This window comes from Gallinula chloropus, assembly GCF_964237585.1.
Source record: "Gallinula chloropus genome assembly, chromosome: 27".
In the NCBI taxonomy this organism is placed as follows: Eukaryota; Metazoa; Chordata; class Aves; order Gruiformes; family Rallidae; genus Gallinula; species Gallinula chloropus.
Window position 1 is genome coordinate 1,568,615 of NC_140112.1, and position 122,680 is coordinate 1,691,294.

Here is a 122,680-nt window from a genome sequence, read left to right on the forward strand (position 1 = left end):
ATCCAAGTAGAGCTTGGAAGGGCTGATGTTGGCCATGCCCAACCTGCCTGACCTTGAAGTGCTTTCCAAGTGAATGGAGCCTGAGCAATGGCACTGGGAGTCCTGGGGGGGCAGCTAGTGCATGTGAGAGGGAGGAGATTGGGGCTGACCATACAGCATCACCCATTTCTGAAGAAGGTCATCCCAACTCCAGGGAGTCCTGTAGCACCTAGAGCTGGGCAGCCTGGCCAGGGACGGATGCTTTGTGCTGGAGGATGCTGGTTTGGGTAGTGACCCTCCTGGGGAGGGTGAGTGGGAATCCAGTGGGATGCTGGGTTGCTCCATGGTTTGCTGGAGGCAGACCCACTCTGCTTGGTTAGCTCAAGGGAAGGAAAAGGAATCTGATCTCTTCCTCCACCATGTCTGTCTGGGAAAGGACAGATGTGGGGCTAGATGGAGGACAATGGAGCCACTTTGGAGCCACTTGCTGATTCTGTTGGTCCTGGGTCTGTGCTGGGTGCAGCTCCTCTCCCTGCAGCACTGGGATGATGCTCCCAAGGGGGAAAGCTCCACTCCTGCCAGGTTCCAAGTCCTTCCCTTTGTCCTTGTATGTGTGGGATGCCATCAGTGTCTGGGTGCCTTCACCACATCTCCCTGGCCCTGGAGGTCCCTTGCATGCTCTGTCAGTACCATTTAAGCTGTAATCTCTGTTCTGCATTAGCACAGCCTGTTGGAGAGCATTCAGAGGAGCCATGAAAATGATCAGGGGGCTGGAGCAGCTTCCCTACAGAGAGAGGCTGAGGGAGCTGGGCTGGGTCAGCCTGGAGAAGAGAAGGCTGTGGGGGGACCTCACAGCAGCCTTCCAGTCCCTGAAGGGAGCAGAGGAACAGGAGGGGAATCAGCTTGTTAAAGGGCAGAGACTGGCAGGACAAGGGGGATGGAGTGAAGCTGGAGGAGGGAAGGTTTAAATTAGATATTAGGGGGAAGTTCTTTGCAGAGAGAGTGGTGAGGGGCTGGGGTACGATCACACTACCCGCTGCCAGACCTGATGGGACTTGCAGCTATTCCAGGTTTATTTTCAGCCAGGATGCAGCAGGCAGCACCAGGTCACTAGAGGTGATGCTGTGTGTGCTCAGGAAGCACCTTGATTCATGGACAAGATCCTGTTGAGCCACAGGGAGCTGGGGGGGTTGCACAAGGATGTGGAAATTGTTGGAGCATCCGTGCCCCTTGTTTGTGCTGTTAGAAGGGACTTTGGAGGCTTCTAGATCCAGCCCTTTCCTTCTGCCCAGCCCTGGCATGTTGAGAAGGACTGTGTGTCTGCCCCATGGGCTGGGGTCCTCCAAGGGGTTAGAGGCATCAGAGGCCTCAACCAAAAAGGACTATGCTGAAATGAAACTTGAGTAACATCACCCAGAGTAGCGTTGTAATGCGCTGGTGGTGGCTGATGGTTGTTTCCCTCAGCCTTGCCGGTGACACTGGCTCCTCCTCGCCCTGGGCAGGCACAGCCTTCTCCAGCAGATGCAGATTTGCATGTCAGACCCAGAGGCACTGACCTATGAAGTTCTGTTACCCTGCAAATGACATTTCCTCTTATTTGCTCACTCCTGTGCAAGGGAAGCCGCTCTCTGACCTGTCCTGAACCGCTGGTCTGGGCAATGCCATTCCCTTTAGGGTGGCTTTGGAGTTAGCTGGAATTTCTAGAGCTGTCAGCTTGTGCAGCTCCTTTGCTTCTGTGCCTACAGCTCTGCCCCTCTCCCCTACCTCTTCCAAGCATGGCCCCCTGCACCATCCTTTGCTGGGATGGTGGCACCGCTTTTGCTGCTGTAACTGCTTGGCATCACGCAGGCAGCACCACATGTCTCTGCCTTCTTTCCCCTCCTCTCCCTCACCCACACCACCACCACAGGTCCTTCCCTGGCAGCAGCAGCAGCCACCCTGGCTTTCCACATCTCTGATGTAAGGGTGGCAGCGGGCTGAGGTTGTTTTGCTTCCCCCAGCAGACGACTGCCGCCTGCCTTGCCTCTGCCTACACCCGGCTCTTGGCTCTTCTGCCTTGGTGTGGCACGTAGTGGCCTTTGTTCTCACCCGTTGCATGGTGAGCAGATGAAAGCTGACTGTGGAGCATAATTTATAGCTAGCTTGAAACACAGTTTTGGCAGAGCAAAGCACGCCAAAAGATGTAGCAATGCCTGAGGAGCTGCGCTCATACTGCTTATCAAATGATGCTTGAAAGGCTCAGTAATGCAAGAGGAGGGTTGAGTTGCTCAACTCTTGCAGAGGATAAACTGCCTCTATTACAGGGACACGTGTTTGGGAGCAAGGAGCTGATAGCTGGCTTTTGAAAACCCGTCTGGCAAGGCAAATCACAGCTTCAGGAGCCCTGGTCTAAAGGGCAGCAAGGCTGCAGGAGAGTGCCTGTGCTCATGCCTAAGCAGGACTGCACCACCTCTCCATTCCACCCTTCTAGAAAAGTGGCCCAGAAAGGAGCTCATGGCCTTTAATACCATCAAACACATGAGTAAGCTTGATGCTGATGACCCTGAAATCTCTGGGCGGCAGGAATTCAGCACTGGCACACCCCACAGGGATGTGTGCAGCACAGATAGCTTCAGACACCAGGAACCCTGGACATGAGCTGGGTGCTGGGCAGCCTTCCCTCCATCAGGCAGACAGCAAGGACCAGCCACTGCAGCAGCTGAGCGAGCCATGGGCAGCGTGTGAGGAGCATGTGCCAGCCTGGAGCACAGATTGTCTCTTCCCAGCTGGTTGTGTGGGAGATGCCCAGAGCATCCCTGTCACTGCTTGCTGCTGTGAGATGCCGCTGTCCTGGCTGTTGGCCCTCTGCAGTGGACAGAGTCTCGTGGTGCTGAAGGAATGGCAGGGTTGTGACATTGCAGGGTGGGAAGGAAGCCCAAAAAGTCATCTGGTCCCCTGTCCCAGTGCAGGATGGTGAGACCAAACCTTGCTGGAAAGAGATGTCTGTCTTCTGAAAGATTCCTGGTGCTGTAGCATCCATATCTTACTGGGGTAGGAAGCACTTGCCCCACATCACCAGCAGCTTCTCTCTTTCCCCTCAAAACCCCATGTTCAGTCTCCTGGCAGGAACTGCCCAAGAACAATCCTCCCCAGTTACTGTTCCCAGCAGCCAGGATAGATCAGAGTCTGGGTGCAGCCTCCTGTCCCCTGGAGCAACATCAGCTGTGACAGCCTGGGACAAAGCTCAGCCTTTAGGACACTCGTGATGCCTGTGTGGGAAAGATGAGGCACTGAGGGAAGATGCTGTGATGCTGCAGAGACTGTCCCAGCTGCTGTGCTGGGGCTATTGAGCTTCTTGGGTTGCTGGGTTAGGTGCTGTGGGCCGTAGATGTGGATCATCTGGTGTCTCATGTGTGTTTGTGTCCCAGCATGGAGACACAGTGAGCTACCTGTCTAGGTCTATGTATGCTGCCAGGAGAGGAGTCCAGGGAGCAGCTCCAGTCGTGACCCAGGTTGCTCCATCGTTAGCTGACTCTTTAACTTGGTTTTGAGTTATTCCACCCAGCTCTCCAGGACAAAGCCTGGGTTTCATCCTATAAAACCACACCCAACAGCTGCCCTCAAATTATTTCTGACATTTGAGCCAGGCAAGAAAAACCCCAACAATGTCTGAGCATAATAATTAATGTCATCACGTGGGGCTGAGGAGCACAAGCTGCAGATGCAGCCTGCTCTGAGGAGGGATGTCCCAAAGCAGGGTGACCAGGACCCTGTCCATGCTCCCTGCCTCAGGACCAGCGATTAGTCTTGGTCCCTCTTGCAGTGGCTGTGATGACACTGCCAATGCCACCAAGCAAGGAAGACCCTTGGGACAGGTGGTCATCCCCTTGGCCAACAACTCTGTGTCCTACCCATTGGGATAAGAGTTTTTGTGCTGCCCAAAGCCAAAGGAGTGTCCCAGTTGCAAACGTGTCCTCTATTTCTTCCCACAGCTGTTGTAAATGCTTTGAATGCCATGTGCTGTGCCAAGGACAAGTAGTTTCCTTTCCCAAAGAGATCCTTCTCCTTCAGAAGCTCCTGCTGGGCTGCAGCCAGGTGCCCTTTCCTCTCCCATTCAGGTGCCCATGAGGGCTGGAATTTTTCAGGATTTGAATCGAGCTGGGTAGAAAAATCTGTGTGAAAAGGGATTCCTGCACAGAAGGCTCTTCATGTCATTGGGTTTTTTTCAAACCAACTTAAATTTCAGGTTAAAATTATTCAGGACAACTGGTACCTAATAAACACTGGTACATCCTTCTGTTTTTCTAGATCAAACATTTGTATAAAACGTCAGACTGTTGTTTGTTACCAGAGGAACACGAGTCACTTTGATCTACAGAAGCAAGGTAAGAGATATATATATATATATTTTACAGTCATCCCTAAGCAGTAGAACAGTCCTTAATGATTTAATTTTAATGAAATTATACATGTATTTCAACCTCAGCAGTTACTGTGGCTTTAAAGAGAAGAGGAATTGCTTTCTGGTGTCAGGGAAGTGGTGTGACAGAACCTACTCTGCGGATCCTCAGCCTGGAGTTCTGCAGAAGTGCAAAGCAAACGTGCCAGACCCCAGTGTTAGCCACGTTTTAGCTGCTGGCTACCCATTCCTACCCTTTCACAGGGATGTTTGTAGTCCCCCAGGTGTTATGAATGAGTTTGTAGTTCAAAGTGACTATATTTGACCAGGTTGGGTCACAGAAACTCTCTGTCAGCCCGTGGGGCTGCGGGTCAGCTCGCTCAAAAACCCACCTTTCCCATGTCAGATGGTCTGGGCAGGGCACATGAGGGATGGGGATGCTGGAGGAGGTGGTGCCTTCAGCCTGGAGAAGTGCAGGTTATGTGGCAGCCATAGAGGTCCAGGCCCTTCTCCGAGGTGCTCTGAGAAAGGCCAGTGACACTGTGCAGCAACTGCCATCAGGGGCAGTTTCAAGTGCCCATGAGGAAGTGTTTTTCCCATGGGAGATGTGCAGCCTGGGGATGGGAGCTGGTTTTTTGAGGATATTCAAACCTCAGCTGGGCAAGGACTGGAGCAGCCTGGGCTGGCCCTGCAGCAAGCCCTGCTTTGAACATGACACTGGACTCAGGACCTCTCAGAGTCCCTCCCAAACTAAACCCTTCTGTGGTTCTCCCCCAGTGCAGGGCAGTGACATGTGGGCACACACAGCAGTTTATTGCATCCGAGAGAAGGTGGAAAAAGGAAGGTGGCCTGTGACAATGAGGTGTTTCAGCTTGGGCTTTGGCAGCCTAGGGAATGGTGGGAGGAGCTGGTGCAAAAACCACCGCCTGCTTTCTCTGCACCAGGGTCATGCTGTGTGTGGGACACTCCTGCCTGGGTGACTTGGGTAGTTGTTTTCATTATAAACCAGGGATGGGTGTGTGCTGCCCTCCAGCAGCGTGGCAGGAGGTGAGGGATGTGCTCTGGAGGATCAGCCTCCTGTTGCCCTCCTTGATTTTGTGTTGTGGTTAAGACATAAGACCCCAGCTGAGGGTCATGCACCATTCCTGCCCTGGACTCCACTTTGGACTTGCCAGCTGGTGTCACCAAGTCCCTCCGCAGTGCCTGGGGCTGCTGGGATGTAGAGCAGGAGCCCAGCCTGCTCCCTGGAGCCCAGCCTGCTCCCTGGGAGGCAGAATAAATTGCATCCTTAAACCAGGGCCAAAGGGGAGGTGTGCACCTCCCCTGCCCTGAGCTCTCTGAGCTGGGTGTCGAAGGCAGGTCAGGCTGTGGGGCAGCTGTGCTCACTACCTGACCTGTGCTGCAGGGAGAGGGGATGGAGCAGCAGCACCCTGCTTCCCAGAGCATCCCAGCTTCCCCCCTGCATATATAGACAGGACACAGGGGATTTTGTCTGATGTCCAGCATAGTCCCAACAGGGATTTCACAAGAAGAGACCTTACAAAAGGGTCTTGGAGGACATGCAAGGGTCAGCACTGAGTGTGCACATAGGGTGAACATCCCCTTGGACATCAAGGAAGCTCCTTGCCTCATCTTTAGCACTGTTACCTGAAGGCTGTTATAGTGCCTGGACCTAAATTGGCTTTGGAAATCTGTTTTTTCCCTGTTTAGTGTGAAGGAGAACATGTGAATACCTGTCCATCCTGAGAAACCCATCCTAGCATGGACTCTTCCTGGAAAGCAGACAGGAGTGAAGCACATACCCTGTGCATGGCACGTACAGATGAGCCTCAAATAGAACCTCTAAAAGCAAGTATTGGATTTCACTATTAAAATAAACATTCTTAGGAAATAATGTTTGTAGTGTGACTCACCCAAAGGTATTGATTGGCTCGTAGTTGTTATTTAACAGGGTTTCATAATTGAATTAGAAAAGAGAAATGAGCTTCTAGATTATCTGGTTCATCCTTTAGGCCTAGAACTGTTATCATCAGGGACCCTCCCTGCACCCCACAGTGGGTGCCAGGTCAGTAAATGACATCCCATGAAGACCACCTCTGCCCCACACTTGATGTCCATGTGCCCTCTTCACACCACAGGACCCCTGGGCCCTTGGGATGGGATGGGGGACAAGTCTCCATGGGTCAGCCCTGCCACACATGTCTCCCACCCAGTGAACAACCCCAGTGTGAAGCAGAGATGTGCTACCAGAGTCCATGGCATCCCAGAGGCTTCCCCAAGGGGAACCTGGTGCCACTCACTTGGTCTTGGGAGTTGCCTGGGAGTCTGTGTTCTCTTTTCAGCCATCATATCTTCTCCCCTTTGGCCAGGGCTTCTCATGATGGCTGATGCTGCTCCAGGGATTTCAGGGGAGATGCCACAGCCCCATGTGTAGGTGGAGGAGGGTCTCCATCAGCAAGGCCTGGTTCATCTCACACCAGGGAGGAATTAGGTGCTGTGCAGGCATCAGAGGCTTCCCAAATGCAGGGTGGGGAGGCTTCAAGGAGGATGGAGAGGCAAACTCCTCCAGCAGCTGCTTCTCCAAAAGAGGGCATGAGCATGGCTTTGATATGACTGATGAAGGACACTGTCACACACCACAGATCCCAGTGGGCAGCAGAGCTGGTGGTGTGAGTGTCAGATACTGATGTTATTAATGTTGCAGGACATGGCACACATGGAGTCAGCCCAATGTTTCCTCTGGAGTAGACTCACCTATGTTGCAGCCAAACCCTCCTGGAGCTCAGGTAGGTAAGAGGCCAGGCCTGGAGGATGGGGATGGGGATGGCATCATGGTAAACTGGTGATTCTGATGCTTGGGTGCCCCTCATGAGAGGGCAACCATGCCAATGTCCAACAGTGCCTTTGTGCTCAAGCTAGGATGAAACTCTTTGCAGGTCATGGGGGAAATAAAGCACCATCCCAAAGCCCTGCCCTGAAACAGTGCTTCTGGTGGGGAAGGGAAGAGGCTGCCCTGGTGCCAGGAGCATCTGCACCTCCCTGCAGTACACAGGGTGATGGGGCAATGGTGCTGCCAGATGTGGTGTGGGCATGCAGCCATGCTCAACCCAGCACAGCAGCCAGCCTTTGCCATGGTGTGGCTCACAGGCCACGTGGTGCCCGCAGCCCTCCTCCGCTCCTGGTCGCACCCTGTGTTCCCCATCTGTCCCAGGGTACTCTGGCATGGCAGCCTCCTGCTCCCCCTGCCAGGGGCTGCTTTAACAAGTCAGGTCACACTGGGATATGTTGCTAAATCATTACATAAGCTGGTCTGGGAGGTTTCCTCCCCTGCCAGCCATGTGGGGCATTGCCCAACGCTGTGGAATCGAGGGCACACTCCTGCCATTTACACACTTGGGCCCTTTCTAAATTTGGCCCTGTGGTCTCTGCACCTTCCATGGTGGGAACGTTGCCCTCCCCTCCCTGCAGTGTTTCTGAGCTGGTCAAAACTGTGACGAGCATGGGAAGGCAAGGAGTCCAGGTACCGTCCTGGCTGAAGAGCTGAAGCCCCATGGGAAAGGACTCATGTGGAGGACTGTATCCCATGGGTGGGGGGAAGAGGGTGAGGAATGTCCCCTCCCCCAGCTAAGAAGGAGAACATCTCATCAGGAACTTATCAAAACCCCACTGCCCCAGTCCCTGCCCCTCCCTGTGCCACAGTGGGGGGAAGAAGGGAGCGAAATCCTGACTAAAGATCAGTCTGCTGAGAAGGGAGGGGTGGGGGGAGCTGCTTTAAGATCTGGTCACACTTCTCATCCCCTGACTCTGGTGTCACTGGGGGTGCAGGGCAGTGCCATCAATTAGAGAGTTTTCTGTCCTTTATCCTGTGCTGAGTCTGTTCTGCCTGTGACACTGATTGTGGAATGATCTCTCCCTGCCCTTATCTCCACTCCTCAGCCTCTCAGTATCTATTTTCTCCCCTGTCCAGCTGACAAGGGGAGTGATGGAGAGGCTTTGCTGGGAGCCTGGCCTCCAGCCAGGGCCAAACCACCACACCTTCCCACTGGGATCCCCAGTCACATCTATCTGTTTGTAGTCACCTCCTTGAACTATGTCTTGAAGTATGGTGGGCAGGGGCTCATGTCCTCTCCTTGGCTTTCTGCACAGTGTGTTCACATGCTCCTGGGCCTGGCAGCATCACCTCTGGAGATGGTGTCCTACATCCTGGCCCTCCCTCCAACCACTCCTGGAAGCAGCAGATGCACCTGGCAGGACCTGACTTGACTGCATGTATAGGGCACCACCCAGGTAACGTTCATGCATCCCATGAGGCCTCTCAAACACACTTGGGTCATCACTGGGGTCTTCATGGCAACACAGGCTCTTCCCTGTCTGAGTGTGGTTATTCCAACCCTAGACATCCTCAGGCACTGCCTCCACTCACGACCAGCTCCCTCTGGACTTGGCAGACATGGGATGACATGGAGGGTGGGGGGCACCCCTAAACCCATTAAGAAGCAAGAGAGCCACTGGTCAGGTCCTTGGTTGGTCCCCAGCAGCTAGACAAACACAGCTGGTAGATGAAGCTAGGGAGAAGGTGTCTACTGCAGATGCCTGTCAGGTCTTCTGGGCATGGTCAAGCAGGATTCACTCTCACTTTGCAGCTTGTATAGTGGAAGGAAAACTTTGCTGAGGGGCTGGCAGAGCCTCACAAGCAGCCAGGAGATCCTGTCCTCAGCTGCACATGGCTGGATGTGGAGGGCAGAAGCACGACCCAGACATGGTCCAACCTCCCATGGTTATCCCAGCTGCATTTCTCACTTTAGAGGAAAGCCTCTTACAACAGCCCCAGATAATTGGTCCCAGAGAACAGGCTGCACCAGTGCCAATGGTAAGTGCCATGAGCACAAGAAGTCCCTCATTGCACTCATCCCCTCCCACATGTCCTCACTCTACTGCAGGTGTAACCACCTGCCACTGAGGTGCACCAGCCCCAGGAAAGTCCTTGAGAGAGGGTGAGCCCCAGAGATCTGGAGCTGGAATCTTCATGAAGTCTCCTAGGACATGATCTGCAAAGGAGTTTTTCTGTCACTGTCAGGAATTTGCCCTTGGGCTGCAAGTGACCATATCGAGGAGGGGCTTTGCCACCAGCATCCCACATGGCAAGTCTTGGAGTGAGGCATCTCCCCTGCAGTGCATCCCCTCCACAAAGATGGGTGAAGACACAAGCACAAGCTGAGCTCACCCTGAACTGGCCATTGCCCTGGCAGAGTACTAGATAGAGATGGCAGGAGATCAGCAGCCCCTTCACCAGTTTTGTAGAGGCTCCTCATGGGAGATGACACAAGGAGATGAGAAATACATAGATTGGCCAACCTGATGGCCTTCCCCCAGAGGGGAACTCAGAGCTCCTTCCTTCTCCATCACCATCCTTCAACATCACCATCAGGGCACCTCCCTAATGCCTCCACTTCCCTGGCAACTGCATGGCCACTCCTGGTACTGTTTTCCAGAGTGACCTGCTGACCAAGGCATGCCCATCCCTTCTTAGCTGCTGACAAGCCTGCACAGCCCTCTGAACTGTAAGCAGTTCAGAGTTGTGATGTTGTTGCTCATCAAAGGTGGGACTTGGGATGCGACTGTTTGGCAGGGGGTGTCTGAGTGTAGGGAAAACCTCTGTTCTCAGCCTTGATAGTTCTGATCTGCTGTCAGGGACCTGCAGGTTCCTGGACAGAGCTTTAAGGGTGGTCTCCAGCCCACAGGCATCCTGCACTGCTTCATGTCCTCTTGTGTGCATTACATTTGTCATCTGCAACAAACAGGCAGCAAAGTCAGGGAACCAGGAATGTGAGTCCAGCTGACTAGAGCAAGGGCTTGGCTTGCTCTCCAGATGGTCAGGAGCAGATCACAGGACACACAAGGGAAGGTTGGGAGAGCTGGAATGGCTCAGACTGAAGAAGGGAAAGTTTGGAGGAGCCTTACAGCTGCCTGCAGCTAATGAACTGGAGGATGCAGAGAAGATGGAGCCAGATCTGAGGTGCATGGAGGAAGAAAGAGAGGCAATGGGAACAAACTGGGACATGGGAAATCCCTCTTGGATACTTGTGGGGAAAAAATTCACCTGTGAGAGGCTGTGGGATCTCCATCTGACCTCAACTGGAAAAGTTCTGGAGCATCTGGGTCCCAACACTATTCAGCAAAGCTGGCCCTGCTTTGGGCAGAGGATCAATGCCTCCCTATCTGTATTATTCCATGTTTCTCTCAGGGCACACCTTACCGATGCATTAACTTTGTTCCCAGGTACTTCATGTCCATTACGCAAGGCTTTCATCCTGCTGCATGCAGCCTTGCAGCTGCTCCACATGAACCATCCTTCCTTTTGGTGGAGAAATCAGGGGGTTCGTTCTTTTCCTTAATCAAGCTACTATCCACACTGGAGATCTCTGGGGCTTGGTGAAGTCTACCTGCTTTGCCAAGGGCCAGCCCATGATCTGCCCAGCGCTGTCGCCTTCTTGTCCTCCCACAGCACCACCCCAAAAACATCTCAGTGCCACACGTGTGCGAGGAGTGGAAGGAAGGTTTTGCTCAAGAACAACCTGTCCACATGTCTCAGCAGGCTTCTGCATGGCTTTCCTCAACTTGGCAGCTCCATGCTGGATCCTGGTTATCCTGTTGGATCTGAGTTCCCCATCTGCCCCATTCCTGTAGGACTTTCTGGTCCCATGGAAGAAAGAGAGCCTTTCATGAGAGGCAGAGTGAAACTAAGGCTTTTCAAATCTGAAGAGCAAGTTTCCTCCTGGAGAAATCTTTCCAGGCTCTGGGGAGGTTGAGTCACTGCTCAGAAAACGGCATTACCCTGGGAAATCCAAAGAATTCCCATCACTCCTACCACTGTCTCTCCTGGTGACCACCCACTCCAAGGAAGAAGCAACCCTAGGTGGTGCTATAAAGAAAAACCCAACCCAAATCATGACTCCCTGTCCCCAATTCTGGGGGCCAACCATTCCCCCCACCCCAGGCAGATTTTACAGCGATCCATAGAGACGCCTTCATCTCCGGAGCACCTGACAAGTTTGAACAGCGTACCCCCTGCTATGGCTCTGGGAGCAGGATTGGGCCTTTGATTGCAATCGGGGCGAGTTGGCAGGAATCCCAGGAACTCGTACAAAAATGCTTTGAAGAGGCCAGCTGCGCAGGGCGTGCCCGCTGTGGGGTGCGGAGCGGTGATTCACGCCATTGCCATGCGATGCTCGGGCTGTGCGCGCACACGCGGCCTAGTCAGGCTGCAGCCAAGGCCCAATCCAGTCTCCCCACCCCCCCCCCCCCCCAATCCCTGCTGAAGTCTAATTTATTTCTGGCCCTCCGATCTCTCCCCCATCGCACCTCGGATTCGGTGCGGGTTTTAGTCCCCTGTTGCTGCTTTCAAGCTGCAGACAGAAAGGCAGACAGGGAATTTGCTCCAGGCAGGGGTAGATGCAAGCTCTGCTGCTAGGCCGGCGCTGTGCTGGGCTTGCTGAGGATGACACTCACCATGCCCTGCTAAGTAAGCATCCCCAGCCCGTGATTCAGAGCAGAAACAGCAGTTTGCACAGAGGTGCAATAAACTCCTTTGTTTAAGTACCTTTTGCTCTTTTAGCTTTGGGTTTGGAGCCTGTTGCAGAAACCTGGGAGATTCCCTCCCTTGGGCTACACCATACCAACTTGCCCGAAGAAACTATTGTTTCTTGAAAGCCTCTGTAAGCTCCCTGTCCCCAGCCCTGCAGCCCAGCTCAGCATTTTGGGCGAGTTATGAAACAGGGCAGATGCCAGAGCGTTGCATTCGTATGATCCGCCAGCAAATGACGGGATGTGATAAACACTTGGCTCTCCCGTGCGGGGACAGGGTGAGGGCTGTTCCTTGCCGCGGGGAAAATGACATTACAGGTTTGCAAGAGCTGGGCACTTTGTTGTGCAGAAGCCATCTGACGCTGACAGCCTGTCATTGATTTGTGAAAACATCGTTTGGCATCGATAACAAGCTTTCAGGAGAAACAAGTAGGACAGAGGAAAACAACACCCAGGTATTGCTTTGCTGTTCCCTACCTGGATTGGAAGCTCACAGGCTCTGTGAAAGGCACAGGAGTGGCAGAAGATCCTCCTCCATCTCACTGGCGTTGGCTACCTGCTCTTGGGCGGCACTCATCCCTCATCCTGGCTGTTCTTTGCTTGTGCAGGGTCTAAACATCTAGGCTGGTTGGGTGATGGAGCAGAGCGAAGCTGCTGCATCCCTTGGATGGGGTGTCAGGGTACGTGGGCAGAGGGGACCAAGGTAATTACCCTCTAGTTGCTCTAGTCCTGTGTCTCATTGACAGAGCTCAGGTTTCTGCTGTTGGGTTTCACTTGGGGAGCATCCTGGAGCATCAGAAGAGGAAGGTGGGCAATATTCACCTTCCCTGGGAGCATGCCCTGTACCTTCTGTTCCTATGAAATATGAAGTAAGCTACCAGGGAAGCACAAAACCTGATGAATGGCAATAAAATAAAGGGATTTCCCGCTGCTTTTGAGGAGGGACCTGTGAGCTGGAAACACCAGGCTGGTGGGCAGCCAGACCCTGGGCAGCGATGCTTCCTACCCCAGAGGAACTCCATGAGTCCTCTCCACTACAGCACTGGCCATCCAGCAGTGTGGAGGACCCTGCTCCTGCTGGCCCTTCTCCAGGCTGTGTGATGACACATGCACCCAGCAGCCAGTCCTGGGGGTCCCAGGAAGCCTCTGCCCTGGGCACCCTCCCCTTGGCCTGCCTCCCTATGGGGTTTGTGCCTTTCCTCCTTTATCAGCCTCTTGTGGCTTGGCAGGAGCTTTGTCAGCACTTGCTGTGACCTGAAACTGGTCACACCAGCACCGAGGTGCTCAGTTCTCTGCAAACGAGTTGCTGCAGTGTGGCTTGGCAGGGAGAAACCACTCTGCTCAGATTCATAACCTGGCATGTCATTTCTTGTACAGCCATTTTATCTCCTCTTCTGCTCGCTGAAAGTCCCATTTTGCTCTGTGCTACCCCAAGTTACTTGCAGAGATTGCCCCAGCTCTTTGCCTGGAGGCTGCACTGGTCCTTCTATATGTCTGTCCTAGAAAAAAAGTGGGATCCTCTTTGGGGAGAGGTGCCACCCCCATGAACACAGGGGCACACTGTGGTCAGCAGGACCCTCCATGACCCCTACTTTAGGTGCTCCACTGCCCTGGGCTCAGCAGTGTGGTTTTCAACCTGTGCAGGCAGAAGCTTTCAGCAGATGAGGAGCTGGACATGTTGGCCTGGGAGCATCTGGGCAGGAGGGAGGCTGGATCCCCAGGCAGGAACGGGCACTGCGGGCAGCGTTGCTCCTCTGACCCTGGCTTGTGCGATGCTGACTCCTACTAGCAGGGGCGTCCCCAGGCTCTTAGCACTGAGATGTTTCTTTGCTCCAGTTCAGACCATGGGAAATAATAACACACAAGATGAACAGGCCGTGTGGGAGATCCTCCAGCTGCCGAAAGCACCGCTCCCTACCCAGACCCACAACGCTGTGGGTACAGCTCACCTGTGAGCCCTTCACAGTGAAGGGGATGGCCATGTCCATCCCCAACCCTCATGGCTCCCTGCCTTGCCCACTCCCCACCAGTACCCACACCCCCCCCCCTCCTCTAGCCGTCTGTTTCAGCAGTCTGGGGGAGGCAGATTTGGGGCGAGGGCAGTGGGGAGCCACATGCCCTGCAGCGGCGGCGCGGGGGCTGCGAGCGAGCCGTGGCGGGGAGCGCGTGGGTGTGTGCAGGCAGGGCTGTATATCCAGTCTGGCAGAGGGTGTGCCTGCTCACACGCCGGGGAGCTGAGCCGGGAGCAGGAGCCCTGAGACACCCTCGGCTGGGGGACGTATGGCAAGGAGGGGTTTGGGAGATTAACCCCAGCACGAGCCGTGTTTGCTGTCGCCTTGTGTCGCGTGCCGTCAGGTGAAGTGCAGCCCCCCTCTCCCCCCCAGCCCCGCGGTCTGCTTGCAGCCATGCTTCACTCTCCACTGAAAACAGCCTTGGCGTATGAGTGCTTCCAGGACCAGGCCAGCTCCACTCTGGCTCTGCCCTCGGACCACAAGCTGAAAACTAAAGGCACAGGAAAACAACGCGTCCAAGAGCAAGTGATGATGACGGTGAAGAGGCAGAAGCAGAAGTCATCCGTGTCGTCAAGCGTGGGCCACTCCAACCGAGGTAAAATCCCACTGCGCTCTGCATAGCAGCAAGGGGGTCCCCTCTGGAGGCAGAGCAGGTGCTGTGGGGGTGCTTCTGTGGGGTTGGTTTGTGGGGGACAGTGTGGTTCCCATCTCTCCCGGGTTACCCCAGGCAGAGGACGCTGAGGTCTGTGGCACCGAATGGAAGAGGTAGGACGAGCAGTGGAGCTCGATGCATCCACCCCCTCCCAGGTGGAGCTGACCTGGGAGTGCTGCACCCGCTCCGCATCCCTGAGGCGCTTGGACATTTCAGTGTGGTGTTATTAACCATTTGTTCCCTGGCTCTAAAGCTGGATTAGCTGCCTAACCTTTGCAAATCCTTCCTCTGCAAGTTGTCCCCATGGTTGGAGTCCTCTAGCAGACCCGTCCCCTCCTGCTGATGGCCAGAGCTATCAGCAATGCCCTTCCCCTGTGCTGCTGGGCCAGGAGCTGGCCACAGGGCAGGACTCTGTGGCCTCCTGAGCACCATGGCAGGTGGAGAGCAGGCAGCTCTTCCCACACACAGGACAGACCTGAGCTCAGCATTTACCTCTCTAACTCCCAACATGTCTCCTGGTTGCAGGCTGAGAGGTGTGTGAGCCTCTGGGACACCCCAGTGTGAGCAGTAGGAAGGAGATGAGTTAGGAGGAGTGATGTCCCTCTTTTTTTTCACCTCATTGGCTTGTGTTGGTTCAGTGGGATGCTTTGCAGCCCCCTCCATTTTGCAGATGGGTAGAAAGGGCTGTAGGGGTCCAGCAGCCGCTCCGCCTCCATGCCCTGAGTCTGTGCCATGGAAAGCAAGCGATCGGCTGAGTCCTGGAGCCAGGTTTCTGACTGAAATACCTTTGTCTTTGGCCCAAGATTTGACAAATGCTTTTCTTTGGCTTCCTTGTATCTGGAGAAAGCTGATGTGTAGGTAAACCCCATCTTGCCCCAGCCAGGAGCTGCAAAACAGGGGGTTACAACAGCCACAGTGCACAACCTCCTGGAGCTTGGAGGTGCTCTCTGGCACCACTGGCCTGGCTGAGCTCACTGAGGAGAGGAAAACCCCAGGCTTTGGGGGTGAGAGGGGGTGGCAGGGCTGGGACTGAACCCTTCACCCACGTCCAGAGTAGGAAGCATGGAGAGAGGTGTTTGCTGGAAAGCTGGGTGAGCTGGCCCTGCGTCTGCCACCTCTTCTGGGGAGCTGGGCTTGCCCAGCTGCTTTTCCAAGCTGAATGGTGAGGCTGAATCCAGTGCTTGTGAGTTGTCACGGTCCAGACACAGGTTTTGGGCTGGTTTGCAGAGAGGTGTCACTAGTGGAGGGGGTGGTCCCGTAGGAGCCACGCTGGCTGAATGCACCGTGACTGCTGCAACAGGGAGCACAGAGGGGCTTCGTGGTGATGGCACCTGAGCAGTGACCTGTCATGGGCACCACCAGGAACAAGCCTCTGCTTTCTCTTCTTTGTGTGTTTGTGGACATAGACTCCAAGGGTGGGTGGGGGAGAGTGCACAGAGAGACTTCTTCTGCCCCCAGAATGGAAGATGGACATCTCCTCCTCCTCCTCCTCCTCCTCCTCCTCCTCCCTTGGGAGGGTTTGTTACTTAGTGTTATAGTGCCAGACCTGACAAAATAAAATACAAACCAGGATGAGTCAAGAGGGTCTGGGTGGGCATTGGGGCACTGCCAGCTTCCCTTTCCAGCAGAGGGGTGTTTCAGGGGGACAGTGGGCATAGGGGTGTCTGCCACTGCTGCCCACAGGCAGGAAGGGGGGGCAGAAGGGGTTTGTTCTGCTTGGAGAGGAGCCCAGGTGAACCCCCTGGGAAAGGGGCAGGGGCGGGGAGGAAGCAAATTTTCAAGCTGCCCATCTCTGCTTAACTATCTGAAGCTAAACCCCACCTTCAGACACTTGGAAATGTCTGGGAGTGGGGATTGTGTGGAAATATGCAGCTCTGGTTTCTGTGTCCCAGGGAAGCTGAGTCAGCTCCCAGGAGCTGCCTTCAAAGGCTGGGCTGAGGCCATCCCATACCTATTGTGGCCAGGCTGGCCAGCAGGATGGCCCTGACTGCTGATTCACCCTGGCAGCTGGGCTCTCAGTGTGTTTCTGGAAGGAACCCCAGAAGGGCAAGAAGTTGCCGATTCTTCTTGGGGTTTTCTCCTGGATTGAAGCTGGAGAAGGTCAGACCAAACATCAAAGTGTTGCCTTTTACTGCTGTTGGTCTAAAGGTTCATAGAATCCCAGAATGGTCTGGATTGGAAGGGACCCTAAGGATCACAGAGCTCCAACCCCCTTGCCACAGGCAGGGCTCAGGTTAGCTGAGCAGACCTAATGAGAAGTGTTGTTGCCTATCAACAATGCTACATGGGTCTGTCAGGTGTGGCTGTCAGCCTGTTTGAACCCTTCCCCAACTTCAGCTACCTGCATCGCCCCATGAGCTGCTCCTCAAAGGCAGCACGAAGCCCCTTGATAAATGTTTGAGTGTTCTGCTCCCTCTGCACTCAGGCAGTGTGTCTGGCTGGGTGTTGGTCCAGGTCCAGCCCTCTGTCGCTGCGTTTGGATCTGTGGTTTGGGCAGGAGCTGAAGTGTGGTGCAGAGCTTCCCTCAGCCCCAGGAATGCACGTGCCTGCATGAGTAGGATGGGGGCTATGGAGTGGAGATGGACCCCTCTTGCATGCAGCAGGGAGGGGTGATGTTGTCCCCCATAACTGGAGATTCTTTAGGGGGCATTCCCTCAATGTCCTGCTAATTGACCTAAAATTAGGTGGTTATTTGGACTCCAGTAGATCAAGGCATTGTGGCCACTCTGAAGATCTGGTGTCACCTGATATGTACTCAAGCCACTGCAGGGCAAGATCATCCATCTGGCCTCAAACTGGTGTGTGCTGGGGGCAGAGTAGTGGGCAGAAACCAGCAAAAAGCTGCATCATCCTGCACCCACAGTGGGGCCTTTTCTCAGCACTGTGGGTGTTTCGAAGGATGGCTGCAGAGCGCTTGTGTTTTGGGTCTGGGGGTCTGCCCCTAGGGCATATCTGCCCTTCTCACCATGGGAATAGGTAATTGGATGTCTGCCAGTAATGCAAATTTCCAGGAAAAACTGAATTTCCGTGGTATGGCAGGAGAAAAGTCCAGGCCAAGCTGAACCAGCTCCTGGTAGCCAACAGTGCTCATCTGCAAAGTCCTCTGGCTAAGGAAAATAATTCATGGCAGCGTGTAGCAGTGAGCAAAGACCTGAGGAAACCCAACCTAGGAGTATCATATCCAACTGTCTCATGGCTGAGCTGTGATAAGAGGTTGGCTATGTTGGCTGTGGCTGACAAGGGAGAAATCCCACCTAGCTCTCATGGGATCCCACCTAGCTCTAATACAAGTTGTTACTCTGCTGTGAAAGGAAGAAGAAATTTTGAGGATAGTGTTTTGAAGACTTGTGGAACCTTCCCTCAGCATGAGATGGTTCAGTGAAAGCCATCCACTCTGCCACAAACACTAGATTATTGGCATAAAAAAAATACCGAAACCCTTTAGCTCGGTGGCCAGAAGGCAGAGATGAAATTGGCTCATTCCTGCAAGAAATTCAGCTTCTGGGATTTCACTAACACTTCTCTCCTAGGAGGCATCCAGGCTTTGCTTTGTGCCTCCCACAGGCCCTCTTCTCTTACTACGTTTTTTCCTATGTTTAATCATCCTTATTGTTTTAAAAGCCGTGCATAGTTTATTATTTAACTCGTCTATCCTGCACTACCAGTGACTGGTTCTTGTCTTGCCTTTCCCTGCCAAAGATTAATATTTATTAACATGCATCCATTTCCACAGAGCTCCCTGGTAGCTTTATGTGTCCAGCTGAAGTTGTTCCTTCACTTGTTGGGATTGAAAACCAGCACTTTTAAGACTATTCTTCTTCAAGGGGTGTGAAGTTGCCTGTGAGGAAAGTAAGCAACTCATCAAGCACAGGCACATTGGGTTGATGTCTCAGTGATGAAGTCTCAGTCTGCTCCACAGTGATCCATAACAGCTAGAGAGAGGAGGATGGGGGGGCAAGGCAAGCGTGGAGTGGGGCTTGCAGGGATTAAGTGCAAGATCTTGCAATCCTCACATGCTGTAGGTAGTTTTTACCCTTGTGAACTGTCCCAGTGAAGTTAAATAAGATTTTGGGTTGACCAAGTTTTAAAGGAAATGCCTTGGGCTGAATGACAATCTGGGGTGGGGGAGAGAGAGCAGCCCTCAGGGGTATTTTCTGCACACAGCCATGGTCACTGGGAGGCTGTGCTTCATCTGAGTGACTCTCATCCATCTATTTTCTGCCTCCATCCTGTGTATTATCTACCAGTAATACCAGTAATACAATGGTTTCAACTGACTTGTGTTTGTCCAAGTTGCTGGGATGACAACAAATGGGACACAAACATATGGATATAGATAGAAAAAAGCACCAGGGAAGCATTTCCACTCCCTCAAGGAGGCAGTCAGGTGTTTATCCCACATTCTCAGGACCAGTGACCAGCTTGTATAGTCTTTACCCCTGAGATGTTTGAAAAGAGGAATATCCTTCCTCTCCCCTGGGCTGGTGATACACCTCCAGGCTGGCTCTCAAGATGAACCAAGCAGAGAAGGTTCTAAACTTGCAGGACTAATCAAAGATGGTGTTTTCTTTAGCCACCTTCATCAGAAAATCCCCAGGTTCTTCCTGGCCATCAGACTGAGCTCTCCAAGCAGTAAATCACTGCTGTGTGTTGGCAGAAGCAGCACCTTCTCCAACCAGCAAGGCGGCTTCAAAATGCCTTGAACGTTTGAGGTTATACATAATTATATATTTATAAGCTCTTATATACAAGTTCTTGGAGGTGAAGGCAACTCTTCAACAACTGACAAACATAAACTTGTGTGAACTGCCTGGTCTCTTCAAGCTGGCCATGTAGCAGTGAATTAACACAAGAAAATTAGAGCCATGCCTAAACTGGCTTATTTTTGGTGCCTCCTTGCTCAACCCCAAAGTCTTTAGTGTAAGAATGGATCCCAAAAGGAAAAGCATGGTCCTCAGGGAGGACTGGTCTGATTAACCTGTGACTCATGCCCAGAAACCTTTCCTTCCAACTGCTCACTGAGTGTCAGTAAAGTGCTCCCAGTTGTCCTGCCTGCAGTTACAGAACAAGAGGTTGATTGTAAGAAGTAATTCTCAGGAAATTGTTATCAAAGGATTGTGTTGTTATTATTTATTATTGTTATTAGCTGACTCTGTCCTCTGGTGTATCACCTGTCCCAAACTTAGCATTTCAAGCCCTGCCCTGCTTCTGCTGAAGCCCTGTGCTTGTGCCCTGATAGGGAGTTTCTGGGAAATCCCAGGATGGGGAGAGGAACGCAAGGCAAAGGAGGCAGCTGAAGTGTGTCTCCTGTTGCATGGTGATTGATGGCCATTGCCTTATCAGTGAGTTCTGTGCAACTTTATATACATGAGACAATCAGGGATGGAGAGAGATTAATAGACAACAGTGACCACCAAGTCTATAGGCTTTATGGGAAATGAGATCCTGTGGTTTTCTGCCCAAGTTTATGTCTGTGAAACTCCTCTGCTGCTGCTTACTCTGCCTTCAATGATGTTGTTCAGATGCTGCCATCCATACAGTCTTTCTCCTCTCTTGTTGACAATAGAAAGCAAATTATACTGCATCTACAGGAACCATCTTCCTGAGAAAATGCAAGAATTTTTAGCCACGCACCAAATCACCATAACAAGTTCTGGATGCCTTGGGCACGGCAATAAACGAGATTTATTCCAAGGATCAGTGGCTGTAGAAGACCTGAGTGGCTTCAGGGCCTTTGTGGTTCAGCTTATCCAGTTTATCTAAGAGATGAGTTTTATCAAACAATCAGAGAGATTAGGATATTTCTGACATTACCCACCAGTTTAGGTGCATAACTTAAGACAGGTAAGTCCTGATTTTGTACCTCGTTAGACATTCAGAGCTTCCCCTGGAAGTTAATTGGAGTGTAGGGTTTGCACTTCCTCATAACGGGACTTGGGATGCCACAATTACTGAGCACTTTCTGAAAATGAAACTTAAATGACCTTAAATCCTGCTGGACCATCTGAAGGGGGTTAAGGGAATTCCAACATGGAAAGAGAACGACTTGCTTTATTTTTCTCTTGTGGTGATGAAGAGCTTTTAGTCAGGCTGGGATAGGTAAATCCAAACACTCTTAATAAAGCCCTAAGAAATAGTAGAAATGGCTGATAGCTTCCTCCTGAGCCAAGATATTTTCAGTACAAAATGTATGAGATGTAGTCTTACATGTATTCCCCATGTTCCATAAATAATGATGGGCTTTAATATATTTTCAGGACAGTCTGGAGACTGAAATTTAAGGTATTTCACATCCCCAGGTGTTAAATAGACTTGATCATAATTTAATGAGCAGGTTTGTTCTTTATGATTTATTTAAGCAAGCCTTGCTCATGCTGCTATTGTTGTCATTGTTAGTAGGCAGACCAGGGAAGCCAGACTGGCAAAATTTTATTTACCTCCAGTTCAGAGTGAGAGAAGCACCTTCCAGGTCAGACCTTCTAGGATGTGAGGCACAAAATGTCATCCAGGTCCTCTCATGTAGCAAAGACCCAAGACATTGGCTTGGTCTGTGACCCGACCTGCTCTTGTCCACTGCAGATTTTATGGCACTTGGTCTTTTGTGCTGAAAACCTTAGGCTGTTGCTTGTGGTCTGAAGGCTGGAGTTTCCAAGAGTTCTTCTGAAACGAGCATCTCTCATGAGCTGTCTGCAATGGCAAGGGCTCAACTTACTGCCTTGTCTTTAAGGTTTCAACCTCTGTTATTCTCCAGCAACTGAACTCACTGGAAAAAAAAAGGGCACCGTACTCTGAAGGGGTGACTGCTGGGTTTGTTTCCTCCTGCTTGACTGTGCCTTTTCCGTTTACAGGTTCCATGTACGATGGTTTAGCTGATGGTTATGGCTACGGGACATCCCGGGGCAGCTACTATGCCAAAACCCAAACAGGAAACAGCAACTGGGGATACCCGGTAAGATACTCCTTTGTCTGGGAACTGTGGCATGCTCTTGAGGTAACTTGTACAGAAAGCACCCTCAAGCAGGAGCAGTCACCAAGCAAGGTCATAGCACTCCAGAACCTTGCCTGAGAGAGATTATGCATGGATATGGCTATCTTAGGAAGTAATTCAGTGTAACAGAAGAGGATCAGCAGGTCAAGGACCCTGTATCTATGTTGTGTGTGGCTGGGGATTTCAGTGTGGACAAGGGTTAGTTTGGTTTCATGGATTAGTATCTGCACAGCATCAGAGTTTTGAAGCTGTCTGAAGGATCAGTCATGGTTTCGGACTCTCACCTCTCAGTTCAGGTTTGGAGCACATCCATTGCTCACCTGGAACAGTTTCTGGGTTTGTTTCCATGCACCACAATGTCTCCATGAACACCATTAATATGGTGGAGTGGTGATGATGAGGGGATTTGCATCGTAACTGTGTTGCTGTTCCAAATCTCAGTGCTAGTGCAGACCCTTTTCAGATATTCTCTGAGCTTGGAAAATCAATGGTCTGCTTCTCTCATAGTGATTTCCCAGGAAAATATTTCAGAATTGCAGATAAAAAATGGGTGAGATTGTGTAATCTGAGTTTATACAACCCACAGAGGTCCTGGTCTTGTCCTTGGTCACAGACCAAGGGGAATCACTTCTGACCACTCAATGTTTACTAGGACAGCTAGAGCTTGTGTTGCCCCTGCACCTCAGAACTGCATTCTGTTCTTCCTTATTTTTCATCAGCTATAAAATAGACAGGAGGAATTCAGAGATCTGGGGATTTGAATGTGGGAAAAAGGGAAGAGTTCCTTTCAACAACTCTGGGACGGTAAAGCAGCTCCCTGTCAACCATCAAAGGGTTGAACCAGGAAAGATGCTTATGTTGGCTCCAAGCACAGAGACAGAGGACTGAAGATTTTCCTTGTAGTTGACAGATCTTCTGCCTCTTCATAGCATCAGCATTCCTCAGCTTCAGAAAGACTTATCTGTTGTCTTTCTTAATGGCCGTGGTGTAGCATGCTGGCTCCAAGGCAGCGATAATGTCACTTGCTAGGTTTGCATCACTGGGTTTGCTGCCTCCTGCAATGTTCAGTAGGAAGGACTTGGAGCCCTGGCAGGTCTTTGAAATTTTTATTTAAAGACTGTCTGTTGACATTTTTCAATGCCCTTTGGTGAGCCAATTTAAATCCCAGTCAGTGGTGTTTCTGCCTGGTCTTGGATCAAAAGGGTGACTATGATGGGTCAGACCAGAAGCCCATCCAGCCAAGTGTCCTGTCCTTAGTGATGGATCCCTAAGGCAGTAACGGGCCCCTGCAGATGGGTCTAGACAGGGTAAACAGAAGATGCATCACAAAGAAGTTTTGTGGCCACCAGAAATTTGCAACTGAGGGACCTCCTGGGCAAGAAGTGGAGTTTCTGAGCTTCATGAGTCAGTAGTTTCAATGATATATTGCTGTCTGTCTGTTGTGATTTCTGAATGTAATTTGTTACAGTTCATTTAAACAAAGCTGCTCCTTTCCAGCTGTTCCAGTAGTTTCTAGCTTGTTTTTGTTCTGTAGTTGCCCCTCCAGCTCATGCTCATGCTGGCAAGTCGGTACTGCAGCTAGTGTTTCTGGTGTGAGGACTATTGTTTACTTTTATTCATTCCTGATCTTCTTCCCAATCATTAGGACAGCTGGACAAACGCTAGGTAGTTAGAGATGCCACCAGCTACTGGAAATTGCAGTCCAGCAATGTTGGTGTTCTGGTGAAGAGCTTGCAAGATGAGTACAAAGATCAGGGTCTTCATTAGACACCATGAAGTACTGTGGACACAGCAGTTCAGTCACTTCTGGTTCACTATGGATTTATGCAGCTCATAGCTTTTCTCTGAAGGACTCTGCATCTTCTGGTCAGGGAAGGTTTTACCCAAACCTCAATGTCTACGAGCCTTTCATTCTAGAAATGTTTGGTTAAAGTCTTCAGGACCTGGGATACTGTAGGGAAAGGGACAGGGACTTGCTAAGGATTCACGGTAAAATTTGTCTTACCTAACTGTGTCTATCTGAAAATCAGCCATTTAGTCTTAACAAGTTGTCTAGACTCCTCCCATAAGCAACAAAGGGAGAGGTATGAGGAGGTGATTCATCTCCTGTATCTTGGAGATCTGTCAGGTCAGGATGAATCAGCCCCTCTGGATGCCTATCTCCTTCCACTGGTAGCTGGATTGGAGCAGTCACCCATCAGGTAGTCAACTGCAGTTAGGGGCGATGGGTCCCAAGTGCTATTGGCACATTGGAACATACAACCTCAAGCCTAAATATGCTTAACAAGCTTTAGAGACATCATACTCCCCAACCACACCAAGGAACCTCCTCCACTTTGCTGCCTAAAGAAAAATATTAAAGGTTTACACACATCCACGACCAGCCTCCAGCTTGGGTTAACCTTATCTTCTATCTACAGACACGTCTGAAGACTCTGCAGGTTCTAGGCATCTAGAAAAATGTGTCCTATTGGTAATTCCTGGATTGTAATGCATGGAAACAAAGAAAAAGCAAATATATCTTTGAAGATAAGATTGCTGGCCTTCTTTCCAGGTGGTGCTGGTGCTGGGAATGTTTCTGAGAAGTCCCAAAGTCCTTAGAGATGCACAGTCAAATTCAGACACAGAATTCAGGAAAATTACTTACTCTTACTACTGCTGGAGTTAGAAAGGTGTTAACAGGCATGTCCGTATTGCTGCCCCACAATGCCTGCACCTTAGACATGCACTGACTTAGGTGGTGACTAAATGATATTTAGACAGCAAGAAAGTATGATGTTTACTCTGTCTCACCCACAGCTCTTAAAAATGTTTATTCCTGATTTAGTCCTTTTGTCTGTTTTTGTGCCTTCTTGGAAATCTCAAGCTTTTTGCTTCTGAGTTTTCTTCTAAATCTTCAGATACTGATACTCAATCATTAGAGCAAAAGAAATGATTGATCTGGACAAAAAAAGGTCTCTCTGGATCAGTCCACACTTCTGACTTAAACCTTTGATTTACCCATTATTAGGAACTATTTGCCATTTATTCCTATTGTGGAGTGCCTTGTCCATAGCATCACTGTAACTAGCACTGCAAAGAGCCAGCTACCAGTGTAGATGACACTGGGATCTGTGGGACCACTCCAGAAACAGGCATGGCTTTCCACCTCTGAGCTGTCTGTAGCATTTCCTTGGTTCATGTGTTGGGTTGGATGAAGTCCCCAGTCCCATTTACACAATGACCATGGTGGGATGCAGTAACGGTGCATTATAGTGACTGGGAACCTCTCTGAGCTAGCTGATTTTTCAATCCAGGTGCTGTTGAGCCCAGAAGGCCCTTAGAGACATCTGTCACCCTACTGACAATGTGAGTTATGAGTGGCCACCACCTCCCAAAGCCATCCAGCTGAAAGAGTTGGCTACGCCGTGTCCTGATTTCAGGCATGAGCAGTGTCTGGGGTTCCACAGAGAAGACAGTGGTGACCATAGTTTTCACAGAGAAACCTGAGAGAGGGTTAAGTAAGCTAAACTGGGCACCCAGAGCAGTGCAGTCATGGCAGAAGTCTCTGCATGTGCTGCACTCTTGACTCAATACCGCCCAAAACATGGGAACTATTCAGCACTGGGCTCAAAGCCACAGTCACAGTCCTGTGGGCTGCAGTGAGTTCACCTCAACTGCAGGCACAGCTTTGGAGATGCACATCCCAAACACCAAGAGAAGGTAGTGTGAGGAGCCAGGATGTGTTCCTTGAGCATGCATCACTGAGCCTTAATTCCCACCTGCAGCAACCAGTGTCTTCTGGACTGGCAGGTCCAGCTGTCCTAGGGAGTTGGGGTGGGTTCCCAGGTCCCATGTCTATTCTGGCACTGTGAAGATGATGCAGTATCAGGTAAAGGTGCAGAAGCACACTTGACCTCCCTGTGCTGCTGCTACCACAAGAAGGAAACACACCAGCAGGAGGTGGATGTCATCTGCAGCGTGCATCCTCCCACTGCCCCAAACGAGGGGCACACGAGCCCTGAGTGTGCTGGGTAGGGAAGGAGGTGCATCTGTCTCCAGTGGGCGAGCAGATCATCATCCCCACAGAGCTGACCTCGGCCAGGGGTTTGTATGAAGTTACTGAGAGCAGCCCTGCTCCCAGACCAGTAATATTTGGTGTGTCTGATGCTGCTGCAACTAAAGCAGTTAACTGAGTTGGATCCTGCCATGTAACAACTGGGGACCAGTGGCCACCAGGCCAGCAGTGCTCACCAGAGCTTTGCTTGGGCACGACTGGTGGGGTCCTGGGCTCTGTCTCACACTGGTTTCTGTAGCAATTATGTCCGTTAGGATACTAATTAAAAGCAGGCACTTTGGTGATCCCTTTCTACTCCAGATTGTATGTAGATTCTTAAACAAATTTTCTCTGTGGGAGAAAGTTGCAGAGCTTTCTCTCCCCAGTGCATCACCTCTGTGAGAGGTGCTGGCCACGAGACATGCAGCCCAGAGCCCTGCAGACTGATGGGAATGGTTCCTGCTACCCCTGGCTGGCTTTGTCTCTGCAGACAAAAACTTCTCATCAGAAGTGGGAGCTTTTTTCCATAAGGATTTCAGGATAAAATTTGTCATTTGCTGTGATGACATGTTCAAGTTTAAAAAGTGGCAAAACAGAGTGGTTTTGGGAACCTTACCAATGAAAACAAGGACTGGTAGCCAGACTCAGGCCTCCCTGTGAGATTTTGCAAGACACTTTATGCTTTGGAGTAGCAAGTTGGAGGTTACCTTCCCTGGCCAGAACAAACTGAAGCATCAAAACTTCGAGCATCAGGTGCATAAAGGATGAGATGGGAAGGCAAACACAGAGGCAGCATCCATCAGAGGTGGGAAAGGGCATTTCAGAAATGGATAAACAAATGTATTTGCTGGTTTTGCAATTTTCTCCCTGCAACGGAGTGTGAGGCAGGCAGCAGCTAAAGCATTTCGCAAGCAGCATGAAGAGTTTTTCCCCACCCATCACTCAGGGTGGGACGCTGTCATGTTGCATTGCCAGTGCTTTGCCCTCCAGCCTGGGAGAAACCTGCTCCTGACGTGTTTATACGGAGTCCTTTACTTCTCTCTGTCTGCTGCTCTAGAAACAAACAAATTGCAAGGGAAAAAATTCGAGCCAGGTAATGAACTGATCGCGTCCTTAGATGCAGAAGTCAGAAACACCCAGTTATCTGGGAGGGCCTCCGACGTGGAAAGGCAGCGCTGAGATCCGAGCATGATTCCTAGGGCTGGTGTGCCTTGCTCAGTGCTTCTCCTTGTCTGGAAAGCTGGAGTAGGACAAGGACTTTCACTGTTAAACAAAAAGGTTTATGGAAGAAAAGGACAGAAGAGTCACTGGATCAGTGATTGGGAGCTCTTGGAAAGAGTCCAGTGGAGGACTACAAAGATTATTAGAGGCCTGGAGCATCTCCCCTACAAGGAAAGGCTGAGTGAGCTGGGGCTGTTCCGCCTTCAGAGGAGAGACTGAGAGGAGATCTGACCAATGGTTATCAATATCTGAAGGATAGGACACAGGGGGAAATGGGCAGCCTCTTCTCAGTGTCTGTGGGGACAGGACAAGGGGCAATGGCTGCAAGTTGGAGCACAGGAAGTTCCACACCAACATGGGGAAGGACTTTTCCCCAGTGAGGGTGAGGGAGCCCTGGGACAGGCTGCCCAGGGGGTGTGGAGTCTCCATCTCTGGAGAGATTCCAGCCCTGTCTGGATGCCGCCCTGTGCGACCTGTCTTAGGGACCCTGTTTTGGCAGGGGGTTGGACCTGATGAGCTCTGGAGGTCCCTTCCAACCCCTAAAAATTGACTTTGTCCCCAGCACCAGTTTCATTCCTGTTGAAATAAGAGGTTACTTATTTACCTGTCTCATGTGAGTGCTAGATATTCCAGTGGACATTCCTAAAATGATCCCATATTGCAGGCTGAGAACTGGTTGTTAGTTTAAAGGCAGGACTTTGCTGCTGCCTGTGAAGGAAAGCACTTTCTCCTTGGGCCTGATAAGAGTACCTGCACACTATCAGCACTCATCTTCACTGCCTTTCCTGCCCGTGCCTCCCCTCCTTGTTTTAATATGAATGAACGGCACCCAAGGCTTGGCCTCAAACATACAGGCTCCTTTCACAGCAGGGAGAAGTTCAGGCTGAAATTCAGGATGTCAATGTTGTCTGGCTGCACGTGTGCATCCTCCTGCATCCTTTGAGTGCAGGGGACTGCCAAAGTGTGATGGAGTCTGGCGGAAGGGAGAAAGTGACCAGGCTACTCCAACTTCTCCTGTCCTGTGGGGAGAGGTCTTGGTGACACCCCATGGTCTTCTAAACTGGTTTCCAGATCTTGCAGTGCAGAGGGAATCACAGATTTCTGTCTCCACCTTGCTTTGAGGGACTTCCTTGTCTTTTCCAGCATTTCTCTGCACTGGTACAGGGAGGAGGTGTAGACCTGGCCCACCTCCCCCATGCAAACACCCACAGGCAGTTGGCAGATGCAATTCAGGCTGTTAGGAAATCTGGGCGGTTTATGAGGTTTGAAGGCAAGAGATTGATGATTTCCTTTCACTAATGCTATTCTGCATAGGGAGAGCTCACTCTACACACATAATGGCATCAGCAAAAGCTATAAGATTGCTGTCAGGTGGCTCTTCAAACCACAGACTATGTAATAGCATCACCTTCACCTTCAGAGATGTCATCTCTTCTCCAGACAGCAGAGTGCCTAATGTCTACCTTGCTGTGCATCCTATCTCACTGATCGCTGCATCCAGCGAAGAGATAACAACAGGGGCAGCTCCATTCCCTCCACCAGTGAAGGTCTCTGATTTAGTTTGGTGAACATCTGAAATGGGGACACAGTTTTTAGTCTGAGAAAGGTGCTCTTAAGGCATGGACACGGCACTTTGCCAAGACAGAGAAGTGGTCAGGTCAGCTGTGTCTGGGCAAAGATTCATTGAGACTATCTGGCAAGCAGGGCTGAAATCCACTGAAGCTGGCAGGAGAGTCCTCATCGATTTGGAGGCTTTGGATCAGGCTCCTGCTGCAGAGAGGAATCCTGAGATACCAATTAGGTCCCTGCCACTTGAAAGAGATTAAAATGGGCTCAGCCAAGCATCTGGTAGAATCAGCAATAAAAGTCATGCACTGACTTTGGTAATGAGCTTCACATCACACGGGAACTATTTTCCCATGAGTTTGCAAAAGGCTTCCCCGCCCTTCCAGGACCTGCACGGACTTGCTGCTCAGGGCTCCCTGTGTTGCAGAAAGGTGTCTTTCCACACAGGCAGTCGATTTGCTTCACCTTTCTCAGGGCTGGCAAGAAAGAGGACAATGCTATATGCCACTATAAAGCACAGGAGGAAATACAGAATTGATAATTCTCCATCTATAAACAGACACGCTCACACCTTCTCTTGCCCATGCTGCTGGCGGGGATCCCCGTGTGAGCACACTGCAGAGCAAACAATGGCTTGAGATAAATAACAAGTTAGCTCTTCCATGGTTAGTTGAATTGGTTTCAGCAAATGCCCAGGGGCTCCACAGCTCTGCCAAGCCTCTGACAGCTACAAAATAATCCCAGTTTACACTGACTCATAAAGAAAAACGCCAGGGCTCACATCTAGCAAGCTGCTGCTCTGTCCTCCAGCCAGCCATGGCCAGAGGCAAAGCCTGGGAGTGGGTCCCTGCTCCACTGAGCAGGTAGAGTCTACCCTGCACCTTCCTACAGCAGTCTTGTTCCATCCTCACTATCCAGAGGGTGTCTGAACCCATGAAAAGGAAGGAAAATTGAGGGGGATGCCACCCTTAGAGGGACATATGCGTCCACACTGGGGTGGACTTCATGAAAGGTCACTTTGGTGTGGCTGTGTGTAAGCTGCATCCAAAGCAAAACCAGGATGGAGGGAACTCTGTGCATGGCCACCCTGGAAATTTCAGTGGGCTTGCCCCACTGTCAGGGGAGCCCCTGAGACTCATCGCTCTCCCCCATGTGCCTTGTCCTTGCTCTTCTTATCGCATGCAAATTCTTCTCCCAAATCCCTGGGAGCTCAGCACTGTGCACCAAACCTGTTACCTGCTGTGCTGCAGTACTAACAGGTTTTTTGGTGTCCTCTGGAGTAAATACAAAGAGAATTTGCTGCCCTTTTCTTCCCTTCAAGCAATTCACCTGCTGAGATGCAAACCTGCAGAATGAAAGTATGAAAACTGCTTCAGACTGGTGCTCAAATGACAGACCAACCCAGGTGTTGGCATGGCTGGACTAAAGGCTTTCTTGCCTGCTTTTAAGAGTTTTTGGCTGTTACCTGTACAGCTCTCTGGGACACCATAGAGAGGATTCACTGCATTCCTGAAGTTCAGTTTGTCAATGGAAATATTTAGCTTAATTAATTAACATAATGACAATTCTGCAGAGTGTTGGAGACTGGAATGATGCTGAGTGTGCTCAGGGCTGGGATGGAGTGGGGCAGAGCAGCGGGACTCAGGGTGAGTCTGCAGAGGATACCAGTTTCTCTGTCATGTGTTCTTAGGTTGGGAAATACTGATTGTTTTTCAGTTGCATGGACTATTGCACCAGGCACGGGCTTTTCACACCTTGTGCCTTGAACCTCCGTGGAAATAATTAGGAGGCAACATTGACTTTAGTGTCCCAGACCAAGGACTCAAAGAATCCTTGGGTGGCTTTTGCAGAATCATAGAATGGTTGTGGTTGGAAAAGACCTTCAAGATCATCAAGTCCAACCATCTATCCAGCCCTACTTTGTCCAACACTAGACCATGACACCAAGTACATCTACTCTTCCTTTAAACCCCTCCAGGGATAGTGACTCAACCACCTCCTCCCTGGGCAGCCTGTTCCAATATCTGACAACCCTTTCAGTAAAGAAACTTTTCCTAATACCCAACATTTAAGAGTGTTTCCTCTTGTCCTATCACCACGGAGAAGAGACCAACCCTCCCATCACTACAGCCACCTTTTAGGTACTTGTAGAAAGCTATCAGGTCTCCCTTCAGTCTCCTTTCCTCTAGACTAAAGGAGGCATCCAAAGTACCACTGCTCAAAGTTCAATGAGAAAAAAACCTTGGCCCAACAAGAGACCACAGATGAGCTTTCCCAAGATCTTGATGTCTTTTTGCTGTAAGCCTTGGAGATCTGCTTGCCAGTGTGCTGAGGGGGATGCAGTGAGAAATCTCAGTATCCTGGGGAAAACTGCACTAAAATAGCTTTATTTATGTGCCTTTCTGGAGAACACACCTCAGTGACTTGTCTCTCAGTTGCATACAACCCTGCAGGCTTCCAGGTGCCAGCACTGACATCCAGAAGGCTTAATGTTGCAAAAGAATATTGGCTTCAATCCTGACATAGTTGGGCAGTTCCCTCCAGTGGGGAGGACTTTTAGTGAAGAGGTGAAGACGTTTTGAACTGACAGCAGGCCAGCTAAAGCAATTTTTTAGTTTGATGAATTGCAGTTGGGGTTTTGTACTGCCTTTTATTCTTTTTTCCCCCTCTCTTTGTCATCTCAATTGTTCCATATCCCCCATTGTTCTCAGAACATCCCATTATATGAGCTGATACAACACACCTTGTAACTCATAAGCAGATGATACTCATTGTCTCCACTTGTTTCTTGGCACGATGAGACTCAAGAATCCCTTGTCACTGATTTTTCACTCCCTTTACTCCCTTCCTAAGGGACTTATAGATGGAAGGCGAACAAAATAGCATGAGGAAATTAAAACTGTGTCCAGGCAGTGCTAGAAGGTCACAGTGGGGCATCATTCTCCAGGATGGCACGAGAAGGGATATGAGCTCCTTTAATTACAGGTTGGGTTAGACCCCATGTGTTGGGAATAATTCATTTTCTGTAGTGAGAGAGTCACGTTTGAGCTTTCAGTTCTGTTTCCAAGCTCCCAGATGTCATATTCTGACCACCAAATGCCCCTAGTTTCAAGGGAGCATTTGGCACCTTTGTGAGGGTTGCAAGGTGGGCTAAACTCCCATAAATTTGGGGCCACAAAAATACCTGAGATATAAAGAAACTTGATAGCTGTGACACCCACGCAGGAGTCAGCTAGGCAAAGTCAATCTGCACCTCAACCCTCTCCTAATTCTTCTGCCTCCTCTTTTCTCATTGACCAGCTGTACAACGGGACCCTGAAGCGGGACGTGGAGAACAGGCGCTACAGCTCGTACAGCCAGATGGAGGGCTGGGGCAGCAAGCACTACAGCAAGGCTGTCTGCAGCCCTGCCAGGGCGGGCAGCGACTACTGCTTTGTGCAGAACATCAAGAGCAGCCGGAGCGAGCCTGACCTCTACTGTGAACCGCCCCGGGGCACGCTGAGGAAGAGTCAGGTGGGGGGCCGGGCAGAGCACAAGACAACCTTGAACCGCCAGAGCATCTACAGCAGCTGCAGCACCCAGCAAGGAACTACCAGGACAAGTAAAAAAATGCCAGCACGGGCCCTCTCCTGCCCTTCAAGCAACAAGCCTGACGTGGTTTATGCCCAGCCTGTGATGAGCTGCAAGCAGGACATGGTTTATGGACAGGCTCAATCCAGCTCCAAGTAAGTCTGATGCAGTGGGCTGAATCTAAGTAAATGTAGACATCTGCTGTGGAGGTCTGTCCATCTGAGCTAGTCACCTGAGCTGCTCCATAGCCACTAGAGATCTGCTCCCCAGTTGCACACCATGCTTAATCGCATCCTGCAGTAGGGTCTAAAGTGGGTCAGATGAGTCACACTCTTAAAGGGCTTATTTATTTTCGTGGGCTATAGAAGGAAACCAATGTGATTGTCTCAGTGTAAATATCTCTGCTGTAGCTGTGTGATGTTGGGCAACATGATCCCCCAGTCTTTGTGGTGGTATTAGCTGAACCTACTTTGCAAGATGAGGGTGGAGAGGTGAAGAGCGGGAAGGCTGATGCACAGTTTGGGTGACTCTCCTGGCTGTCACACTGCTCTGATTTGGCAAAAAAATAAACTAAAAAAATCCCAAATGACTTTGAAGGAACTGGTTCCTGAGGGTCTGACTCAAAGAACATGCTGAGTGGTCATATTTACCCCTCAGTCTTTCACTCTGTCCTTTCCTTCATTCTCCCAAAAAATTTTATTCAGATTCCAGAAAAACTTGATTCAGAAATTGAAAGAAGTAGTTTAATTGGAATAATTTACCTAGTCAGGAAAGAGGAGGGAATGGAAGCTCTATAATTCCTTCCTGTCCAGAGCATCCAATCTCATCTGGGTTAGGAATTCTGCAAGGGTGGAGGATGATCATCTCTCAGTTATCATCAGGTCCGTCCTTGTAAATGTTGCCTACAACAATAGATCATGTAAAATACTCCAGTGAGCTCAGATACTCTCAAGCTGATATATCTGTGCAAAGCAAGAGAGTTCTCACAAAAAAAAAACCCAATCCAACCCTGGTAGGGTTTTGATGGCATTTCAATGATTTTGATTTAAAGCTGAATGTCGATTTCCAGATTTCTCTAATTATCTGCTCAGCCTCCCTTGTTACATATTGTGTAGGAGATGTGTATCCCAGAGCATGTATGCTGAGAAATGCCACTTGCCTGTTAGCATATTGTCATGAAACCTTGACTTCCATGTGCCTAATTACTTCATTTTAACACATGCAAATTTAGCCCAGGCCAACCTGGAGCACTGGTGGCATTGGCTTGCTACTCTCAGAGGCTTTGTCATTCCTCTGGAATGGGAAATAGGGATGTTACATAAACTGAAAGTAACTGATTCCAAGCAACTTCTGACTAAAGACCATCAAAGTGTAGTGGGTGGGACTGACACTGGTTTCTGCCTGGGGAAGATGTTGCTTTTGTGAAGTTAGTCCCAAGCAGGCAGGTTGTCTCCAAAGTGAGCCCTGCTCTGCACTGTACAGTGCTCACTCTTGGTCACTACTTTGGAAAGGTCACTTGAAGAATAATGCCACTTTCTGAAAAGGGGGAGGACTGCTGTTGTGAGAGGAATACTCTCCAGTGCTGTATGCCCTTTGGTTAGGGAGTGGCTCCATTTATATACTTCTCCTGGCTTGGGGCATGGTTCATCTGGCAGAACTGGTTCCTGTGTGGAAATGATGAGGCTTCAAGTTGTAGGCTCAGCTGGGGCTGTGTCCCCTGAGTAAATCTGATTTGGCTGGGGTGCAGCCCCCTGCTACCCCTGAAACTCTCTGCACTGTGTACAGGTGTTTCTACTCTTGCCTCAAAGTAAATGAAGTTGACAGCAGTTGTCCTTTTAGTTTTGGAAGCATATTGTGGAGTTTTCCTCTTTGAAACAATTACTCACTTGGAAGTCCATTAACCACATAAAGTATCTGGCAGGTTGCTGTTAGTCTTGGTCTGGAAAGTGCTGACGTTGGGGGAAGGGGCTTCCAAATACAGGTTAAGACCACGTCTGGGCTGTCTTTTCCATGTAGGACTGTTTCTGGTTGTGGGATTCTGCACTTGGGAGAGTTTGATCTTCATTTGGGTAGCCTGATCTTTGGGTAGAGAGAGGTTTTCTTGTAGGCATCCCATTATTAACCTCTGCATGCAGGAAGAAGGGTTAGCAGGTAATAGCTGCTGATAGTTCCCTGTTTGGGGCTCTGTTCTTTCTATTCCAAACTACTGAGTGTGCAAGGACTGTCAAACTAGGTGTGCTGAAGAGTCCCTGCACATTTGGTTAGAAAATTATTTCACTTTGGGAACTGTTCTTGATTGTGTGATTGCTTCACTTCACTGATCTGCCTTTGGCTGTGTAAGATGTGGAAGAGCAAGATGTAGAAGAGCTGTCTCTGATAACTGTCTCAGAAGAGTCCTTCCTCTTACAGAAGGAACTCTACTAGATGAGAGCACCTTTCCTCCAACTAGCTGAGGAATAGTTGACCACTAAATGGTGGGGTTTTTTTAAAAATAATTATCTGATTCTATGATAATCCAAGCCATGTTGTAGGGTTCACACACTGGTCCTGGTATCTAAGTCTTGCACTGTTCATTCAGACCAGAATGCTAAACACTTCTGACTTACATTGAGAGATCTCCTCCTCCTGAAGTATCGTCCCTTCCACCATCCCTCCTGCCATTATGAGCCTGCCTTGGTGAGCAGAGAGACTTTCTGATGTCCTTTCCAGACATACATCTCTATAACCACTCAGGGGCTTAAGCCTTTGTGAGCATTATGTCATATCTGGAACAACATTTCCAAGCTCAGTGTATCTGTCCTCAGCAGAAGTTCATGGATTATTCTGGTGGCTTCTGCCCAAAGTTGGTTCTCAGTGAGCACCACTCACATTTTGGCATGATACACCCCTCTGGAGTGAGTCCTTCCACTTGACAGGGCTGGAGGGACTCTTCTTGATGTCCAGGGTTCACACTTCTCCCTGGAAACCTCTTTTTTGGGGGGCTCTCATGCATCCCACAAATCTACAGCCTTTCATCCTGGAAACTGGCAGCAGCAGTGGTTTCAACAGCTGGTGAAGACTGGGTGTATTTTCCTGCTTTTAACCATTTCCTCCAATGAGTGGTACTTGCAACATGCTCCAAGACAGTGTGTCATCCTGACCTAGTCTGCTTGTAGCTAAACAACATGTTGCAATTCAGCTCCCACCAGCTGGCATTGTGTTAGTTCTGCTTGCAGACATGTTGTGTGTAGAGCTTCAGGTACCACATGCACACAGGACTGACAGCCCAGGTCCAGGCTAGATTGTGATATGTGGTGGTTTTGGCTCTGTGAGTGTCTGTGCAGCAGTCAGCTGGTTGCATGCATATCACTTCTTTAGGAGATGCCTACATCTGGGCTGGGTCCCTCTCTTGCCCCTGCAGAGATGCAGCCGGTGGCCAATGGAGCTGAAATCTGAGGTAGGTCAGTTAGCCCCTAACAAAGCCAGTGTCTCTTGGTTGACTTCAGAGGAAACCCAGGTGTCTGAGTTGGAGATGTTGCTGAGAGGCTGGTCTATTCTCACCTCCTGTGAAGGAATCAGGGTATTCACTTTTGTGAAGAGGAAGGGGTGACCTGGGGTGTCTACAGACATTCCCCAGTTTAAGGGTTGCTGGTACAGATCAGGAGCCATTAATGGACACCTACAGTATGTGCTGTCTTCTGTAATAATTATTATGGAATACTTTTATAAGCTCTTAATATTTTAAGTTCTGCATGAACTTAACATAGTCTCATTTTAAGATGTATATGCATTTCCCTTTGGTATTCTCTGTACAGGGGAGAAAGAGCCTAAAACACCTCATTAGAGGTGATGTGAAATTATGTCATATTTAGGTGCTACTCTGTTAAAGCCTGTAATACCCTGGCTGGTGGCTATGGAGGAGGCAGCAAAGGCTGGAGCAACCCTTTGGATTTTCCATATGGTCATATTTGTCCATGGGACACTTGCTTGACCCCAGCCAAGCTGCAGCAACCTCTTTGAGCTGTGGCTAAAGTTCAGGGACACAAAGTGTAGCTATTCATATATTTGCATATTCAGGATAGTGTCCTGCAGCTATTCAGTCCTAGGCAGGATCTCAGTCTCTCTGGAAGTGTTATAAATAGTGAAAACATTAAAAAGCTACTGAAAGGATCAGAAAAAAGTACTGAGGGTGTTTTCTGATAGATCTCCTCTTGTTTGGGATAAACCAAAGGAGATCAGTATGAAAACACACTCCAATTCTTCAAGGCTGTGCCACACAATGAGAGCAGAAGCACATACAGAGAATGGCACCATTGCTTTGTTTTGTTCTTATTTGGGATCAACTGTCTCTGAAAATTAATAGTTCACCATGCTGGCCCCTTGTGATGTGAGCCTGTTGGCACTGTGTGTTTGCATCTAAAACAATTGTCTTGGAGATGAGTGTGATGATATCCTGTCAGGGTACATATCACACGTTGCACATGGTGAGGATCCCCTCTATCTGTGCCCATCTTCTCTGGTATCTACCCACCAAGAAAAGCCTGAGGGGAAGCTCCAGCTGAGCTTTCAGTGACACCAAAACCTTGGTAGAGCATACCATGGGTAGCCATGGCTTCTTGCCATGAAGATAGCTGTTGGGTTTGTTCTGGTGTTGCCTGTCTCTGGAAGGCTTGGATATGCTAGACACTGTTTTGTGTGTCTTCACTCTGATCTTATTGGTGAACAATGGAATTTGTCAGTTTTCTGTCTTCCTCCCCTTCTGGGACAGTGGCCTTAACAGTGGGATGGAGACTTAGATCTGTTTAACACAAACCAATCTGCTCATAGGAAGCAAACCAAAGACATTAGTACCAAGTGAGGGAACTGACCTTTCTGTGATACTGATCCTCTTAAGTATTTGTTTCCCTTCCTCACCTGAATCTGATCAACTAATTTGCCTCCTGTTGAATCATTTCTAATTGAGGTCTCTCCCTATTCTCATTGCTTCTTTCTTGTGGAAGAAGAACAACCTTTGGAGCTGTTCCTACCACATTGGCTCAGGTTGGTGATGGCCACAGTCCAAGAATTTGTCTTGGAGCAGGCTGTTGTTCTGGCACTGTAGTTCTGGTTAGGAACATCCCTGACTGGCAGATGAACAATCTCCCATTAGAGCAGGCTTTGCCAGGGTGATTGTATTCTCAGCTAGGAGAAATCACTGCTGCTTCTTGAGCGGCATGACCAAGCCTGGCTGCTCACCCCAGTGAACTTCTGTTGGTGAGCCAGCAGGTTAACAGAACCTTCTCTGTCTTTGCCTGCACAGATCTGGACCTGGATGTCTAATTTTTCTCTGCTGAAGGAAGGTTTGGCACTTGTATTGAGTGAATGTGTAGAAAATTGCCTTCCTTGAGTAACTGGACCAAGTGAACATCCTTCTTTCTCATAAAAAAATGCACCTCATTGAGAGGTCTTCTCAAATTGGCAAATTAGGGAAAAAATATTCCTTTGATGTTGCATGGCCACTGACCTGGTATGTTTATTAGTATGTTTGGTCCCTATACTGCCAGCCCAGGTCTGAATTCTCAACTGAGAAGTCCCTCTGGCGCTACTCATGTACTCAGTGTTGGCTCCATTGGTGTCTCAGTTCTATTGTGTGTCTTGAGAGCATGAAAAAACCCACAGTGTCCTGAAACCAAACCAAAGACTTCTGAGGTTCCATAGTTCCTAATTCAAACTCTCCAGTCTTGTGTTTCCTTTCCTTCTAAGTGTAATGGAAGTTTCTTGGAGCCAAGTTTTGATAGAGGTTCAAACTGATGAAAAATTACATGATGAAGTGATGTTTTATTTTTAGTGTAGAGATAAAAGTGGAAGGAGGTTTATCTAACCTTAGACATTGAATGCTTAGGGTCCAATCCAAGACAGTTGTCTATCATTCCTATATACCAGCAGAGGTATCTCCAGAGGGCAGGGCTTCATGTCTTAGGAAAACTGCATAAGACACAAAGGCAAGCTGTTAATTGGAAGCACTTATTTCCCTCCATTGACTACACAGGTGCTTAAATGAGTAATTTAAACTGGGTGCAACTTTATACCAGTGAGCATAGGGGAGGCAAAACAATCTTTCAAGCTGTCTTCCAATGTCACAGCCTAATTGTTGGCTTTTGATATTTTGTATGAAATGGGCTATAGAATTATGGATGTTAATTACTGGCCTGTGCTGTGTGGAGGTGAACCTTTGTATGCTTAAGGACAAAGTATTTTACGTTATCATAAGCTGCTGCTGGTGGTGGTCTTGGGTTTAGATCTTTAATGTAACATGAACAATCAAAATGAGTCTGCAAATCCTGTGCCTAGAAGAGGCCACTCCCTCAGTAATATTTAATATTTCAAATGTCATAGGTTCATTTAAAAAGCTTATTAAAAAACACTCTGTTTTGTTAGTCTATGGGGTTGTCTGAAGATGATCAGCCCCTCTACATAGTCACTTACTTGTATGACATACAAGATAAAGTATACAGCAGCCTGTATACCAATTGGGTATACAGGGGGATGGATTAAAGCTGAAGGAGGGAAGGTTTAGATGAGATATTATGGGGAAGTTTTTTACAGAGAGAGTGGTGAGGGGCTGGAACAGGCTGCCCACAGAGGGGGTGGGTGCCCCATCCCTGGGGGTGTTCAAGGCCAGGTTGGATGGGGCCCTGGGCAATCTTGTGTAGCTCCAGGCCTGGAGGTTGGTGTCCCTGCCTGTGGCAGGGGGTTGGAGCTCTGTGACCCTTAGGGTCCCTTCCAACCCAGACCATTCTATGAGTCTATGATTCTATGATTTCATTCACTGTCAACAGCACATTTCCCATTTGTATCCCATCACTGATGATCTCAGTACCAATCAGACAGTAATAATCAAACAGGTTAATTCGAATGGGAGCTTGGGTTTTGTCTCATCTCAGTCAATTACTCTGATGCAAATTAACGCAGACACAGCTGCCATGAGCTGGGGTCCCACTGCAGCCAGCTGCAGGCCTAAGCTGCAAGGATGCTAAGAGGGTACAGTAGCTTTTATTAGGCAGACAAGCCCTTTGCAGCTCAGAGCCCTTTCATCAGTCTGAAAGTTTGTAGTTTTCTAATTTTATGGGGTTAAATAAATCACAGATGATGCTAAAAAATGACAACCCAAAGAGAAATGGACCTTCATATTTCCAAAGGGACAATTCTTTAGGGGTTTGCATTCCTCCCTGGGTTTCAGTTGTGCTCCAAGCTAGGGGCATCTGTATCTTCCTCTGGAGTCTGTAGTCACATCATTTACCTATAACAGGGGGCGATGACAGCAGCCAACTTTTTGGAAGATCTTGGAGACTACCAATGTAAACATACCCTGGGAACAGGATGTCTCAGTGCAATTCTTAGTATCTCATAAACTCAGTATTTCTCCATCCCATCACTCCAGACATGCCTGTTGCTTTTTCCTAAGGGATATGCTCTAGCCTCCCAAGACCATCAGCTGCTCTCACATTTTTGCTCCCACCACATCTCACATCAAAGGATCACATGCTGTGGGAAAAGCATCTGCCTACTTTAGATTGTCCTAATAACCTAATGGATGGTTTCACTCTTGCCCACTAATTCTTTTATGTGAGGAACAGTGAATACTGGTTCTCTGTTCCTTCCTCCTTCCACCTTAGACATGGTTAGACATCCAGCACTTCGACCAAGCTTTTATTTTCTGTCTTCTTTGCTTCTGCATAGACTAGCTCCATAACTTACTACCCTCCACAGAATACTTTCCACTTTCATCATCTCTCTTTTTTTTTTGAAACAGAGAAATGCACTTGGAGTGCATCATGATGTGATATTATTTTACATTTTGTACTTGATTCCTTCCCATTACTGATGTAGTCCTTTTTGCTGAGTACTCTACCAATGCTGTATTTCTCTTTAACACAGAATATGTGGTGATGAGATAGACGGCGGTACAATGACCATCCAGAAAGCCATACAACTTCTCTGCTCCTCTGATGACAAATACCAGGCCATGGGTGCTTACTACCTCCAGCACACCTGCTTCCAAGATGAGTCTGCCAAGCAAGAGGTGAGCAAACTCCTTCAGAGCTCTGCTCTCACACTGGATGTGATGGCACATGGGATGGATGAAACTGGTTTTCCTCAGTACCAAGGACCCTATAGATCCTCTTGATTTTCATGATGTAGTTTCATGCCTCATTAGTCACACTCAGGAATTAATTAAGTAGTTTTTTCAACTATTAGTGGTCACTTTCTCTTAATAACAATCAGGTCAAGATTTTAACACAGAAGAATAGTCACCAGGCAGCAGGAGAGGCTGTGGCCACATTATCCCCATAAGATGCTGTGACACAGATGGAAGAATTTTGGCCACATGGGAGAAGCCACCTACATGCAGTGTCCTCTTCTGGGTGCAATTACTCCTAGTTCTACATGAATCTTTTGCTATCTCAGAGCTGCAGTGTCAAAGCCAAACATAATTTTTCCCTAAATCCCACCACAATCTTCATGGTGCGTTGCTCAGAGATATTCCAGCCATTTTCAGCCACCTAAACCAACGGGTTAATGTGATCATCTACAGAGATATTTGATCAAACAAAAGGCCTTCTTATAGGGCAGCTTATTTTTCTCACTGATTACTGAATTTATGCCAACATGCAGTGAAGGAGGCAATCTCAAGGATGGATCTCCTGTGGCACAAAAGCTTATCCCCATCCTGGCGTGTTCACAGTTGTGCTGGCACAGTGCAGGATGTGCCTCTGCCCTTGCTGTGCCTGAGCCCAGTGCAGGTACCCCCAGACCAGTTACAGTCGCTAATTGTGGGGTGGCCACACCCTTTGTTACCGTTGAAAACACACTCTGAGCCTGACCTGTCTCATTGCTTCCCAGAAAGATGTGTCAGAGCAGGTATGTGAGTCATCCCAGCACACACTTGTTTTCCTGCCTTTCTGAAAGGTGCTCATTCATTTTCTATTGTCAGCAGATCTCCAGCCAGTGGGTTGGTTTGTGCCAGGAGGGGCTCCAGGTGGGACCATGGCCCTGGGAGACCTGTTACCAGGGACATCCTCCAGTGGGAACCCTCATCATTTTGGAGAGCATGTGTGTGGTGTCCTGCAGGCTGGGATTCACACCCCTTCCCAGTGCTGCCACTGTTGAGTGCTGGAGCATGGCCCAGTACTGCTTCTGGCTGACCTCAAGGTTGTTTACACTGTACCGTGACCATCCCTCTTAGCTCAGCCTGTGATCTCAGGATGTAGAGAAATTACCACATCATGTCATTATATAGCTATAAATGGCCTCTGCATATAGGCAGAGCTACATTTTCACTTGATGCAAACTGACAAAGGTAGGTGAAAGTTTGTGGGAGCAGGGACATTTACATCAGCAAGATATTTGTTCCACGTCCATCACTCATAGACTTCCCCTTCCAGAGTTTAAGCTCCATCCTCAAGGCCAGCATCTTTATGCTCACGACCTATAGTCTGAATCTCTGCCATGTAGAGTCCTTGCATGGCCATGACCGTTCCAGGTGTCCCTGTCCCAGCACCCCACACTGACAGCAGCATGTCTTTCCTGCTACAGGTCTACCGGCTTGGGGGAATCGCCAAGCTCGTCGAGCTGCTCCGCAGCACAAACCAGAACGTACAGCGGGCGGCAGCTGGAGCTCTCCGAAATTTGGTCTTCAAGAATCCAACCAACAAGATAGAAACCCGGCGGCAGAATGGGATAAGGGAGTGTGTAAGCCTCCTACGGAGGACAGGGAACACTGAGATTCAGAAACAGCTGACAGGTACACAGCAGACTGCTCATCTCTCAGCAAGGACCATGCTCTTTCCCTGCTTGTGGTCCATGCTCACAGCATAAGTGCCCACTGGGGCAGCATCTACCCCAGGCAGCTGTGGTCACCCTGCCATTCCCATGTATTGCTGCACTCCTGGCCACCATGCTGTTCCCAAGGAAGGCCAAGGGTGTTAGCAATCCCTGTGTGGCTCAGCAAATTATCTCAGTTGTGTTCCACCTTTCCTTGAAGGACTGTTGTTAGTTTGCTGGGCACCCTCAGCTGTGACTGAGGTCTTGTGTGCAAGCCTTTACAAGATCCTTGGAGAGATCCTCCCTGCAACCTAATGGCAATAAACACCAATTCTGGGGAAAGGGAGATTGCTTAGATGCCCACCAAGATACCATGCTCTTGGTGCCCATCCTGCCTGTCTCCCATAGAGGCAGACAGAGACTAGAAGGTAGAGCCACCTCTGCACCCTTAGTTCAAAGAGGGATGGAGTGAAGGGCTTTGGTGCTGGAATTCACTCTAACCTAAAGAAAATTTATAATGCATGGTGACCCTCTGCTTGAGCTTCTCTCCCACCTCCTTCCTAGGACTGCTCTGGAACCTCTCCTCCACGGATGAACTGAAAGAAGAGTTGATACAGGAAGCCCTCCCCGTCTTGACAGACTGTGTTATCATTCCTTTCTCTGGCTGGTCTGACGGTGGCTGCAACAGGACAAGAGAAATTATTGACCCAGAAGTATTCTTCAATGCTACAGGTTGTTTGAGGTGAGTCATGAACCACGGCCATACTGTAGCTTGCATCTGTTGACAAAAGCTGAAGCAGTCTAAACCCTCTTACAGTAGGTTAAATGCATGCCCACTGCAATTTATTAACAAAACATTCCCCTTGAGAGAGTTTTCCTGACTAAGAGAAGGTGCAGAAAAAAAATTACAAGTAGATTATTTTCCCTAGTAGCTTTTAAAAACAATGAATGAGTGAAGTTTGTTCTTGCCAAGTATCTGCTAAAAAAAATACAAGCTGCTTTGTGAGAGGAGAGCTGCAGTACTGAGCCTTGAAAGTTCTCAGCTGAGCCCAGGACACTCGACACTTTGTGCTTTTAGATTTTTGAGGCTTCCAGAAAAAAAATTCTGGTTGCTAGAAAACAACCTGGTTTGGGTTTTAGGTGATGAAAATACAGAGTTCTCTATGTAGGGAAAACAAGCATTTTCCCACTGATTTTAATAACTGTTCTTGGGCAGAGCAGCCCCATTGCCCTGGACTTCTGGCTTGTTTGTCAGGCAGGTTGTCTACAAAACAGGAGGTGCAGACTGAGCCCAGAGTAGTTTAATTTTTTCACTGGAAAGCCAAAGCCCTTTTGTAGAGGATCTTCGCCCTGACTTGCTGTTTCTCCTACCACCCTCCTCCACTTGGATGCGAGCTCCTTGTCTCGCTGGGAACAAGTGGGGGAAAAAAACCCTACCTTGTATAATTAGGTACTTTCATCAACTGAAGCTCTCCCTGAGGGAGCACAGCACCGACCGCACCCTTACCAGACATGCAGCTAGTAGGAGCTGTATCTGCTTATGAAACGAAATGGGTGAATATGGTAGGGGCCTTTTGAGACGTGATACTATCGTCTTCTGTGGCTGGGAACTGTGTCTGAAAGATAGTGAGTGCTTCTCCCTTCCGTGTCTTGGAAGGCACCTTCTCCCTGCAGTTGCACTTTAGGATGTGTGGTGTAGCTTGCATCTGAGGTTCTCCACTTTTAAGACCGTCTCAACCCACTGATGCCACAAAATAGCCCATTGAAATGAAGGGAAGAGCATGATGATAGCTTGGTGGAGCTTTCCATGGAGCGTAACTCAAGGCTGGCTCTGTCTCCTGAGACTTGGAACAGCCTGTGGCAGAAATATCCAACACCCCCAGTGAAGACTGGCAGATGCAGGTCAGTGAGGGAGCTCAAAAGTCTGGGGGGAGCAGGACTGGGGAGCAAGCTGAGTAAGGAAAGCAGGGCAGTTGGGTCGAGAGCCCCCGCTCTGAGGGGTGAGCCAGGATTGCTCTGACTCACTGCCCTGCCACATCATAACACAGAGATGAGAACAACCTTGGGTTTGCCCTGGGCTCAAGCCATTGCTGCTCAAGCATTTCTGGATTGCAGATGAATTCATGTTAATGAGGAGGCTGCAAATCACAGTGAACATCAAATCCAGTTCTGGAACGCCTGGAGTGAATATCTCACAATGACTGCCAACCTCTCTTTGTTTTTCATTTGCAAGCTACAATGCAATAAAACAGGGAAGAAAAAAAACCAACAAAACAACCAAAAATGTTTCCTATGACTGGAAAAACTCCCCTGTCCTGGCAGCAACCAGTGCTCAGGAATACATTACAACATCACAGACTGGTCAGTCCCTCTGGTCAGAGCAATTGCTGCTCTTCAGCATCTCTGCCCCCATTTCCCACCCAAGCATTGTTGTTGACCCCATGTAGCTCCGTGCTTACAGCTATATGCACCTTCCTGATTTTTGCAATAATCCCAGATGGTCTTCATTCAGTCTTCTCTTTGGAAACACCTCTGAAGAGATGCTGAATCTGTGTAAAGTCGCATGCACAGCCTCTAAGGCAAAATATTACTCTCACTAGGAGGATGTCTTCTATGCTGAGCTCCTTAACAGGATACTCTCCTAGATTAAATCAATCCTCAAGAGCAACAAGAGAGCTGCTCACCTGTGCAGTCCCACAGAAAGCCTCCAAAATGAGAGCAGTACACTTCCTGAACATACAAAAAATATCCTTCAATTCCATCACAGCCACAGAGACCAGTAAGTGAACCTCATTAATCCTCTCTCCTCCTTCTTTCCTGACATGCTCTGTGATGGTGTTCTTCAGAAACTTGAGTTCTGCAGACATGGGGCGCCAGACCATGAGGAATTACCCTGGCTTGATAGATTCGGTCATGACTTACGCCCAGAACTGCGTGGCTTCTAACCGACCTGATGATAAGGTACCAGATGCTGTTTGCTAGAGTTCAACCCCATAGCTAATAACTGCAACTTTGGGAATTATGAAATCCAAATTTTAAATACCAAATCTCAAACAAGCACAAGAGGGCACTGTATTTTGTGGCTGCTCTTGTTCTTCCCAATCTCAGTTAAATCCGTGTGGGAGTTCAAGTCCTCTGTGCTCTGAAGTAGAGGTGGGGGTTTACAATTTTCCCTTTTCAGGCAAAGACACAGACAAAACATTTTGGCTCCTGAGCCCTAGATATGCCTTCCTCCCTTCTCCTCCCACTTTGTGATCCTTCTAGCATCTTAACCTCCATCTTCTTCTCTTCCTACCACCACATCTCTTCGTCCAGCCAGACTCAGGTATATATGCCTCAGATTGTCAGCACAGTCAGCATGAAGCCAGGAGCTGGCATCTTCCTGCCAGTCCCCAAACTCTAACTCAGATTGCTACGTTTAAAAGGTACTTCCTTGGACAAAATAGTGTTGATAGCCACATTTTCAGGAGTTCAACATACCACCCAGACACCTTCAAGTCCTCAATGCCCAGCAAAGTACCAAAATTATTTTGAATGAGCTCAAGGTTGAGCAGATTCTCTTTTGGGGATGGCTCTTGCTAGAAGACTGAGTTTCAGTGGCACATGTTGAATACAGATCTTCAGAAATGTAACTGCACAGTCTAGGTCTTCTCTGTAGCTGGAGTAGGTGCTGCTCCATATTTTTCTGCCTAATGTGATGCTTGCATTCTTATTCTGGTGGTGATTTCAGTCTGTGGAGAATTGCATCTGCATCCTACACAACCTCTCCTACCGCCTGGATGCTGAAGTTCCCAACAAATACACCCAGCTCAACCACATGGCCCGGAATGTTTATATGGACAAAACTCTCACAGGCTGTTTCAACAGCAGAAGTGGTAAAATGGAGGTAAGATGTGCCACAGAGGGCTTGGAAATGGGATATCCAGCCCCAGGCAGGGGCTGCAATTGAGAAGCAGGATCTGAGCTTCCAGTTTCTTATCTCTTTGTAGAATGATGAGTATGGTGTCCCCCTTCCTGAGGAGGATTTTAAACCCAAAGGACCCAGCTGGCTCTACCACTCTGATGCCATCCGCACCTACCTGTCCTTGATGGATCAGAGCAAGAAGGATGCCACCTTGGAAGCTTGTGCTGGAGCTTTGCAGAACCTCACTGCAAGCCGAGGGCTGGTAAGCACTCCTCTCCCCTCCCCACATGTCCAGTGAAAAGTGTCAGCACCTTGCAGTAATCAGAAAGGAAGGTGTCCTCCTTAAACCTCAGGGCACTGTTGCAAGTCTTTCCACGCAGATGCTCCAGCTGAGGTATTTATTAATGCCAAAAATAGGGTCTTATGGAGGGCTATAATCAGCATCTCTAGGGTCTGTCCCTGATCCATACACTTCCCAGCAGCTCCTCTAGATTGGCCATACTGGTATTGACACCCTTCCCCCAGGACAGCAGACAGGATGTGTGCAGATGTGCACAGATGTGGACAGACGTCCTTAAAGCAGAGAGAAAGGATGTGCGTGCGCCACCACCCGAGTGTGTTTTTGAAGTGGGAGGCGGCTCTAATAACAGGGTGGGTTGTGCTGTGGATTGTGGCTTGTCCTCACATCAGAGCTGCCTGTAAAATAGCTCTGACAGATGTCCTAACTCATAGGTATGGCAGCGTGGAGGTGACACGGGCTGTGTGACGCCATGGGTGTTGCAGGAGCTAGGGCACGGCGAGGGCCACGTCATGACAGCATCTCTGCTCTGGCCAATATCAAACCATGGGCATGTCCTCACAGGCTGGATTCACATGGACAAACCTCGACTTGTCTGTTTGTGTTGAACTCCATCAATTCCAATTTAAATAAGATGGCTGGGGAGATAAAGAGATAATTATTTCATACGCAGGAGAGGCGTGTCACGTGTATGAAGTGTTCCACCCAGAAACACGGAGTGACTCGCAAAAGGAGCCTTCACTGCTGGGACAGCATTAACCTGCCAGCTCTGATCTCCTGGGAGCTTTTGTTACAACTCTATCCATGTGAAATCCTCTGTGAAGCCTTTTTCTTTTGTGGTTTAACTAAAGAGTGACACTAACACGTGGGAGAGAGGCTGTTGCAGTATGGGCAGAGCTGATCCGAGGAAGGGAGCTGGAGCAATGTGCTCCTTGGAAATGAAAAGGCTTTCAGCAATCAGGGTCATTACACAAGAATGTCTTTTGGGCAGGGGGGAAGAAAACAAACAAACAACAACAACAACAACCAGCTCTGACAGCGCTGAGGCAATTTATTTCAGCCTTCTGGAAGGGAATGGTTGGAATTTGCCTGAATGTATGGAAGTGACCTCTTCTTCTAAGGGTCTTATTCCAGCTCAGAGCTGGAGTTGGGGTGGGCTGCAGGGCTTGCTGTCACTTGAAGGAAAGGGAAACTGAAGGCAAGCTTACAAAACTTACTAGAACCCTTCAGCTTGTAGAGGAGAACTCTGAGTCTCTCCTCAAACTCAGCTCTACACATTGCAGTCCTGCTGGTGTGGGTCTGTAACATGGCACATGTGCCTCCTGGAGTATGGGAGGGAGATTGGGTCTCATCCCACTGGAAGGAGGTTGTCTTCCAGCCCATCTCCTCCACCCCTATCTCACTGTTGATGGGCACATGTCACTAGTAGTGCGACAATCTCCAGCAACCTTTCTGGTAGGGGAATAACTGAGCAGTACAGCTTAAACTGTCAATATGAGGATGTATATGAGGATTTGTGCTTCAGCATCCATGAACACTCATGACTATGTCCTGAGATCTTCTAGATTTACCACAAGATCAGTATCCACCAGGAATATTTTAAGTCTTCAGGTTGTTTTTTAAAGGTAGCTGTTGCTATTCCAAGGCAGCCTCTGTCTTGTGGCATGGCAGGGAGCTGCAAGGGTGTTGTGTAAGGGCAAGCACAACATTGCCATGAAAGTAAAACTTCTCCAGCTTGTGGGAGTATCAGTTGGGTGAGCCACTGCCCCCCCCCAGGCTCCGGAAAGAGGACAGAAGTACCAGCCACATCACAGAGGATGAGAGGCTGACCTAGAAAATGCCTGTGGAGAAGAGGGGTAAATGACAAAGTGGGATTATGGTAGCCAGAAGAAGGTATTACATAGATGCTGATTTTACAGTGTAGTCATGTTTGCCTAGCATTATTCCAGCTGTGTTCTCCTGGCATTGGATGTCATGAGAAACTTCTGTCCCATCTCCCAGATGTCCAATGCCATGAGCCAAATGATTGGCTTGAAGGAGAAAGGTTTGCCCCGCATAGCGCGGCTCCTGCAGTCCAACAGCTCTGAAGTTGTCCGGTCTGGGGCTTCTTTGCTGAGCAACATGTCCCGGCATCCTGTTCTCCACAAAACCATGGGTAAGTAGTTTGCATTACAATGGATTCCAGAACAATGCCCAGTTTCTAACTTTTTGTTATCTGCCCACCTTGCTCTGTAAACCCCATAAGAGGACTTAACCAAGCTCCAAATTTAGGCAAAGCAGTGATTTCTCCTGGTCAAAAGGATGTAGAGAGTTGATATCTGCAGAATTAATAAACAAAATGTGTGGCACCTCAAAGTCTCCACCAGCCTGTGTTGTGCTTTATAGATAATGACAAATCTGCAGGATCATGAGGATGATAGTGTTTTGGGAAATGGGTTGGACTTGACTACATCATTGTCTATACTATATATATCTATATATAGTATAGACAATATATATATAGTCTATATATATAGTCTATATATAGTCTATATATATATATATATATAGTATACTACATCATTGTCTATACTATATACTTGACTATATCATTATCCCACCAGGGGCCTGTGCCACTCATTTTGCCTCTGAAAAACAAGTGATGATTATTATGCCACTAATGTCCAATATTATTAGTAACTCCTTCCAGAGACAACACCGTGTCCTTGTATTGAATAGTGCTAACACCAACAGTTATCATTCTCTACTGTTAGGTTCTATTTAAATGTTGATTGGAACATTCCACCTCTTTAGCTCACCAGGTGCTCCCAGATGTATCACGTCTCCTGTCATTCCAGTCTGGAAATACCAACAGCTATGGAGAGATCATGACATCAGCTTGTTACACTCTGAGGAACCTCATCATGTCCAACCCACACCTGGGAAAGTCTTACTTGACAAGCAACATGCTAAATAATGTAGTAAGCCTGTGCCGAAATGGGTGAGTTTGGAGCAGAAGGCATGAAGAGGGTCATATACAGTCATTTTTGAGTCCATGCGCTCTTGTGCAAAGCAAAATTAACCCCAGAGCCTTCCCAACACCCTTCAGAGCCCTAGTAAAGCATTATTCTTTCCCTGTGCTTGGAAATTGAGAGAGCAAAAAAATGGGAGCGTGTTGGTAGGCACAAACCCTCAGCAGTGGTTTCTTGGAAACAAGCACAAGCTGTTTGGAAAGGGTGGGATTTGTAAAGGGGCCTCAGGAAATTTGCTGGCTGAATTTTAAGAAATTCTACAAAGAGCTGAAGGACCAACATCTTAAACCCTGTTAAAATTTCTAGCCCTCAAACCGGGGGATGTCAGTACACAGTCTGACTCCCAGGACCCCCAAGCCTTCCCACTCACAGCTTCCTGCAAACATTATCATGAAGGTCAGGTCTAAGATTCAAGCACCTCTGGTATACTGGGATTGTGCTTGGCTTTACTGTTCAGATTTGGTCATGTTCCCATTGGAACATCCACCTCAAGTTGCAAAGAAGCAGCCATGACGAGCATATATATATATATATATATAAATTCTATGTGCCCCTCCTGTTCTGCTCACCTACATTTTACAACAATGGAAGAATCTCAATCTATGTTACCACTTTTTCTGTTATGATTTGAGTTCTGGTGGTAATAATTCTGTCCTGCTTGTTATCCATACTCTTTACAGGTCTTTCAAAACTTGTTACCCCTTGCCAAGCTATATGTTCATTTCTGGCCAAACTGGCATTAATCTTAAATGGTCTTTGTCTATGTATTCTCCTCCCTAGAACTGCATCTCTCCTACCATCTGTCTTTTTCAAAGTACCTTATACAAGTAACCTATTGTTTTCTGTTGTGGAAAGACACTCACTTGTCTCCTTCATTATCCTTTGACAAAGCACTTGCAATCTACTACTTGTTTCATGGCAGGAGAGACATTCTCAGTGATTACAAGTGGCTTTCTTGTTTAGTATGGACCTCAGCCAACAAACATCAGTCAATTTACTGTGTTTGTATGCTTCCACTCTACAGCAAGCCCAATTAATGTGAAACCCAGCTTTCTACTAAGTCTTCATTGTTTTGAATGGCGTTAACTTCTGTCTAAAGTCCTCACTTCAGATCCTTCAGATGGTTGTCAGCTAATTTACTACTTGAGCCAAGTGTTGCACAACTGGAGGGGGGGTTGTACCTTAATTTTGAATTATTTGTGTGATGAGTTCTGTTTGCAATGACTCATTAATCTTTGAGGTTTAACCGAACTCTAGAGATGCCTTCAGTGTGTTCCTGCTGACTTTATCATTAAGTCCTTCTGAGAAACTCCCCAGTTCTTGCAATCTCCAAAACTTTAATTTGCTCCTTTTTCTCTGTTGTTCATCTCTGTCCCCAAAGCTTTTTGTGCTGTTCAATTCTTATGGAAAAAATAGCCATAGTTTACCCTCAGGACTAATCTTGTTTATTTGACATGTAATTTCAGACTGTTCCCATACAGCAGATGTAAAAGACATCTCCCCTCTAGTGACCTGCACACCTGCTAGATCACAATTTAGCACCCTTTTCCCACTTCTCTGTATAGCCTGTGAAGTTGAACAAGAAATTTTAGGGGGTTGTCCAATGCTATATCAGAAAGAGCCTGACCCACTAGATCAAACAACTCTACTGGGGTCTGCTGCCTAGTTTGGATGTGAGCCCCGTGATTTTGAGTGTGGTGAATCCCAAACGATGAACTTCTTCCTGCTGAGAACCAGAGCCAGCAGAAATAGAAAACAGAGGAGGACAATGTGGGCAACAACATGCCATGTTGCACACCTTGTTAGTATTTTTCAGTCTTTTCTCAGTTAATCTACTTCATTTTCCTTGTGGACATGCTTCCCTCACCTCCAACAGTGGTGTTGGTTTGGTTGGCATGTCTGCATAGTGCCTCCCTGGTACATGTTTCCTCCACCACCCAACCAATGTATCTTCACCTATATTTTTGAACTGCTCATGTGTTGCATTTGAAGCTGTAAATTCTTAGTTTAACATGGTCAAACTTTGTCGTATTCATGTTTTAGAAAGAGATTCCAAGTAACTTATGGATTCTTTCCTTTCTAATGTCCTTCTTAAATGCCAATGTCTTTGATGCTGAGGTTTCTTCTTCTGGATGTTCCTTGTAGCTGTGTTCTGAGTAAAAGGCATCATCAGTTCAGCAGTTTATCTGATAGCTGTGGCTTCTTCTGCTTCCGGGAGCATCCCAATTAAATAATTGTCTCTTCTGCATATATCCTCATCTATGGCATGGGCTTCATAGTGATTCATTCACTCTTTGTTGGTTTTAATTCAAATCACCAAAATATTGACTCTTCTCTTTTTTGGTGTTTATGAAAATCAAGCTACTGTTAGTGCTGTATTGTGATGTCTTATGTCCTTTGCATCTTCTCCAACTGTCTGGTCTTTCTCAAGCAACATTATTTCATTGATAAAATCATAATTTTTCTCAAAAATTCTACTGGTTACACTGAAATTTTTTCTCCAGAATCTCTTTCTGTAGCTTTAGAGCTCCAGATTTGCAGTTTAGAGCCTCACCATCTCCTTTTGACTAGGTTCTTGGTTGTGTCTTGTTGAGTCAATGGTATTTTTGGATGACTGCTGCCACTGTCACCAGTGGACATCTTTCCTGTTGTCTTCACAAATTTTTACAACTAGTCTTATTTTTTAAAAAATAGATTATCCTTAAAATCAACTTTAATTTTGAGGTAACCTTTTTAAAGAAAGTTTTTCCCAAATCAGCTGTCTCTGATATTCTTGTCCATGTTCTATACACTATTCCCAGCACATTTAGGATATGCTACTTTACATACTGAAATTGTCATCCTAGCTCCATCAGTTCATGCTTAATCTTTTTATACCTAAACAGTAACAGCTGATGCTGTATGAAACAGAGTCTACATCAGTCCTTCAAATTAAGAGTTGACAAATTCATTTGTCTGAATTTGGAAATGGCTCAGATGTTGTTCTCTTCACCTTCTTCTGAGGTGAAGTCACATGGCAAACAGGATGTGTTTGGCATCATTAGAAGCAATTTAACAATAATTTAAAAAAAATAAAGAAAAAGAAGAAAATTGCTCTAGCTCAGAAAGAGAGAAACAACATGAAATAACATATCCTTGATAAACAATGTCCAGGACATGTGGGACATGGACTGAATATCTAATCTACGATGTTGTTTCATGTTGGTTTTTTATTGTTTATTAATGGCTTTTCAGCCACAAACAATTTTTCAACCACAAAATATTTTTAAACACTGTCAGTCTGATGACAGGGCACAGAAAACTTATAACCAGAGAAGTGATTTTTGCAATAAAACCTAATTGTCCTGTCCCAAAACATTGCTCAAGAGTTTCTGATTGTCTGCAGCTCCCCTGGTCCTCCGTGCAATACCAACATGAGTGATCAGCACAGTCCCTTTGGAGTTTATGACCTGGTTAAATTGTGCTAATTTCTCTGGTAACAACTGCTGTGTATGTTAGAGAAACACCCCAAAATCTACTGAATGTGGTTATATCCTGTCCTTTCACACTCAGAGTACAGTGCTTGCAGACCACAGGTTGTTCCTGATGACCACTGTCAGCCCATTTCTTAGTCTGATGAGGACTATTTTGAGGACATGATGTTTTGTGAAGCTGTATCATACAGTGAGTGTCCTGAGCCTGGTCTCATACTGTGGCTGAGACAGGCTGGGGCTGTCACACTGAACCCAGAGCTGGAATCTCCCACAAGCAGGATGAGGCCCAGCCGATCAGCAGCAGCGATAAGATCCAGCACGGAGGTTTATTTGTAGCTTGTCCTGTGAAATGTTCCAAAATTATAAAAGGTACTGCTATGACTCACGGTTTCGGAGCTGTTACGTGAGCAAGTATCTGTTAACTTGTGCTGAGTAAGGGCTTATGGTTGCAGATGTTGTTATTACACATGCTCCCATCTCCTCTGTCCTCACCAGGCAGCATGGAGGCCATTCCTCTGCTGCCCTCCCAAGCGATTCGCCCACACTGTTCCTACAGACACCAGGGAAGGGTTGGCACCATTCCCCTTCTCTTTCCCAGATTTCACACCCTAGAAACACTCCTTCAGCTCCGTTCAATGCCCACTTTTCCACTCAAATCCTCCCTTCATTTTCATTTGCCCTGTTCCAGTCTCAGAGGTTGCTGTAATGAAACACCACTGAGAGAGCAAGGAAGGTTGTCTTGACAGTCTTCTGAACATCTAGGCAGCCTCCCAGCTGGAGATGGGCATATTTAAAGGCTGTCAGTGATGCCTGTGGGCCACTTCCCTGTGGCCTACCATAATTCACCGGGGTTGCTTTCATCTTCCCAGCTCCTGTCCAAAAGCGGCTGAAGCTGCTCGCCTCCTCCTGACAGACCTCTGGTCAAACAGGGAGCTCCAGAGTGTTCTCAAGCAGGTAAGGAAGGCTCTGCTTTTTTGGCTGACAAGAACAACCCTGGTCTTGACTCACTTGCTGAAGTCAGTGCGTTTGCAAAGGCCGTGATTCAGCGGCGAGTATGGGCAGCGTCTGGGAGGAGCCCAGGGTGCTGGGAGGACCACGATGCTCACATCGATCTAAGAGCCAAGTCACAACCACAGCTCCTAGGACTGACTTTGGGGACTAAATGGGTAGTGGCATGTCAGTATTGGGTAGCTTGCTCCCTGGTGCTGGTGCTAGGTTAGATGGGCTCTTCCACAGTGCTCTGGAGTCAGTGCTGTCCTGGGCATTGCTCTGAGCTGAGAACAGACCTGGGTGTTTTGCACTAGCTTGGTAGATTCCCTTCCTTGCAGTCCACCGTGCAGGATCGGCATGTCCCAACTGATCCCTGGCAAGGTTCCTCATCTCTTTCCCCCTATGTTTTTTTTTTTCTGTGTCCATAACCCTGTGGTTACATCACCCCTACACTCAGGGTAATCTTCTAAACCAAGAAGAGGAGTATTTAGGATTTGGTTTGCTCCCTGCAACAGAAACTGTGAAGGTGCAGGGCCAGACAGGGCGCAGAGCCGGCTCCCAGCTCCCCGTGCCTTGCTTTGAACACACTGGGTTTTTCCAACCCAACAGCAGCAGCAGCACCTGCAGAGAGCAAAGAGCCAAATTAAAGAGAAGGAGTAACATCCACAAAGGGGAGTATCCTGGGGGCAGGAAGGTAGGGAGTACATAAATATCATTCTCATATTAACGGTTAGGGACTTTCTCCATAGGAGCTTGTGTAGCTTTGTGCCAGGTTCTGCTCAGGAGCCTGTGCCAACTCATTTTGATGTGACTGAGTCACTCCTGCCTTCACACAGATGTTCATTGCATAGGTATACACCAGACAAGAAGGATGGGAGTCTGCAAGGACACATGCATCATGCATATATCTTTGCTGTTTTATCCAGGAGGAGGAATAAGATGAAATAATACTCAGTTAAGGATTAAGTAAAGGTTTCCTCTGGTAAGGCTGGAGAAGTCCAGCTCTTGGTGGATGGAAAGTGGTGAGAAGAAGATGAAGTCCTTCAATAAAGATGACATGTCAGAGGCACACAGAGGGAGGACAGAGGAGGTTGTTTGAGAATAAGTTCACTTTTTAAGTAGAGGGCAGGGGTTGAAGTGGGGTAGGAGGCTTTCTCTCGTGGCAATAGATAGCTGTCAGTTTTGAAATGGATATTTACTCACTGGACTTCATATACATCTGCTTTTTCAGCAAGGATTTGATAAGAACATGATGGGATCTTTAGCTGGAACGACCTTCAGGACCCTCTCCTCCAGATTTTAGGAGCCTCTCCATGCATGTTCAGGCTGCAGGTGAGAATGGGGCCCTCACGTGCCGGGAAGGTATAGTCTGGGGGGCAAAGGAGCAGCCCATCACCTTGGTGAACTTTTTATTTTTAATCCTCCCTGACATGGGTTTGTGAGAGTTTCATCCCAAATCTTACCAACCCAAGCTACAAGGCATGTTTCAATGGAAGGTGGGAAGTTGTGTGGCTCCTGGGTTTGGTGCAGATGTTGCCCACGCTATGCAGCTGTGCTCAGCACAGATGGCATAGGACAGGCGAAGCTGCTGGATTTAACTATGCTTCGTATGTCTGTCTGTCTTTGTCAAGCAATAACTGATTGTTTGCATTTTGCCAAATCCTCTCAAGTGGGACTTTTCACAAGACTTTTCACCTCCATTCCGAATTTTGAATAGCATTATGCAGATAGTGTCAGTAACTTGCAATTGATTCCAGCACATTCTCTGGCATTAACCATCACTCTCATGGATTATTTTTTGGGGGCATTTAATGATCTACCTATAAGCCTCGTGTCTGAAACTGGAACTACATCCTGAAATCTGAACAATCCCAATAGGGATTAAGCAGGTTAGAGAAATCACAGGCAGAATTCCCAGGGCATCGTTATGGTGTTTTATTCAGTGTGAGATGAGGACTGAATCTGTCAGGTACTTGTCAGGTACTTTTGGTTCATAATTCCCACTGAAGAGAAAAGCTTTGAGCAGTTTTATGCATTTCAAATATCAGATGTCTATGATGGAGGTTGAGGTGCAGGTTTCACTTCTTGCTCTGTTGGAAGGTTTCCACCGAGACTCTGAGGAACATGGAAATCTAGGGGGAAAAAGCCATGGGCAGCACAAAAACTGGGTACATCCCAAGAAAAAAGATGAAATTTGGGGGTTTAATGTAATGAAAAGATTTCTTGGATGCTTCAGTTACCTGGAATTTCATTTTTTCTTTGTTTTTCTCCATTTCAGAATTTGGAATTGGTTCATGTCCAGGAAGACAACCCTTTCACAATTACTTAGGATGTTAAAGATGTAGAGTGTTTCTGAGTTTAACTCAACTGTAAAGCAAACTAAACATATGGATTTCATGTGGATGATACTGATATTTTTAAGCATTTTCTTCTTTTTAGGGGGAGAAGGGACTTTTATTGAGGTTATACTTTCTTGATGTCAATAATTATTTTTTTTTTGCAAAGAGTGTGTCTGTGTAACTATGTATGTGTTGCTGTGTATGTGTGCACACAGTCAACATACATGCACACACATGGTGAGTAGGATCTTCCTACAGGCTTAGACCCCTGTCTTCCACCGAATGTTGGTGTGAGTTGTCCAGTTTAACCCCCTTGCAGAGTTTTGTCCAATTCCACCCGATCTGTGCACCAAATACTGCCACACTAAAAACTTATCACAACCTATTTTTACCCACAAGTACAAAAATTGCCAATTTTAGGTTGAGTTCCCCCATTGCATAAGGCCGTTATAAACAGATACACACAATGATACTCTTCTTTACAAAGGCTGGTTATTCCTAATGTTTATAGACACAGGTTTCTTTTCTGCTTATGATTTTTTTTTCTCCAATGACCTCTTATAGTTATTAGCATTTTCTTTCCTGTCACATGAACTCTTTATCTCAAGAAGCAAATTGACGTCTGCAAACTCTCTCCCGGGTCTCAGTAACCCTTCTCTGAAGCTGTATGTGAGGGGACAATAGCAACACATCTGCAGAGCATGAATATTACTGGGTCCTGAACCATTTTGAGTGCCAGAACAACTCAATCTCGTGACTGTACCTGGACAAATGTGGCATTTGAGAAGCTGAGCTGGAGACAGGCAAAGTGTTTTTCCCCTGGGACCACCGACTGCTACACAGGTCTGAAAAAAATGAGGGATATGGCTTTTTAATCACATTTTGTTTTTATTGATCAATGTAAAGATATAGTATTAATATGCAAAGGAATATAAGAACTTGTATGAATTTGGGTTTGGAAATATTTCATTTCTTGGGGTCTTTAATTGCATCGATCACCCTGTGATGCCAAGGCTGTGACAGGGAACGGCTGAGCTTATTTCAGGGCAACCCACTTCTTATGTCAATAACTGTGGTGAAAGAGGCTGATCTTCCTCTCTCTAAAAAAAAAAAATCCTCTGCCTGTCCCTTGAAGGGATGCAGCTCTGATCCACTAGGAAAGAACCAGCTGAGGATGCATTTGCTGGCTGTCCCACAGGCGTTGTTATTGCTTCTTCAAACGGTGCAGGGACACAGGACCCCGTTTTGCAAATATCAGAGGTGCACAGGAGCTTCTTGGGAAGGATGAATTGTGAGTCTGGAAAATAAAAAAAACAGTCTCCTTTTTTTTTTGCAAGTGTCAGACTCCTAAATCAGTGGGATGACCCCACTCACTTCACAGAAATGGGGTGACTCACGCCCGCCAAAGAGCCGTCCACGAAGTTCAGATTTGCTCTGACACGGGTCTAGAGAAGCATGGTGACACTTGTTCATCCCCCTTTTTTAGACCACAGCGAGCATGTGCCCACAGAGGAAGATCATTTTCCAGCTGTTTTGGTTTTCACTTTTTTCTCTTGGACTACAAAGGGTGGGTAAATCTTGTGCACTTTAATGAGCAGCAACTATTTGCTTGTCTTCACCCACGTTCAGTCGAGAGCTTTCTGCGCCGAGCTCGCAGCCAAATGAGAGAGGGAAAAAAGCACCTTTGAAGTGGAGAGCTAGAACCAGGAGAATCCGGTAGGACAGTTTCAGGAGCATTTAAACAGCAGCAAAGGAGCCCCAGCCCGTGGGCATGCCTTTGCCATACCTGCCAGTTGTTCCTTAGCTAGATGTTCATTCTCAGATGTTCAGAATGTTTTTGGCAGGACCCAAGACTATGGATGTCCAAAACAGTTGCAGCATCCACAGGCAGGATTGTTACAGTTTTGGTGTAAAAGGATGTTGTGTGTGATTCTGCATTCAGATTTGTTCCTGTAATTACATGTTTGACAGAAGTCCTGGGAGCTAATGTTTTTCTCTGTAAAATTAATTGGGGAAACCTAACAACAAAATGTAATGATGGAATATTGAGGAAATTCATTCTAATTGGCTGTTATTTAGGCTTTATTTCAAAACACTGCTGCTACTTTCACCAGTTATGCAGTTTACTGAATCACTGTATGAGGTACAAAGAGCTGTAGCTACATGATCATCACATCACAATTAAATTTACAAGTACTGGATATTTCATTAGTAACTGCTAGACTCAAAGAGACAGATACATCATTTGTGTAAATTTTATTATGAACAGCAATGTTGGTTTTCCAAAGCTAATAAAATGATAAAAATAAAATCTATCTCCATCCTCAGAGATCTTCAAAACATGATTGGGCACAGCCCTGGGCAGTCTCATCTGGCGTTGACGTTATCCCTGCTTTGAGCTGGGCAGACCAGAGAAGTTCCTTCTAATCTAATTTTTATTAGGATGCTGTACGTTACTGCTTTCATACCTCAAAATACAGCTAACTTAGGAGAGCAGTGGGCTGTGGGAATTATAATCTCTCTGCCACCCCAGGGCAATTTTGCAGCTATTTCTCCCCCAAGGAAATTCTCTGATACTCAACGCTAATTTCCTCTCATTTTCTCTTTTTAAAATCTGGACTACTGACTCCACCCAAGTCAGTGAAGGGACACGATGCCCAACTGTGAGAAGAGAAAGGAATATGAGAGTTACCAGAGTAACTGGTGTTATTCGTAAGCAAGAGCTTTGGGAGCTCAGCGAGGTTCCCTCCATCGTAAATAGATGCTGTTTTCACCTCCAATACTTTTATTCTTCATTCTAGGGAGGTGTTGTTTCTGAAAGGCATGTTTTTTAACTGTGACATCCTCTTTGATGAGCTGTTTTGCTGTTTCTTGCTTCTTTTGAGAGCCAAGGTAGGGTGTACTCCCAATGATAGGGACAAGGGCAGGTCTACAGCACGTAGCACATGCCCTGGGGGCGTAGAGATGGAGGATCACTGAGGAGGGAAGGACCATAGCTAGAAGCAACATTAGCTCTGCTGGCAGCAGAATTAAGAGCAGTTGGGGCCTGATTTGTGCACAGGACACACAACCATGTAAATAAATACCATACTTGTTTGTCCTGGGCTTAGCAGAGCTTTTTTTGGTCTATTTTCTCATAAATGCTTTGTTTGTTTTGTGTATGTACAATCCAACCCACCCCAGCATTTCAGAAGCCTCATGGACGAGTAGAAGGCAGTAGGCAGTTTTATTCCTCTCTGACCACACACCAGTTTGAGACCAATTTAGCCTACCAGTCCATAGCTATACAGTGTATTCTGTAAGATATAGGTATGTGAGAATAATGTATCAGAGTTTTGTTTTGGCTGTACTGTATGTATTTGCTTCATTGGAAAAGCTGAAATCAATAAAAATTGCTGGAATTTCTTCAAGCTTCCTGGTTTGGATGGTTTTATTTTCGTTGTCCTGCCAGTGTTAGGAAAGAATAAAGGATCTGCTTGGAAGATCTGTAAAAACCAGTTACCCTGCAGCAGTGACCAGTCTGGATTGCTCTGCCTTAGGCCAGCAGGGTTAATGAAGCTGTAAATCCCATTTCCTCCACCATTACATCCTTGGCAAGCCTCAGTGGGTTTCCCTCCCATGAGATTTTATGTTGATGTTTGTGTGTCATTTGTCTCCTTTTCCATATTCCCCAAACATATGTATAGATACGACCTTCAGTCCTCAGGTGTCAATGATGTGGGTTTCTCTGCATCAGGTAGAGGATGTTGTAGAAAACTTCCCCATCTCTCACAGGAATCAGAAAAAGCAAACACATGATCTTCCCTGCTCCTCTCCTTTCTGAAAACTCCTTTCACCCCTGATACTGCCCCCTCCATCTCTGTCAGGCACTCATGTATTTGAAGATGCTCTTACTATTTATGGCTTATTCTTCTGACTTCAGCTAGTTGTTCCTTCAACTCCTTTTTGGCATATTTAACATGGTTTATGTCTAACCTGGCAGAGGTTACAAAGTCTTTCCTATTTTTGTCTCCAGCTGTTTGAAAGACACCTTCCAACAACTCCCTTCTCCTGCTGCTTAACCAGGCCAGCTCCCTCCTGCCCTTCTTTGAGGATATCTTAACTGGTGGGATTTATTGGGATGGTGCTTCAATACAATAAGCACAGCCCACATTGCCTGAAAAGCTTAATTCTCACTTTTGCTTTCCCTGAACAAGCAGCATCCTCTAAGCTCTTTCGGAAGATGAGTCCAAGGTGGTGGATATTTAAGCTTTTGTGGATCCAGATATTGACATTACAGGGCAGCTCTGTAAATGTAGAGTTGGAGGCCAGACTTTTCATGCTAATCAGAATCAAATTTAGGGGTGCATCTCCTCTGGGGATATCCCAGCCTGCTTCATTAAAATCACTGTTGACAGCATGTATGAATTTGGTCTCTGCATCATGTCCTAGAGTAACTTAAGCCCAGTCTACACAGGGATAGCTGAAGCACAGGATGCACAGTGGTAGGGAACACTGCAGTGTGTAAACACTGGCTGCAGCCTTACTGAAGAAATAAGGATCCTCTTGATCTCCTTCAGAAGAAGGCTCTTCAAAAAAAGAAAGCGGGCAAAGGGGAACATGGCCTCAGCTGTGAGGTGTGTTTGGTTCATTTACTCAAGGCTGAGGAATAATCCTTACCCCTGACAAGTAGCCTATGGAAAGAGGGCTCAGCCTATCACACAGGCTTGTCACAGCCTGTGAATCTCTGCATCACCCCACGCCACATTCCTCAGAGCTCCTTTCCAGGAACACACTCCGCTGAGACTTTTGGAGGGTGGGCAAACCCTAAAGGCCTAAGCACAAAGCAAAGCTCCTCAGCCCAAATGCTGTAGCCAGTTTTGGTTGGTCTTCACGCAGCAGCACTTCAACAGTGCACGTGAGTGCTCTCTACAGTCCTTCTAGGCCTCAGTGCAGCAGGCATATTTGTAATCAGGTTTGAATGTAGCACCAAAGGAATTGTCTTGTAAGAGTCCACTAAGCAGCAGTGCATCCAGAACTCCTTTTTAAGACTGAGCCCTGGCATCGCATACATCCTGGTGATGTCCATTCTGCAGAGTCTTCAGGCACAAATCACATCCGAAGGCACATCTAAGGCAGGTCATACAAATCACAGGCGAGGAGAACAAGTTGTCTAGCAGAGATGCAGAGTGTCTAAAACTAATGCAGATGAATCCTACCTCTGTACTCTGGAGCAGGCTCTCTGGACACCGAAGGAGGGTAGGCCATGGCATTGCAGGCCTCAGCATATGCCTCCAACTGATTTAGCTCAAATGCATTGGTATTGCAATGTTCAAGGGAAAAGTGGTGCTGCAGGGTGCAGAGCACTCCTCCAAAATAGAGCAAGCACTAAGTTCTTGGAAACCTTACAGATCCTACAGCTCTTGGAATCTTGAATAATGCATGAGACCCCATGAGAAGAGCCTTATCCCACCAGAAAAGTAGCCCCCAGTATAGCCCCCCTCTCCCTCCCCACTATGCAGCTTTTGAGTCTTTGATCACTGCTCAGGTTGCTTTCAGAGCAGACCCACGTGATAAGTTCCCTCAGGCATTCCCAAAAATCCTCGACTTCCCATGGGGTTTATCACTGCCCAGACAAGAGGAGCAGTTCCCAGCTTCATAGAAGAAACCACATCGCACTGTGTAGAGCATCCCTAGGAAATGCCAAGCCCCAGCCACACACTGCAACAGCACCAGCAACCCTGCACTGCCAACATCTCATGCTGGCACACACTTGCTTAACAAAGTCCTTCTATCTTGGTTTCCCACACGCTTGGTGAGATCACCCCAGGCAGAGGCACTGTCATGGCATCCTGGCCCCGCGGCCAGATGCTTTAGGAGTGCCATGGTCCCTCACAGCACACTGCTGGAGGACATGTTGCAGGCCATACCAGAAAGCCCTGCCCCACAGAAGCAAGGTGTATGCAGAAGAGCTTCAGCATTTGCATGGCACCCGCAGCCCATAGCCCCCACAGTGCTTGTGCACCCATAGCCCAGGGCATCGCCACCGCAGGAGCTGGTGGCCTGGGTCAGGAGAAAGCACAAGTCCCATGTGAGGGAGAGTGACTCATTCCCTAGTTACCTTCCCCATAACATGCATGATGTTGTGCTCCTCTATCCTATCACCCTCATTTGTGTCTTTCCTACAGCTGGGTGTCCTTGCAGATTTCATCTTGTGGATCACAGCAGTTGTTACCTACTCAAGATTGTACTTGGCCCCTTTCTTGGTGTTTTCTAAGCTTTGTTGCTGTTGAGTTTCTAATCTTGCCCTTTGGAGGACTCCCATGAGGCATCCCAAACACATCCACATCCCTTTCTCTTATCTAACACCAGGAAATGTCTCTGCACAGCTGGGGTGCAGGAAAACATTGCAGCTCCACCTAAGCCTTTACCACAGCATCTGCACCATCACAGTCAGTGGAGCAGTGACAGATTTAGGAAACTGAGTGCAGTTTGTTAGGATGTTGCATCCACTCCTGGCTGCTCACACCAAGCATCCTCCATCCAAGTGAGCCCCAACAATACCTTTCTTGCTCTGGCTCCCATTACAGCCCTCTGCCTCTTGATAATCTCATGCAGAAAGGGCTTTGACAAGAGGATAATTACCTGCTACCACCCTCCTGCATGCTACTGCTGTGCTGATGCACCACACTTGGTGGAAGAAATTACATCCTTGGTGCTCCCAACCTCTTTGGCCCAGCAGCTGTTGATGAGCAACAGCAACGAGCTCTCAGCACAAGGAAGAGCATTGCAGCAATCTTTGCAGGGTATGAGGGGATTGCATTGGGAAGGTGGAATTGATGGCAGTGATGTTTAGGTAACAGATCTGGTCCAAACAAACACTTAGGTCAATATTCCAGGTCTTGGGTGAGATCTCAGATATCCCCAAGCTGTGAGATTACCAGATCTGAGCTCTGCTTCTGCAGTGGCTCCAGAACTCGATGCTGTCATACTCGTGCCTAGAGCTTGCAGGAGACCTTCCAGAGCCTGGCTTCTCCCTTGACCTTCTTCCAGTGGAGCTGTCTGCAACTCTGCAAATGAGGAGCAAAGCAGTTTAAGCACCCCCAGCCAGCACAGCAGCAAATCACCCCAGTGCCACACGATGCAGCAGCAGCAAATAACCCCTCATCACACAGGCATGCCTGGCTTCCCAAGGCAAAGCAATGGGGGGAAAAAAGCAGGTAGACACTTTCAAAAGTGCTAAAGGAAGTTCCTGGCACTACAAAACCCAAACACTTTCCCAGAGAACTGGAATTCCTCCCTCCTTTCCCTGGCGCTTCTCTCCACAAAAAGCCTTGTAAGTGCACTGCATGATCTTACCTAACAGATGGGAGCTCAGGCAAAAACTGTAACTGCTTTTGGGTCCCGAGGCCAAGTTTCAGTCTGAGAGATGACCCAGACTGGGAGCTGTACAATGAAGCGTAGCAGAGATTTGCTTTGCGCATCTTATTGCTTTCTTCCTTATATTTTCTATTCTTTCCCCAGGAAACCTCTTTATCTCACGGTACAGGTAACTCCTGCTTCAATCAACAAGGATCTCTCCTGGCAGAACAGGAAAATCAGTCTCTCATCAGCAGGGCTGAAAGAAATGCTCAAAAAATGTAAAGGAAAAAATTGGAGATTATCCGAGCGCCTTGAGTTCCACCCTGAGCTTTTTGTTGGCACGTTTTACCCGTGGTGACAACCAGTTCTTGTCTCCTCTGACATCCACGCCTGGAGGTTGGTGGCCCTGCCTGTGGCAGGGGGATTGGAACTCTATGATCCTTGGGGACCCTTCCAACCCAGACCATTCTATGATTCTAAGGAGAAAGAGCCAGGAGAGGGAAGGGCCCTGCTTCAGTATCACAGTGGGATCACAGCGAGACTCCGGATTTCCCTGGCAGCAGCACATCTCCTACATGGCTCCTGTCAGTTTTTTCTGTGCAATGAGAAACTGAGACACTGGCTGGCTCTGCCTATCCCAAATAGTTTGGGTTTTGCTTTTTTTTTTTTCCAAGGGTAACCCATAAGCGACGTAGAAATTATTTCCTGCAGGATGTGGAGCAGCAGAGGGTTAAAGAGCCAGGAGAAAGGGGAGAAGGAGATTGTTGAGGCGAGTGTTTATGCTATTTGAAGCGATGACTCCTTGGTACACAGAGCAAAACCCACACCCTGTGCCTTTCTGCCCCTGGAGCCTGCCCGCCGCAAGCTCCTGGGTGAAGCAGCAACATCACTGCAGGGCTCAGTCACCGTGGGAAAGTCAGCGGAGCCGCGGCGAGTCTTGCTGCGCGGCAAGACCCAGATGCAGGTGAGTCAGAGCCCCACCTTGCTTTGAACAGGAGGAAGCAGAGTCCCGCAGAGAGGCACCCAACAGAAAAAAAAAAAGGCAGAGCACAAGAGGGTGGTTCGTACCCACGGGGCCCCGGGAACCCATCCCCACTCCCAGGCACTGCAGCCTGCAAGCTGCAATTAGAGCAGCGGTGAAGCCGTGTGATGGATCAGCCAGCATGGCAGGTGATGGGATAGTCAGGATGGATGGAGGAGTTTTTCCTCCAGCCATGGAAGCAGAACAGGGTAAGACTGGAGGTCTTGCACGGACACAGCTCAGAGGAGAGTCATCGAGAAGAATTCCCACATACCGTGGAGTTGGCTCTTCCAGTCCTTGGCTCTTCCCAGGGCAAAGCTGAGCAGTTATCTACCTGCCCATGAATAATGGTGACTGCTCACACCCCTTCCTTTCCCGCCTGCTGCAGATTGCTGCCAGTCACTGTCATAGAATCATAGAATCCCAGACTGGTCTGGGTTGGAAGGGACCCCAAGGATCACAGAGCTCCAACCCCCTGCCACAGGCAGGGACACCAACCTCCAGGCCTGGAGCTACACAAGGTTGCCCAGGGCCCCATCCAACCTGGCCTTGAACACCCCCAGGGATGGGGCATCCACCACCTTGGAGGACTCTAACAAATTTGCCAGCAGTGACACCAGTGGTGCAGTGAGGGGTGCCCTGGCAGGCTGCTGGCAGTGTAGAAGGAGAGGATCTACCATCACCTCCCCTCTCACTACGGGCAGGGCTCACAGCAGAGCTTGCTTGTGTTTTTTTCTATAGCTGCCAAACACCAGCTCTCCATAAACTGAGGTAAACAACCACATCTAAAAAAACTTTCCCTACCAGCCTTGCCTTTGTTGCTCATTGCTTATTAGGAGAAATCTCGTAGGATCAATCCGCCCTCACCTGGGTAGCTTAAAATTAGACAGTGAAGTGTGAGACTCTTCCTCTGCGTTCCCTTCAGTGCTGGTGGAGAGAAAAGGTCTACCCAGCATGTGGTTCACCCCATCGTGGGACACATGTGGAAGGAGAGGCAAATTAATAATGTTCCATTTCCACTGCTGATCAAGGAAGCCCAGGCTGAGATAAGCTCAGTTAGGTGGCCTGAGCCTCGCCCTTTATCTTTTGCAAGTGTGCATACACCAAACACCCACTCTACTACTGCGCTGCAAGGAACAATATTCTTTCTAGGATGTGGGACTGGCGCTACCTCGGCAGGATGGGATGGTGAACAGCACATTTCCCATGTCTCTCTATGAGTGTGAAACCAGAGCCAGACCAGTAAAGAGGGTGAAACCAGGTGGGAGCTTTGCAATGCTCCTGCGACCTCCTGCTGCACCCCTGGGGCACCGATCATGGGGGTGTTCCCAGTTCAGATCTTGTCATCACCGCTCACACCATTTATGTTTCTGAAGAAAACACCTCCTGGAGTCACTGAGCTATCTAGGATGTTCATTTTCCTTTATTTCTAGGTGAAAGTCTGTAAAGAAAATCTTGGCATGCTCAGGACTCTTCATGTGCTGGAGGGTAACACACCTTTATGGTTAGGATTAAGAGGACTTCACTGTAAATAGTTGGGTCTATGACTCATGTCCATAGCTTGGTTCATTTTGCTCATCCTTGGAGAGAAACCCTTCTTCCTGGAATTCTTTTGCAATTTGTGGCTGGTTTCACTGTACCTGGTTGGACATAAAGCAATGTAAAGAAAGTCCAGGTGGCAAAGAATGCTTCATCTGATAGTCCAGCCTTGTTTTTTCTGATGGTGCCCTGATCCAACAGTGCAATGAGGGTTGGAAATCCTATAACTGGTGCCAGTAGCCTGGTAATGCAATGAAAAAGAGACACCTTATTCCCCAAACAGTGATATAATGAATTCATCATTTGTGTCCAGAAACACAGGGAAACAAGATTTGTGTCATGGCCCCTTGTAAAGGTGAGTTTCACCTGAAGTGAGGAAGTGAGCACCCAGTGAAAGCAGTGAGGTATTTCATTTACATGTGTGTCATGGAAGATGGTCTCTCACGTGTGCACGTGCGTGTGCAGGCACATGGACGTGCCTGAGGGATGAGGCTCATTGCTCAGCCTGGCCTTTTCCCACAGACTCAGAGCTTGTGATAGTGCTGGAGCCTGTTCAGGTCAAGGTGGAGACTCGGGCTGGAGGTCTGCAGGGCAATCAGGGCAGCCCACACACAATCTTTCCCTAGGAAATGGTCCTGGTTTCAGCAAGGACAGAGTTAATGTCTTCCTAGCAGTTGGTGTAATGGTGTTTGGGAGTTGGGATGAGAACAGTGCTGATAACACCCTGATGTTTCTAGTTGTTGCCAGTCAAGGACTTTTCAGTTGTTCCTATTTCCCTGCTAAAGAGAAGACGGGGGCACCCAGGAAGCTGGGAGGGGACACAGCTTGGATAGGTGACCCAAACTGGCCAAAGAGGGTATCCCATGCCAATTTACATCATGCTCAGCATAAAGGGGAGCTTTTGGGGGAGGAGTGCAGTTTTTGGGGAGGGTCCAGTTTCAGGACAGCTCTGAGCTGCATGGCCTGAGCTGTGCCATTCGGTGAGAAACTGCATTGCATATCACCAGTTTCATGGGTTTTTGTTGCTAGAAAAGTCCTATTAGTGCTATTTCTCCCTCTGCTGTCCTAGTAAACTGTCCTTACCCCAACCCACAAGGTTCTACTTTGGATTCTTTCCCCTTTTCTCCTTCCCCTTCCCACCCCAGAGCAAGCAGCTGCGTGGTGCTGGCGGGCAGAACCACGACAGAAACAGATGGATATTTATGCTTAGGAAAGGTCTTGAATTCATTAAGATGCCCAATTTAGCATGTGAGGCCATTGCAATGAGGCCACAGGGCCAAAAGAGTTCAAGCTCCCAATTACGAAGGCACATTTCCGTGCAGCGGGCCACATCACTGCACACACCAGCCTTTGAAATGCCTGTGGTGAGATCCCCAAACTGCCAGACACACAGCTAATGACCAGCTATGCAGACAGAGTTGTTATATCCACTATACTCCACGGGGCATGGCACCTGTCTGTCCAGCAAGCCCTTCACAGACGTAAAAAATAATACTCTTAATATTACTTCTCTTTGAATGTAACCAGAGAGACATGAGCTGCTTTGTGCAGAAAGGTGCTAATTCATCTCGTTCATAACCTTCTGGGCTATTTAATTTTACTCCTCTCTATAAAGAGCTCAGGTTCTCAGATGCTGAACTTCACCCCTGATGCACCTATTTCAGGGTTACAAATGATGAAAAATCCACTGGCCTCATTCTCCCCTTTCACATCAAAGTAGAAACTAGTGGGAGGAAGAATTTAAATCAATGCTCCAAGTTCCAAATTTTCAGGTGTTCTGTGAGGATAAGGCTAAATCTTATAGTCACTGCCAATTACCTGTGTAGTGATGCTAAGGCATCCTACTCTGCCTGGCTGGGTTTAAGGAGCTTTAGTTTAAAGAGGCCCCGAGCTTTGACCAAGAGCTGTACTGAAATAAGGACAGAACTGGGTGTGTGGATAATTTGGGTTTTAGTGCTGTTAAGCATCTCAGGCTGAGCCTGGACTTCATTGCTCTGTCACCAAAAAAAAAAGGAGAAAGATTACAGATAATGAGCTAATAACACTTCACTTTCCCAGCCTGCTTTGCATCTTCAAAGCGCTCCACAAGAACAAACTAATTAACTGTCCAGAGAAGAAGCTCATGACTAAGAGCTGAGAAACCATGTGAGTCAACCTGCTTGCGACAGCCCTCTGCAGATTTCAGTAAAAACTCATTTTGGAGGAAGGTCTGTTTACTGGCCCGACTGGTCACACCAATCCCCAGCTGCATTCCAGGGGCGTGAGCGGCGCGAGCGGACCCAGCCCAGGAGAAGCCCCACGGACTTCAAAAGCAGCACCTGGACAGGAATGCCCCAAAACCAACCGTGTGGCTTCCTCCTCTTCATTTGCAGGCACACTTGGTGAAACTGCTGAGCTAACAGTCCCTCTGCAAACCTCTGCAAAACGAGGTTTCCCCACTCTTGCTTTCCTTTTCCAAGACCATTCCTTCCGAAAGAGCTCACCCTGCCAGGGTCTGTTAAGAGGAGAACTAGGGTTCCTTGTCCCAAGCCAGCCTTGGAGCTGTGTCTCCAGCTTGAGGAGCTCTGTTGAAGCCCCAGCTCTCTTCTTTCTTGCTTTGGGCAAGCTATTAAGCTGCCACAAGAATGTGACTTCTCTTGCAGGTCTTCGGCTTTCGGGGAATGTGGGTCACATTTACTTGAGTAAAACAGAGATGAGAATGTCTCTTTTTGTGTGTGTGTGTCTATGGGTAGATGAACTCAGAGACCCAGCCCTGTGAAAGAATTTACACATTTCAGGCCAAGGTTTTTGTCTTGGAAACTCCTTACCTAGGTGTGTATACTGCCACCAGGAAACATCCCTGGTGTGCCTCTGAGGCAGAGCCTCTAAATGATGGATGGAATTAAACTCAGCTTCCCCAGATCCTCAGCAAATCTCAGCCCAAAGCTTGTGGGGAAGGGCTGGGGAGGAAATGCAACTGTGGGGCTTGCTGAAGGGTAGGTGCCTTTCCAGGGGAGACATCAAATCCCAGGACATATTTCAGGGATACCAGCCCCCCCTCTCAGAACCTCTCAGTCCCAGAGATGGTGGGATATCAATGTACAACCTCCCCCTGAGGGTAAGCTTCCATCCCACCTCACATGCAAGCTGCTGAGGACCCCAGGATGAAGCACTTGCTGCCCCCCTGTTTGGTCCAAGGCTTTAGAAGGCCTGATTTAAAACTGCAACAGCCAGCAAAGGACTGGGGTGAGTTAAAGCAACCTCCTTCTGTAGCCATAACCCCCTCCTGCCTGGGAGGAAGTGCTGTGGCCCAGTGCTTTCCCACAGAGCATGGGGCCAGGTTTCCAAAACATCTGCCTCAGGACACTGGGATCTGGGAAGATCTGGGAGGGTGTTTCGTGCCCATGAAAGCCCACATCCCTGTGAAACACTCCCAGCTGTTTCTGCTGTACCCTGTCCACCCACAGCTGGGACTTGGGGCAGACAGCAATCGTTCCCCCTCAGATCCTCGCCTGGTTAGTGGGCAGAAGCTCTGGGGACTTGTGCATCATTTTTCCTTCTTCTCAAAAGAGCAGCACTTCCTTCTGAGTTGTTTATCTGTTTGCATGCCAGTAGGTTGTCCTGCCCTTAGCCCAAGGGCCTGCAAGCTGCAATTGGGATTTTTCTGAAGTGGCCAAGAAATGCCAACAATTTCCAGACTCCCTGAGCTGCTCTTCCTTTGCAATGATGGTGTTTGGATGGCAGCAGTTAATCACAGGGCTCAGGAACTTACGGGACTAATTGCACCATTGAGCAAATAACCAGGAGCTGGTTCGCATCCTGCCACGTTGTGCTCCTTCCAGCCAAGACCCCATCCTCCTGGCCTTGACCTGCTGGGTAACATAACATTGAATCACCCTCTGGAGACATTTCTCACTGCCCACTGCCAGGAGAGGCTTGGGATTGAAATAAGGCCATGAGTAGGTCTGCTAAGCACTGCTGTGACTTGGGCTGAATCTGGACCTGCAGCTCCTGGTGTACTCTATATGGCTGGAGGAGCAGCAAGTTGAGTCCTGGCTGAAGCTGATGGTCTCCAGCGATTCTTTGGATGGTTCTGGAGCCCAGTGATGCCAATATCTCCTCCACACCTTGGAGCCCTTTGTACAGACAGCCCAACTTGGTAGCCATGGTGGATGTGCTCTGGGCAGCAAGGCAGGTGATGAGGGCCTCCATGAGATGCTCAGCCCAAGGGAAGAGATCTGTTGTCCAGAAAGAACCCTTGGAGACCTCTTCCAGCACCCAGAAATGCTTCTTAGTCTTTTCCAGGATGGTTCTGCTTGTAATTATTCTCACAGAATCATGGAATCAGAGAGCATCTCCATGGACACCTCTGGACTCACTCCAACAGTGTGACCTGCTGGCCACACTGCTGGGAATGCAGCTCAGGACATGGTTGGCTTTCTGGGCTGCCAGAGCACATGGGTCATCTTGAGCTTGTCATCCCCTAACATCCCCATGTCCTTCTCCTCAGGGCTGCTCTCCATCCATTCCCTGCCCAGCCTGTCTTTGTGGCTGGGATTGTGCTGACCCATGCACAGGACCTTCAGCTTGGCCTTGCTGGACTTCATGCAGTTTGTCCAGGCCCAGCTCTGGAGCCTGTCAAGGCCCCTCTGGATGGTGTTCTTCAGGTGTCATCCTTCCCTTCAGAGTGTCAACCACACCACACAGCTCTGTGTGGTTGGCAATGTTGCTGGGGGTGTGCTTGATCCCACTGTCCATGTGGAGAGGAGAGAGGAGAGGAGAGGAGAGGAGAGGAGAGGAGAGGAGAGGAGAGGAGAGGAGAGGAGAGGAGAGGAGAGGAGAGGAGAGGAGAGGAGAGGAGAGGAGAGGAGAGGAGAGGAGAGGAGAGGAGAGGAGAGGAGAGGAGAGGAGAGGAGAGGAGAGGAGAGGAGAGGAGAGGAGAGGAGAGGAGAGGAGAGGAGAGGAGAGGAGAGGAGAGGAGAGGAGAGGAGAGGAGGAGGAATGTAGCTGAATTTCATATTCCATTTCATGTTAAGGTGTGTCATGGCACACAGCTAATGGACTGACAGGTCATACTACAGCACTGCAACAATAATTGCTCTATTTTTACAGCTAATCAACAAGCATCTGGTTCACAGCAAAAGATCAAAGGGTTTCCCTGGATCAAAGTGTTCCATCTTTGTCATGCTATCAGAGTTAGGTTTACTGGCCTGCAGAGGCACAACTGTGTTTGTTTACAGGTGCAGGACGGGTGGCTCACGCCACTTCCGAAAGCAAGGGGGCACCTTCAGCAGGGTAATCTCCATATTGCACTGCACCACAACCAGACACATCACACGTGGTGTGTGGCACTGGAATTGTAAGCCAGCATCACACAGAGAGGGAGTCTGGAATGCTGCAGCTCAGCTGGGGTTAAACACCAGCGCTCGGAGACACGCTCCCATCAAGACGAGGAAACAGGAACCTGAACCTTCCACCCCACCAGCAAAGTGCTGTAACCTCTGAGCTGTTAGATAATGGATGCATTGCCTTCCTCTCCTGTCCTTCCCTCCTCCTCTGTGTCTGTTGTTTGAGGCTCACAGGCCAGCTGAGCAAACAACCCATCTGCTCTGTGCAGGTCCTGAGCTGCTCAGGATGAACCCCAGGAGCCGCAGCGCTGGCAGCAAACAGCAGGCAGGAACCAGGCAGGGGTGGTGGCATCTCTGGGTAGGGGTCAGGCACTTCCAGGCACTCCTGGGTCTGATGGTGCCTGTCAATAATCTGCACCAGACCAGCTTTTCACATATTGATTTCCCACAGGAGGACAAAGGGAACTGCTGGGTAGTGAGGATTATGCCAGGTCTGAAGGTAAAGCCTGTGAGTTCACACTTCAGCGTGCATTTCCACCTTGTTCAGCTTCCAACAGGCCCAAACTGGGACTTAGCAGGACACATACAGTGTCCTGGGTCCTTGCAGTGAGAGTACAGGGTGCAGGACTTGGCTCTTGACCAAGGGGACAGTGTTTTGTGAACAAAGACACATCCCTCATGAAACGTGCCCATTGCTGGGTCTGTGACCATCAACACAAGAGCTGCCATCTGAGAGAATAAACTGAAAGCTCAGCGTTGCATCCACCTCCCCTTCAGACCACCCCACCTCCTTCTCCAGTGAGGCTCTTCCAGTGCACTCAGGCTGCTCTGGTCCAGCTCCCTGATGCCAGCACAAGCTCCTGAGCCCTCTGCTTCCTTTGCTGGAGCACAGACTGGGGTGACTGCAGAGGAACGATACCCTAAAACACATCCCCTGCTGTAGGGTGCCTGAGTCCTGGGATGGCCCACCCTGCCTCAGGGTGCCATGGGCACGGTTCCCCTGTGCCCCTGGCTGCTGTTCCACCTTCCTCTGGAGGTGTGTGCAGGACCTGGTACAGCAAGCTCTGCACACAAGTACTTGTGACTGTGTCTGCCCATGTGTGTGCTTGGGATTCTGGGCACATGTCTGTCTGTGTGTCTGGATGCCAGGGGAGCAGGAAGGTGTCAGCAGCAGAGCAGCAAGGACAGGAATACTCTGAAGACACATGGCCTCAGAGCTGCCATGTACTGGAGATGATCCCATGGGAGCTGATGCTAAAGGTGTTGGCTCTTGTCTCACAGCTCGACCTGTGCTGCAGAGCTTTGTGCTCTGGCAAAGCATGGGTGTGCTTGGTCTCCACATGCCTTTGGGAGGGGAGATGGGTCAGGCTCTCTACCAATGGCAGGGTGCAGGAGTGGGATGAATTCTCTTCAGTGCTCCAAACCTCCCTGAAATCTGTGCTGTCCCCTGACCTGGCCACTGCTACAGCCACCTCTGGTGCTCCTGCAAAGTGCCATAGTGCTCAGCACCATCCCAGGCCAGGGCATACAGTGTGGTTTACCTTATGGACCCACTGCTGGTCAGAGGGCTGATCCCAGCCCCTGTTAGGGCTCAGCATCCCTGTGCTCTTCCTGCCACTGGCTGCTTCCTTGCACCAAAGAAAACTGGACCAAGGACTTCAGCTGAATCCTGGGCGTGAGAGCACATGCAAAAGCAATGATTCAGACATCAGCAGGAAGCTTATTTTCCTTCCACTAAATGCCAATAAAATGCTGCTTCCAGAGAACAGCTAAAGCCTCTTCCTTTCCATCCCAGAGCATTGTTGCCTGCTTTGTCAGCGGGACTTGGGCATGGGTCATTGCACAGATGCTAGGCTGTGCTTGTGGTGCATTAAAGACTTTACTGATGATTTAACACAACTGTGGAATCAGCATAAACATGGGTGACTTTAGCCAATTAAAGGCAATTAATTGATACCTGTGAATTAGCTACTACAAGCAGTGATTTACAGGGCTCAGATAATAAATGAAACCAAGTTTTATAAGGCATTTAAAAATAATCATAAAAAAAGTTGCAAACGTCAGGTGCTTGCATGAACAAATCAACCTGTGCTGAGGAAGGACATCTCACAGCAGCATATGGGTTGGGACTCTGGAGAGGAGAGCTCCAGGTCTGGAAGATGTTTCAAAATTTGGAATTTTCCTCCTTTTTCTCTCTATTAAAACACAGCCCTTTGTCAGTCCTGGCCTGCAAAAGTCAGAGGTTGCACTGCTTGATTTTTGCAGGTCTTTTTGTTGGCATTTGGCCTTGGCACAGACTCAAATCTGGGCACCTTGGTACTTCTGGGAACGGTGGCACCATGGGTGGGTGCAATGTGGCCAGTCCATACCACAGAGCCTGGGGTGATGCAGTGCTCAAGCAGTGAACACCACACTGTGCCCAAAGGACAGGCAATGCCCACTCCCTGTAAGAATGGCACCTGGTACCATCTGCTCCGTGCTCCACAGAGCTGTTCCACCCTTGAACACCTGGACATCACTGAAAACTACACCCTGGGCAGTGGGAGCTCAGTGTGCCAGCCAGGGTTCACTGTTGGCACAGCACTTGGGGTGTGTGTTATCCTGCTGGCGCTGGCACCCAGCCCCAGACTCAAGTCTCCATCCCACACTGGGGACCACCATGGGCATGGGGTCAGCTAGGGAGCAAAAAGCAGGAGGTGCAGAGTAGCCCATACTCACTGGGCTTGTCCAGCATGTTGGGCAGCTTCTGTCCTCTTGACACACCCCCCAACACCCCCTCCTCTCGTCCTGCCTGTCTCCTCCACATGCTGCTCTTGCTCATACCTCACAGCCCTTGGGACCACCTCAAACTTAGCACTGTGCTTGAGGAGCAAGCAAGGTGGAGGTGAGGGGATCCTCCACCCTGTGTGCCAACTAATGGGGCCAGCAAGAGGCTCCACACACACACACATCAGGTGAGACACCCTGGGCCCTGACAACACTGTAGCTTCAAGACTTCCCTTGTCCCACAGGTTCTCATGGACCCCTGCAGCTACACCATGGACCATAATGCTGAGAGTGACCCTGGTCCTTGTGACGTGTATGGGGCAGGTGGCCCCAGGACAGCAGTTGCAGAATTTCCTGTGCTGTCCAGAGCATCCCTGGCTACCATGAACTGACCAAAGACATGAGCAGGCTGCTTCCATCTGTAGCCATGGTGGCAAGAACAGGCCCTAAAGTATCTGTCTTTCAGCCTGGCTTTGATGCTGAGAGCATTCTGTGTGCCTCACACACAGCTCTGGTTTAGCACACTCACAGTCCAATATTTTACCAGCACCTTCTGGGTACAAACACATCCTCTTTCACATCTGTTCCACTGCATGAGGACAGTGGTGCCTGGGGAGGATCCTGGCATGTGTCTGCATCGATGGACCATGAGGCATAGGCTGGGCACAGTGTCCAGGCCCATACAGTAGTGTGGGGACACTCATGCTGAATGGCAGAGGAAGAGCTTTGTACCCAGGGCTGGCAGCAGCCCCTGGAGCTTTGGAGTCTGTTCAGGACATTGGCACCACTCTGGGGGAGGCAGAGACCTGTGTCACACCCTGACATAGGATGTGAGCCCAGCATGCACACCTTGCTGCAGCACCTGTCAACATCTCCACAGAGGAATCACAGAAACACAGAATCAGAGAGGTTGGAAGGGACCTGGAGAGCTCCTGGGGTCCGACCCCCCTGCCAAAGCAGCTCCCCAGCTCATCTTGCACAGGGCAGCGTCCAGACGGGGCTGGAATCTCTCCAGAGATGGAGACTCCACACCCCCTGGGCAGCCTGTCCCAGGGCTCCCTCACCCTCACTGGGGAAAAGTTCTTCCCCATCTTGGTGTGGAACTCCCTGTGCTCCAACTTGCAGCCATTGCCCCTTGTCCTGTCCCCACAGACACTGAAAAGGGGCTGCCCATTCCCCCTGCATCCCATACTGAAGATATTTACAGACATTAATTAGATCCTCCCTTAGCCTTCTCTTCTCAAGACTGAACAGCCCCAGCTCACTCAGCCTTTCCTCAGAGGGGAGATGCTCCAGGCCCTTCAGCATCTTTGTAATCAGCATGGTCCTGCCATGTGTGGGGCACAACCTGGTCCCTGTGCAGTGCTTTGGCACTTGAGCAGGCACTGTGGAGCTGCACAAAGGACTGTGCCTCAGAGGAAGGACCATGGCATGGAAGAGGTTTGCACCTCATGGTAGAAGATGCTCTTCCTCTGCAACGTGCTGGAGGATGCTACACCTCATAGCTCCTGGGAAGATGCCCTGCCAGGGAAGAGCAGAGCTCTCTACCCTTCATACCATGCTCTGGAGGATGCATCCAAAGGCCCTTGCTGTGATGCAGATGTTCAGACCACAGAGCAGTGCTGCAGAACACCAGGTTAGTTCTGTTAGCACCCTGCACCTCCAAAAGCTGCTGCCAGGGGTCCCTCCCTCTGCAATGCACAGCAGGGTGACCAGCCCTTGGCCTGCTGTGCTGACTAAATGCATCACCAACACATGTGCTGTGCATGTCAAGATGGGGACAGCGTGCCTGCCCATCAGAGCAGCTCAGCAGCACCCAGCACCCTGCACCACGCTCCAGCGAGCCTTGGCACAGCATCCCGTGCCACCACAACCACCACACAGCCCATGCAACACTTGGGGTGACTCCAGCACCCTTGTACCATCCTGGAGAAGACCCCAGAGTGCTCTGCCTCATCCCAAAGGACGTGTGCACCCTGTCCCTCGTTCTGTCGTGCCCGAGCACTGCGGCAGCTCCGCTCAGGGTGGAAAGCCACGGGCACGGCTGGCAGAGGGAGCTGGGGAGGGTTGGTGGCAGGGCTGGCTGCTGACTCAGGGAGGTGCTGGGCGGGGAGGCAGCGCACAGGTTTCGGCCCCAGTGAGCAGGGAGCCAGGCTGGCAGGGGGCCAGCACGCTGCCGAGACAGGCAGCACTGTGGGAAGCAGGGAGTGCCTCCATACCCCCACCCTGGGCGCTGCCAGCCCCGCAGGGACGGGCAGAGCGGCTGCAGCACCTCTGCACGGCACCGGGCACCAGCACTGGCAGAGCCCTGCCTGTGCCTGCTGCAGAGGTGTTGAGGATGGACCTCAGGAGTCCAGGAGAAGGGGATATTGTTTTTCTCCAAGCTGGGCGTACCTTTGTGCCCAGGGCTGGGTATCTGTCTGATGCAAAATGTCATTGGCAAGACCTTCATGCAGCCACCCTAAAGGGATTTCATGTCCCAGCACTGCCACCCTCCCCAGCACACACAGAAACCTGAATCCCAGACTGGTCAGGATTGGAAGAGACCTCTGGAGATCACCCAGCCCAACCCCCTGCCAGAACAGCATCCCCTCAAGCAGGCTGCACAGGGCAGGGTCCAGGATCACAGGGTTGGGATGTCTCCAGAGATGGAGACTCCCCAGCCTCTCTGGGCAGCCTGGCCCAGGGCTCTGCCACCCTCCCAGGAGAGAAGTTCCTCCTCAGGGTTAGGTGGAAGTTCCTCTGCTCCAGTTTGTGCCCATGGCCCCTTGTCCTGTCCCTGGGCACTACTGAACACAGACTGACCCATCCTCCTGAGCCCACCCCTCAAGGATTTATCAGCATTGGTAAGATCCCCCCTCAGTCTTCTTATCTCCAGGCCTGACAGTCCCAATTCCCTCAGCCCCTCTCAGTAAGAGGGATGTTCTAGTTCCCTCATTGTCTTCATACCTGCCCTTTGGTCCCAATGTGGGATCAGGCTCATCCCTCCACACCTCATTTTTGAGAAGTGGGTGATAGGGAGCTGGTTGCCTTCCACCTGGTGCCTCACTAAAGCTGAAGCATCTCAGAGCCTTGTTCCCCCAAAGTTTGATGCCACAGGTTGAACTAGGCCAAATGATTTGTCATCCAACAGGCAGCACAAGAGAGAAATCTGCAGGATGCCCCCACATCACTGGGTGTGTGATGGGGAGGGCTGGCACCCCCAGCAAAAAAGGAGACAAAACATCTTGCTGAGGGATGAGAAGCCCTTGAAATCCATCATCCTGTGCATCCACCACCCTCCCAAAATGCTCTGGGAAATGTCTGATGGCCCAGATGATGCTGATCAACAGCAAGGGACAACTTGCCCCAAGAAATGGTCCTGCAAGTCTGGTGTCTTCTGACTGACAGCTCAGATCCATGCACCAGGAACACTCAGGATTATGCAGCTGATGTGCCCCCCTGGGCATTGCATGTAGGAGCATGCTACAGAGATGCCTACAGCTAGATGAAAGAGATCTTCATCCCTGAAAGGACAGATAAATGGTCTCTCCACATTGACTCACCCCAAGTCTTCATCGCATGCTGTCAGAAACATGGAGAAGAGGCAATCACAGTTGGTGTGGGCCCTTTAGGAAGAGGTGGAAGTAGGAATGAAAATGACCTGGAAGTGGGGTTTGTGGCTAATCTGTGGACCAAGAGGCTTGGAAGCAATGCCCCAATCCCAGTGCCCCAGTCCATGCTGTCCCACAGGGCCAACCCTGACTCAGAGAAGACTGAGGGGGATACTCCTGCAGCACAAGCAGGAACTAAAGTGGCCACAACTCGGATTGCCCCAGACTGCAGCAGGAAAAGCAGGTCAGGCCACTGAGGTCCAGTACAAAACCTCCTAAAGCCCACAGTGTGAGATGCTGTGAGGCAAGGGGACATGGTATTTAGGACGTCCTGGATGGCTGCTGCATCCTCTTGCACCCCAGGGAGCGGGTGTGCAACTGCACTTGCTCAGTCCAGCTGGCTGGGACTGTCCTGTTTCCTCTGAGCTCCAAGCTTTAGGATGGAGACAACACCTGCACCCCCCTCACCATTCTTTTTTATTTACAGACACAACATCAACTGGGGGTGCAGAGATGAGAAACGGCACCTCATGAAGCATCTGCCCACACAGGCAGCGCTGTGCCTGCAGCAAGGTCTTTGCTCTGTGCAGTGGGAGGGCAGGTGGGCACGTGGTGCAGGCTCCATGACCTGGGGAAGCCAGCTGGCCCACCACAAGGCACTACACCTCTGTGTGGCTGAGCCTCCTTTGCCTCCTGAGTCATCTATTTCCACCGCCCGCCCACCATTGTCTTCCCACGGGCAGCCTTTGACCTGGAAGAGAAGCAGGAGTGTAAAGACATTAATGGGCTGAGAAAGGAGGGAGAAGGTGGGTGCTGTTGGAGGAGAATCAGAGGCCCTGCAAAGAGGACCAAGCCATCTCTGGTTGATGCTCACTGCCCTGTGGGGAGGAAGGTCTTCAGTAGCCCCAGGTGAAAGCCTGGGACCCACGTTAGTCCATGTGTTGTGGGACTCAGTGGGAACAAGCTCATGCATTTTGCTAGGTGTTTCCCAAATCCCAGCCATGGTCCTTCCTCCCAAATGAAGGATCTTGGCTGCAGAGGGATCAGGATAGCTGCAGGATCCTTCTCCCAGGAGCCAGAAGCTGTGAAGCAGTTAGCCAGGACCCACCACATTGCTCTCCTTAAGCAGCATCAGGGGAAGAAGCACTGCTCTGGGCATGGGTCAGCAGAGGGGAGGAGGAGGAGGAGGAGGCTCAGCTGGACAGTGAAGGGTATTTCTGGCACAGGAGTCACCAGTCCAGCTCTGACATCAGCCCCTGTGTCCCAGCAGCACACGTGCAGTGCGAGGCAGATGGCACCCAGCAAACCCCAGTACTCACCCCTTGCTGCAGGAACAGGATGTGTTGGGGCAGAAGGAAAGAAAGGTTTGGTGTAAGTGGGGGGTGCTGCTGGCTGTCACACAGGGCAGACTGAGCACCCCTCATGCGAAACGACAGGGTGGGATAGGGCTGTGAGAGCAGCAGGGTGCTCCCAAGAGTGGGAGTTAAACAACCACTTCCACCCTCCTAAGAAAGGTCCCCTAGTCCCATGTAGGGGACATGAGCACTGGGACAGGCTCCCCTGGCCTTGAGGGGCTGCACAGCTCCCACAGCCTCGGGGATCTCCTCTCCTACACACTCTGGGATCTCCAGCACCTTCTCTGAGCTGCTGGGCAGAGCCACTGCAGGGATGGGGACAGCTGGAGACTGGCAGGACTCATGGGACACAAGGTTCCGTGAGCTGAAGGGGGGTGTCCCTGAGGGTCCATCCCCAGCCGGGGTCTCAGGGCCAGGGGGAAGCTGGTGGAGGTGGGAGGAAATGGGTGACTGTCAGTGGGTGCAGAACAGCATGGACTGAGGTCCCTGGGCCAAAATCCACATCCCTGAACACCAGGAGAGGGAAGGGAAGGGAAGGGAAGGGAAGGGAAGGGAAGGGAAGGGAAGGGAAGGGAAGGGAAGGGAAGGGAAGGGAAGGGAAGGGAAGGGAAGGGAAGGGAAGGGAAGGGAAGGGAAGGGAAGGGAAGGGAAGGGAAGGGAAGGGAAGGGAAGGGAAGGGAAGGGAAGGGAAGGGAAGGGAAGGGAAGGGAAGGGAAGGGAAGGGAAGGGAAGGGAAGGGAAGGGAAGGGAAGGGAAGGGAAGGGAAGGGAAAGAGGATGGCTCTGTGAGGGTACAAGAGAGCTGGGAGATAAGCAGAGGGGAATTGGGGCCAGGGGAGCAGGTAGGTAGAAGGGCAGGAGGCATCAAGGAAGGACTTACACTTTCTGGTGGTCACTGACACGGTTTCGGAGGACATTGATCTGCAAGAGAAAAAATTCACAGAGTTTTAGGGGTTGGAAGGGACCTCCAGAGGTCATGGGGTCCAACCCCCAATGCAGGTGGATGCTGAGGCCTGCCAAGATGACCCATGCCTGGCCAGGGACAAGGTTTGTGGTGAAGGTGCATCTCTGCTCTCTCATTCCCAGAGGGTCTTGTGTGGGGTTTAGCACAGGACTGTGATGTGCAGCACAGCAGGAAGCCTGTTGTGGTGCAAAGCAAATGTCCCCAGGAGCTGGGAGGTCACTGGGCCACCACACAGCCCCTTTCATCCTCTAGCATTGCATAGCCATGTCCTCATCCCTGATGGAGTGGCTGGGAGAGCAGGTTTGACCCTGGCTCACTGCAGAAGGGATGCAGATGCAGCTTTGCTTTTCACTCTCAGTGGCTACAGGGACTCTTGGTCTTTGTCACACCACGTTTAAGGGGAAAAAAAGTCCTTTTCTGCCCACCAGCTGCCCTGGGACAGCACCATCAGCCAGGCAACCCACCTCATGGTCCAGGTGGGGAGCAGCAGGAGCAGCCAGGCACACAGAGCTCACCTCGTACTTCTGCCGCTTGAACTTTTCCTGCAGGTCAAATTTCTCAGCCTCCAGGTCACGGATGGTTTGCCATAGCTCCTTGGCCTTCTCCCTGTGGGAAGAGCTGGCTGGTGTCAGTGCAGAAAAGGGGTGTCACTCACAGGGCTCTCACTGCAGGGCACAGGGCAGCCGGGGATGTGTTGCCCAGGTGATGATGCCAGTCCCACGGGTGGACCAGAGCCATGGGTGAGGTCGGGATGCGAGGGGACACGCGTGTCCCACACGTGTGAGCGTGGCTCCCTCTGATGGCCACCGCTGTCAGCAGCAGCCTGCCCACGGTGGCCCGGCAGAGCCACAGAGCCCATGTCACTGCTGGGGTGTCACAGCCCATGTCCCACCCGTGCCACAGCCTCCTGTCTGGGCTGCAAGCCACAGCCACCCATCCCTGCCCCTGCATCCTGACCCAGGAGGTGGGGCCCAAAGCAGACCCCCTGTCCTGGAGATCCCTCCTGCAAGTCATGCTCACCTCAGCTTGTCTTCATTGAGGTGGTCAATGTTCAGGGGCTTCCGCCGCTCGCTGAGGATCTTCTTCTTCTTTTCCCTCTCTGTTTGCTTCTTCCCACCCTTTTTCTCTGACTGAGGAAAGCATCAGTCCATCAGAGGGACGGGAACCCACTCAGCTTCTGCTCTACCCCCATCCCCAGCTCTGCACCCAACACCCTCATCTTTTGGGACTCCAGAAGCACATGAGGTTCTCAAGGAAGTTTTGGCAGTAGTAGACAAGACACCCCCCCCCCCCCCCACACACACACACACACACTCCCATCCTTGTCTCTGAGTCAAAGCTGGACCATCCCTGGCCAGCATCTGCCAAGCAGAGCTCTCAGCTCTGACTGGCCCTCTGACCACTGCTGGGACCTAACCTTGGTGGCCTGTCTTCTGCTTGTAGACACCCCAGTCTACCAGCACTGAGAACACGCACAGTGCTGTGGGGCCAGTCCACGAGCCAGCCCATTCTGGGAGAACCCCTACCCAGGGTAGGGTCACACCTTCTGCATGTAGCCCCCAAAGTGCAGCATGTTGGAGAAAGCCTTCTTCTTCCGCGCTTCCTCCTCAGCCCTCTTCCGTGCCTCCTCTTCCTCCTTGCGAGCTCTTTCTTCCTGCCAGGGTCAGACGTGGGTGAAGACCGGACAGATGGAGATCTCATGGAGCAGTTTGCATGCAAGACACAGCTCGTGCTCCAGTGTGTTCAGTAGCTGGGCTTGTGCCCCCCCCCTCACTGGGACCAGCCCAAGCCCCCAGCCCTGGGGGGACACTCACTGCCATGCGGGCTTGTCGCTCCTTCTCCCTCTCGCTGCGAATCCGCTGCTGCTCCGCCCTCTCCGCCCGCCGCTGCTCCTGCAGAAGGAGAGGACGTTGGCTTGGACACCCCAGGGAATCCTGAGGGACACATCCCTCACCCCAAAAGCCCTGAGAGCCCCAAGGGCGGATCTGCAGCTCCCACGGCTCCCAGGAGAGCACATGGACCAGAGCCCACGGGGGAAGGTGCATCTCTGTTAGGCACCACAGCACTGCAGCCACCAGAATAGGGGTTCCTAGACAATGGGGTACAAAGTCTGGCTCAGATCTCTGGCAGGGGCATGGGCTGCCTCAGGTCTTGCTGTGGGGGCAGTGGGGAAAGGACCATGGATGTTCACCCACAGGGGAGAGGGTGGCAGTAGAAATACAGGGGGAGGGCTGTAGACCTACAATCCTGTCCTTGAGGGAGATGAGCTCCTCTTCCTCCTTCTTCCTGCTCTCAAAGTGGGCTTCAATGAGGGCCTGAAGCTCGTTCAGGTCCTTCTCCATGCGCTTGCGGTGGATGTCCTGCACCAGACAGAAACAGTCCCATGAGTGAAGCCCTCCAGGACCTGCAGAGCTGCTGGACACAGTGCAGAGGAGCAGGGGTTGAGTACTCACATCAAAATCCAGTCTCTCTCCATCTGGGATTTTAGGAGGCACCAGGTTTGGCATGAAGACCCTGCAATTGAAGGTGAGCAGGAGGATGGTAAGCCTGCAGCAGATACCTGGGACAGGATGGTGCCTTTCATCCACACACTGATCTACCCAGCCCTCCTCTCAGCCTCACAGCCCCTGGGGAGGCAGAACAGGCATGCTTTGAGGACAGGGATATGTAATGCTGCTTGCTGGTGGTTGCCAGCTGGACAAGCTCAGAGGAAGACCTCTGGCATTTTTGGGAAGCACTCCAAAGCACCCACATGGCTGGAATAACTGCATGCTGCCAGCAACTTGGCCACAGCCCTTTGCCAGGCACCCTGGGGCTGGCAGCCACCCTACTGCTCACCCAAAAGAGCACAGAGGAACAGGGAGCTGGAAAGCATCTTCTCATCCACTGTGAGCTTGAGGGAGGGCAGGAGGTGCACAAGGGGGTGAAGAAATCATGGCTGAGGACAGGATTTGGGACATCTCCCAGATGGTAGCATCCCTGGGGACCAGGAGGACCTGCAGGTTCCTGCCAATAGTTTACAGTCCTGCTCCTTCAGGGTCCCACCCCAGGGATGGAGGAACTCCCATGATTGCCTGCATCTTGCCAGCCAGGGCCAGGACTGTACTGGAGGAACAAGACCCTGAATGTGCCATGGACCACGTGCCCCAGCCTGGGCACACAGAGATGTTTTCCAGCTGCACAGCCACAGGGCAGCTGGGCTTCCTCCAAGGAGCACTCAAAATACTTCACGACCACTTTTTTCAGGACCTTCTTCATAAACTATATTTATCTGTCTGTTTGTCTCCATCTTTCTTTCCATGTCCCAGTCCCAGACCCTACTTTGGAGGCCTCACTGTCCCACGCCCTTGATAGGGCATGACATGGAGCCTCTGTCCAGAGCCTCCTCGTTCAGACCTTGCACCAGGGAAAATGCACTGACACTTACTTGGGCTTTGGCTTCGATTCACCTGCAGGTCCCCAGGAGCAGGAGAGAAAGATGACATTAGTGCCACAGAGGTATTTGCCTTCATACCTCAACCCAAAACCCCCAGCAATGAGACAAGGTACCACTGTCCCAGCAGCACAGGCTGCATCATCCTCCAGCAACAAGGCACACAGTGAAGTGACCATCTGTGTGCCAAAGCCCAAGACACATGTTGATGCTGCTGACTGAGCAGAAGAGTGTTTGGTCCCTCCTTACACAGGCAAAGGGACAGTCCCTCCCACCCCAGAGAGGAAGGAGGATGGACACTTCACCTTCCCCAGGCTCCTGCTCGCGGTCCCCCTCTCCACCTGTGGAAAACACGATGCTTTGGCTCCAGGAGGCCAGCCCTGCTGTGCACCCAGACCACGGACACCCCATGGGTGCTCCCCTCTGCCCTGTGCTTAATCCCCACTGCAAAACCCAGCTCCATCCCTCCAGGATGAACAGGGAGAGAGCAGGTTCCTCTTGGACATCCCTCACCCACAGGCAGACCAGAAAAGCCCAAATTCCTCTCCAGGAGGAACCTTGATGAGCTCTTCAAGACCTCAGCCTGGGAAAGCAGTAGTACTACCCTCTCCTGTATTTTGGGTGAAATTCTTACCTAGATAGCACAAAGCCCCTATTACTGCACATCTTCAGCAGCAAATTAATTCAACACTGGAAAACCCAATGGGGCCAGTGTCCTGGGGGACTGGGATCACAACTGACATGGTGAAAACTGCCCCTCCTCCAGTGCTGCTTTACCTTCTCCTGGTGACTTCGTTTCATCTTCTTGTTCTGTTTCAAAAGCAATGGGCAGAATATGAGCATCTGCAGGTGAGGGCAGCCACATCCCCTCCCAGCACAGAGGGGTCCCAGTGCCCTAATTTGGGGTACATGGGTAGGATCTGAGTCTGCCCCACCAGCTGTAATAGCACAAGCAAGCCAGTCTGCTCCAGAGAGATGTCATGAAGACCAGAGCCTTGGATGGTGAGACACCCCAGATCATGACCACAGCCCTGGAAATTCTCCCTCTCAGGCTACGGGGACCCCTTGGTGGAACAAGCTTCACACACCTTCTGCCTTGGTTTCTTCAGTCTCCTCCTCCCCCTCTTCTACCTGTTCTTCCTGACCTGTGGAATAATGGGCAGTGTAAGTCTGACAACCACCACTCCCCTAGCTCCCTATGGACCCCAGTATCAGGACAACTGCAGCACAGAGCTGGCCTGGGGGAGATGTTCCCACAGGAGAAAGAAACAGCGGCTCAGAAAGCACAGAGCTTCACTCTAACCTCTACCCAAGGGCTGGTCCCTGCACTTGGGTAGCAGAAAATAAATAAATTAAAGGATTTATAGCCACCTCCTGGTTTATCCTTCACTCCCTCTCTACACCCCATGGTGGGAAGAAGAGATTTCTGTTGCTGTCCTCCAGCCAGCAAAGAACAAGACTGATGAGCATTAGAGAATGTGCCCTCAGCACCTTCACAGTCTTATTTATGACACCGCGGGAGTGTTTTTCCACTGGAGGGAGCAGCATCCCCATAAGAGTCTTCCACTGGAGTCAGAGCAATGCCAGGGCCCACAGGTCCTGGGAAGACTTGCCATCCCACCCCAAGAGAGAAGGAAAGAAAAAGAAGACAGCAAAGCACGAGTGTGCAAGAGACAAGCCACAGACACGGGAGCTGAGATGCACAGGGAAGGGGGAGTGTGAGGAGCAAAGAGAGAGAAGTGGAAGAATGAAAGAAAACCATTTCCCAAGCAAAAGACACACCAACCCACGACAGATTCACAGCAGCAGTGGAGAGATGAAATAAAGAAAGGTGCAATAACTACCGTCTTCTTCCTCTAGCCATTCTTCCTCTTCTGAGCCAGGGAGGAGGGAAAGGAATAAGTGCAGAGGTTAGTCAGATGCCATAAAGCTGTGGGGTGTAGCTATGGCGTGGTTTTCCCCTCATGCCTCTCTCTGCTTTTCGTGTTCAGGGCTGCCTGGCAGCGCCCTGAAGTAGCAAGAAGCTCAGCACGACCCAGGTCCCAAACCCAGCCCCAAAGGCACAGCCCCACTGTGTCCCAGAGCAGCTGTGTGCACCGTGGGCTTTGCTTCCTCATCAGGCTGAGGCAGTTGGAGGTTTGTGCTTAAGCATCGTTAATATGCATCCAGCTGAAGCTCCAGCTCCTGTTGAGCTGTTGTGGCCACACCTCTGCCAAAGCCCAAGTCCAGCATCTCCACCCAGTTCTGAGCCAAAACAGGGTGATCTCTCCCAAAAGAGATCCTGAGAAATTCCTGGCTGGTTTTGATCCTACTGATGTTTCAAATGGAGAAATCTGGAGCGTGGTCTCATCTGCCTTTACCAGTCCTGATTTCCTCACTGCAGCCAAGGAACACACCAGCACAGCCCACCCAAGCAAACCACTGCACCACCAACACTCTTGGTCCTTACAGCTGCCAGAGAAGCACCTACCTTCCTCCACGTACTCCTCTTCACAGAGCACACGTGCATGGGGAGAGAAGGGAGAAAGACCCAGGTTACTGAGGTTGCTCTGACCATTCCTTAGCTTCAGCCTTGGAGCAGCTGCAGAAGATGTGTGTCCTCTTACCTTCCTGGTCCCTGCAAAGCACAGCACAGGTTTGCAGAGTTTCATTGATCTGCTGCAACAGGGGGTGTGTGTCCCTCAGTGAGGCCAAAGGGGAACCTGAAATTTCCCACATCCCCTATTTTTTAGGAGTGGGCAGTGACTGCATGCTGTGTGGCATGTGTAGGGTGGCAGTGGGGACAGGACAAGAGCCAGATCACCCTGGGGACTCCAGAAAGCAGGAGCTGACGTGCTCGGCTGACACTTCAACAGTGGTCAGAGCAGAACACTCTTTTGCAGCTTGAGAAGGTTGAGTGGCCCTAGAAATAGGCATCTCACTTCCCATCTTCTCCCAAAAGTCTTTCTCTGACCTCGGGGGAGATACAGAACCTGTCCTCAGGTGTGTCCAGGGGATGCTGGCCATAGGGATCAGCCTGGTTCCAAGGCATACCAGTCTCTTGTGTCATTTAAATGTAAGAGAAGGGTTCAGATCTATGTTTCTGATCTCAGAATCATAGAATCATAGAATCATAGGGGTTGGAAGGGACCTGGAGAGATCATCAGGCCCAACCCCCACTGATGGTGGATGAGAGGTAGTAGCTGTGATTGGGCTGATCCCTATAACCCCACAGCTTGGATATTCAGCCCCTTCTCTTCAAGGTGGAGCAGCTCTGACCACCTAAAGTTGCCCTCAGATTTTGTTCATGGGGAGTGATGCTCTGGATGTGGCAGTAGGACCCCAGCTCTTCCCAGCTCTACAACACTGATCTGAACAGCCGAAATTTTCCTACAGGGACTGTCCCTTGGCAGATAGGTGCTGATACAGCTCCTAAGGTAAAACTCCCCATCACTGGGGGTCTCAGCACTATCACTGCAGTGGTGAGATGTGCTTGGGGATGTGGGAATCCTGAGGCCCTTTTGCACTGGGTGCTGGGGTGACCACAAGAGCCCATGACACCTCTGAACAGCACTGCAACCCTGTGGGAAGGTGAGAGTAAGGAGAAGGAAAGGATGTTTAAAAACATGCCACTTACTGCTCATATTCTTCAACAACCTCTTCAGAGTCTGACATGCCTGGTTATCTAGCAGAATACAAGGCAGATTGGAAAAAGTGAGGGTTAGGAGCTGAGATAAGGACAAGCACAGCCTGTCCTCCAGCACCCGAGCCACCAGCGCTGCATCTCTCCAAAGTACTTGGAGCTTCTAGCTGTCCCCAGCCAGACTGTGACAGCGTTATCTCCTCAGAGATAAGGTTCCCTTGTCCCCTCCTGTCCCAGGATCACAGCTTGCCCCAAATAGGAGGCAGGAGATTAGGCAGAGCCTCATGCAGCACTGATAACTGCTGTCAGGAGGCATGTTCAGGACACAGCTGCCCTCGGCGCAGCCAGCTCCGGGTGCTGCGTTTGCTCAGGGAAATAACCCAATTAGAATGTTCAGATTATTTTGCTTCCTGACTATTCTTAGCTCAGCTGGGATATCAGAACTTGCAGGGACGTCCCATTATCTCAGATTTATGGTCCTGAACAAGCCACAGGGTGAGATCGTGGTGAGACCTCCCAGCCCAGCGCTACGAGTGCAGGGTGTGCTCTGGGAAGGGGCTGTCAGGGCTCAGCAGCAGCGTTTCTCCCCGGGTCTGAGCTGGTAACCCCATGGAAACAGCCACATTCATCTCCCCAGCACACCCACCTCCCTCCCAGCTTTGATCAGGAGGACTTTGTTCATCATCTCTCCTCATCTAGCTTTCACCCAATGTACTGCTGAGACCCCCAGTCGTGGGGAGTTTTACACTGGTCTGTACTGCAAGGTCTGTACAGACCAGCCCCATGGCCAGCCCCAGCCCTCAGCATCCAGGAGCAGCCCTGAGCATCAGCCCAAGCCCCTGCACTGCCTGTCTGTTTGTGCCAGACCTCAGCAGAGCTGAGATGCAGCAGGAAAATGCAAGGCAGCTCTAGAAATAAATTCCATGTGCTGAACCACCTGTTCCCAGAGCAGCCTCACTTCACTTCTCCTGGGTGTCTGGGAACAACTGGCCCTGGCTACATCTGTTGGGCATTTATTACCCTGGATGGGTAGGACAGGCTTCGGGGTCGCTTATTCAAGATGCTGAATCCAGGACTGGAGGCCACAGGCATGGGAAGGATGCATTGCAGGAGGGGTGCTGCTGCATGCCCGTGGCTCTCGGGGGGTTGTCAAAGCTCACTTCTGAGCAGTGACTCAGAAGGTGCTTTTTGCAGCCAAATGAAGTCAGAACTCAGCCCCGTCTGCCTCAGGTTCACCGGCTGCTTCTGTCATCATAGTTCCCTCTGATGCTTTTGGGGCTTGGCCCTAAGCACACGCCTCCAGCACCACCACCCTGATCTCCTGCTTCCCCGCAAAGCCAGGCATGGTCCTGCTGCTGCTGAGCTTGGCCAAATCTTCTATGTGTCCTCTGAGCACCCATGTCTTCATGTGATCTTCTCACAACACAAGAGAGGAGGCTCCCTCCTGGCCCCGACATGGCGAGCGTGTGTTTGTGGAAGCTCACAGCTACACTTCCATTCACTCCCCAGCTCACACATCACCAAATCCCACAGAGCATCTGCTCAGGACCAGCAACAAAACCAGGACTGTTAAGGGGCTACATAAGAAAAAAACAGTGGCTGTTGGAAATATTTACCCATCCTCTGCACAGAAACATGCAAACCTTCCCACTAAAGCTTGGAAATCTTGTTTTGAAAGATGTAAGAAGCCAGCAGACACATTACTGAACTCAAGAGAAAACATTGTGCATATTATTGACTGCAAAAAATCTCCCATAATTTGCTGTGTATTAAATAATCCAAATGTCCCTCTGGCTCCTTGCAGTCCCCTTCTCTGTTAGCTTAGGGCTGGCTGAGGCACCTCTGGGGTTGAATTAACCCTCCACAGTTTGCTCTCCCTGCTTTCCTGCAGGCCACCCAAACCCAGAGCTTTCATTTCCCAGCATCTCCTCCAGTGTGGGTCATGTCACCGCTCCCTTCCCACCTGGCTGGGTCAGACCACACACAGGAGCATCCCACCTCTAACCCACCCCACATTCTGCCAGAGAGCCAGGGCCAGGCTGGCCTGACTATCCCATGGGAATCACATCCCTCCTGTCTCTCCAGAGACACGGGGAATGGGGACCTATGAGATATCCTGGCACCAGGGCTGCCAAAATCCTTCTCAGCCACCTTGGCACACAGTAGAGTGGTTCAAAAGGCGTTGGGCAAGTTGCAAATGCAGTCCCCTGGAGAGGGTCCTGATGCTCTATCCATGGGAATGACTTCACGGCATAAAGACAACGTGGTGCAAGCAGCTGGGGAGAACATCAACCTGGAGCCAAATCCCTTCGGGATCTTTAACAACTGCCCTTCCGCTGAGCATCCTACGCCATGAGTGGGCACCCCAGCACCCCAGCCTTACCTGTGGACAGAGCGACGGTGAGATCCCAGGGAGCTGAGGGGAAACCAGCGGGCGTCTGGGAAATGCTCTTTGGGGGCAGGAGGCTTTAAGGGGGCTCCAGCGCCCACCCCGGGGCGGGCAGCGCCGGGAGGAATGTGCCCGGCGCCCAGTGAGGAATGCAACACTTGTGAGCTGCTATTTCGGCAGCCCTGGCCCCAGCCCCCCTCCGTCGCTCCCCCTTCCCCCCCAGGAGCCCATATAAGCCCAAGCTATTGTGTGGCCTCAGAGATTTGCTATTTTAAACCCTCTCTGGACTGAGATACACAAGTGCCCGAGGGGCTGACACAAGCCAGTCAGCTGTCACTTTCTAGGGCTGGCGATGCCGATAAAGCAGCGTGGCCAGGAGCAGGGGACTGGCCATCCAGCAGCCCCCCCAGCACAAGCTCACCCAGAAGCTGCAGCAAGGAATAGATGAGATAATGAGAAGGGAAAGTCTCAGGCTGCTTTTACCTTGCCCCCCACCCCAACATACCATTGTTTTGGGGTGTTGCCTTTTCTCCCCATTCTTGGTCCCAGCCCAGGAGCAGGTGACTGGGAATGTCTTAGAAAGAGCAACTTTTATTAGAAAAAAAGAGGCACAGAGAAAACAAAGCTGTTTCCAAAGCCCAATAAGCAAGATCAGATCCAGGGGCAGCAGTTGAGTCCCGCGCTGAATTTGGACACCACAGTGGCTGCTCAAGGCACAGCCCTACCCCGTTGAACGGCCCCAGCACAAGGATATGAGCATCATTTCATGGGCTGCCCATGGGACCCAAAAGCTGGCCTCAAGAGAGCACCCTGCTTCTCTGCTGGGTGGGCTCAGCAGCCTGGGGAGTGCAGGGCCAGGGGTCTGCATAGCCACGGGCAGAGGGGTCAGGAGGAAAGGTGAGAGGGATGTGGGGTTTGCAGAAAGGGCCCAGCACGGGGCACTCAGCTCCATGGAACCCCAAAAGCAGGGCCATGGCCAGCCCAACTCACTGCATCACTGAGTGAATGGGGTCACTCCTTGTAGGGGGCAGGGGATGGTAAGAGCAGGGTGAGGAAGGCCAAGTCTCCGCCTCCAGCTCAGCTGCGTGCTGGAGGGAAGCACCAGGGCCATCATGTTCCCCCCTTTCTCCATGAGGCACCTCCAAGCTATGTGGGCACATGTGTGGCTGCAAACAGCCTTTCCTCTGGTTGAATCCCCTCCAGCACTGACAGCCTGGGAGGGGAGGTGACATCTGCTTAGGCCACCTCACCCCACATGAGCCAGGCAGCAGGGATGGACATAGTCCATGGATGTGCAGCTGAAACTTCCTTGGCCAGGCAGCTTCTTGCTCCACTGACACCATCCAGCTGTGAGGGAGACATCTGTGTTGATCCCATTATGGGGCACGGGCAGAGATTAGGAGCAGAACACCAAAATGTTGTGGGGACACAAGGCAAGAGCCTGCCTTCAGCATTTGCAAGGAGCCTCCAGGCTGGGGCAGTCCTGGACAGGCAGCAAGTAAGGACTGGGGAGGCACAATAATCTTCCAACCTTCTTCCTTCCCATTGCACAAGCCGAGGACCCCAGAGACCTGGCGTGCACCCGCACGTGGCGTGGGGACCCTTGTGGCAGTGGGCTGGGGTAGGGCTGGGCTTTGGTCTTCAGAGGATAATGGCTTTTCCCAGATCATCTGATACTATTGCAACTGAGATTATTTCAACTGTAAAAGAAAGTGAGAAACAGTGAGGCCAGACCTGAGCTGCCAACCCTCCCTTCTTTAACCAGGACCATACTTGTCCTGAACAGGGGATGGGGTGGGCAGGCATCCCCTACATCCCACCACATGCCACTTCCTCTCCCAGACCAAATGCCATTCTTACAGCTGTCTCCAGTTGTCCCCTTCTGTTGAACCCCTCCCCACCAAGTCACAGGGTCCTGGATGTCCCACATGTCCCCTCTCCTCTCCAAAGCCTGGCTCTCCCACAACTGTGCTGTGGAAGATACACTGTTGGGCAGGTCCCAGCTCTGCCCCTAGCTCAGAGGATGCACCAGTTTTCAGAGTCTACCTTGGTGTCTCCAGGGGTGTTTCCAGGCTGCTTTACCCAGACATCACGGTTTGGCAGGCTGTTTATTTTCCTGATGTCCTGCAAACAGGAGAGTTGTAAGTGTAAGAGTGTAAGAGTGTAACTCCCCCTGTGGCAGGGGGGTTGGAGCTCTGTGATCTTTGGAGTCCCTTCCAACCCATGCCATTCTATGATGATTCTATGATTCTAAGTGGCACGAGACGGTTTTCCCCATCCATCCTGTGCAGTGTTGCCTTGGCCTGACTTCAAACCTTGAAGCACACGTGCTCCAGGTAAAACCATCCTTCTTTGAGCTCTGGCACCTGGTAGATCCTCAAAACAAGTGCAGCTCCAGCCCACAGAGATGGATGCAGCAGGCATTTTTATGGGAAAAACTGATAAAGGAGATGCAAGCTTTCCCCAAGAGTGATCCCAGGAGCAAACCTTTTCCTGGCAGACAGAGTCAGCACAGCCTCCTGGTACAGACACGTTTGGGCAGTGCTAATCTCTGCAGCTCAGTGCTGGGGGTGCCTGGGCTTGCCTACCCGGCTGCAGGGCTGGGCTGGAGCTGCCCCTCCTGGTCCTCTACCCAGGAGTCGACGCTGCTACGAGCAGTGGCAGAACACCTTGTTGCTGTAAACAGTGATACCTCTCCAGGACTTGCTGAACCTCTCCTTTCCAAGTACCCTGAGGCCAGAACATCTCCTGTCCGTTTCCCTTGCATCCATGTCCCTGAACAGCCATGGTGGCAAAGTGATGACTTTGGAGTCCCCTTAGCTGCAAGACACCCTATTCTTGGGGGCTGGGATACACACAGGCATGCAGATCAGTCCAGACTCATGCAGCAGGGACCTCTCAGTGGTCTCCAAACCCAACAACTGAGCATATGGCTCATCTCCCAGTGGCCTCCAGGTCAGAGCTAGTCCTCCAGAGATTGGTAGAGATAGGATCATGCTGGGGTGATCTCTCTCACTGGGGGCAGGGTCAAATCCCCCTTCATATCCCCTGGGACATGAGCCATGCTGGTGCCTGTTCCCTCCTCAACCCAACAAGGGCTGGGAGCAGCTGCCTCAGGCACTTTGGGATCAGGATTAGGGCACAGCAACAAGGAGAGCCCCAACATCTCTACATGGTTGCCCTGCAGCACCCAAACCTCTAACCCTGGCTGAGGCTGTAGCCCGAGGTGTGGGCACAAGCCAGTACCTTGCTCTTTTCCTCCTTGGCAGGCTCCTGAGTTCGGCTGATCCACAGATTGATGCGGGATGTCACTGACACCGGGTTCTTCAGGTTGTCCTGTGGCACAGAGAGGGACACCGGGGTTACAGCACCAGCTCTCCCACTGCACCAACGTAACCCAGGACAGTCCCCGGGGCATGGGAAGACTGAGCAAACCTGCAACAGGCAGAGACCAGCCTACACCTTGGCTCAGTCCCAGCTCCTCAAATACCAGCACACGGGCACGAACCCACAGCCTGCCTGAGCGCAGTTTCGGTGGCAGCGGGTGCCCAGGCCCAGCCTCGCCTGGCACTGCTCAGCAAGCACCAAACCAGGCCGCAGCCTGCCAGGCCTGTGTGCTGCTATCTGAACAGGGGAAGGGTTGTTCAAAAAGCTGGTGCCTGCCCCAGAACGGGACCCCACTGGCAGGTCCTGGCTCAGGCCAGCGCCTGCCCTTACCTTCCTGACAGCCAGCGGCTCGGCCTTGCTGGGAGCGCTTGCCTCGAAGAAGTTGCGCTTGCTGGCCACCCCCTCCGAGGACATCAGGAGGCCCTTCTGGACAGTCAGGGTTGATTTCACCACCTCTGAGCGCTGGGACGAGAGAGGGACATCAGCAGGGGCATGCTGCACCCCAAGAGTAACAAGCAAAGTCCTGTTTCTGGCTCATGTCCCAAGCCCACTGGGGTCTGCTCCCTCCCCACCCATCACCAGCACATGGGATTTCCCTGCTGCTCTGTCCCCCAGAAGGATCATGCACCATCCCCACGACTCTCTCCAACCCTCTCTGCTCCTAAAACCCTGAGGCAAATCCCTTCTTCTGCCAGGGACCATCTTCTTCCACCCTGTTCATACTGGTTGTTTGGTGCAGCTCCATCCCTCTCTCTGTTCCCCACCCAGGTCCAGGTCACTCCTCTCTTCACACATCCCCCCACACCAGCCTGGCTATGCCAGGGGGTTTTGGTACCTGCACAGCTGAGTTGTACTTTTCCAGCTTCTCTCCGATGGTGGAGCTGCTACCTGGGATCCTCAGACTTGCGCTGGTGAGGAAAAGGGGACAAAGTTGAACTCAGACCCCTCAGGATCTCCTGGGAGGTCATGGTTCTGGGGGATTCCACCACGTAGGAGAAGACCCTGTCCAACCCAGAACTCCTCCTGCATCTGTCTACCAAGCAAACCCAAGCAGCATATTGCCTCTTGGTTACCAAGATCTCTGGGTCTCACCATCTTACTAGAGCCACACTGACAGCTGTGAGATCCTCAGTTTACCCTGTCTTCACCACTGCAAGGTGTCAACTGCATCTTCACCAATATCAATATGATTTGCCTATAGCAAGCACAGGTGCAGGTGTGCATAAAGCCTGCCCTGCATTCAGAGGAGGGAGAGGGCATCCTATCAATCCCCACTTTCAGCCCCAAGCCTTTGGTTCCTCAAGAGTTTTCAAACCAGCTGTCCAGACCTTGCCATGGACATGTGGAGGATCATTTGATCTGGCCACCAAAGCCAGCTCAGGTTGGACCTGTATAGTGGGTTTTGATATCTCCAAGGATGGGACCCTGTTGTGGTGCAGCACCACTCAATACTTAACTGCTCCTGTGCAGACACAAACACCAATGAGAAACTACATCAGTACAGCAGGGCTAGCTGGGAGGATGGTGTATAGATGCAAGCTGTACATTGGACATTGTCCTGTCCTCTGCTAAGCATCACTTCACAGTCAACCAGGCACCCCTGGGACCAATGTTCAGCAGACCTGTGCCAGGGCACTCACTAGCTGGTGCCCAGTCCCATCACCTCCTCTTCCTCCCTTGGAAAAAAAGGATAATGATTCCTTTCTAGAAGGACCAAAGTAACATGAAGAGACATGCTGACCTTCTTGTGAGAGGGCTTTGGCTTTCTTCTTTCTGATTTCTTGAGATCACCTGGAAGACACAATGAGAGGAGATACTGGAGCCATCTTTGGTTATCAAAGACAAACATGGGAGAAGCTATCTCACACTCATCCCCCCCATTTTCAAGCAAGCTCCATTTTCACCCACACCAGAGGTTACCTTATATCTTAAAGTTTTTCTGGCTGAAGACACTCTGTAGTGCTAAGAGTTTTATTCCAAATAAAGCCTAGACAGTCAGCCATGATTCACAGCAGGGAGGATCTCTTGGTTTTCACAGCCTCACCAAGCACTTAATTCCTTTTTTTCTCTTAATTCTCATTTTTGAGGGGCTAGAATTGAAAATATTCTCAGGGAAGTAACAAGGAAGGAAGATGGATTTAATTCTTTGTCCTGTGCTCTCAGAGAAGACTAGAAATGCTGGAGGGTGGATGGTCATTGGAAAAATCTGAGGACAATGAGTTTTGTCATCACTTTCCAAAAGTTTCCAAGCCACCACAAAGCATGTTCACCATCCCAGGCCTTCAGTCAAACATGGAGAAGGGAAATGGAGGAAAGACTGACACAGAACTGCAATGCCCAAATGAAGGGTGGATTTTCAACACACTTCTGGGAACAGGCTCTGCCAGCATAAACTGGAGACCACAGCAACTCTTCCAGTCCCCATCCTCCTCTGCCTAAATGAGGGTCTTTCTCCCACTTGCTTTAGCCCTTACCCGAAAGGAGACAGTTCTTGGGCTGGCTCGTCTGATGGAGCTGCTGTAGGTGACATTAGCTGGAGAAGTATCTGATGTTTCTGCTGGTTTCTCTTGGGTGGGAGACAGCTGTGTTGCCTCCTTTGAGCGATTCCTGGATGGTTGCTGAGGAAAAAAGACATCTGTCTGCAGACAAGGTTGAGGTGCAGGGAGTAGAGCAGCTGGGGTGGGGACCAGTTTGGAGGCAGGAGCTTGAGGTTGAAATCCTCCAAACCTTGGCTGTCTCACTTGGATGCACAAAGCTCCCAACACCTCTTCAGCAAATGGAAATTGGAAGGGGCTTGCCAGGGAACATGATCAAAATAACACATGCAAGGGAGGGAAAGGAGGTGGTGAGACCCTGTCCACCACTTCATGGTTTCCATCTCTCAGAAAAACCTTCCCCAAAAGCCCAGGGGTCCCACCCCCCTCCTGGCATTCCCCTTTTTCTGTTGTCCTCCCAGCACCCAGGACCTCACACTCCAAGGACTGGTGCCTTGTCCATTCCTCCTCACCTGCTGGTCCAGAGATGATGTTACCACTGAGGTTGTCTTCTCCTCCATGCTCCGGCTTCCCTGTCTGGTCAGGATCTTCACTTCACGGAGCCGGCAGCCCCCCAGCTCCAGGGATGCCCGTCGCTGTGGCTCCCCCACATCCTTCCTCTGCTCCTCCCGAGGCATCCCCACATCCTGTCCCTCTTTATCCTGGAGCTGTGTCTTCACCATTGCCTTCTTCTCCAAGGCTGGCTCTGGGTCCTGGTCTCCTGGTGGGTCCCTTCTGGTCTTGGCTGAATCCTGGCCCTGCTCTCCAGCCTGGGTGCTCTCCTGCCCTGTGTGCAGCTGCATCCCTGCCTCTGTGCATCTTGATCCCACCCCTGTCTCCTGCTGTTCCTTCTCCTTCAGCTTTTCAGAGACGGATGCTGGGGTCCTTGTCCGTCTCCCTTCTTGTGTCTTCAGCACCTCTGAGAGCTTACACACCTCCTCTTCCTCTGAAGACACTGGTTTCACCAGGGATTGAGGTCTACAGACAGAGACAAAATGGGGGGAAAACCTCAGCAACCCAGGCCCAGAGGGATGGCTTTTATCTTGTAGGTCAGGTTAACCCAGGTGAAGGGCTCTGGGGGGCAGAAAACTCTGACAAACAGTCCAGATTAGGACTTGCCACCACACATGTCCTACCCAGCTGGTTGATATTAACCATGTCCAACCACTATTCAACCCATATACAACCCAGGTATCCTAACCCCATTACATCTGCAGAGAGAAACACCTATAGACCACGAGTTTCACTGTGGACAGAAGCCATCTATATCCTGGACATTTCCAATATGCAGTAATTTTCCATTTAGAGAGTGGGTCAGGTTGTGTAAGGGCAGCCTGGTTTCAGGCCACCTCCAGATCCCCGCTCCCTGCAGCTATGAACTTTGGAAGCACCCTGGAAAGCCCTTGGGCCACCTTCCCACTGCAGCACAGGTCATACAACATCACTGCACACCTCCTAGGAGCAGGAAGACAGCCAGCCAGGTGCTGCCTGCTCATCCCACCTGCCCTGCAGAGATGGGTCTGCTCTCACCTGCTGAAGGTGCCCCTCAGACATGGCCAAGCTCAACCTCAGCACCAACCCTCTGGCACAATGCCTCCCTGTGCCATGGGACATGTGGAGGCCCATGACTGAACACACCAGAGCTACACCCCTCTTCCTCTACTCCTCCTGTGAAGCCCATTCTTCTGCAGAAGGAGTCCTGCTCTTCCCATAGCTCAGCCCACTCTCACCCAGAAGAGACTCCCACCAACTGAATCAGCTTTAGCTCTGGGTTGAAGAAAACAAGGCAGCCAGCTGTGAGCCATCAGCACCATGAGTAAGACTGGTGATAGCAGGACCTCACACACCTGCTGGAAGCTGGGCTGGTGTTTTTCACAGGGCTAGAAGGTTCTTCATCTGTTGATGTGGAGGACAGCAGGTTTCGGTGCCTTCGCCGGCGCTCTCTTTGCAGCTCCTCTTCATCCTCAAGGGTCCTCTGCCTGGCCAGGCTGTTTGGGTGAAACATAACATGACAGTGATGCTGTGCACTGCACAGGAAGCTTGCAGCCCTGATACCAACAAGAAAGGAGCCCGAAACACCCTAAGGCAAGCAATGAGGGGCTGAAAGAATTTGCCTTCCACAGCTGGCAGAGGGACACCAACTTAAACCGGGTGTCACAAAGCTGATACAGGTATTACTCAACACAAGCACTTGACTTTGCAACTCCTAATTTCCTCTGTTGGAAGGATCCCTTGTTTAAAAGGAATCCCTGTGTTAAGCAAACCTTCTTGGGCAAGGATATTTAACCTGTAGCTCAGTAAATCCAGGACCCTGGAGTCACCACATAGGTCTCAACCACATAAACTTGAAGGGTAACCACCGGTGGCAGAAGATTTTACCCCCAGCGTGAGTTGTGGCAATGGCATTTTAATTTTTATTGAGCAATAAACCTCAGATGCAAAAGCACCAGAGGCTGAAGGTACTGCAGACAAGCTGTGCCTGGGGAGAGGGGTGGCTGCTGCTCCCCTCACTCCCTACATGCGGCTGGGACTGGGGACTGTTTGCAGTCACAGGTTGTACCAAAAGGAGAAGGTTTATAATCACCTTCAGAGAGCCATCTTCAGAGGTTTTATATTGCTCAGATCAAGTGGGTTTGGGATAGAATGTCAGCCTGAATAAGAAGTCACAGAATCACAGAACCACAAGATTGGAAAAGACCTGTGAAGATCATCAAGTCCAACTGTCCCTGTCCTGTGCTAAACCATATCCCTCAGTACCTCATCTACCCACATGTTAAACACACCCAGGGGTGGGGACTCAGCCCCCTCCCTGGGCAGCCTGTGCCAGACCCTGACAACCCTTTCAGTCAAAAATCTTTCTCTAATGTCCAATCTAAAGTCATTTGGACAACACCTGCTTTCCCTTCTCCCCCGTGCAAAACATGCCCACCCTCTCTGCCAGGGCATGACCTGCCTTGGAAAATATTTTTACTGGCTGGATCAAGCTTTTCCCTCCCTGTTCATTTGCCTGCAGCGCTCGCTGGTCCTCAGTCAGCTGTGAACACTGACAGGGTCCTGGCAGAGCTCCCCACCCCCTCAACATCCCATCCGGGCACAGGATCCATCCCATCGCAGTGTCCCAGCCCCAGAGCTGGCACTCCAGTTTCATCCAGGCTCAGGGTTTGCTTTGAATATGACTTTTAAGAACCTGAAAGTCAGAGCAGGTTGGGGCCTGCTGGATCGCTACCGTGGTTGCGGACAGGGTGAGTGGCAGCGTGGTTTACGAGTTACTGTGTAATGAAAGCTGGGTCATAAATTAAACCACATTACCCCCCGCCAGTGTTCAGGGCTTCTGTTCTTCCTGCTGGAGGGAGGTGGGGGAGCACGGAAGGGTCAGCAGAGCAGAACAGAGAGCAAAGGGGGGGGACAGGTCCTGGCAGAGAGCTCGGCACCTGTTCGGGGACAAGCGATGCCGGGGCGGGGGGTGGGGAGGGGTGTGCTGCCCTTTCCTCCCACTGCCCTGGGATCCTGATCACCCCTTGCTCCCCCAAGCAGCCTTTGCACCCCGACTGCGTTGGATCCACTGCTGGGGGGGCTACATACAGGGTGTTGGCTGATGCTGCTTTCGACATTAGGTGAGATAGGGATGAAGAAGGCTCCAGGGAACCCATGAGCTTCCCATCCAGCTCTTGCCCTGCCAGGGGACACCTCCCCATCCAGCTCCTTGTGGCTGTGCTCACCTCCATGGCCCTGACCCTGTAAATATTTGTACAGGGCTTAGCTGCACTGGGAAGGCAGCATGGCTTTATTTGCATGGCATGGTGTGAGCTCCCAGTGCGATGTGCTGCAGCAATCACTGCTGACACACGTTCCCAGCCAGCAAAGCTCGCACGTGCACGGGGACACACAAATGCAGGTGCCTCTGCTGAGTGCATGTCCCTCCAGCAGTGACAGCACAGAGAGCTAACACAAGTTTGAACCCTCCTGAGAGCCAGTTACTCCTTTGATTTTGCATGCACAAGCTCCTTCCAAATAAATATGAGCTTTTTCCTGCCTTGGCTGCTGCAGGGGCAGCACATAACCTGGCATTATCAACATGCCGTTTCTCATTTGTAATGAAGTAATCCACCCATTAGGCTATGGATTTGCTTTGCCAATCTTTCCCTCTTCTTTTCCAGGAGGGATTTATTTTTCACTGCCTTACCTTTTTTAACCTCAAAGACACAAATAAACAAAAAGGTTGGGTATTGTCCCCTTGCTTTGTCCTCTTCTGCCCTGTTAATCATTAGTGCTGAGATATCTGGCATTTATGCTGTTTCAGGGAATACTGTCTCACCTAATGAGAGGAGAAACTGCTTCCCTGGGTTGTGAAACAACCTGGGTGCAGGACTTGTGTTCGAGTGGGTCTGAGGAGGTAGGTCTGGATGAGGCTGGGATGTCCTCTGGATCCATCCCAGCCGTGACGGAGACAGACTGTGAGCTCGCAGCCTCTGAGCAACAGGGTCCTCCTCATTCCCATTACCGAGCTGGCCATGGTGGGTGTCTTATCCTAAGTACTGGGGTTTGCAATTAGGTCTTGGACTCACCCCATCCCCTCAGACTAGGTTTTCTGCTCTGTTTTGTGGGAGAGCACAGTTCTGCCAGTCACCATCACCCTGCCTGCGCAGCAGGGTGTGCCTCGGGGTCTGCGGGAGGTCGGCAGTGATCCCAAATCACTCAGGATTCATGTGAGTCCCTGACTCGCCCCATGATGCTCAGATGCCTCACCTGCCCTGGCTCCAATCAGAGACAAAAATCACTTTTTAGGAAAGAGCTGGTGGAGTGGATCACTCAGTGGCTGCTGATGAATCAGGGCTTGCTCAGCACCGGATGGGCAGAGGCTGCAGCCTCCGCACGCCAGGGCCAGGACACGCACCCAGGGGCTGTACCGGTATGGGGCAAGTCAAAAAAACCCCTACAGCTGGCTCCAGCAAGTCTGGAGGCACAGCCCCACCAGCCAGACCCTACCCCAAAGAAAGACATACCAGACCAAGAGTATATCCAACACGGGGCAAGGATGCATTTCCAGAGCCATTTTCCTGTGCAGTGCTGGGTCCCCGGGCAGCAGAGACTGATCTGCCTCTGATCTTGCCCACCCACAAGAAACTCCCTCAGTGCAGAGCACTCGCTGGGATTGGCACCACTTCTGCAAGCAACAACCCCCACAGTGGCTTCCCCCTCTCCCCACCCTCCCCACTGCCCCTCTGATAAAGCTTGCTGTACCAGCAGCCCACCCTCGCCCCCTCCCTCCCACCAGTGGAAAGGGTTAAGCATTAAACCACAGCACCTACCTGGAGAGACCAGACCAGTTCCTTCTGCCAGAAGTCATTCCTGCTTTTTTCCCAGTTTCAGAGAGCCCAAAAAACTTGTGCAGGCATCAAGGCCAAGGTGCCGTTGGACCCGCAGGGATCTGCGCTGCCCAGAGACTCTGCTCCCTGAGGATGGAGGGAACACCCTACAAGGTTATTTCCCTGTGCACCTTTACCCTGCCTGCAACCCGTTTGCCACCAGGCTGCATCACATGGTTTCTTATCTACCTTGACAGAGGCAAGGCTGTAATTTGTCTACTAGCAGCGCCGTGCAAAAGACGCCCTGCCCAGGAGTGCCAGGCAGAAGCAAACCCCTCCTCGCTGCCTGCTGTGCCAAGGGTTCGAGCGGAGACCCGCGCTCGGGGCTCAATCCATCCAGGTCTCCCAGGGTTTCGGAGACAACTCCCTGCGGAGAACCTGTTTTACCAGCCGCTCTCCACCAGTCAACAACTCCTCCAACACCGTGGAGGAGGTGAATTACCTTGGGCTGAGTGGGAGGAGGCTGGCTCCCAGGGATCCAAAACAGTCATTAAAACACCTCCGTCTGGGTGCAGTCCAGCCCTTTCCAAAGCTCAGGGGAGGGTGCCCAGCTCCTTTCAGCCTTTACTGGATGTCTTGGATTGAGCTGTCACGGCCTCCCCATCTTGATGAGCTTTGTCCCAGCAGAAAGCACTCACAAAGTCTCAGAGGAACTGGCTGAAACTTGTCAAAGGGGAGGGGTGTCCAATTTTTGGGTGCTGAAGCCCTGTGCCAGAAGGGGGCTGTGTGCCCAGGCTCATCCCATGCCTGGACCCCATCCATCAAACCTGTCATCACTCCTGGGCTGATTCCAAGACCCAGTAATCCCCCTCTAAGTGTTCTTCAGAAAGAAGGTGTGAAGGCAATGGGGGTGGGCTGTCTTAGGGGGGTGATGGGGCACTTAGACACAGCAGAGCCAGGTCCAAGCCTGGTTTCCACCTGGGCCCAGCCCTGGTGCACAGTGTGGCCAGGACCCCAGTGCTCCCACTGCTGGGGGGCAGCCAGGCAGCTATCACCACAGCTGCCTATGGAAAAAACCATCTGAGACCCCTCCAACACAAATCTGGTCTCTGACCCCAGTGAGATCCACCTCTCCTCAGCCAGAGGGACTGGTTTTAAAGCTGAGCTTGCCGCGCATGCCTCACGCCCACAGGGGTGTGCCCGGGACCTGAGCAACCAAAGGAACTATTGTAATCAAAGGTTCCTGATTAAAACCTCATTTCTCAAAGCTAGCCCTGTCAAACCCTGCTCCAAGCAGGGCTCCTTCTCTGCTTTTCTCCTTGCAGTCACTGGTTGCCTTTCAAGTGTTTTCATACACACAGAGAACTCATCAAGTTGTGGCATAAGGAAAAAGAAAACAACTTAAATAACCTTGTAAGAGTCCTGCTAATTGCTGGCAAACTGTATATAGCAGTTCAGCATCAGCAAGCTACTATAAAGCAATAAACCTTTCTGATTAATGCTCAGAGAGCACTTCACTTGCAAAACTCATCGCCAAAGGATATCACTGAAGCATCAGGACTTAGCAGGACTTATTTTAAAGGATTAGACTAAACATAGTGAAAGAACACCCCCAGCTAGGATCTACCCAGGAAAGGGATATGAAACCTACAGTTTGTGATTCTTCTTGTTATTAGGATGAAGAAATCCTAGACAAGGATTTCTTGGCTGGGGATTAGGCAGAGGGCAAGCCTCAATGATGCTCACCCCCAGTCTTTATTTTCAACTCAGAGACCTTTTTGATCTGAATGTGGTTTGCTCTTTGTTTAAGACCCCTCAGTGGGTTTCTCCTCCATCGATTTGTCCAGTTTCCCATTAAACTGAGGAAAACTGTTATTATAAAAACCATCCTTCAGCAAGAAGTCCCACAGATCTGTTTTTCCCACTACTAAAACAGCTCCCTCCTCTCCTTCAATGTGTATGAGGTGGTGCCAAGCTGGCTGGCAGCACAAAGCATTGATCTCTCATGGTTTGAGATTTTTGCTGCCACAGAGCATTTAGCTTATGTTTTCCCTAATGTCTCTCATGTTGTTTCATGTTTATCATAATCTGAAGTTATCAGTCCCAAGGAGGCAATGGCCAACCCATCATCATATATATGAAGTCATATTGGGTTTTTCCCTCTGTGTGTCACTTTATACTCCCCAAAGATCCCCTGCCATTTTATTCCTAAACTTCAAGTCCTGCAAGATCCTTCTGAATATCTGCATCATCAACCTTCATCCCTGTTACACCAAATAAGGAAGAATTATCAGCAGATTTTGTCATCTCACCACTGTCTTCTACCTGCTAATTGATTCTTTACTTCTGTTTGGACTTTCCCTCTTAGCTGTGGCTGACCTAAGGGTCTTTGCTTCTGGTAATCCAGAACACTAATTATCACATCGCCCTTATTTACAAGGACATTGAAGCCCTCATCAAATACTGGTCCCTTTATGAGACCAGGTTTTCCTTTACAAACACTATTCTGGCCATTCTGAACTTATCCCCACAGCTCAGACCAAACTGCAGGTCCACAAAGCTGAAGGTGATGAAATTAGGCAGGGGAAAGGGTCCGTGCAGGGAAGGGATGCTCAGGGGAACTAGTCCAACATTTATCCAGACCCACTCTACATACCAGGCTGTCCTATCTGCTGTCCCAGATCTACAACCAGGAGAGGAGAACTACATGCTCTTGGCTGAGGGTGTTGTGACACAGGACACTGCTGCACGCTGGGGAGGTTTTGGTGCAAACCCACAGGTCTCCCTGGGTACCGCTTTACCCAGGGGTGGCTTTCCAGCGGCTTCCCATGAGGGCTCTGCCAGCAGACCTGCATCTGCCTGAGTTGCTCAGCAAGGCCAGGTCTTCATCTGATGCAGATGAGCAGAAGACACCCATCTATACCCACTGAGGAGCTAGACCAGTGCCAGCAGGGTGTTCTTTTCCCTTGGGAACAGTGTCCTTAGTCTCACTCTATGCAGATCCTGTTTCTTGGACTAGAGAGCTCCCAGTTTCTATAGCTGCTGTAATTAGGGCATTCCTCAACCTCACCCCAGGGCTCAGCAGTGAACCCTCCACCTCCAGCCTTTTTGCCCGTGCTGGTCCACCATCACCACTGCATCTCAGCTCCTCCCTTGGCACCACAGGCTCATCCCCACTGTGCTGCCATGGTGGTGGAGCAGACTCAGCAGCATCCTCTGCCCAGGCATCCCCACCCTGCTGGGGCATAGGGCTCGATGACCAGGAAAAGGGGTTTTTCACCCTTGCTCTGCTGCCAACCCATCGCTGCAGCTGTGCAACGCTTCACAAAGGTCCCACCAGCAAGTGCTTTGAGAAGCTGTTTCCCCCCCACACACACACAGAGGTCTCTGTGCCCCCCTGTGCTCTGCAAGCATTGGGATGGTTCAGGGCTGTCCTTCCCCAGCTTGTGGAAGGATGTGTGTGGTGCACTAGAAATCGATAGTAGAGATACACCTCTGTGGTGCAAAGAAAACCAGAAAGCATCAGAGATCAGTGTGTGTTTGCTCAGAAACTGAACAGACAAGACTTTTCTGTAGGAAAGAAATAACCATCGTCCAAGCTGCCTTGCACCTCGCTAGCAGAGGGCTGGTGTTCATTTATAATTGAACTCTTTTTTTTAAAAAAAAAATAGTATTTTAGACAAATCTTGGTTTGGAAATGTCACTGTGGTGCCCCATGGATGCTACAGTGTCCTCCAGGTTCCCATTCTCAGTAGATGCCATCACATGTAGTGGCTCAGGTTTAACAGTGAACATCACCCAAAAGTGGTGCCAGTGGAAACTTTTCAGGTCATGGATAGAATGAGTGAGACTCGCTGCCAGCAGCTCTGTGGCAGACTGCTTCCCTTATAGCACATGGTATAGCATCACAGTTGTGATGAATGAGAAATCCCCTCTGATGTGAGCAGTGAGTGAGAGGGCTCAGGCAACAGCAAGGGAAGACAGATGAGATGGACGTACCCTGCTCGCACCAAGCATCTTTCCCCAGCCCAGCCCCATTCCTCCCTGGGGCTGCTGGACCCAAGACTGAAGAGCTGCAGGAGGGGAACCACAGAATCACAGAATCAGAGGGGCTGGAAGGGACCTGAAGAGCTCCTGGGGTCCAACCCCCCTGCCAAAGCAGCTCCCCAGCTCATATTGCACAGGGCGGCGTCCAGACGGGGCTGGAATCTCTCCAGAGATGGAGACTCCACACCCCCTGGGCAGCCTGTCCCAGGGCTCCCTCACCCTCACTGGGGAAAAGTTCTTCCCCAGCTTGGTGTGGAACTCCCTGTGCTCCAACTTGCAGCCATTGCCCCTTGTCCTGTCCCCACAGACACTGAAAAGGGGCTGCCCATTCCCCCTGCATCCCATACTGAAGATTTTTATAACCATTAATAAGGTCCCCCCTTAGTCTTCTTCTCTCCAGGCTGAACAGCCCCAGCTCACTCAGCCTTTCCTCATAAAGAAACCCCTTCCTCCCCATTTTCTGCTTCAGGGGACATACAGTCCTCGCAGTGACGACTCCTGGGGTGACAGGTGGTTATGCTGTAGCCCTGCTCACACACAGCAGCCACCCTGGGTCACCTGCATAGCGGCAGCCACGGGGTTTGATCCTGATGACGAGCTGGGCACAGGTACAGGATTGCTGCCAAGCATCAGGTCACACAGCACCCATCACCCACACCGCCTTTCATCTCCCTACCGTCCCTCCCTGCCCCATAAACACCACTACTCTTCTTTCTTGTTTTTAAATGATGGAATTAGCATAATTGCCCTAATCTCAGAGCAGCTGTTCTCAACCTGGACCCAGCTTTCCACTTTCTGCTTCTGCTCCAGATCTGAAGAAGACTTTGTTTCCATGAAACCTCCCTGCAATTTCCAGCTCTACCAGTTGGTCAGGTAACAGTTATTGCCTCTCCCTCCACACCTTTCTTCCTCTGCCAGGATCGCTGCCGAGTGTGTGAGTTCCCCCTGGGGATAGCGTGCACAGGGAGATCCCAGGACGCTGCCTCGGCACAGCTCCCACTCGGGCAGTGAGCTCTGAGGGGTGAGATTGTAAGCCAGAGCTTTTTGCCTTCCATGAGGCAGGTTGGGCTGTAGCAGCACCCTGGGATCTCGCCACACCCGGTCTCCCATCAGAGCAGAGTTGCTTGGATTGGCCAAGACAGAGACTTCCCAGGACTAAGGTGCACAGGGCGAGTGCTCAGCGAGTCCCAGCCCCATTCTGGGCTGTGGCTGCTCTGCTGAATTAAGTTTAGAAAGGGAAAAATGGGTGGAGAGGACTCTGTGTGCTGTGCAACCACCCTGGTCAGGCAGGTGGTGGTCCTGTCCCCAGGTAGGGGGATGCTGATGGAGATGGAGGGTCAGGCTTGGTGTCTGTGCTTGCTGACAGAGTGGATGTTGGTTCTCCAGGTAACTGACCTCTGATCTAACCCAAGATTTGGGAGAGTTCTCCTACTGAGTCTTAAAATCTTTGCTGGGTGTTGTGACATCCCCAGCACTAATAACTGTGATAGAAATATGTTCCCATCAGTCACCATCTGCCCTGACCCTCTTTGCCCAGGGGACAAAAGTAGCCTTGCATAGGCCACAGGAGGGTATGTGATGTCCAGACAGACACAGTTGATCTCATGGTTTGGAGCCCAAACTCAACACACACACACCCCTCCTCTTGATGGGGCCATCACCCCAGTCAGCCTGATTCTTCTGCAAAAAGTCTCATGGAGACACTTTTTCCCATCTCTAACAAAATGCAGCTTTTTCCTGGGCAGACTGAGCTCTGCTGGAGACCACACACTTGGTGATGGTGTTTCCTTCCAGCCCTGGTGCTTGTCTGGGTGCCTGCACTTTGCTCTCATTTTACAGCACTTACCACGCCAGCTCCCTACACAGGGCGTGTGGCACACGTTGGAAACCAGGGCTGCTGTGATTCCTCTGGAAACCTTGAGGACATGGACAAGGAACTGCTACAACCAGCAAGAGCACCCAGTGGGGGCTGAGCCTCGGCATCTCCTGCAGTCAGGCAGGGACAAGACGCAATTTGGTGTGAATTCTCACCAATTCTCCCCTCCAGCCCTGAGCTGGCACAGCCCCAGCAGCAGTTTTGGGGGGCTGTGGTACAGAAAGTTATAGGTCTAGTTGGAAAGCATGAGCTGGTTTGGCCCAAAAGATGGCTTCATTTCCTGCTCTCCTGAAACATTGCTTGGATTCCTCATTGGAATGGGACTTTCCCAATTCCCATGGCCCCAGTGCCTGCATGAGAACTGTGCCAGGGTGGGGGAAGCTCTGGAGGCTCTTCCACAACCAGAGGAGAAAGTGACATAGGGAGAACCCGCAGACAGACATCTCAGCACTGACACCCAAACCATGGGGAGGCTGGTGTGTTGTTGGAGGGGGCTACAGCACAAGGGAGGGGTGAGGAGGGGCTGTGCATGGAGCAGAGGGACTCAGCAGAGCTGGTGGGCACTGGGGACAGCAGGGAGTAGCTGGGGGGGAGGGGGGGGCTGGAAGAGATGAGCCCATAGCAAATCTGACCCCAGAGCACTTTGTTGGCCTGAGCACCAGCACGGGGACATCTCAGGTGGCAGGAAAGGACCAGGGGTGTCCTCCCCACTGGGCTGTGAACAGCACCTGCCCCTGGCCATGGTCCCACAGTGAGGAGCCCACGCGGCGCTCTGCCCGGACACTGTCCTTTAATAGATGTGCAGCTGCACGGGCACAGCTCAGGCTGCACCCGCCGGAGGGTGGGGGAATGGGAGGACCAGCATCCATCTCTGGGGCCTCTCTGCAGTGCTGGGGAGGGTGGGCATGGCCCTCGGAGACAGCGTGGCCTGTGGAGGTGATACTGGGGAGCCACCGTGGCCGGTACAGGTGATACTGGGGAGCCACCGTGCCGGGGCCGTGCGGGGCTGATGTCAGAGCTCAGATCTCCTTCCCCACAGGTGTCCAGGTGTTTCAGCTCAGAGGTGAGTTCAGGGTGAGGGTGTAAAAGGCACGGAGGGGCAGCAGGGAAAGGCAGGCAGTAGGGCTGGGGAGGCTCTTCTTCCCGATGCCCCTGTGGGGAGGAAACAGAGCAGAGCGGTGGGGCAGAAGAGGGGGATTTTGGGCTGCTGAAAGCTAGTGCTGGTGATTGGTGTGGGCAGCAGACCCTGGAGAGCTGGGGAGGACAAGCTGGGAGATGGGGAGAGGATGATAGCTGCTCCCAGGGACTCCGTGGCAGGGAAGTGTGTGACAAGCAGCTGCCCCAAGCGTGGGGTGGGAGATGGGGGATGACTTTTTCTGCAGAGTGGGGCAGTTCCTGCAGTTTCCCAGCCACAAGCACAGAGTGGGGATGCTGCAGGGAGCACGGAGCATCGCTGGGGAAGGAGGACCAGTCCCCTACCTCTCACTGGCCCGTGGGGGACTTGGCAGCATCGAACATCTTCTTTCTCCCCTCCATCCCTGACATGGCCTCCACGTTCTTGCGCCAGTCGCCCACTTCCACGGGGCGCTCCTGCGGGGAGGGATGGGCGTGGGGGTTACAATGGCTGCATTTGGGGTGGGCAGTAACCCTACACCTCCCCACCCCACCACAAAGAGCCCTCAGCCCCCGGCGTGCAGGCAGCACGGGGAAGGCAGCTGCCTGGTTGCCAACACACTCTCCCTGAGACCCAGCCCCAACACCTGCCCCCACACATGGAGCTGGCCAGGAAGGTGGCAAACAGTGGTCTGAGCTCTACAGGGAGGTCTGGCATCGTGGGGATACCACCCCCAAAGCCTGGCTCAGTTGTATTAATGTACCAGAAGGCATAAACCCCCCCAAATTTCTCTTTAGGAGGAAGAAAACAGCACATAGGACTTCCTCCACCGGGATAAATGCAAGCAAAATCACCTTCTGAAGAGACCTCCCAGCCCACATAAACCCCATCTCCACCTTCTCCATACATTTGGAGGGGACTGGGGCTGCTGGTGTGACAGTGAGAACCTGGCAGCCACTTCCAGAGCGGGAAGGAGAGGTGAGGACACATCTGGGAGCATACCCAGGTGTCTGCTCTGCCAACCCACAAGCATTTAGAGGTTACAAGCCATGCCCCAAAATCATCTCACGACATCTAAAATGAACTCAGATCTATTCAGCCCCTGGCTTTGGGGATTGCAAACACAGGTTTCCATCCAGAGGACTGAAAATGTGTTATACCAGCAAAGTGGTGGAAAACATGGGAAAATAATTGAAAATTTAGATTTTCATCCAGTCTGCTCAGATGGGACCAAAGGGTAAAACCCCTCTAGGGAGAGGCCCTAGGAAAACAGCACAGCTCTTGCAGTTGGGGTGCCTGTGCACCCCATGCAGGTTTGGGCATCACTGTCCATCTCTGGCACTGAGGGAGACTTTCCCCTCCCACATCTCAGCACTGCTGGTATGAGCTGGGCTGGTTATCTCAGTGCTTGCAGGGCTGGCTCTGCCTTATCTAATCTGGGTCTCCAAGTTTCCTGGGTGTTTTCCGGGGGTGGCTGTGCCAAACAGGAGTTTTCCTGGTTCCCTAGAAGACCAAAGACCAAACTGTCTACAAGGACAGCTCATCAGACATGCCAGACATCGCCCAGCTGAAAGACGCCCACATGCTCTGGGGGGGAAGAGCACCATGGACACAGCCCTAAATCTCACTTGTCCACCAGTTACCTGGCCAGGCCAAACTGCTCCCACATGGTCCTGCAGCATCCCACAATGGGAGTGACCCACAGGCACTGCCCTGTGTTATTCCTGAGGCTTCCAAGGGTCAAGCACAACCCACACAGGTTTCTCAGGGGACCTTGGAGAAGGTCTGGGGTATCCCTAAGAGGTGTCTCCATCCCTGGCCTCTAGAAGAGTCACACACCTTTTCTGTGTCCTCCTTCTTGACAGACTTCAGGTTGGCTCTCAGATCCATGGAAACCTTGTGCTTGGAGCCCAGCAGAGCCCTCAGCATGGCATCGGCAGAGACACGGACGCGCCGCAGGGGGGGTCGCTTGAACTTTCCCCGCAGATCCAGCACTTTGATTTTCAGGTCTTTAATCTGCAGGGTGAGGAAAGGAGGATGAGTGGGAGGTCAGTGCATGGCTGCCTTCTGCAGAAGGCTCCTGTGCAAAGCAGGGGTCTCTCTGCAGACACCGAGTCCCAGAGAGGTCCATGCCTCTCCTGGAGCCTCTCCACCTTCACCAAGGGACTGTCTGCCTGAGCACACAGTTGCTGTCATTGCTTTGCCCCAGCCTTCTTGGGTGGCAGCTGTACCACGAGAAGGAGTGCTCAGACCCATGAGAGGTGACCAGAAGAGCAAGGAGGTTGCCTGTGGTTGCCTGTGGAGGCAGTGGGCAGATTGAGCTCCCTGAGGCAGGAATGAGCCTTGTCCTCAGTGATGCCTGGCAGGGCAAATACCAACCCGTAGATAAGGCTGGTGGATGTCTCACATCCAAGCTCAGCCCAGTCCATGACAGACCCCATCAAGGTACCACCACCTGGGACGGAGCTAACGTTGAAGCAAACAGCCAGTCCTGCCTCCTACCTCCCGAGTGTTATGGTTGCATTTGGCTTCGATGTCGTATCTCTCTTCATCCACAATTTCCACCTTCTCATGCAACTCCCTGCACAAGTCCTGGGGGCCAAGCACAAGAGAAGAGCAGTGAGCCATGCCCCCCGTGCTCCCAAGGAGCTCACTCCCCCCTCAGACCTGAGAACTACCTGGAGCTGGCTCAAGGAAAGGCCGCTGGTGTGCAGTGGCGTGATCCGCTCAGACAGGTACCGTTCCTTCTCTGCCTGCTTGTCCACGATCTCCTGATCCCATTCCTCCTTCGCTTTTGCCAGCATCAAACTCTGTGAGCACAAGTAAATGGCAGAGGTGGGAACAGACAGGCTCCTCTGCATCCCCCTGAGCCTCCTCACACCGCACCTGCAGGACAGGACAGTCCTTTCTGCCTCCCAAACCTCCTCCCTGCTGTCCTCCCAAAATCACTGTGCTGCTGCAACACACATCAAAACTCCCCACAGCTTTTGTGTGGTGTTCCTGGAGGCAGGGGGAACGGCGGGGCCAGAGACACCGTGGGTGGTGGTGGTGGTCCCGATGGGTGCTGATGTCAGCACTTCCTTTGCATCACCTTGCTCTGCTGTGCCAGCAGATGATTTTCCCAAGCCACCACCCAGGGACCTCCCAAGCTCCTGCTGGTGCACAAACACGAGGTTTGTGGCTTTGGAGAAGAAGGCATCAGAGTCTCTCCCCGCTGTAGAGAAGCGGAGGTGAGGGGAGGTTTGTTTGGTGCATGGACCACAGAGCCCACATGAGTGAGGATGTGTGAGAAGGCAAGAGGTGGGGATGGGAGCAGCTCCCCAAGGCCCATTCCTCTGCAGCTCCCCATCGCTGCCCCTCCGACCACGCACTTCAACCCCAACTCCAAGACAAACCCCAGGGAGTTTCCAGCCCTCAGGGCTCACCTTCAACAAGAGCTTGCGTGAGGCTGTGATCTTGGATTTTCTCTAGGGGAGAGGGGAGGGGAAAATAAGAACCAGTTGCAACCCAACTCAAAGCAAATGCAGAGTAGCATCAAGATGGCTCCCAGAAGGAAGGTCACTTACCTCTCTGCAGGTGAGTGTGTGTTCAGGAAGGAGCAATGAGGAACAAAAGAGCGCAGAGCATCAGTGAATAAGAATCAAAAAGAAGGGACAGTTAAGAAAAGCATCTCATGTGATTGGTTTCCTTATCTCTCTCTAATAGTTGCCACCTACAAGTGAGCCAGGTCTCAGATGATTGAGCTCTCTGAAAATGCAGTGGGTGCTCAGGAACCCTGCTCAAAAAGCCAAAATGCCACTTAGATGTGGTACGTGAGCTGTCACAGTGCCCATCAGGACAGTCCCCACTCATTCCCTGCTGTTCAGGCCACCCCACCCTCATCCACACATTCCCCACACAGCTGGGGGCTGGCACAAAGGATGCTTGGATCCTGTCCAGGATTGCAGGGCTGGGGCATCTCCTTGCCATGGGCTGATGAAAGCCTTGCAGGGAGGTTTCTCTCTTCTGTTCACATTGGGGGATGTGTTACATGAGCCCCACAGCAAAGTGAGTGGTGCTGCCCACCTCAGCACCCTAGGTTGGATCTGGGAAAGTTCCAAGGCTGGGATTGAGGCAGTGAAATTATAGAATCATAGAATCCCAAACTGGTCTGGGTTGGGAGGGACCCCAAGGATCACAGAGCTCCAACCCCCTGCCACTGGCAGGGACACCAACCTCCAGGCCTGGAGCTACACAAGGTTGCCCAGGGCCCCAGCCAACCTGGCCTGGAACACCCCCAGGGATGGGGCACCCACCCCGTCTCTGGGCAGCCTGTTCCAGCCCCTCACCACTCTCTCTGCAAAGAACTTCCCCCTAATATCTCATCTCACCCTTCCCTCCTTCAGCTTCACTCCATCCCCCTTGTCCTGCCAGTCTCTGCCCTTTAACAAGCTGATTCCCCTCCTGTTCCTCTGCTCCCTTCAGGGACTGAAACAGTTTTTTATTTAAAGACCATTTTTGCACAGGGAATGGCACAAGGTCTCAAGCTTGGGCTCCCAGCTGAGCACACAGAACAGGACAAGCTCGGGTGGCACAAGCAGCGCTGTGGCCAGACTGGGATTTACTGGAATCCAAGGGTCACTCGTGCTACTCACGGCTCTGGCATTGTGGTGTCGCACTCTTCACCTGCAAAAAAATGAAAATAAAAATGAAAAACCCCTGAGGGAAAGAAGCTGAAACCAAGGAGCAAATCCCAAATCCACCTGCACCCAGAAAGCAGCAGCGGTGGGATGTTCCCCAGGTCCGGTGCTGCCCCGTGCTGTCGGCGGAGGGAAGTGACTCTCTGGCGTTGCCATCCTGCTGTGGAACACCAAGAGGGACCCGCAGCTCCAAGGAACCCTCACTTCAGGCGAGCTCCGACCTGCCTCCAGCTGGCCCAGCGGGAATTCTGCTCCTCGGGGGGTTTCCCAAGCTGCTCCCCCCGCCGACTGCGTCGCCCACCCCAGCTTGGGGCGAGTGGCCAGGGGCAAGTGTGGATGGAAAGCACACAAGAAATGGGGTGCCTCGGGGTCCCCACGTTGCATTGGCTCGAGGAAGCACAGAATCCCAGAATCCCAGACTGGTCTGGGTTGGAAGGGACCCCAAGGGTCACAGAGCTCCAACCCCCTGCCACAGGCAGGGACACCAACCTCCAGGCCTGGAGCTACACAAGGTTGCCCAGGGCCCCATCCAACCTGGCCTTGAACACCCCCAGGGATGGGGAGTCCGATCCCACACCTCCCTGTGGGCTCTGGTGGAGGCAAAACCCATCTCAGGAGTGATGGAGCAAGGGGCAACGAGCCATGGCCAAGTGACTGAGCAGATTCCTTCAGCATCCATGTCCCTGGTGCAATACTCCCTGCTTCATGGCTTAAATTTGGTTGGTAACCCTACGCCCTGGCAGCTGCTTCAGAACGCTGTGCCCTCTACCTTCCCCAGCACTGCCTCCAGCACCCCCTCTCCTGCCCAGACACTGGGCACTGTGTAAAGCTGAGGAATAGAAAAATGTGGTGGGAAATGCCAATCAATGTATTCCTTTTCTCTTTCCAACCAGTAGTGCCAAACTGGTGCCATGGCTCAGAAAGAAGCAGCATTTCCCAGCAGTGGGTTTAGTTCCCCTTTGTGCTGAAATGGCAAAGCTGGGATTTTTTTTGGCCTCCATCTCTTTGCATCCCCCTGAATTTGAAAACTCTTTAAAACCCCAAAGATTCCTGCAAGGGGAAAGCAAGAGGAGCATCTCTGGCCACAAATTGCTGCTCCCAGACATGGAGCCCATGCCGAGGAAGACTCAGTGCACCTCCCAGCCCTTGCCCCTGTCCCCTCACTGTGCCCTCCGCTGCCTGGCCAAATCTGTGGCCTGAAGGAATGGAGTTTGTGGGGAAAATGCTATTTAATCCCAGCAGGAATCATCTGCCTTGGAGCCTGCCAGGTCTCTGGATTTACACAGAAAACCCCCGAGAACAGGGTTCTCCCAAAGCCACATCAGTCTGATGCAGTCAGTGCTGCCTCTTCAGAGGGTTTTGGTGATACAGGGAATATCCCAGAGGACTGGCAGGAAAGGCAGCTCCTCTCTCCTGACACCATTACATGGAGCAGGTCAGATCCCAGCTGCTCCCCCTGCTTTATTCTGGGGGGGGCAGAAAAGCCTTTGGCTCTCCAGAGGTGAGCAAGGGCTGGGTGAAGCTTCTCAGCGTCCCCCTCCCTTCCCCATCGGAGCAAAGTCTGGCGTCCCTAGAAGGTGGGACTCACACTGCACCTCGGGCTGGCGACCTCTACCAAGGTCAATACATTTTTGAGGCCAGATATTTCTCAATATTCTCCCTGGGGGACAGCCAGGACTCTGCCAGGACATCCCCAGCAGCCTCATGCTGGGACTTTTGAGCTCCAGCTGGATCTAGAGCATCCGCAAGAGACTTTGCTCCCTGATAGGGACAAGAGGACCTGGGCAAGGTAATCCTGCACTGTTTGCATGCCCCCATGAAAAGCTTAAAAAGCTTATTAAACCATTAAATCGTGGAAACCTCATAAAGAAATACCATCCCCCCCATCCCCCCCATCAATCCTGACATCCTCTCCGTCCCAGGGGACTGGACACATGCAACAAACACACCCCCAGCTGACACAATGCCCCACATACGCTGCTCACACCCCCCCAACTAAACCTCCTTGGTCCCACAAGAGCAAATGCTCCCCAAAACGGTGCTCTGATAGTTTTCAGGAAAAAAATCAGGCAAACCTTAGCTCCAAAGCCAGGCTGGGGATTTCTCCCCATGGCAGCCTCACCAATCCTGTCTGCAAGAGCTGAGAAAACGTCTGAGCCACCTCAAGCAGGGGGAGAAACGCAGAGGAAGTTGCTGCCAGGAGCTCCTCTCTGCCACCCCACTGTGTGCAAGCACCCCTGGTCCCACACTCCCACTCGTGTCTCCCAGGGACCCGCGCATAGGCGGGGGGACCCAGGGGCAGTGCCTTACCTCAGGGTGTGCTGGGCTGGAGGGGGGGGTGGTGATGCCTGGTCTCCAGAGAGCTGCACACTGCCGGGGGCTGGTGGTGGAAGGGGAGTATTAACATCACAGCCTGCCTGCAAGTGGCCAGTAAAAATAGCACAAATCCCCTCGTGCGTGCGCCCGTCTGCGCCGAGCCCCAGCGCCCCGTGACGTGCCACACACACCTGGGGCACGGCTTCCAGCACGGGGTGACACATGCTCATCACCCACGGGTGTCAGCACAACCTTGATTTATTGCCCCTGTGGCCCCCATGGGGGTTTTTTTGTGGATTCTGGGGCTGTTGGTGTGGGACTGTCCCCGGTGTGTGCCTGGCAGTCACCAGGTCAGGCTGACCGCGGTGCATTGGCAATGCCTGTGCAGACAGGGTGTAAACCAGCCCTTCATCTGCAAGGAGATGGAAAACCATGAGCTGAAACACCACCGTGCTTTTTCTTTGCAGAAAACCTCTTGAATTTTGTGATTTCTTTCTTTTTTTATTTCTTTTTATTTTGTTTTCTTTCACAAAGTCTCTGAGGGGATGTGAGCAGCCTGGAGAGCTGATGTGGTGCTGATCCCCCCATTGCAGGGTGGTACACAGAGGCTCTGCAACGCTGCAGCACAGAATGATGTCCCATCAGAGCCAGGTCCCATCAGAGCCATGTCTCATCGCAGCGATGTCCCATCACAGTGACGTCCCATCAGAGCCAGGTCTCATCAGAGCCATGTCCCAGTCCTGGCCCTGGAGCCACTGGAGCTTCCAGGGCAGGAAGGTGAAACCAATCTGGGTCAGGACAGAGCACATGGCCCAGGGGTGATGGGGGTAAACCAGCAAAGGGTTACAGGATCAGGGGTGGGACAGCCCTCCCTTTGGGAAGCAGGAGCATCCAGGCTCACCCAGCACAGCACAGCAGGCTGGGACAATCAAGCAACTTTCAGCCCCTCACAAGTCCTGATGTTTTTCCCATGAAATTCCTGAAAAGCAGCAAAAAAGCTGCTGTCTCAGCCCCCTGCACCCCACAAAGCCTGTGTCCCCACAGAGGGATGCTTCATGCAGCAGAGGACCTCAAGGGCAGGCAACACCTGTTCCCTGGGTATTTTTAGGGGCAAGTTTAGGAGCAAACAATTCCCAGCGTGCTGCCCAGCAGGGACAATGCCTGGCATGTTAATCCCAAGGCTATTATGGTCTGGAGGGACATGCAGCTGCACACATGGGGTGGTTGCATGCATGGGGTGGTAGCTCCCATGGTGGGGAGCAAAGACAGTCTCCCCTGTCCGAGCAGGGGATGCAGAGCTGCCCTCCTGGGCTCCTTCCCCCCTGTCACAGCACCAAGAAGGGAGCTGTGCCCTGGAGAGGAGGAGGGGGGGGCAATGCTGCAGCCCCCGAGCTGATGTGAGGTCAGTGACGGTGGCAATGGCTGTGGTAGTCCCGTCCTTGCTTAATCTGCATTAGTCAAGTTCCAGGAAGCACAGGAGAAGCTCCCCCCACCCCCATTCCCACCCTACTCAGGGGACCCCTCCAAGGACATTCCCTGTTCCCCAGCTCCAGGAGCTCCTCTGCTCCCAGCCACTGAGGAGGAGCCTTTATACCAGCACCGTTAGACCTTTATAAGGCAAAAGCCCGGCGGGGCCATGCCTCCAGCATCTTTCCTCCCAGCTGCCTTGGGATTGTTTTCAGAGCACAGAGAAGCCAAAATTAGCTGGTGACAAAGGCGCTGCATTCCCAGTCCCGTGCCCCTGGGGACCCGACCAGCTTGCACTGCCCGGGGATGGGGGCTGCTTTGGATGCCATTTGCTCCCGTCTCAGATTTCATCCTCTGCTGGGACCTGGAGTGAGGAGGAGGAAAGGACAAGCAAGAGGTGGGGGAACCCCTTGATTCAGGGTTTCAGCATCAGTTTCAAAGCCACAGGTGGCTGGCAGCAGAGGGACGGGCAGGAGCCCTGGATGTCCCCATCCCTCCTCTCCAGCTGACATGATGAGGACAACTTTGTTCTCCACCCCTGGCTTGCAAACTGCAAGGAGCTGCCTCAAGACCAGGGGTTGTTCTGTTAGGTACCACCTGAGGTTGTATGCAGGGTGGAAGGGGACAGGCCAGAAATCTCCAGGGCAGACAGGTGCCAAGGACAAATTCAAAGCAAAATAATATCCCCCCATTCCTGGGAGCCACTCATTCAAGTGAAGGGTTCCCCACAGGCTGACACCAAGGGGGTGGATGCCAACAGAAAATTCCCAGAGGACTGTACTGGGGGGGGTGGGGGCAGACCCACCCAGGACCAAGTGCCCAGGGACAGACTGTTCGTCCTTGAATGTCCCAGTGGTCCTATGGGTGACCCATGTTCAGTCTCTGACGAGTGGACAGCCCTGCACGTGTTGAGATGGATGTGGGCAGTTTGACCCTGGAGGGTGTTGGTGCTTCATCATCATTGGGCATTGGCCCCACAGTCATGGAACCACTGGCTGACCTCTGGCTTTGGGAGAGCTGCACTGGGGCTGCAATTGTCCTGGGCCTCCAAATTCACAGGTACCTGCCCCCTGTGAGCAACTTGGTTGCCCCCTGTGAAGCCTATTCTCCTGAAGAAGCAGACTCACAGTGGTGCTGGAGGGACCTCCTTCCCTCCTCAAAGCCCTAGAGCTGTCTCACTCACCCTGTCCTTGCCCTTTTCCTCGTTTCATCAAGCCCAGTGGCATTCACAAAGACAACGGGCTTCCCAGGGCATCCAGGACAGACTTAGAAACAACAGCTGAGCCTCTGTTGTCCTTTGGGACCTCACACGTCCATCCCACCCCATCGCTGCCACGCTCAGAGCCAGCCCCAAATGCCAGGCAGGTGGCAGGAGCTGCCCCAGGTTTCTCACCAAGCTGGGATGGAGGATGCCTCACAGAGTCACCACAGGGTGGGAGAAGGTTTTCCTTCTGTGGAACAGACATGAGGACACTGAGGTCACCTCCTACAAGCAAGGTGGCTGGAAGGTCACAGAGTTGTAATGAAGTCGTGAGGCTCCACATCACTTGTCCTGACGAAATGGTCCCTGCCTGGGTCTTTCTCCTCCAAATACCTGTCAGCTCTCACTGGCTGCCAGGAGGGATCCAGTGGTCCCAACTGCTCTGCTGATTTCCAACAGCCTCCCCGTGATGCTTCCCAGCCATCACCCTTCCTCAGCCTGCTGCACCTGTGAGCCTTACGGAGCCTGGGTGATGCCCTGGGGCATGGAAGCGAAGCTGGCAGTGGTGACAGATGTGGAGATGGAAAGTGGGACAGAATTTGGATGATCATCACCAGCAAGGCTCCAGGTTAGACCCCTGTAGAGCTGAGACTCCTCCCCCAGCTCAGGTCTTTGCCCTGCCAATCTTCACCCCATTGCACCAGCCCCACCCATGTCTCCCACTGCCTGGTGGGGCAGAAGCTCCTCATCCATTTGGGATCTGCTGCTCCATGTCCTGAGCTCCAGGAGATGGCACAGCAGCTCCTCAGCTGGACAGCCCTGTCTTCTCCAGCCACGGCCTCCTGCTCTGGGAACCCCTACCTGGCTGGACACCATCCTGCACGTGGTGGGGACAATGCCTGAGCTCAACCTCTTCATCCATGGGCACAAGACTTGCTCTTCCCACTTGGCTGCAGGCAGCAAAATCCATGTGGGGCTGGATCCAAACCCAGCAGAGTTTTCACAGAACAGGAGAAATACCTTCCACTTCTGGAAATGCTGTGGGACACACTGTCTTCCTCAGCTCCAATTCTCTGGGGAGACTTGAAATGTTGGCAGAAGGCACCAAAGCTGAGGAGAGGTCCCTCAAAGCTGAGGAGAGGTCCCTCAAAGCTGAGGAGATCTTTATGAACACCACGTGCTCCCAGTCTCATGCCACCAGCAGGGAGAAAAGTCTTTATTACTAAGAAGGAATTACCTGCTTTGGGATAGTGGAAAGACACCAGTAAAATGGAGCTGAGCCCCCCCCACTGAACTCGTTAGGCTTCCTGTGGTTGTGCCAAGTGACACATGAAACCTTCCTGGGGGGGATCTCTGACAAACAAGAGGATATCAGCTGCTCAGTCCATGCGAACGTGCTGACACTATTCAACAGCAGCACCTGTTCAACACCCTAAAAAGCAGCCTGGCTTTCAGGCAGAGCATTTCACTGAGAAAATACTGTCCTGACAAACTCCTTGGGCATTTTCAGGGCACTTCCAGGACTTGGAGACACCGGACACCCCACCAGCGTGACCCCCATCCCCAGGGCAGCCCAGCCACTCCTGCCCAGGGACAGAGGGTGATGCTGGTGTGTGCTGGGCTCTGCGGCTCTGCAGCCCCAGCAATGCCTGGATCCTGCTTCTGCTCCTCCCTGGGTGGGGTGGTGAGTCCCTTCCCTCCCACCACTCCCCTGCCCTGCTGTGGGTGATGCTCACAACCCCTCTTATCACCCACCATCCCCCCCACCCCTCCCAGGACATTGGGGTGGGTATGGAGCACACGACAATCCCTGCCTGACCCCCCCTCTGCACCCCAAGCTCCCTGTTACCAGTGGCAGCATTTCCTCCTACACCCAGATGCAAGAGGACTTTACTGGAGATGGCCCAACCCAGCACAGGGGGTGTGGATGTCCCTCCAGCAGGGCATGGGATGCTCTCCAGCCACGCTGTGGGGGCACCTTCTGGATTCCAAATGAAATGCAGTGATTTAGGAGATACAATTAAGGATGGTTAATGATGAAATAATTTTAGGGACCTCATTGCAGCCTTTCAGTCCCTGAAGGGAGCAGAGGAACAGGAGGGGAATGGGCTTGTTAAAGGGCAGAGACTGGCAGGACAAGGGGGATGGAGTGAAGCTGGAGGAGGGAAGGGGGAGATGAGAGATTAGGGGGAAGTTCTTTGCAGAGAGTGGTGAGGGGCTGGAAGGGGCTGCCCAGAGAGGGGGTGGGTGCCCCATCCCTGGGGGTGTTCAAGGCCAGGTTGGATGGGGCCCTGGGCAACCTTGTGTAGCTCCAGGCCTGGAGGTTGGTGTCCCTGCCTGTGGCAGGGGGTTGGAGCTCTGTGATCCTTGGGGTCCCTTCCAACCCAGACCAGTCTGGGATTCTATGATTCTATAAAGGAAGCAGACACTGGAGCCAAAGCTAAATCAAACAGTGTGTGCTGCAGCTGTGACTTACTCTTCAGTTTTACCTGAGGAAAATCACCCACAGCCAACACCGAGCCATTCACAGGAGAAGCAGAGGCACTGCCAGCCTCTCCACAGGGCACACAAGGTGCAGAGGGACACACCCTGTCACCCTCCAAAAAGCATGGGCACCATCAGGTTGCAAACCCCCATCTGAGCAGGGTTCCTCCCCCCCACCCCCCACCCCCATTTTGCCAGCTCTCAGGGGAATCCAGCCAGCCCCAAACTGACCCTAAAGCCAGGGCTGGACGCTGGGATTTTGTTGATGAGGAAAGAGGCCCCTGAAACCCCCTCTGCACCTGACCTCACCCTCACAGTGCTGCATGAAGGGTGCCAGCCCCAGCACCCGTGGGCGCTGGCAGAGCCCCTAGCCCCAGGGATGGAGGCATCGGGCAGCCCCCAGCCTGTGCAGGGTGCAGGGGCATCCTCCAAGCTGTGTGGGGAGGGTCAATGGAGCGAGGGTACCTCAGGGCTGGGAGCAGCAGAGCCGGATTTTCAGGCTCCTGCCTTTGAACTCAAGGCAGCTCCCAGGCACCTTCCTCCATTTTGGGGTTCAGCACTCAGGCCCAGCTCTGCTCGGTGTCCCCAGCACAGGGGTCCCCAGGAGCCAGCCCCCTCCTCATAGCAGGAGCCATCATGCTGATGGCAGGGAGGTGCTGTGAGGCCTCACACCTACCAAGCCCCTGCCATACCTCAGTTTCCCCACCTCCAGGGGCATTAGACATGCTTCCTGGGTGTTCTCTCCCTGCTTTTCAGGCTGGCTGGAAGCACCTTTGGAGCTCCCTTGATCCCTAACCCTGTCAAATAGTCAAATAAAAGTACCATGGCTGTGCCTGGCCTCCTGCACCTTCTGGGCACCACGTTAATGGGAATGGAGGATGCACCAGCTGCCAGCCCCATCTCTGCTCTGCTGCTGGGTCAGCTCTCTTGACTGTTTATTTGCTTTTCAGTCTTTGGGTGACCTTTTCCTCCTCATGAAAAATTCAGCCCTCAGAGGCTGTGACTTGAAGCCATCCTGCCTCCCACCCACACGCTGCTGGCTCAGCTCTCACCCCCCCAGACCCTGTTTCCAGGGTCAGGCCATGAATCCACTGGCAGATGTAGGTGTCTGCATGCAAGAAACTCCCAGGTGTGGGGGAATAGCCAGTACAGGCTCTGACTCTGGCTTGGTCTGTGGAGTGATGAGGAGCTTGGGATGGGGGCAGAAAACGTTGCCTTTCCCCATGCCTGAACCTCCAACAAGGATGCAGAGATGGGAGATGTGCCTTGCTCTTCCTGTCCCTCTCCCCCTACTAACTGCCCTCACTTCTGCCCAGCTCCTGGGTACCACAGCTGCACTGCTGCCTCATCCACTGATGCACAGCGGGTTTGTCCAGGGCCAGGGCTGGGGCTCATACAAACCCATCTGGAGCATTTTCTTCCTTAGTTCCTTGCTGGCATTTGGAAAACAGAAAATATCTGTGTACAGTGAATGAGAGAGCAGAAAAGCTGAAAAGTAGGAGTCAGATTGCACCAAACTGACTTGAAATTCAGACAACTTTAGAAAAGGCCTCGTGCTGGGTGCTCCCCACCCCTGGGTGCCATCCCACCATGGCACAGGCTTGGGATGCTTGCCAGCTGAACAAGCTTCACTGAATCCCCTGCTGCTGGGAGCTGGGGATTTATGAGAAACCCCAGGAGAGAGATCCTTGCCCTGGAAATGCTGTGTGAGCACCAGCACTGACCACCCTATTCCCTCCTGAAATGTGTGCAGGGGGGAAAGTGTGTGCCAGGTTTGGGGGGGGGGGTGTCAATGGAGGGCTCCATGCCCAGAGCATCTCCCTGTGGACCAGGTCACACCATCTCTGGAGCCCATGGTGTTTCAGCCCCTCTGTCCCTGCCACAGCACAGGGACAGCGCAGAGCTCTGTGTGGAGCTGGGATCCAGCTCCATTGGTGTGCCCCCAGCTCGGACTCCCCACTCATATCCACTCACAGGCAGGGGATGTGCTCAGCAAACGAAGCTCTGGGGATGGCCAAGCAGCTTCCCTGGGTGGCACAACACCAACATGCTTGTTCCCAGGCTGCCCAGAAAGAGCCAGCACAGACTGGGCCCCGCACAGAGACCAGGCCCCAGCCACACCACTGTCCCTCCCCAACGCCACCCCACAGCTGGCCCGCACAGGGACGGGACCCCCAGGCCCAGATGGGGTCGGGCGGAGGCGGCTGGAGTGCAGGCTGGGCCCAGCGGCCTCAGCCCGGGGACACAGGCCGCCATCCGCCATTCCCAGGCAGCCGGGCAATCGGCGGGACGATCTGCGGCGCCGCAGGCCGCAGGGCTGGGGCTCAGGCTCCGGCTTGCGGAGCTGGGTGGCTCAAGGCGCTGGCGTCGGCGCTGCCTGTCGAGGCAGAGCCATCCCTTCCCCCTGCCTGTCCTCCCTGCCTGCAAAGCCAGGCAGCACCGCTCCCCGGGCGCCTGCCTACAAACCGCCATGGGAATCCCTGGGGGAACGGGTACGGCGCGATGGGCAACCGGAGAGGCTTTGGGGGGGGTAGTGGGGGGCTTTGGAGCCCGGCGGTGGGATGCTGGTGAGTGTAGGGGGGTGTCAACAACCCCCGGAGCTCTGTGCAGGATTTATGCTCTCCCGTAATCTTCCCCACAAATAAATCAACACCAGGGTAAGCAGCAGAAGGTCCTGTTCGGGGACACTTTTGGTACAGGGAGTTGGGGTCCCCATTTCCTCCCTGGTCACCCCCCGTTAGCCCGAGGACAGCGTGGGGCAAGACAGTGCCCAGCAGCACGGCTGCGTCACCGCACCATCCACACAGGATACCCAGAGGGGTCCCCGTTGCAGGAGCAGCTCTCGAGCCCCTTCTCAGCATGGGGACTCAAGTGGAGCCACGTCCCTGGCTGTATCTCTGTCCCAGTGTCACTGGATTCAGGCAGGGCTCATCATCACACAGCTTTCTTCAGGCTCAGCTTGGTTCATCCCATCCCCCGTCCTGCAGGAGAGGCCCAGGGGGGCCCACACCAGTCCACTGAGTTCCTGGCCATGTCAGCTGAAGGACAGCGAGTCCCCAGGCAGGGATGTCACTTCCTGCCATGTCCAGAGCCCCAGGTGGTGGCCCTGACTGTGTCCTTTGTTCTGTTGTGCCAA

At 51.2% G+C, this 122,680-nt stretch overlaps 4 protein-coding genes across 4 annotated transcripts; 1 reads left to right on the forward strand and 3 right to left on the reverse strand.

Moving 5' to 3' along the window:
- Positions 1–14,346: 14,346 nt before the first annotated feature.
- PKP1 (plakophilin 1) lies at positions 14,347–54,748 on the forward strand (the record flags this gene model as incomplete). Its single annotated transcript, XM_084275899.1, has 13 exons — positions 14,347–14,548; positions 21,454–21,554; positions 31,717–32,141; positions 39,883–40,027; positions 41,542–41,749; positions 42,334–42,511; positions 44,616–44,730; positions 45,500–45,655; positions 45,759–45,935; positions 47,973–48,126; positions 48,765–48,951; positions 53,325–53,409; positions 54,677–54,748. The coding sequence occupies 13 exons, from the start codon at positions 14,347–14,349 to the stop codon at positions 54,746–54,748; spliced, it is 2,205 nt and encodes a 734-aa protein (XP_084132025.1).
- A 23,292-nt stretch (positions 54,749–78,040) lies between these two features.
- On the reverse strand, positions 78,041–84,262 carry TNNT2 (troponin T2, cardiac type). Its single transcript, XM_084276065.1, has 12 exons — positions 84,211–84,262; positions 83,900–83,932; positions 83,428–83,463; positions 83,117–83,138; positions 82,143–82,203; positions 81,933–82,049; positions 81,504–81,581; positions 81,233–81,343; positions 80,710–80,819; positions 80,205–80,295; positions 79,606–79,646; positions 78,041–78,122 (listed from the first exon to the last, which is right to left on the reverse strand). Exons 5-12 carry the CDS (start codon positions 82,194–82,196, stop codon positions 78,074–78,076), a joined length of 651 nt encoding a protein of 216 aa, XP_084132191.1. The 5' UTR covers positions 82,197–82,203; positions 83,117–83,138; positions 83,428–83,463; positions 83,900–83,932; positions 84,211–84,262; the 3' UTR covers positions 78,041–78,073.
- A 5,441-nt stretch (positions 84,263–89,703) lies between these two features.
- On the reverse strand, positions 89,704–100,401 carry LAD1 (ladinin 1; the record flags this gene model as incomplete). Its single annotated transcript, XM_084276071.1, has 10 exons — positions 89,704–90,833; positions 91,180–91,257; positions 92,380–92,469; positions 92,851–92,982; positions 93,356–93,428; positions 94,262–94,311; positions 94,995–95,138; positions 95,528–96,032; positions 96,902–97,042; positions 100,364–100,401. The coding sequence occupies 10 exons, from the start codon at positions 100,399–100,401 to the stop codon at positions 90,825–90,827; spliced, it is 1,260 nt and encodes a 419-aa protein (XP_084132197.1). The 3' UTR covers positions 89,704–90,824.
- Positions 100,402–106,872: 6,471 nt separating this feature from the next.
- TNNI1 (troponin I1, slow skeletal type) lies at positions 106,873–114,445 on the reverse strand. The gene is made up of 8 exons (XM_084275768.1): positions 114,387–114,445; positions 112,028–112,062; positions 110,823–110,864; positions 110,076–110,207; positions 109,900–109,989; positions 109,237–109,413; positions 107,763–107,873; positions 106,873–107,435 (listed from the first exon to the last, which is right to left on the reverse strand). Exons 4-7 carry the CDS (start codon positions 110,199–110,201, stop codon positions 107,766–107,768), a joined length of 501 nt encoding a protein of 166 aa, XP_084131894.1. The 5' UTR covers positions 110,202–110,207; positions 110,823–110,864; positions 112,028–112,062; positions 114,387–114,445; the 3' UTR covers positions 106,873–107,435; positions 107,763–107,765.
- Positions 114,446–122,680: the final 8,235 nt, after the last annotated feature.

Bases quoted from the DNA above. Each gene is read 5' to 3' on its own strand.
- TNNT2 (XM_084276065.1), bottom strand. From the start codon at position 82,196: ATGCCAAACCTGGTGCCTCCTAAAATCCCAGATGGAGAGAGACTGGAT. The intron at 80,820-81,232 runs GTGTGACCCTAC...TGCTTTCCTCAG, and splicing joins TTGGGGGCTACATGCAGAAG to TCAGAGAAAAAGGGTGGGAA. The intron at 78,123-79,605 runs GTAAGTCCTTCC...CTTCTCTTCCAG, and splicing joins GTCAGTGACCACCAGAAAGT to GTCAAAGGCTGCCCGTGGGA.
- TNNI1 (XM_084275768.1), bottom strand. From the start codon at position 110,201: ATGCTGGCAAAAGCGAAGGAGGAATGGGATCAGGAGATCGTGGACAAG. The intron at 109,990-110,075 runs GTAGTTCTCAGG...CTTGGCCCCCAG, and splicing joins TTTCCTTGAGCCAGCTCCAG to GACTTGTGCAGGGAGTTGCA. The intron at 107,874-109,236 runs GTGTGTGACTCT...CCCTCCCCGCAG, and splicing joins AGAAGGAGGACACAGAAAAG to GAGCGCCCCGTGGAAGTGGG.